A 124,436-nucleotide genomic window follows, 5' to 3' on the forward strand; every position below is an offset into this window, starting at 1 on the left:
ATTCTAAATGTCTGTGAGTTCCAACCTGTTTATTCCTGCTATTAGTCTTGCAAACGTTCTGTGATCGGCTTCCAATGTGTTTACAATCTTCCTTCAATGAAAAGTGTGCACATCTTCATGGATGTAGCCTCACCAATGTTCTGCAAAACTGGAACTTAAGAGAATCAAACCGATCATGTGTGATTAATAAGTAGATGCTTTCAGAATAGCACATACCCTTGAAGGAATAAGAGGAATGGATATATATGGTGGAGGAATTCAAACATTGTCCACTTTGAAATAAACTTTGAAGTTTAGAAACTGAGACTTATCTTTCTTTTATTCACTAGTGGAGTCAGACTCCAGCTGTTCCTTGAGATGATGGGGGTGAGATGCCTTCTTGAAACACTGCAGTCCATGTGCTGTAGGTAGACCCACAATGAGGGGATTCCAGAATTTTGACCCAACAACACAGAAGGAATGGCAATATATTTCCAAGTCAGGATGGTGAGTGGGTTGGAGGGGAACTTGCAGATGGTGGTGTTCCTAACTATCTGCTGCCCTTATCCTTCTAGATTGAAATGTGATTGTGGGTTTGTAAGGTGCTTTCTAAGGATCTTTGGTGAATGCAACTTGTGAATGGTACACACTGCTGATCTGAGAGACAGTGGTGGATGTCGTGGATGTTTGTGGATGTGGTGCCAATCAACTAGGCTGCTTCAACCTGGATGGTATCAAGGTTCTTGAGTGTTGTTGGGGCTGCACCCATCCAGGCAAATGGGGAGTATTCCATCACACTCCTGACTTGTGCCTTGTGGGTGGTGGACAGTCTTTGGGGATTCAGGAGGTGAGTTACTTGCTGTAATATTCCTAGCCTCTGACCTTTCTTGGAGTCCGTTAGTGAGTAACTCATATGTCTATGCTTGATTTAATCTAATATGGCATTGTTAGTCAAGGACAATCTTATGGTGACAGAAAGGACACCTGAGGACCCGTCTACTGAGATAATATGGGCTGAGGTTAGAAACAGGAAAGGAGAAGTCACCCTGTTGGGAGTTTTCTGTCGGCCTCTGAAAAGTTCCAGAGATGTAGAGGAAAGGATAGCAAAGATGTTTTTCGATAGGAGTGAGAGTGACAGAGTAGTTGTTATGGGGGGCTTTAACTTTCCAAACATTGACTGGAAATGCTTTGTTCGAATACTTTAGATGGTCAGTTTTTGTCCAATGTGTGCAGGAGGGTTTCCTGACACGATATGTAGACAGGCCAACAAAGGATGAGGCCCCTTTGGATTTGGTACTAGGTAATGAATCTGGCCAGGTGTTATATGCGGAGGTAGGTGAGTACTTTGGTGATAGTGACGATAATTCGATTATGTTTACTTTAGCAATGGAAAAGGATGGTATATACCGCAAGACAAAAGTTAAAGCTGGGCGAAAGATAATTATGATGCGATTCAGCAAGATTTAGGATGCATAGGACGGGGAAGGAAACTGCAGGGGATGGGCATAATTGAAGTGTGTAGCTTGTTCAAGGAACAGCTACTGCGGTCCTCGATAAGAGTGCACCTGTCAGACAGGGAGTAAGTGGTCGAGTGAGGGAGCATGGGTTTACTAAAGAAGTTGAATCTCTTGTCAAGAGGAAGAATGGCGTTTATATAAGGATGAGACGTGAAGGCTCAGTTAGGATGCTTGAGAGTTACAAGTTAGCCAGGAAGGACCTAAAGAGAGAACTAAGAAGAGCCAGGAGGGGACATGAGAAGGCGTTGGCACAAAGGATCAAGGATAACTCGAAAGCTTTCTACAGATATGCCAGGAATAAAAGAATACTGAGATACAGGCTGCTAGACTAGATGTGATTGAGGTTCACAAGGAGGAGATGTTAGCAAGTTTGGAAAGTGTGAAAATAGCTAAGTTCCCTGGACCAGATGGGATTTTTCCAAGGATTCTCAGGGAAGCCAGGGAGGAAATTGAAAAGCCTTTGGCTTTGATTTTCATGTTGTCATTGTCTATAGGAATAGTGCCAGAAGAGAAGGATAGCAAATGCTGTTCCCTTATTCAAGAAGGGGGATAGAGATACCCCTGGTAATTATAAACCAGTGAGCCTTACTTTGGTTGTGGGCAAAATATTGAAAAGAATTGTTAGGGATAGGACTTACAATCATTTAGAAAGGAATAATTTGATTTGGGAGAGTCAACACTGTTTTGTAAAGGGTAGGTCGTGCCTCACAAACCTTATTGAGTTCTTTGAGAAGGTGACCAAACAGGTGGATGAGGTTAAAGCAGTTGATGTGGGGTATATGGATTTCAGTAAGGTGTTTGATAAATTTCCCCACAGTAGACTATTGCAGAAAATACGGAGGCATGGGATTGAACGTGCTTTAGCGGTTTGGATCAGAAATTGGCTAGCTGAAAGAAGACAGAGGGTGGTGGCTAATGGGAAATGTTCATCCTGGAGTTCAGTGACTAGTGGTGTACCACATAAATCTGGTTTGGGGTCACTGCTGTTTGTCATGTTTATAAATGACCTGGATGAGGGCGCTGAAGGATTGGATGTCCAGACGGTCATCATTACTGAAGATGGAGGGGTCCAGGAAGGGGAAGGAGGTGTCAGAGATGGTCCAGATGAATTTAAGGCCAGGGTGGAATGTGTTGGTGAAGTTGATGGGAGTATGAGGTGGCGCCGATGCAGTCATCAATGTAGCAGAGGGCATGCAGGTTCTGGGCCTCCTTCACCGCCTCTCCCTCACTACCCGATGCCTGGAGGATGAACGCCTCATCTTCCGCCTTGGAACACTTCAACCCCAGGGCATCAATGTGAACTTCACCAGTTTCCTTATTTCCCCTCCTCCCACCTTTCCCCAGTTCCAAACTTCTAGGTCAGCACCATCCTCATGACTTGTCCTACCTGCCAAGCTTCTTTCCTACTTATCCACTCCATCCTCCTCTCTGACCTATCACCTTCATCCCCACCTCCATCCATCCATTGTACTCTTTGCTACCCTCCCACACCCTCCTCTCTGACCTATCACCTTCATCCCCACCTCCATCCACCCATTGTACTCTTTGCTACCTTCCCCAACCCTCCTCTCTGACCTATCGGCTCCATCCCCACCCCCATTCAGCTATTGTACTCTTTGCTACCTTCTCCCCATCCCACCCCCATCCCACCCCCCTCCCATTTATCTCTCCACCCGGAAAGCTCCTTGCCTCCATTCCTGATGAAGGGCTTTTGCCCGAAATGTCGATTTTCCTGCTCCTCGATTGCTGCCTGACCTGCTGTGCTTTTCCAGCACCACTCGGATCCAGCCCAAGACACACTTGGTCAGACTGGAGAGACAAGAGCTAAGGGGCTGAAAACAACAAATGCTGGTGATCACAGTGGATCAGGCAGCTTCTATGGGGAGTGAGCCAGCTAATGTTTCAAGTCTAAATGACTCTTCATCAAAGCTAATGTGAAGTGTCCTCTCTCCAATCTCCCATCCCAGTGGGACTTCCACATCTGTCAGTTAGATACACCATTGTTCTGCCATTCTCACATTTTGATCACTTTACCCTGAACTATCACCATCTTTTCACCATCAGCTCCCTACCTTCACTAACAACACCCCCTGCCCCCTAATTATTGAATAAATCCTGTTCCTTCTACACTTCACTTCAGCTCTGATGAAGAGTCATCGAGACTCAAAACGTTCGCTTGCTCTCTCTCCATGGGTTCTGTCTAACCCATTGTGATCTCCAGCATTTCCAGTACAGCTTCCAGCATCTGCAGTAACTTCTTCCTAAGAACTAAGAGGCATTGTTTTAAAACAGAGAGATGAGCAGAAAAGTTTTCTCTCTTTGGATTGTGTGACGGTGAAACTCTGTGTTGGAAGGCAGGGTGACTGAACATTTTCAAGTCACATATATTGACAAATTCTTCCTAAGCAGGGGATCCAGGGTATCAGAATAGATGGGATTTTTTTTTCATTCATGGGATGAGGGGAAACACTGGCCAGTCCAGCATTTACTGCCCATCTCTAGTTGCTCAGAGGGCAGTTAAGAGTCAACCACATTGATTTGGATCTGGAGTCCTATATCAGCCAGACCAGGTGAGATTGTAGATTTCCTCCCTGAAGAACATTAGTGAAGCAGATGGATGTTTCCTGACAACTGACAACGATTACATGGTCACCATTAGACTTTTAATTCCAGATTTTTAAAACTGAATTCAAGTTCCACCCTCGGGCACAGCAGGATCTGAATCTTGGTCCCCAGGGTATTACATCGGTCTTTGGATGAACAGTCCAGCAACAATACCACCAGGCCATCGTGTTGATTGGCATTCGCTGCGAATCTAGAATTTGTACTACAAAGAAACCAAGAAGGATGTTATTGGATTGTAAAGGAGGGGTCGAATAGCCTGTTTTAACTCCTAATTCACATGTTCACAGGAGAGGAGGTGAAGTAAGTGAGAGATGAATGTCCAATCAGGATGTGTCCAGAATGTTTGGGGACAAATCTTGACCAGTTTTGGAGGCCAACAGAGTGATTGTAAAGAAGGAATGAGGGTCTGGTCCTAGATGAAAAGGGTGGGGGAGGGGGGTGGTTGTTGTGATTGTGAGAGGGGTTGATATTGCCGCAGACAAAGGACTGTAGATGCTGGAAGGCAGAGTCAATAGAAGTGAGGCTGGAAAAGCAAAGCAGGTCAAACAGCATCCGAGGAGCAGGCAAGTCAACATTTCTATTGGGCTGAAACATTGACTTTCCTGCTCCTGGGATACTGTCTGGCCTGCTGCACTTTTCCAGCCTCACTTCTATTGATATTGCTGAGTGATGGAAGAAGTGATGGGAGTTGGTGTGGGGAAGTTAACTTTGGGGAAACAGAGGACTGGGGGCAGGCAGGATCATGAGGGAAAGTTTCTGCAGACAGTAGTTAGAGTTAGGTGCCACTAAATCAGACTTTCAAAGATCAATTTCACAGTAATTGCAGCAAAGTTGGGGGCGAAAGATTCAGTGCACAAAGTCAGAGAGGAAATGCTACAGGAATGTTCAGGGCTAACTGTTAGACAAGGAGAGTGGAGGAGGGGGAGATGCGAACTTCTCTACAAAGTTACATTTGCCAGGATGGAGTTTGCATCAACATTTTCCTGTTATCACACAAACCGAGATAGAGATAGAGAGAGCCAGGAGGAGGCATCATCACTCACGTGACACTCGGTATAAATGAAGCATCTCACTGTGTCTGATGGATCTCCATCTCCGGCCGAGAGGATGTGCTGGAGTTTGGTTTCGGTGCAGTTTCTGGCGGTGCTGGCACTGGGGATCTACCCAAGCTCTGGGCAAGTGCCCTGGGAATGGTGTCCGTGTCAATCCCCGAATCTGTGCAACCTCATGCCCGCCGACCATCAGTACCAAGTCGAGGTGGGTATTTGCAAACCATTCAATTCTTTAGTTGCCTGGAAGTTGTCTTTTGAAGGCCATTGAGCAGCAACACTTGGGATGGGAGCTCCTGTCTCTCCCTGTGTGCTGCTGCTCCTCTCCCCAGCCCCTGCTCTGTTGTGTGAGTTGGGAGAGTTTCTCCTCTGGAGGATGGTCTTTCCCTCCCCGGAGCTGGCCTGGCTTCGGCTGGGGAACAGAGTGTCCCTCCCAGTCAGGCTCCAGCTCCACTCCGGGCCCTGGGGGATTCAGGCTGGAGAAGGCTCCTTGACACAAACCAAGGGTCAGGTCCAGGCTGAGGGGCTGAGTCCTGCTCAGGGACAGGGGGAGCTGGACCAGCTCAGATCCTTTTTGGGATGTAGAGAGGATCAAATTCTCTCCAATCCGGATGGGAAAGTGTGTAACTTGCTCTCGTTCCAGCCTGTGTGAAACAGGAGCCTCGGGAAAACTGAGCAGTGCAAAGATATTTTAACAAGGGCAGCAGCAGCAGCAGGAAAAGATTTCTGTTAAACGGTGTCCCTGATGTACAGCCTCTGGAACGAAGTGTGATCCATTCTGACAGTTTAATCCCATGGGTCAGGATTACCGTTTGCACAGAATATTGACCCAGAGAAAACACCAGGGCAACGTCCTGGGGTCATATTGAAGTACATTGTGATTTGAGTTTAATCTCTGTAAAACTGAGGTTCTGGTTCAGATTAAGGTGAATACAATGTACCAGATCCTGGAAACAATCCTTGGTGTAAAATGACACTGTAACTGTTCAGTAGCTGTTCAGGTTTGGATTATCTCAGTGTTACTCAGTGGCGATCATAGGAGAGTCAGCAAATAATCTGCAGATTTGTTCTGTTCATGATCCCATTCCTAATCTTGTCCCCTGACAACAGATAGAGTGATGGGGAATGCAGATATTTAATGCCAGTTTATATTGTTCACATTTTCCTTCCTCCGATTTCTAAACCCTCAGTGTCTAAGTAATGTTTCTATACTGTTCCAACCCAATAACATAATTCATAACCAGATGAACTTGCTTGATCAAGTTGCTGACGGCCTGATTTCTGTACTAGGTGATCATGTTTGATCAAGGAGGAACGGATTGGCAACATTATGACTGGTCGAAGATCACCACAGTTGTTGTCAATGATGATTTTGATACAAACATTGTATGTGAAGCTCATCAAAATAAGGCTCGAGTGATCCTACAAGGTAACTAATTTTATCAAAAGACACAGTTTGTCAAGCCTTTTATTTTGACTGATCAGGACAATTCATAAATATACCAATTTATACGCTTTTAGAGAAGCAGGCTGATTTGTTAAGAAGTGGAATGATGGAAACATTTACACAGAGTTGACAGCGAACTGCCTGCCTCCGTTAAACTTTGAACCAGACCATTTCCCTCTGTGTGGTTAAGGCAATGCCCTGTGAAATGAACTAGTAAATGGCTGTCATCGACTTTGTTGTGCTTGTATGAGTCCAATTGCAAACCAACCAGCTTCTTATACTGTATCAATGTTGGTGTTCTCTTTAAATTGGTATTCTTGTAAATTGTCCTGGTGAGTATAAGATGAAACCCTTCAACAGAGTGTGTTTTTTAATCAGCAATTCTCAAGGACTGTATCACTAATTAAGTTATTTTAACAAAGCAAGACAAATCTCTTCTTGCCTCTGAACATAAGTAGTGCTTTTGACAGTGGCATAAAGGAACATTCAGTTTATAGAATTGAGGCTTAAGGAGACCAATCACGATCATGACCATGTTGGACAGAATGCTCCGTTTGTGTGTGGCATGCTCCATGTAATTTGATGATGTGAAGATGCTGTGCTGAAACTGTCCTGCAACTCTGGAACAATGATCACTGATTATTCTACATTCCGTCTCTGAAATATGAAAATAGAGTGTATGTACCCAACACAAAATTAGCATCTGTTATTGATCTGTGCACCAAGGACTTCACACGAGCTTTCAACTGACATTTAATCTATTCATAAAATACCAGGAAACACAGCCACAGTTCCAATCTGTTTCCAAATTTGAATCCGCGATTTCAATGAAGGAAATGCTGATAAATAGTCAGACAATCTGTACAGTGACCAGAAAAGTTAGCAGTCACCAGAGGCACTGATTTACCAAGTCATTTGAAGAACAGTTATAATTGTGCTGCATCTTACCAGAAGTTCAAAATTTGCCGTCAGGACTTGCTGTAGTCTAGTTACTTGCTCCCTATTTGATGTGGATTGACTTTGCAATATTCAGTCAGGTGGAACTCTCTCATCTTACACACTCTGTCTGATGGGTTGTCTGTATGTGCAGATATGTTCAAATAAATCTTCATCTACAGATACCTCCTGCCTCAAAGCCTTTTTTGCCTTGGCTATGTTTTTCCATTTACATTCCAACTTAACCCATTTGTCAATCTCTCCACCACAGTGTCTGCATGATCCCAGCTGTTGACAGGACAAGTGAGATCCCAGGTTGAAATCTGGAGTCTTAAATCATATTTGGTTCTTTCTTCAATTTTTTAAAAATTCATTCACTGGCTGTGGGCATTACTGGTGTGAGAAACAAAGCTCACTGTTCGATAAGTTCAGTCCAAGTCAAATTCTGGAGCAGTTTTTGTTCATACGATCTTGAAAGCTGGATGACCATTATAGGAGGCACCCTGATCAGGAGGTGACATTACAGTTTGTATAGTTCAATTAAGTCTCTCAGTACTTCCCCCGTTACCTCATATGTGATAGTTGTATTGTTCTGTGTAACTGCTAATCTAATCGGGTTACCACATCTGTCTGTGGCCTGTTGTTGGCATGTAACCACCCCCCCTGATAGCTGAGTCTTATTACTTTTGCTGATGCAACACTGGGTCTTATTTGGTTATCTTTTCCATACTAACTCCCTATGTGCATGACACTTGCAACTGTCATGTCAATACATCTGTTTCTCCCAGTCGACCATCTCCCTTTACGGTTAGTTATTTCTTGGTAAACATCCACGTGATTCCGCCTTGTGATTTTTGCAGAAGCGAAATACAGCTACTTGTAACTCTTTGTGCAAGCATATCTAGCTTAACATATACCGCACCCCCCATGACTCAGCCTTGTGATTTTTGCAGAAACAACAAACTTCACAAGCGCTTCTCACAATTCCTCCCTTTTAAAAAAAAATTGTTGTTTTCTGCATTTCTTTCATATATTGCCCACAAATTTGCAAGCACCATCCCCGAGACTTCATCCATCTTGGCCTCAAGGTCACCCATCCCCTCATTGTTCAAGAGGTAGAGTTCCTCTGCCTGATTACTTTTTAGGGGCATCTGTTTTGCCAAGGCTGTCTCAATCAGCCGTTGGGTTAATTCCCATACACAAGGTATGATACAACAGCCAATTGCTTCCGGTACCCCTGCTACCACTATCAGGGAGACTACCACTCCCTTCCACCTTCCACTTTCCAAACCATGATTCCAGCCATCCCGCGAGTGATGTGTCCACCTCTGAATTGTCAGCCAATTCTTCCGCCAAGGTGGTCAATCCTTGCAAGGCACGAGTGATTGACCTGTCAGGTGCTGTATTATTTGGAATAAAAGTACAACGGCTCCCTCCTAACATCACGCATACACCCCTTTTTCAGCTAAGATTACATCGAAGGCCATTCTATTTTCCCAGGCCAGTTTACTGGTTGCAATAAGCTGTTCTGTTATGTCTTTGACTGCATCCCTAGTGTAATTGATGAATCTTTGCTGGTTATAGAAAATATAGTTTATCCAGTCCACATTCTTGTTGACCATTACCCACCAGAATAGAGCTGATTCAAAACCTGCTGCAATCTGGTTGCAAGCCTTGTACTCATCCGGCACCCCTCTAGGAACTCCTACAGAGTCTAGATAAATCCTATCATCAAAAGAGGTGTCTAATAATGATGTCTTTACCCCTCCCACTTTTTCGTTGCTATCTTCTCCTCTTCAAATGCCAAGGTGAATGGAATTGCCAATTGTACAATTGCACATATCTCCCCTTCTGGAGGTAGGGTGGGTCTCAATATTTTGCCTCCACAGTACCACCACAGATCCGCTCGGGGAACCTTCAGTGCTGAGTAGTTCCCTCCCTTCTCTGTTTTGGTGACATTCTCAATTTCTGTACATAATTTCAGCTCCCCCAAGTCTCTGGACCGATTTGTACCTTGTCTACGTACACACGATGTGTGATTTCCAACTGCAGCTGAAAACATAGCGGGGGCTTTTAAGTCTTTCTTCTCCAAGGGAGGGAACATCAGAGATAGGGAGGTACAGTTCCTATCATCCCATGTAGCCTCATCCTGATACAGGGCTATCATACATTTCATGCCCTTCCTGTCTCGCTTCCACCCGGGTGAAGGGGAACAACCTGGGCCATTGGTCTACCAGAGGCACATGCAAAGCAATTGCTCTTATTCAGATTTTTTACAGGATACTTGACCCATTCAACCCAGGCATTTGCATCCCAGTATCCAGTTTCTATTTCGATGGTCTGTTTCAAGTCCTCCACCTCTGTAATTTTACCACCTTAGGGTCATCGAGAGGGATGAAAGGTTGAATCTTATTATCCAGTTGTTCTGCCCATTTTCCCTTTCCTACAATAATTCGGAAACAACAGCTTGAGAAATTCTCGTTTGTTTTCATTTCTATCGCAAATGTTTCATTTAATTGTACCCGATAGGTGCTCCCCCCCCCAGAATCACTTCGTGCCATACGGTTTTCTTTATTGTTAGGTATATTGGGTTACACTTTTTATCGGGACAATCGAGAACTGGTCGGAAAGGGGCCAGGTGTACTGTGACGAGACCATTATGCCAAGTACCATCCCCAAAGCCATCCCTGTAGGACTTAAGATGTATCTCTGAGCTGTGGTACTGTCTCTGATTATCTACATCCCCACAATTTACAAAGCTGCATGCATCAGCGTCTATTACTTATGGATTATCAGACTCAGGGATCATTAATAACACATATGAAAATGATGTTTGATAAAATCCCAATACTAAGGGAGCTAGTATCATAACTCTAAGCATCCCCAGCATTCTAAAAATCATGTTGAAGCACCAAAAAGACTTAATATACAATCCTACAGAAATAATACCGCGCTCGTGTCACCACTGTATAACCAGTTACTCAAAGTCTCTTTAGCCTGAGTTTCAGTGGTTCTTGCATTGATTCAGTTGTCCAGACTTCTTTCTCAACTGGAGATTCCACTGGCCCTTTGATCAGAGTGTAGTGAGTCCAGACTTTTTCTGCCATTCTTATCGCTGTTTCAGTACTCAAAAGAGAGAAAAACAATGATTGCAGATGCTGGACACCAGATTCCGGATTAGTGGTGCTGGAAAAGCATGGCAGTTCAGGCAGCATCCGAGGAGCAGGAAAATCCACGTTTCGGGCAAAAGCCCTTCATCAGTTGATTTTACTGCTCCTCGGATGCTGCCTGAACTGCTGTGCTTTTCCAGCACCACTAATCCAGAATCCAGTAGTCAAAAGAGCCTGATATGGTCCCTCCCAATCCGGTTGCAATTTAGTTTCTGTCCATGACTTAATTAGGACCCAATCTCCCAGCCAGAGGGGATGAACGGCGAATTCAAGGGGCGGAGTCTGTGCCAATAAACCCTGTTTCCTGAGGAAAGACAAAGAGGAGGACAAGCCCAGTATATACTTCTTTAAGAACAAATCTCTAGTTTCTGGGATTGGCAGTTCCACTTTTGTTCCCAAATAGGGCAAGCCAAACAATATCTCATAATCTCATATTACAGCTACTTGTAACTCTTTGTGCAAGCATATCTAGCTTAACATATACCGCGCCCCCACCACCCCCACCTCCACCCCATGACTTTGCCTTGGGATGTTTGCAGAAACAACAAACTTCAGAAGCGCTTCTCACAACTGGCCAGACAAACATTTGTTGTCTATTCCAAATTGCCTAGAAGCCTATTAAGACTCAGTCACAATGCTATATATGGGTATGGAATAAGATGTAGGCCAGGCCAGGTAAGGACAGCAGATTCCTTCTCTAAAGGATATTAATGACTAGATTAGATGACCTACAGTGTGGAAACAGTCCTTTCGGCCCAACAAGTCCACACAGACCCTCCGCAGAGAAACCCACCCAGACCCATTTCCCTCTGACTAGTACACCGAACACTATGGGCAATTTTGAATGGCCAACCCCCTGACCTGCACGTCTTTGGACTGTGGGAGGAAACCGGAGCACCCGGAGGAAACCCACGCAAACAGGGGGAGAATGTGCAAACTCCACACAGATAGTCACCCAAGGCTGGAATCGAACCTGGGACCCTGGTGCTGTGAGGCAGCAGTGCTAACCACAATGGCAGTTGATAGGTGGTTATGCCGGATTTTTATTGAATGAAGATTTCACCATCTGTCATGATGGGCTTCAAAACCATGTCTCCACAATACTGGCCTGGAGTTCCAACTCAGTGACATTTCTCATAGACCAGCACCACTCCTGAAAAAAGCACAACCACACGGTACTGCAGATTTCATTTGTAAAATAAAACAGAAATGTTTTATGCAAAGGAAAAAAAAATCCATGCCTGAAAGATTTTAAAACACATAAATATAATAATATTTATCCTCACACTATCACATTACGAGAGAGGTGCATTCTCAACACATCAACACATGCTCTGAGGAAGGGTCACTGGACTGGAAACATTAATTCTGCTTTCACTCCACACATACTGCCAGACCCGTTGAGCTTTTCCAGCAATTTCTGGTTTTGTGTAGGTTTGACTTACCTGTTCCTTTCAAGGACTGGTCTTGGATGTTCAGGTAGCATTTTCCTTGATTTAGCACACAACTAAGTTTTGATTTATTTGACTTCTGGGTGTGGAACCATCATACTAATACACTAACACAAGGTAACCTGCTTCCTAACAGTACTAAATTAATTCCTCACTTCAGGGGCAACTGTATGAAACATCGAATTTTCATAGCACCTCCATTCGGAACTGAAAACAAAAGCTTTCCAGTGAATATGTTGTTACTTGTAAGACTCTTCCAAAGCAAACAGATTGTCATGATTACCCAAGGGGCTCTTTCTTTCTTACTGTCTTAAAAAAATTATGAATCCTGACATAGTGTCAAGTCAGTCCTTCAACACTCTCATACACACAGTCCAAACTCACATCTCACTAGTTCTAATTCTAAACTCTAAAATAAATTACATCGATATATAATATATAGAGGAACCTCGATTATCTGACATTCGATTATCTGAATTTCGGATTATCCAAACAAGATCACATGGTCCTGATGCTTGGCTAACTATGTTATCCAACATTCAATTATCCAGCACTGGATTAACTGAATGAAATATTCCCCGCCCATGTCCTTCGGGTAATTGAGGTTCCTCTGTATATTCTCACATCAGACAAGAGTCTTGAGCCATCCTGCTGTGTTATAGGCACTACGTCAATATAGATATTTATATTTATGGATGTTGTTTGCAAGTTAAATGACACCTGGATTTGTAAGTTTTCTGTAGAGTAATGAGGACCTCACCAATAGTATTGGTGCTGCAGCCCATATTGCAGTTTCAACTTGAAATTGTTTATTTTAAAACAAGGTCAGAAGTCAGACGAGACCAGGCTATAGTCCAACAGGTTTATTTGAAATCACTTGATGAAGAGGCAATGCTCTGAAAGCTTGTGATTTCAAATAAACCTGTTGGACCATAACCTGGTCTCGTCTGACTTCTGACTTTGTCCATCCCAGTCCAACACTAGCACCTCCACATCATGATTTTAAAACAATATTGGATCAAAATATCACTTTTTTTTAGCAAACGAAGATTTACAATGTGGATGGAATGACATCAGAAGACTTCGTTTGGACAATCTGACATTTGTGACATTGTTTCACCAACTTAAAAATGTGCTGCTGGAAAAGCACAGCAGGTCAGGCAGCATCAAAGGAACAGGAGAATCGACGTTTCGGGCATAAGCCCTTCTCCTGTTCCTTTGATGCTGCCTAACCTGCTGCGCTTTTCCAGCAACACATTTTTAAGCTCTGATCTCCAGCATCTGCAGTCCTCACTTTCTCCTAATTGTTTCACCTACATCAGACAAACCAGCAGGAAACTTGCCACCAAGATACGTGAACACCAACTCACCACCAAAAGACACGACTAGTTTCCATACCTACAGACAAAGAAGGACACCACTTTGTCTGGGACGACACAACCATCCCAGGACAGGCGACACAAAGACATGCACAAGAATTCTTAGAGGCATGGCATTCTAATCAGAACTCCATCAGTAAACACACTGATTTGGAGCCTTTCTGTGTTCCCTTGAAAACAAAGAACTGGAAATGACATCATCCACTTTAAGAAAACCAGACCTATAAATAGAGAGGTGAGACATACCACCAGCAATTCACCAGAGACTCTCACTGATGATGTTACTGAGTATGGTGATGAAATGTCTGAAAACAAACCTTCCAGCTCAGTGAGCTAACTTACAGACTTATTGTCACACCTGTGTGCTGTATTTAAACCTGACTCTACCTGCGTATTGCAAATTCCTGTTTGCACAGTAATCATATCCACTTACAGAACAAGAAATGCACCACGGCAACAATTAATGGGCAGCCCAGTACTTCAAGATATTGAAAGGCCTTGAAACCAATATTCTCACTAAATTATCCTTCTCTACTTCTTGCTTGATGTTGGTAGTTCTGTTTTCTAAAGTAGTTTGGGATGCCTTGCTATGCAAATGATGTAGAAGATGTTATCTGCTGTTTCTAACTTGTTTCTCAGCAAAGCTAAGACTTGAAATATTGTCCAATCAAAATCAGAGGAAGAAATGGATCAGTTACTATGTTTTTGTTGTAAAACATTTTTTTATGGATGGCATCAATTTGGATGTGACGCTCACGATTGACAACGAGTCTGAACTTTACAATGATCTAACCAGAATGGTTAGGGATACTGTACAAACATTCCACAAAGAAATACCAGGATCCCAGGTAAAAGCATTTTACTAAGAAAAAGTTAACAAGACATTTTATGTTTCTATGCTTCATCATAAAGGCATGAATATAAGCAAAGATTGAGGCATTTTCTCAGCAATAGCCTTCACAGATACTCAAACCCACTGAAGTACTACATCTACCTTAACTCCTTACTTAATTAAGTCTGTCCAGTTTTATTGGCCTAGGATCATTTTTTTAAGTTTTGAAGGCATGGATTCCTTTTCAATTCTAATTCTCAAGAGACTTCTACAAAGTCTGACAATCTGGAAATTCTCCTAGTGTGCAATTCCTACACAAGGAACAGCCTACTTTTGCTATTAGGATAAAAGTATTCTTCTAAACTGAACAGAGCTCAGGCCACATGTGGCCACTGACCAAGTGTTTTTCTGTATGTCATAAAACCCAGCATTGTAAACACTTTATCAATTGACTCCAAAATTGGGGCATTTATGTTAACTCTCACGTTTTCTAGGAAATGATACATCTGGTTAACTCTTCCAAAATAACCTGTGAAGTAATCACTTCCACAGAACCAAAAGCAAAACCTGCTTTATCTCTGTCGTCAAAATAAATTCCCAAATGATAGTATAAGCTGTTATCATGATTATCCAGAAGGAAAATGTAGAAAGGTATCCCAAAGAGGCAACTTAATCTTTTATCAAACTTCCCATCATCACTATATCTGTTTACATGAAACATATAATGATTTTTATAAAACCATACTCTACACAAATAATATTGCTTTCACATTTGCTTATATTTTACTTAAAACATTTGCATTCCTATATTTGGAGGTGCCGGTGTTGGACTGGGATGAACAAAGTTAAAAATCACACGACACCAGGTTATAGTCCAACAGGTTTGATTGGAAGCGCTAGTTTTCAGAGCGCTGCTCCTTCATCAGGTGGTTGTGGTCTTGACACCTCCTCAAAGAACTCAATAAGATTTGTGAGGCGTGACCTGCCCCTCACAAAGCCATGCTGACTGCCTGTAATCACAGTATACTTTGCAAATATTCATAAATCCTATCCCTCAGAATTCTTTCCAAAACTTTGTTGACCACAGACGTAAGACTGACTGGTCTGTAATTGCCAGGGATTTCCCTATTACCCTTCTTGAAAAGAGGAACAACATTCACCTCCTTCCAATCCTCCGGTACGACTCCTGTGGAGAGTGAGGAGGCAAATATCCTCGCCAGCAGCTTAGCAATCTCCTTTCTTGCTTCCCAGAGCAGTCTAGGATAAATCTGGTCTGGCCCTGGGGACTTGTCAATCTTAATGTTTGCCAACATTTCTAGCACATCAGCTACATCAATCTTGACCTGGTCAAGACTGTATCTCAGCTCCTCAAAGTTTTCATTTGCAACAAGTTCCCTTTCCTTGGTGAAAGCTGAAGCAAAAAACTCATTTCAGACTTTTCTATCTGTTCAGACCCCACACACACGTTCTCTCCGCTATCCCTGATCGGCCCTACCTTCTCCCTGATCATTCTCTTATTCCTCACGTATGAGTAAAATGTCTTTGGGTTCTCCCTAATCCTCCCTAAGCCTTTTTTGTTCCCCCTCCTGGGTCTCCTCAGTCCATTTCGGAGCTCCTTTCTAGTAAGCGTGCAATCTTCTAAAGCTGTGCTAGATTGTTGCATCCTATGCCTTACGTAAGCTGCCTTCTTCCTTTTGACGAGAAGTTCCTCTGTTCTCACCATCCAAGGTTCCTTAATCTTACCCCTTCTTACTTGTCTCAGAGGAACAAATTTGTGCATCACTCACAACAACTGCTCCTTAAACAGTCTCCACATGTCTGCTGTGCCCTTTCTGTGGAACAATTGCTCCCAGTCTGTACTTCTCAATTCCTGTCTGATTGTGTCATAATTTCCTTTTCCCCAATTAAATATCTTCCCTCGGTAACTGCTCCTTTCACTCTCCAAGGGTATGCTAAATGTGAGGCAGTTGTCATCACCCACCATGAGATCTGACACCTGTCCTGGCTCATTGCCGAGCACCAAATCCAAAATGGCCTCTCCCCTTGTCAGTCTGTCTACATACTGAGTAAGGAAACCCTCCTGAACACACCTGACAAAAACCGCTCATCCAAACCATCGGCACTTGGAAGGTTCCAGTAGATTTTAGGAAAGTTGAAATCACCCATAACAACAACTCTGCTACTTTTGCATTTTTCCAAAATCTGTCTGCCTGTGAGATCTTCAATCTCTCTACTGTGTTACTGGTGGTCTGTCGAAAACCCCCATTGTGGTGGCTGTTCCTTTGCTGTTCCTAACTTCCACCCATATTGACTCAGTAGACAAACCTTTCTCAACAACCTTGTTTCTGTAACTGTGATGCACTGTCTGATTAGCAATGCTACACCCCCTCTGCTTTTCCCCCCTCCCTGTTCATTTTAAATGTTCTAAACCTTGGAACATCAAGCTACCATTCCTGCCACTGTGAATCCCACATCTCCGTTATGGCCACAACATTGTAGCCTCATGTACTGATCTATGCTCGAAGTTCATCACTCTTAATTCGGACACTCCTTGCCTCAAGCAGACACACTTTAACCTTTGCTTCATCACGTGAGAAACCATCCTGATAGATTCAATATATCCTGTCGCTGTCCGTCTGCAACTGACCCTGCAGTAGCTCTGATTCCTACCCCCTGCCAATCTAGTTTAAACCCTCCCGAATCACACAATCAAATCTCCCACCCAGGACATTTGTGCCCCTCCAGTTCAGGTGCAACCCATCCTTCATGTACAGGTCCCATCTTCCCCAGAAGGTATCCCAATGGTCTAGGTATCTGAAGCCCTCCCTCCTGCACTAGCCTCGCAGCCACATGTTAAGCTGCGTTCGCTGACTGTTCCTCATCTCACTACCTCGTGGCACCGGTAGCAAATCTGGGATCACTGCTCTACACGTCCTGCTCTTCAGCTTCCAACCTAACTCTTTGCAGGCACTTTTCAGATCCTCAGTCCCTTTCCTGGCTGTATCATTGATGTCAATATGTACCACAATTTCTGGCTGCGCACACTCTCCCTTCGGAATCTTGTAAACCTGATCAGCGATATCCTGGATCCTGGCAACATACTTTCCGGGAGTCCCATTCCTGACCACAATATCTCCTGTCAATCCGTCTAACTACTGAGTCCCCTACCACTAGCGGTTTTCTATTTTCCCCCTTTCCCTTCTGAGCCGCAGGGCCAGGTTCAGTGCCAGAGACCTGACAACTGTGGCTTTCCCCTGGTAGGCCGTCCACACCAGCAGTATCCAAAATGGTATACTTATTGCTGAGGGGAACGGCCACAGGGGATCCCTGCTCTGACCATCGGTTCTTTTTCCTCTCCCTGACAGTCACTCAATTGTACTTACCCTGTGTCTGGGGAGTGACCACCTCCCTGTACATCCTCTCAATTTCCCCCTCAGCCTCCCAGATGATCTGTAGTTCATCCAGCTCCAGCTGCAGTTCCCTAACTCGGTTTCAAAATTTGGGGCATAACATTTGATCCTTGATCTGGTTGTATTTCTTTGAGCAATCCATATGTTGTTTTAAAAAAAAGATCTTTCATTGCTTTAAGCATAATTATACAAAGATACTGATTCTCACTCCTGGTTTTAAGTAATGGTCCAGCACAATCTATTGAGGTCATGCTAAACAGTTGCTTGAAAGCTGGTATTGGAATTAAAGGCACTGAATTCATTGAAAATTGGAGCTTCCCCACTACCTGGCACATCTGTCAAAATTTCCCCACATCCTTTAATGAAAGAAATTTTATTCTTTTGGCCTGAATTTTTCTGGAAAAACTACCTGAACTACCATTGAAATTTTGTGAGCCACTGATAAAATTTCTAGATAATAATCAGATGGATCTACTAGCTAATGGATTACTGCTATTCCTCATTTGCTGGTATCATTGATTCAGTTTCCATTTCTGAACAGATGAAATTTAACACTGATAAATGTGAGGCGATGAACTTGGGGAGAATTAACAAGACAAGGGAGTATTCACTGAATAGCAGGACACCAGGAAACTCAGAGGAATGGAGAGATCTTGGGGTGCTTATCCACTGATCCCTGAAGGCAGCAGGATAGAGTAATAGGGTAATTAAGGACATATATGGGATTCTTGCCTTTATCAATTGAGTGTAAGTACAACAAACTTTTATCCACCCACCTCCATAACCAGCGCTCCTCAAACACTCCAGAAGATTCCCCTGGCCTCGGAAATGCCATTAGCCATGCGGCTGATGCAGCTACCACCCCCACGCTGATTGATGATGTCACTTTTGCCCCCATCATGGCCACTCCCACAGCCACTTCCGGCCCTCACATCATCGCTGATGCCACACGCTCAGTGACTTCCGCCACCCCTACTGCCGTGTCTGCCACCACTTCCGCCCCCACCAGCGCCACTCACCTGCGTTCTGCTGACACGCCCCCCCTCCCCCCCACAGACCCCACTGTCACTATCCCCACCCCCCAGAACCCTGAAGGGAACACTACCCCTGCTTATGACTGCACCCCCATTCCCCCCACCATCACACCCACTCCAGTTACTGGCTCCGACCCCACTCCCAGCTCCACACCCACACCAGATCCCAGCTCCCAGCCCTGCCGAGTTTTCACCAACCCCCCAGACCTCCCCCTCACTGAGGATGAACGATCAGTCCTCAGCAAAGGACTCACCTTCATCCCCCTCCATCCACGCATCAATGAACTTAATTCACGCTGTCGAACACTTCTTCTGTCGCCTCCGCCTCCGAGCTTACTTTCACAATCAGGGTTCCCGCCCACCTTCCGAGGACCCCTTCGCCCACCTCCAACACACTGCATCCACCTGGACACCCCGCGCTGGCCTATTACCTGCCCTCGATCTCTTCATTTACAACTGCTGCCGGGACATTAACCGCCTCAACCTGTCTACCCCCTCCCCCACTCTAATCTCTCACCCCCACAACGCACAGCCCTCCAATCCCTCTGCTCCAATCCCAACCTCACCATTAAGCCAAAGGATAAAGGGGGCGCAGTGGTAGTCTGGCGCACTGGCCTCTACACCGCTGAAGCCAAACGCCAACTCGAGGACACCTCTTCCTACTGCCCCCTCGACCATGACCCCACCCCCCATCACCAAACCATCATCTCCCAGACCATACAGAATCTCATCACCTTAGGAGATCTCCCACCCACAGCTTCCAACCTCATAGTCCGGGAACCCGACACTGCCCGGTTCTACCTCCTTCCCAAGATCCACAAGCCTGACCACCCTGGCCGACCCATTGTCTCAGTATGCTCATGCTTATCTCCACCTACCTCGACACTGTCCTATCCTCCCTAGTCCAGGAACTCTCCACATACGTTCGAGACACCACCCACGTCCTCCACCTCCTCCAAGACTTCCGTTTCCCCGGCCCCCAACGCCTCATCTTCACCATGGATATCCAATCCCTCTACACCTCCATCCGCCATGACCAGGGCCTCCAAGCCCTCTGTTTTTTCCTCTCCAAATGTCCCTAACAGTACCCTTCCACCGACACTCTCATTCGTTTGGCCAAACTGGTCCTCACCCTTAACAATTTCTCCTTTGAATCCTCCCACTTCCTCCAGACCAAAGGGGTAGCCATGGGCACACGTATGGGCCCCAGCTATGCCTGTCTCTTTGTTGGCTATGTAGAACATTTGATCTTCCGTAATTACACCGGCACCACTCCCCACCTCTTCCTCCGCTACATTGATGACTGCATTGGCGCCACCTTGTGCTCCCGCGAGGAGGTTGAGCAATTCATCAACTTCACCAACACATTCCACCCTGACCTTAAACTTACCTGGACCATCTCTGACACCTCCCTCCCCTTCCTGGGCCTCTCCATCTCCATTAATGACGACCGACTTGACACCGACATTTTTTACAAACCCACTGACTCCCACAGCCACCTGGATTACACTTCTTCCCACCCTATCTCTTGCAAAAATGCCATCCCGTATTCCCAATTCCTCCGCCTCCGCTGTATCTGCTCCCAGGAGGACCAGTTCCACCATAGAGCACACCAGATGGCCTCCTTCTTTAGAGACCGCAATTGCCCTTCCCACATGGTTAAAGATGCCCTCCAACGCATCTCGTCCACATCCCGCACCTCCGCCCTCAGACCGCACCCCTACAACCGTAACAAGGACAGAACGCCCCTGGTGCTCACCTTCCACCCTACAAACCTTCGCATAAACCAAATCATCCACCGACATTTCTGTCACCTCCAAAAAGACCCCACCACCAGGGATATATTTCCATTCCCACCCCTTTCCACCTTCCGCAAAGACCGTTCCCTCCATGACTACCTGGTCAGGTCCATGCTCCCCCCCCTACAACCCACCCTCCCATCCTGGCACCTTCCCCTGCCACCGCAGGAACTGTAAAACCTGTGCCCATACCTCCTCCCTCACCTCTATCTAAGGCCCTAAAGGAGCCTTCCACATCCATCAAAGTTTTACCTGCACATCCACTAATATCATTTATTGTATCCGTTGCTCCCGATGTGGTCTCCTCTACATTGGGGAGACTGGACGCCTCATAGCAGAGCGCTTTAGAGAACATCTTCGGGACACCCGCACCAATCAACCACACCGCCCTGTGGCCCAACATTTCAACTCCCCCTCCCACTCTGCCGAGGACATGGAGGTCCTGGGCCTCCTTCACCGCTGCTCCCTCACCACCAGACGCCTGGAGGAAGAACACCTCATCTTCCGCCTTGGAACACTTCAACCCCAGGGCATCAATGTGGACTTCAACAGTTTCCTCATTTCCCCTTCCCCCACCTCACCCTAGTTCCAAACTTCCAGGTCAGCACTGTCCCCATGACTTGTCTGGACTTGTCCGACCTGCCTAGTTCCTTTTCCACTTTTTCAATCCACCCTCTCCTCCCTGACCTATCAACTTCATCTCCTCCCCCACTCACCCATTGTACTCTATGCTACTTTCTCCCAACCCCCAACCTCCCCAAGCTTATCTCTCCACGCTTCAGTCTCTCTGCTTTATTCCGGATGAAGGGCTTTTGCTCGAAATGTCGATTTCGCTGCTCATTGGATGCTGCCTGAACTGCTGTGCTCTTCCAGCACCACTGACCCAGAATCTGATTTCCAGCATCTGCAGTCATTGTTTTTAACCTTACTGCATAGATTCTAAGAGCAGGGTGTTCATGTTGCAGCTGTACAGGACTTTGGTTAGGCCACAGCTGCAGTATTATGTTCCGTTCTGGTCATCACACTATAGAAACGATGTGAGTACAGCGAAGAGGAGATTCACCAGGATGTTGCCTGGAATGGAGTATTTCAGCGATGAAGAGAAGTTGGTTAAGCCTAAGTTGTTTTCTTTAAAGCAGAGAAGGTTGAGGCGGAGTCCTGATACAGGTGCATGAGGTTATCAGGGGCGTGGACAGGGTGAACCAACATCAGCTGTTCCCCTTATTGGAAGGTCAGTAACAAAGGGGCATAATTTTAAGGTGAAATCCAGGGAATTTGAGAAAAAGATATTTCACTCAGAGGATGGTGGGAATCTGGAATGCTTCAGAGGGTAGTTGAGGGCATCCAAGTACTTGGATGAACATGAACAATGTCTAACATTCAAGGCCATTGAGCAAGTGCAAGAAAATGGGACTGTTTTAGATTTAGAATAGTTTTTGCCAGTGCAATCTCAATGGACTGAAGGGCCTCTTCAGTACAGTATGGTCCTGTCATTCTGTGACATTGCCCTAAGTTCACATTCCAAGAAACCAGTTTTATAAATACCGCTCAACTCCAACCCAGATTTATGGCTAAGTTAACTTTTTGTATTATATCTTGGTCCCAGGTTTCATTTAATGTGCCCTGGTCTCCTTGCAAGAATAACCGATGTTATGATTTTGTGGAAATTGCAAATGCCTGTGACCTTTTAATGGTGGCATCGTTTGATGTGCAGAGCTTCATGATGGACGAATGCTTTGCAAAAGCAAATGCTCCCTATGTTGAGGTTTTTACAGGTATGTACAACACAGCATGTAGTTCAAGTTCTGCCTGATCTATATCATTCTTAATCTAATACAATAATCTCTTTCTACCTTTAGGTCTGTTAAATTATATTAGGCTCGGTATTGATTCCAAAAAGCTGATAATGGGAGTTCCATGGTTTGGTTATGACTATCTCTGTGAGCAGTACTTTGAGGTAAGGAAAAGTGATTAGTTTGTATTTTATAAGAAATGAGAATGAAGTAAGTTTATTCAAAACACTTCCCAATTGGTACATTAACTGTCCAATCAGAGCAATTAATTATATCCTCAATGCATTCACTTTCAAAACCTTTAGAACTTGGTAAATTAATATTGTTAGTATCTTCCCTCCGTCATCTTAACTTTGCACTGACTTCCATTTGCGAGCAATGATTGTTACCTTGGTTTACATTAACCAAGACACTTAATCTTTTGTTTAATTGAAGCTTTCCATCAACTGCTTCCTTCCAGACTGTAAACTGAAGCTTTTCAAATCATTTCTCAAAGCAGATCCGTTTACAGAGAAACTGGGAGGAGGATCGAAAGGAGATGTCTCCATCCTTTTGAGCCTCTTCCACTATCCCATTAGGAAGATAAAGGTCTGAATTCCTTGGTTCACTCATGCTTAATGTTCTTGATCAACAAGAACAATGTTCAGTTTTGGTTTTGAGATTTTAAGTTGTTTCATTTCTCTGGAATTTCTGTCATAGCCTGTATATTTGGAGGTCAGTCAGGCTGCTGCCATGTAAGAACATAGGACGTAGGTGCAGGCGTAGGCAAATCTCAGAAAGGTGTGAGAAAAACAGGGTTTTAGTTATGTGGAAAGATAATATTCCCTACAATATGGAAACAGGCCCTTCAGCCCAACAAGTCCACACCTACTCTCCGAAGAGCAACCCACCCAGACCAATGTCCCTACATTTACCCCTGACTAATGCACCTAACACAATGAGCAATTTAGCATGGCCAATTCACCTAACCTGCACATCTTCAGACTGTGAGAGGAAACTGGACCACACAGTGGAAACCCCATGCGTACACGGGAGAATGTGTAAACTCCACAAAGTTGCCTGAGGTGGGAATCGAACCCAGGTCCCTCGTGCAGTGAGGCAGCAGTGGCAACCACTGAGCCACCGTGCCACCCTCATACAGGATTTCAACTTCAACTGGTATTAACATTAGCATAGAACATAGAAAAATACAGCGCAGAACAGGCCCTTCAGCCCATGATGTTGTTCTAATCAAAAACCTAACCTACACATCCCTCAATTCGCTTGCTGTCCTTGTGCATGTCCAGCAGCCACTTAAATGTCCCTAATGACTCTGCTTCCACCACCACCACTGGCAACGCATTCTATGAACGCACAACTCTCTGTGTAAAGACCCTACCTCTGATGTCTCCTCTACACCTTCCTCCTAATATCTTAAAACGATGACTCCTCGTACCTGTGAATCCTGACCTGGGGAAAATTCTCTGGCTATCAACTCAATCCATGCCTCTCATTACCTTGTATACCTCGATCAGGTCACCTCTCTTCCTCCTTCTTTCCAGAGAGAAAAGTCTGAGCTTAGTCAAACTCTCTTCGTGAGACAAGCCCTTCAGTTCAGGCAGCATCCTGGTAAACCTTTGCACCCTCTGCAAGGCCTCTATATCTTTCCTATAATGGGGCGACCAGAACTGGACACAACATTCCAAGTGTGGTCTCACCAGGGACTTGTAGAGCTGCAGCAAAACTTCGTGGCTCTGAAACTCGAACTCCTTGTTAATGAAAGCCAAAACAACATATGCTTTCTTAACAACCCAATCAACCCCGGTGGCAACTTTGAGGGATCTACGTATTTGAACACCAAGATCCCTCAGTTCCTCCAAACTGCCAAGAATCCTGTCTTTAATCCTATAGTCAGCACTCAAGAGAGACCTTCCTGTTTCATCACCTCCTCAAAGAACTTAATAAGATTTGTGAGGCATGACCTTCCCCTCACAAAGCCATACTGGCTGCCTTTAATCACACTATGCTTTGCCAAATAGCCATAAATCCTTTCCATCAAAATTCTTTCCAAAACCTTGCTGACCACCGACTGGTCTGTAATTGCCAGGGATTTCCCTACTTCCCTTCTTGAAAAGACTAACAACATTCGCCTCCCTCCAATCCTCTGGTACAACTGCTGTGGAAATTGAGAAGGCAAAGATCTTCGCTAGCAGCTTAGCAACCTCCTTTCTCGCTTCCTGGAGCAGCCTAGGATAGGTCAGGTCTGGCCCTAGGGAGTTATCAATCTTAATGTTTACCAAAATTTCTAATACATGAACCTCTTCAATCCCGAGCTGTTCAAGCCTGTTTCCCAGCTCCTTGAAGTTCTCATTCACAACAAGGTCCCGTTCCTTCATGAAAACCGAAGCAAAAAACTCATTTAGGGCTTCCCCGATCTGCTCAGACTCCATGCACAAATTCCCTACGCTATCCTTGATTGACCCTACTTTCTCCCTGCTCATTTTCTTATTCCTCACGTATGAGTAAAACGCCTTTGGGTTCTCCCTAATCCTTCCCACCAAGCCTTTCTCGTGCCCCCTTCTAGTTCTCCTCAGTCCATTTCTGAGCTCCTTTCTAGTGAGCCTGTAATCCCCTAAAGCTATGGTGGACCTTGCTTCCTTCACCTTATGTAAACTGCCTTCTTCCTTTTGACAAGAAGTTTCTCTCTTCTCGTCATCCAAGGTTCCTTAATCTTACCCCTTCTTGCCTGTCTCAGAGGAACAAATTTGTGCATCACTTGTTATAACTACTCGTTAAACTGTCTCCACATTGTCTGCTGTGCCCTTTCTGTGTAACAATTGCTCTTCCTAACTCCTGTCTGATAGCGTCATAATTTCATTTTCCCCAATTAAATATCTTACCATGGTAACTGCTCCTTCCCCTCTCCATGGCTATGGTAAATGTGAGGCAGTTATGGTCACTGCCACCAAAGTGCTCTCCCACCACGAGATCTGACACCTGTCCTGGCTCATTGTCGAGCACCAAATCCAAAATGGCCTCTCCCCTCATCGGCCTGTCTACTTACTGAGTAAGGAAACCCTCCTGAACACACCTGACAAAAACGGCTCCATCCAAACCATCTGCACTAAGAAGGTTCCAGTCAATATTGGGAAATTTGAAGTCACCCATAACAACAACCCTTCTACATCTGCATTTTTACAAAATCTGCCGGACTGTGAATTCTTTGATCTCCCTACTGCTGTTGCGGGGTCTGTAGAAACCCCCAATGAGTGGCTGCTTATTAGCTGTTCCTAATGTCCACCCATCCTGACTTGGTAGTCAAACCTTCATCACCAATTTTGTGTCTGCAGCTGTGTTGCACTGTCTGGTTAGCAATACTAACAACCCCCCCCCCCCCCCCCCCTTTTTTCCACCCCCCCGTTCTATTTAAAAATTATAAACCCTGGAACATCTAGCAATCATTCCTGTCCCTGTGAAACTCACGTCTCTGTTATAACCACAACATCAGACTCCCAAGTACTGATCCATATTGTAAGTTCATCACCCTTATTTCTGACACTCCTTGCATTAAAGCAGACACACTTTAACCAATTCCTTTGTTTCATCGCATGAGAAACCTTCCCAATAGATTCACTACATCCTGTCATTGCCCCATCTGCAACTACCCTCTCTCAGATGTATAGCTCCGGTTCCCACCCACCCCTACCAAACTGGTTTAAATTCTCCTGAACCACATGAGCAAATCATTTACCCATCATATACAGTCCCACCTTCCCCAGATCGCATCCCAATGGTCTAAGTATCTGAAGCCCTCCCTCCTGCACCTGCCACGCAGCCACGTGTTAAGCTATGTTCATTGACTGTTCCTCACCTCACTGACTCGTGGCACCGGTAGCAAATCTGAGATCCCTATTCTACTCGTCCTGCTCTTCAGCTTCCAACCTAACTCTCTGTAGTCACTTTTCAGATCCTCAATCCCTTTCCTGGCTATATCATTGGTGCCAATATGTACCACGATTTCTGGCTGCTCACTCTCCCCCTTCAAAATCCTGTAAACCCGATCAGCAACATCCCGGCCCCTGGCATCGGGGAGGCAACGTACCTTCTGGGAGTCCCGTTCCTGACCACAAAATCTCCTGTCAATCCATCTAACTATTGAGTCCCCTACCTCTACCCCTATTCTCTCCTTTTCCCTTCTAAGCCGCAGTGCCAGGTTCAGTGCCAGAGACCTGACAACTATGGCTTTCCCCTGGTAGGCCGTCCTTACCAGCAGTATCCAAAATGGTATACTTAGTGCTAAGGGGAACGGCCACAGGGGATCCCTGCCCTATCTGTTGGTTGCCTTTCCTCCCCCTGACTGTAACCCAACTGTCCTTGTCCTGTGTCTGAGGAGTGACTGGAGGATAGCTAATGAGGTTTCTGTGTTCAAGGAAGGCAGCAGGGATAGATCAGGTAATTACAGAGCAGTTAAATTGATATCAATAGTCGGGTCAGGTTGGAAAAAACTTGGAAGGACATGATTAAGCAACACTTGGAAAGACAGAGATCGATCAGAGATAGTAAGCATGGCTTTGCTGGATGGAGATCCTGTGTGACTAAGTTAGTCAAGTCTTTTGAAAAGGTGGCTAAATGTATTGATCAGGGTAAAGCAGTTGCTGTGGTTTACATAGACTTCAGCAAGGCATTTGACAAGGTCCCATTTGGAAGGTTGGTCCAAAAGGAAGTTGGGATCCAAGGAATGAGGCAAACTGGATCCAAAATTAGATTGTCAACAGGAGGCAGAGTGGGATGTTTTTGTGATTGGAAGCCTTTGTCTAGCTGTGTACCGCAAGGATTGGTGCGAGGAGATTTTCTGTTTGTTATGTACATTAATGACTCAGACATGAATGTAGAAAATATAATTCGCAAGTTTTCATATGACATGAAAATTCAGCTATTGCTGGTATTGAGGAGGATGGCCTCAGGCCAACATTGATCAGCTGGTAAATGGGGCAGAGGAATGGCAGAAGGAATTCAATTCCAACAAGTGCAGGAATTGCAATTTGGGAGGTCGAATAAGAGAATGATTACACAACAAATGGTAAACCTACAGAGAGACGAGACAGGCTGGGTTGTTTTCCCTGGAGCAGAGGATGTCGGGGGTGTGGTGGTGCTGGAGGATCAGATTGAGTTATACACAATTCTGAGAGTCACAGACACAGTGAGTCATGAGAAAGTCTTTCACCCATGGCAGATGATTCTAAGACTAGAGGGCATGGGTTTATAGTCAGGAATAAGTGCTTTAGAAAAGATGGTGTTAGAGGGTGGTAGAAATATGGAAGGTGCTGCCTGAGAGGGTGGTGGAAGCAGGTAGTCTTACAACATTGAAGAAGCATCTCGATTAGCACCTAAAATGCCAGGGTATAGTAAGGTACGGGCCAAGTTCAGGTAAATGGGATTGATGTAGTCTGGGGTTTGCTGGTCAGTTTAGACATGGTGGGCTGAAAGGTCTGTTTCTAGACTGCATACATCTGACTCTCTCAGCAGACCATTCAGCCCCTCGAGCCTATTCCTCCATTCAACTCCATCATGGCCATTCTTCCACCTCAGCATCATTTTTCTGTATTGCTCCACTTTTCCCGAAAGTTTTTAGCATCTAAAACTCTCTCAGTTTCTGTCTTTGACATACTCAGTGATTAATCCTCCGTAGGTAGAAAGGTTCAATGATTCACTGAGCCGTGCAATTCCAGTTTATCTCAGTCTTAAATGGATTATCTTTTATTCTGCCAGAGCCTTTTTAATGTTTGTAAAATAACGGTGCTCACAAGTTCTCTTCCTTTCCTTTTTTGTATTTTACAGCCTGGAAGATGTTATGTGACAGTACCTCCCACTGGAGTTGGTTTCTGTGGTTCTCTCATTGCGAAGGTGGTCCCATACAAAGACATTATACAGCAGCTGCCCGACTCTATTACTGGCAGATACTGGGATGATAACCACAAATCCCCATATTATGTTTACAAGGTAAGGCTGCCAAACTTAAGGAAAAATTGCATACAGTTATGCAAGACTGGAGGGAAGTCGGAAGATAAGTACAAAAAATTTAAGGAAACAAAACATAATTAAAAGTCTAATAAAGGAGGAAAGATTAGATATGAGGGAAATCGTGGCTAGAAATATAGAAACAGGTGGTGAGATCTTGTAATTATATTTCCAAAATAAAGGGAAAGAGAGTGTTGGTCTGAGAGAACGCAGGTATGGGGAATTGGACAGAGGAGAGACTAGGGACCCAAGGGCACAACCTAATGCTGAAGGGTCGACCCATTAGAACTGAGATGAGGAGGAATTTCTTCAGCCACAGGGTGGTGAATCTGTGGAGCCCATCTGTGGAGGCCAGGTCATTGAGTGTATTTGAAACCGAGATGGCTAGGTTCTTGATTAGTAAGGGGTTCAAGGATTATGGGGACAAGGTGGCATTTGCATGGAGTGAGCTGCCAGAGGATGTGGTGGAGGCTGGTACAACTGCAACATTTAAGAGGCATTGGATGGGTATATGAAGAGGAAGAATTTGGAGGGATATGGGCCGGGTGCTGGCTGGTGTGACTAGATTGTGTTGGGATATCTGGTCGGCATGGATGGGTTGGACCGAAGGGTCTGTTTCCATGCTGTACATCTCTATGACTCTGTGACTCGAATAGGGTTGAAGAGCATAACAGCCATGATTAAATGGCGAAACATACTGGAATGGGCTGAATGGCCTAATTCTGATCCTACATGGGGTCCAGGGTGTTCTAGCTAGATGGATAGAGAATTGGCTGGCCAACAGGAGACAGTGAGTAGTAGTGGAAGGGAGTTTCTCAAAATGGAGAACTGTGACCAGTGGTGTCCCACAGGGATCTGTGCTGGGACCACTGTTGTTTGTGATATACATAAATGATCTGGAGGAAGGTGTAGGTTGCCTCATTAACAAGTTTGAGGGGCTGAGTGGCCTAATCCTCCCAGTTTGTATATTGATATATTCATATTAGTCAAAGTACAGTAGACACTGGGCATTGTAATATTCTTTGTCAAACGCGAACATTGCAGTGTTTCAGGATTCATTGTTTTCTGTGCACATACGTCACCAGTGTTTACAACATGCAGCTTGTACAGTAGAACATGTATAGTTGGAGATTTAACAAGAAAATGGAAGTTGGTAAGCAAAGCAACAAAACATGATGCACATTTGTTTTAATAAAAAGGATACAAGCAGTTGAAATCGTTGTTTTAGAGTGATTTTAAAATGTTTTCTTTTCAAACTCTCTGTCATTGGCAATAATATAATCAGAGAATACAAAGTTAAAATCATAATAGTCTTACGAAGCCACAGGGTATCCCTTTCATTAGACAAAGAGAAACAACTGTTGGTGGTGTAACCTGAGGGTCACCATGTCCCACATGTGGAGAGTGACTGAGAAGAGAATCCAACATGGGAGCCTCAGTTAGTGATGCTTCTCAAAGCAACTGTCAAACCAATTGAGCTAAACCAGCCCACATCTCAGAATGTCAGTTTGTGCTTATATATTTGGTCTTTAAACATGTGCCTTGCATTTGTACATTGCACAGCATCTCAGTGAATTTAATGAATTTGCTGTTATATACATGTGAACTGGAAATTGCTTTCAACCCTGCTTCATTAAAATAACTTTGGAAATTAAGTATTGAAAAAGTCCTTTCAGATGTGTAGTTAAGTGGCAAAACACAATTTTGCTTATCTTCCCAAAAGCATTGCTTGGCTGCTTTCCAAATTTCTTTAAGCTCCTCTAAATAGCATGTAGGTTTTGCAGTCAATTAAACTGCTGATCACATCTTGGAAAAAACTTATGAGTGCCATTAAAAATCTGCAAAATGTCCTTTTTTAATCAAGCCCTTCTAGTCGTTATTTTCCACTACATCAGACATTCTATCAGTCTAAGTCTATACTGCCAACACCAGGTATGAAGTAATCTACTTTTGAAGAAAAAATAAAAACAATTACTCTTTTAATGATGAGAGACTTGATAATGTTTACTTTCAGAAGAAACTTGGTGTGCTTATAAGTCCATCAAAACAAATTAATAGACAAGGTAGAATAGCCAATTAGGCAGGAAAGTTCTACACTAGTTTTTCATATTTCAAAATTCATATATAAAGAACTGTGAAGATCATTGCATAGAGCAGTGGTAAGGTAATGCAGTTACTAAGAGGTTGCAATGTCTGAGTAACAATCCTTCCCCCAGTTTTATCGGGCGTCGGGGAGGTCAGGCTAAAATTTCTCTGCACAATTTTCATCTACTTCCCTTACACTGATATAGTTACCTGACGGGGAATTGAGGCAAATGAAAAATTATTAATTTAAATCTTAAAATTCTTGGCAGCTTGACAAGTGCGATTCTGAGAAAATACTGCCATTAGCAATGGAATCTAGCGCACAGGACACAATACTGAATAAAGCCGAGGTTCTGTAGAACTGAAGGGAGGTGAAATTACTCCACACGAAAGGCTGTGAATCTTTGAAATTCTCTTCTCCCACGAGCTAAAGGTTTTCAGTTGTTGAATATGTTGAAGACAGAGGCCAACAGATTATCGGGAGTCAAGGTCATTGAGGAAATGGTGATAGTGTGGGAAGGTGGTTCTGAGGTTAAAGGTCAAGCACAGTCTATCTGAATAGCAAAGTAAATTCATAAGGCCATGCGATCTTCTTTAGCTCCTATTTCATACTTTCCTGTTCACTTTCAAAGCTTAATTGTTTAAACTATGAGGCAATCAACTTGATGTAACTTTGTGACTTTACAAGGGAAATTTCCATGTTATAGTGATGTTCCTGAATCAAAAATTCAGAGGATGTGAACTCAAATTCCACCCAAATTTGCTTTTTAATGCAGGTGTTGAATGTTAGATGGTGCTGTTTAAGATGTTCAGCATTGTCTCCAGAGCTATGTACTGACCTAAAAGCATCTCCTATCTATGTAAATCTCTTTGGCTTTTATGGCAGGAAGGTGAAAAATACCATGAGGTCTGGTATGATGACCCAGAGAGCATTTCACTGAAATCATCTATCCTGAAGAAGCTAAAACTCCGTGGCATTAGTATGTCGACAGGAAATTATCTAAACTACAGTACGGATCCATTAGCAGCAATGCAAACCGAACAAATGTGGAATGCTCTCTGCCCTTTCTGAGGAAAAGGACGAGTTTGATCCAATCAATCTTCATACGATCTAATTAGTTTTCCTACTTAATGCAGCAGAGTGTAAGTTAGTTTCCAATGTAGACCATTCACCCAACATAGTTCTGTAATGATTGAACACCTACGAATGAAATGCAAACCTACTGATTTGATGTGCAAAACAAGATCTGGTCACTTCAAGTAGCACATTAAATTGTTTACATGAGCTCACAATTTCAATCAACTGTTGCAATCCTTAACACCAGGCAGGAACTAGAAGCTGGAGAACAATTCTGCTTTCCTGTTGGGTAATAATCCAATCTGCTATACACGTCTGTTCGAATCTTAATGCTCTTTTAATTCTCAATTGTTTTTAAGAAGGAAATAAATATATTCCTTAGAGTATATAGTGAAAGTAGGAACAGGGACTGAGTTAGAATTCCAGTCATGATCATATTAAATGGCAGAACAGGCCCAAAGAGCCAAATAGCAAAAGTGAGGATTGCAGATGCTGGAGATCAGAGTCTAGATTAGAGTGATGCTGGAAAAGCACAGCAGGTCAGACAGCATCTGAGGAGCAGGTAAATCAGGGTATTGGGCAAAAGCCCTTCATCAGGAATCCCTGGTGAAGGGCTTTTGCCCGAAACGTAGATTTTCCTGCTCCTCGGATGCTGCCTGACCTGCTGCGCTTTTCCAGCACCACTCTAATCTAGACCCTAAAGGGCCAAATGGCCTATTCCTTTCTTTCTATGTTTCTAATTCACATTTTACCCAGTTTTGATTTGCATTATCACTTCAGCAATGAGCAATCCCCTCCATTTCAACCTGTGAAGGGTTCAGTGAATAGTGCTGTCTTTTTCCCGCTTGCGTCTTAAAGTAAGGATTTGAAACACTGGACTGGTTTGATGTTTAACTTCTGAACACTGAAGAATTGTGTATTCCTAAAAGGAAAATTGCGCATCTCCTTGACTATGTATTATTTTACAAAATAAAAATAAAAGACTAATTTCAAGGTAACTGTTTGATTGTGATACATGAGGAAAGTGAATATCGGGAAAGATAAAATAAGTTGGAATAGAATTCCCATGTGTTAACTTTCTGGAACATGTTGGCATTCATTCTTAACCTTCCCTCCCCACCTGTTACATTCTATTCTCCAAAGAAAACAACTCTAGCTTTTCTTCAAGCTGAACTGCCCCACCCTCGGCAACATCCCGGAGAATCTCCTCTGTAGCCGTTCCAGTGAAATCACATCTTTCCTATAGTATGGTGACCAGATTTGCAACGCCAAACCTGGATTCCACAAATTAACACATAAAGTCATTGAATGACTCATAAATGTGTGGTTTATGCCAACAACCCAATTTTATTCATTCAAAGTTGGGGAAACATTCACACCACCTGACGGGAGTATAAAGAGCACCTTGGTTGTAAATCTGAAGGAACTGTGGAAGTTGGAAATCTAAGACAGAAACGGAAATTGCTGGAGGAAGTCAGCAGGTCTGACAGAACACACCCATTCTAAACAAGTGTCACTGAACTTAGAATAGATTATAGAATTCCTACAGTGTGGAAACAGGCCTTTCAGCCCAACAAGTCCATACCAACCCTCCAAAGAGTAACCCCCCTAGACCCATTCTCCTATATTTACCCCTGACTAATGCACCAAACTTACATATCCGTGAACACCAAAGGCAATTTAGCATGGCCAATTCACGTAATCTGCGCATCTTTGGACTGTGGGAGGAAACCAGAGCATCCAGAGGAAACCCACGCAGACACGGGGAGAATGTACAAACAACACACAGACTGTCACCCGAGACTGGAATCAAACCCGGGTCCCTGGCGCTGTGAGGCATTTGTGCTAACCACTGAGCCACTGTGCCGCCAATGCCAACCTGACTGTGATTTGTCTGCACAGATGTTACCTGACCTGTTGAGTTTCTCCAGTAATTTCTGTTTTTTGTGTGAATCATGCATCTGGCTATGTTTGAACTTGAGAAGCAAAAGTGACTTATTTGGGTTACACTGTGGGACAAGGATAAGTAACAGCGAGAAAATTAAGGGCAATTTCAGATTGACCAAGACAAAACGTGAAATTAATAGATATGCTGGCAGGAATGGATTTCATTACAAGTTTATACTGAGCTTCAGAATTTTCCTGGCTCCTTTGACAAATTTATTAAAAAACAAAAATGTTGTAGAGACTTGGGAAAATCAGGGTACCTTTGACATCTGGAAAGCTGTTCTGATGACCTAATTGATTTTAACAATTCTGAATTACGGGGAGCCATTCAAACTGGCTGTTGATGCAAGTGACAGTAGGTGTGGGTGCAGCGTTGCTACGTGATAGAACATAGAACTGTGCAGCACAGGAACAGGCCCTTCGACCCACCACGTCGGTGATGATCTTGATTCTCTTCTAAACCAATCCAATCTGCCTACACGTGATCTGTATCCCTCGATTCTCTGCCGGTCCATACGTCTGTCTAAATGCCTCTTAAATGTTGCTGTTTTATCTGTTTCTACCTCCTTTTATAGCAGGACTCCAGGCACCGACCACCCTCTATGTAAAAAACTTCCTTCGCACATTTCCTTTCAACTTTCCCCCTCTCACCGTAAACCTATGTCCCCTAGTTTTTGACATTTCCACTCTGGGTAAGGGATTCTGACCATCCCCCCGAACCACGCCTCTCATAATTTTATGCAGTTCTGTCAGGCCAATGCTCAGCCTGCGATGCTCTAGTGAAACGAATCCAAGTTTTCTCACCTCTCTTTGTAGCTGATACACTCCAATCCTGGCAGCATCCTTGGAATCACTTCTGCCCCCTCTCCAAAGCCTCCACATCCTTCCTATATTGCGGTGACCAGAATGGCACACAATACTCCAAAGGCGGTCTGACCAAAATCTTATACCTGCAACATAACATACCAACCTTTACACTCAGTGCCCTGACTAATGAAGTCAAGATTGTCATCTGCCTTCTTTACCACCTTATCCACTTGTTTTGCCACTGTCAGGGAGCTATAGACTTGCACCTCAAGATCCCCCTGTAAATCAATACTCCTGAGGGCCCTGCCATTTACTGTATACAGAGGAAACTCAATTATCCAGCATTCCATTATCGGTATATGAGAATATCCAGCAAGATCGCAAGGTCCTGATACTTGGCTAAACTGTCTTATCCATTATTCAATTATGTGGAATTCAATTAACCCAACAAAATACTCCCCACCTGTGACCTTCGGATAATCGAGGTTCCTCTGTACCTTCTGCTTGCATTTGATCTCCCAAAATGCAGCACTTCATACTTGTCTAGACTAAACTCCATCTGTCATTTCTCCACCCAACTTCCCTGCTGATCTATATCCTGCTGCATCCTTTAATATCTTTCCTCACTATCCACAACTCCACCAAGTTTCAAAACAAGAACAGAAATCGCTGAAGAAACACAGTATGTCTGGCAGCATCTGTGGTGAGAAAGAGTTAACGTTTCACATCCAGTGATCCTTCTTCAGAATTATATTTTTTTATGCCACCAGTTTTTGTGTCACCTGCAAACTAACGGAGCAAACCACCAACATTTTCACCCACATAATTTGCATATGTTGCAAACAACAGAGTCCCAATACAGGTCCTTGTGGAACAGACCTCCAGTCAGAAAAACACCCCTCCACAACTACCTTCTGTCTTCTATGACAAAGCCAAGCTTGTCACCAACGTGTTGTCACCATGTGGCTTAATCTTCTGAACCCGTCTACTATGAGGGACCTTGTCAAATGCTTAAGGAAAGTCTATGTATACAACATTCAGTGTCAACCCTCAACAACCATCTTCATTACTTCCTCAAAAATCTCGATCAAATTCATGAGTCAAGATCTTTCCCACGAAAAGTCATGTTGACTAGCAATTCTGGTCTCCCACCTATAGGAAGGATGTTGTGAAACTTGAAAGGGTTCAGAAAAGATTTACAAGAATGTTGCCATGATTGGAGGGCTTGAGCAACAGAGAGAGGCAAAATAGGGGGGCTGTTTTCTCTGGAGTGTTGGAGGCTGAGGGGTGACCTTATAGAGGTTTATAAAATCATGAGGGGCATGGTAACGGTAAAAACACAAGGTCCTTTCCCTTGGGGTGGAGGAACCCTGAAGTAGACAGCATAGGCTTAGGGTGAGAGGGGAAAGATTTAAAAAGGACCTAAGGGGAAAGTTTTTCACACAGAGGGTACTACATGAATGGAATGAACTGCCAGAATAAGTGGTGAGGCTTGCCCACCACCATCAGGCTCACCAGTCTGTAGTCCCTACCATATTTCGTAAACAGTGGCACCATGTTAGCCAACCTCCAGTCTTCTGGGACCTCACCTGTGACTATCAATGATACAAATATCTCAGCAAGTGCCCTAGCAATCACTTTTCTAGCTTCCCACAGAGTTCGAGGGTACACCTGATCAGGTCCTGGAGGTTTATCTACTTTTATGTGTTTCAAGACATCCAGTACTTCCTCCTCTGTAATATGGACATTTTTCAAGTTGTCACCATCTATTTCCCTACAGTCTATATCTTCCATCACCTTCTCCACAGTAAACACTGAGGCAAAAAACTTGTTTACTGTCTCCTCCATCTCCTTCGGTTCCACACGGAGGCCGCCTTGCTGATCTTTGAGGGGCCCTATTCTCTGCCTAGTTACCCTTTTGTTCTTAATGTACTTGTCAAAACCCTTTGGATTCTCCTTAACTCTATTTGCCAAACTTACCTCATGCTCCCTTTTTGCCCTCCTGATTTCCCCTCTTAAGTATACTCCTACTGCCTTTATACTCTTCTAAGGATTCACTCAATCCAGTATGTCTATACGTGACATGTTTCCGTCTTTTTCTTAACCAAACCCTCAATTTCTTTAGTCATCCAGCATTCCCCTACACCTTCTAACCTTTCTTTTCACTGTATAGGATATCTGTCTCTTGATTCTCATTATCTCATTTCTGAAGGCTTCTCATTTTCCAGCTTCTCTTTATCTGTGAACAGCTGCCCCAAATCAATTTGGAGCTTTTGCCTGAAATGTCGGTTTTCCTGCTCCTTGGATGCTGCATGACCTTCTGTGCTTTTCCAGCATGACTCTAATCTTAACTCTGACCTCCAGCATCTGCAGTCCTCACTTTTGCTCTTTTGAAAGTTTTTGCCTAATACCATCAAAATTAGCCTTCCTCCAATTTAGATCTTCAATATTTAGATCTGGTCTAACCTTTTCCATCACTATTTTAAAACTAATAGAATTATGGTTGCTGACTCCAAAGTGCTCCCCCCACTGACACCTCAGTCACCTGCCCGTCTTATTTCCCAAGAGGAGGTCAGGTTTTGCACCTTCTCTCGTGGGTACAACCACATACTGAATCAGAAAATGTTCTTGTACACACTTCACACATTCCTCTCCATCTAAACCCTTAACACTATGGCAGTCCCAGTCTATGTTTGGAAAGTTAAAATCCCCTACCATAACCACCCTATTGCTCTTACAGATAGCTGAGATCTCCTTACAAACTTGTTTCTCAATTTCCTGCTGACCATTTTGGCGTCTATAACACAATTCCAGTGAGGTGATCAGCCCTTTCTTATTTCTCAGTTCCACCCAAAAAACTTCACTGGGTGTATTTCTGGGAATATCCTCCCTCAGTTTTGCTATCCTTTATCAAAAACACCACGACCCCTCCTCTCTTGCCTCCCTTTCTGTCCTTCCTAGAGCATTTGTATCCTGGAACATTAAGTTGTCAGTTCTGCTCATCCCTGAGCCATGTTTCTGTAATTGCTATGATATCCCAGTCCCATCTTCCTCACCATGCCCTGAGTTCATCTGCCTTCCCTGTTAGGGCTCTTGCATTGAAATAAATGCAATTTAATTTATCAGTCCTACCTTGTTCTCTGCTCTGTCCCTGCCTGCCCTGACTGTTTGACTCGCTTCTTTTCTCAACTGTACCAATTTCAGATTGATCTCTTTCTTCACTATCTCTCTGGGTCCCACCCCCCAACCTTAATAGTTTAAATCCTCCTGTGCAGCTCTAGCAAATCTCCCTGCCAATATATTAGTCCCCTTCCAATTCAGGTGCAATCCGTCCTTCTTTTACAGGTCACTTCTCACACAGAAGAGATTCTAATGATCCAAAAATGTCAATCCTTCTCCCATACACCACCTTCTTAGTCATGCATTCATCTGCTCAATCTTCCTATTCCTACCCTCCTAGCTCATAGCACAGGGAGTAATCCAGATAATACTACTCTCAAAAACCTCCTTTTTAAATTCCTGCCTAACTCTCTACATTCTCCCTTCAAAATCTCATCGTTTTCCCTTCCTATGTTGTTGGTGCCTATGTGTACAATGACCTCCTGCTGGCCCCTTTCTCCCTAGAATATTCTGCACCCTCTCTGAGTCATCCTTGATCTTGGCACCAGGCCAGGGAGGCGACACACCATTCTGATTTTTCACTGTTGGCTACAGAAATGTCTGTCTGTGCCTCGGGCTAGAGAGTCCTCTAACATAATCAATCCTGACGCACCTCTCATTACATTAGAGCCAGTCTTGATACCAGAAAGCTGGCTGTTCATGCTACATTCCCCAGAGAATCCATCACCCCCTACATTGTCCAAAACAGCATACTTGTTTGAAATGGGAATAGCCACAGAAGACTCCCGCGCTACCTGCCAACTTCTCTTACCTTTCCTGGAGTTAACCCATCAAAAGACTGTATCTGAGATTTTTCCCCTTTCCTGTAACTGCCATCCATCACATCCCCTTGCTCTTGTAAATTCCTCACTGCCTCTAACTATCACTCCAACTGATCCATTCGATCTGATAGGATTCACAACCAATGACATTTATTGCAGTTATAATCCTCAGTAACATGTAAACTCTCCCTAAATTCCCACATCTGACAAGAAGAGCATATCACTCTACTAAGGGCCATTTTGACTTCTTACAAACTGCAGACCCAGGAAGAGCACTGTCTTATTCCTCTACAAAATACTGCTCCATGCTAACTTAGTACTCATGGCATTTTTTAAAAGTTTAATCAAGAAGCACATTTCAATAAAGCATATAATCAAGAAACAACAGTTCTACTCACTGCTGCAGACCTATAGCAAGGCCACACTTAAAACTATTCACTTATCTGTTTCTGTGCTGTGACCTCTACCAAACAGATTCCTCCAAGATCAGTTGTGAATTTTATGGTTTGTTATTTTTTCTAGATGCACTTAGATGTCCAGCCACACATGAATTCAAACAGCAAAGGCAGTAACTGCGCAGGTTCACTGCTGCGTCAGTTAGCAGTGGGGGTTTCTTTCTCTCTCCCTGTCTCCTGCACAGACCTCACCATTTGCTGCCTTTGTCTGTTCCTCTCCCTTTTAAAAGTGCCGTTGTTTTGACTTTCCTTTTCTCCAAAGTTCCAAAACAATGCAACAGCATATAAAACAATAATTGCTGCTCCTGGAATTCAAGAAAATCACCTCCAACACTTAAAATATCCTCAAAAAAGGAGCAGCCTTTACAGCCAGAAATGTTTGCCATCCTCCATCTTGGATTACCCAGAATCTTGGTAAGGGTTCCTCCGAAAGTTTGTACTTGCTTAATAAATTTTGGCTGTTCACAAAGTTGACGTTTTGCAGTTGCATCAAGTGTGTAAGAATCTGAAGAAAAAGACCCTAACGAGGGATGTGGGTCAGACACTGGCAAATGGGGTTTGATTAATTTAGGGTTTCTAATTAACATGGATGATTTGGACCAAAAAATGTGTTTCCATGATGTACATCTCTATGATTCTAAGTCTATTTTTTTCCCAAATGCCGGCAAATCATGTCCCGAGGAATCTTGATTAAATTAGATGAGATTAGATTCCCTGCACTGTGGAAATAGGCCCTTCAGCCCTACAGGTCCATACTGACCCAAACCCATTTTTCACTCATGGCCAATTCACCTAACCTGCGCATCTTTGGACTGTGGGAGGAAACCGGAGCACGGTGGCACAGTGGGCAGCACGGTGGCACAGTGGGCAGCACGGTGGCACAGTGGGTGGCATGGTGGCACAGTGGTTAGCACTGCTGCCTCACAGTGCCAGAGACCCGGGTTCAATTCCCGCCTCAGGCAACTGACTGTGTGGACTTTGCACATTCTCCCCGTGTCTGCGTGGGTTTCCTCCAGGTGTTCCAGTTTCCTCCCACAGTCCAAAAATGTGCAGGTTAGGTGAATTGGCCACACTAAATTGACCGTAGTATTAGGGAATGGGTCTGGGTGGGTGCGCCTCGGCGGGTTGGTGTGGACTTGTTGGGCAAAAGGGCCTGTTTCCACACTGTAAGTAATCTAATCTAATCTAATACACCCGGAGGCAACCCACAAAGACACAGGCAGAATCTGCAAACTCCACACAGACAGCCACCCTAGGCTGGAATCGAACCCAGGACCCTGGTGCTGTGAGGCAGCAGTGCTAACCACTGAGCCACCGTGCTGCTTTGATAATTTTTTGACATGGCCGAAGATTTCCTGGCTGGTCTATGATGCTCTTCTTAAACAAAGCAACAATGCTGACTATCACTTGATGACTGGCTATGATGGTGAAATGGGGATGTAGCCAGTTGTCAGTTAAAAGACAAGATTAATGTTTCAAAGTAACTGAGCACTCTATGAGAAATATTTGAGCACTCTATGAGCAATATCAGCTGCAAGGATAGAAGAAAATGATGGGGGAGGGGAACGGCGTGGAGGGAGCAGAGGTTCCAGGACTGAGCATCGAGGTAGAGAGTAATGTGCGGAGGGCAGGGACCACCCACAAATGTTTCCACTGAGACACAATGACGTGGGAAATCAGGAAATCAGACTTTCAGACATCAGGTTGAGATTAACTGTAGCAAAAGGCAGGGAGGAAGAGAGAGTGAGATTCTGAGCAGAAAGTCAGGGAGGAAATGCTACAGGAATGTTCAGGGCTAACTGTTAGACAAGGAGAGTGGAGGAGGGGGAGATGCAAACTTCTCTACAAAGTTACATTTTCCAGGATGGAGTTTGCGTTAATATTTTCCTGTTATCACACAAACCGAGATAGAGATAGAGAGAGCCAGGAGGCGGCATCATCACTCACATGACACTCGGTATAAATGAAGCATCTCCGGATCCAAGATGGCGGCGACCCAGCAAGTCTGAGTCTATAGTGCTCCTCCCAAGACTTGGGTAAAGTGGGTCACCCACTCCCACCACACTCACCAAATCATTTATACGAGCTGTTTAATTTAATTAGTCACTTAGTATTAAATTTAAACAATCTAATATTTCGTGAAAATGACTAAAGGGAAGGGAGCCCGCAGCTCTCAGCAAGCAGGAACCCCTCCCCCACCCTCTCCAGCTGCAGTAGAGGTATCCACAGCCGCCCCGGGGGACTGACCTACAGTGACAAGCCTTGTGGAAATGATCTCCAAACTGGGGATGCGAAGATCGACGCCTTTATCGAAGAATCCCGAAATCGATGGGACTCACTCTCGGCCGCGCTGCAGAAGCACGACCGAGACATCCAGGAAATCGAGCGCAAAGTTGGAGGGGCGGAGCGACCTCCGAGACTACAGCGCAATCGGCTGTGGATCGGGTCCAGACTCTCGAACAGCGAGTCCGGACCTTAGAGAATTACATTGACGACCTTGATAATCAAGGTCGCCGAAAAAATATTCGTTTGCTGGGCCTTCCCGAACGGGAAGAGGAAGGCCAGCTTACAGCATTCCTCGAACAGTGGCTGCCACAACTTATAAATCTGGAGGCTGGACCAGGCCAGATAAGGGTAGAATGGGCCTACTGGGTTGCAATATGTGGGCCCGGCTCGAACCAGCGCCCCCCCGCCCGGTCCTATTCTGGCTGCAGAGCTATAAGGAGAGGCACATACTCCTAGAAGCTTCTAGAAATCTTGGAAAAGACCCCCAAGCTATGATCTATAAAGGATCAAAGATCATGCTATTCCAGGACTTTTCCCCAGTTCTGGTCCGAAAGAGGAAGGCATTCGACGAGGCAAAGAAGCGTTTAAGGGACTTAAATATTCAGTACTTGTTACGCTACCCAGCAACGCTATGCTTTAACCATGAAGGATCCGTTCGGATCGCCAGAAAAGGCCAAGGAATTCTTGGACTCTCTTAGATAAACTGTAAGAGATAGTGGATGTTGGTTTGCCTTTCCCCCCGCTTTGGTTTATATCCCCCGCCTTATTTTTCTTTCTTCTTACCCTACTGTTTAATATTATCATGGGGAGTGGGGAGAGGGATTTAATTTTCTTCCTCCCCTTGGGGTTGTTTTCTTTTATTATTTTATGTATATATGTGGGTATGTATGTATATGTGTGTATGTGTGTGTATATATATATATATATATATATGTGTGTGTATGTGTATGTATGTGTATTATATATATATATAAGTCGGGGGTTTGGTTAATGTTGGTGGGGGGAGGTAGTTACCTTTTCTATTTTACCTCTGTCTTTAGGAGCGGGATTGTTCCTCCCTTGTTATTTTGTATTATTATATTTAATTATTATTTGTTGAGGTTGTAATTTTATAGTTATATGTTTATATATGGTATTAACATTACCAAATATATCCAGGTGTTGGCATGGGTGGGGGTAGGGTGCTCACTGTTAACTCTAGCTTTGTACTATATCTGAATTCTCATTTTATTGGGGAGCGCTTGGGTCAAGGGCGGGGCATTGGTTGGGAGAGGATATGATGGACTTTTGGAAAGAAAGTGACACCCCCTGGGAACAAGGGGGAAAATCTTTACTTAAATACGTTTTTTTTATTATTTAGAAATAGTTTTTTATTATACTGTTGTGAGTGTATTAGAGAGCCTTTATTTTTGTAAATTTTATATGCTCTATGCTCGGGATGTTCTGGATAGGGTTTCCCCGGATGATTATGGTTGATCAGTCCGTTAAGTGGTGCACCTGGAATGTCAGGGGGAGTAATTCGCCAGTCAAAAGGAAGAAAATATTATCAAATCTTAAGAAAGAAAGAGTTGATATAGCTCTCCTACAGAAGACACACCTGCTGGATAAAGAACACTTGAATTACGACAGGATGGATTTGATCAGGCCTTTTTTTTCTCTTTTAGCTCAAAAAGCAGGGGAGGTGTTATTCTTGTTTGGAAGAATTTCCCTTTCAAAATCCTCAATCAGATAAAAGATGAATCTGGACGATATATTTTGATTAAAGCCCTCATAAATGGAGAGGAATGTGGGATTTTAAATTTGTACTGCCCCCCGGCACACCCCTTTAAATTTATAACGGAAGCCTTTTCAAAATTGATGGCTTTTGATGCCCGTCATACAATTATAGGGGGAGACTTTAATTGTATTATGGATCCGGAAATAGATAGGATTCCCAAGAGTACTGCAGGAGTATCTCTCAGATCTAGACAATTGGTGGATCTGAACAAAGAATTAGGATTAGTAAATGTATGGATATGTTTTCATCCACAGGGCAGAGATTTTTCTTTCTACTCAAATCCACATAAATGTCAGACCAGAATTGATATGTTTTTTGCCCCCTTGATTTTTTTTAAGTTCCATATCAACCTGTAAAATAGGTAGTATAGCAATTTCCGACCACGCTGCTGTATATATGGAACCAAGGCGAGGAACAATGGGACATCCCCTTGGCATTGGCGTATGGACCCCTTCCTAATGAAAGATAGTAAATTTGTAAAGTACTTCTCTCAAGAATTTAAAACTTTTTTAGAAATCAATTCAGGTATGGCTAGCAACCCATCAATGATGTGGGAGACCATCAAAGCTTACACGTGAGGTTTGATCATCTCCTACTCAGCGACCCAGAAAAAATTAAAGGGAGAACAACAGCGTTTGCTCGAAGCTCGCTTAAAAGCAGCTGAAACAGCATACACTGATAAACCTTCTATTATTAAATTGTAAAGGATTACGGCTCTTAGGACAGCTCTAAACACTACACTTACTCAAACGGCTAAGAGGGAAATATTATTTGCAAAACAAAGGTTATATGAATATGGCGACAAACCGGGTAGATACTTACCATTTCTTGCAAAGAAAACAAAGGCCCCTCAGACTATTACGTCTATCAAGGAAAGTACGGGTATTTTGACTCATGATCATAAAAAGATTAATGCGATCTTTAGAGAATTTTATTCTGAGTTATATAAATCGCAGGATTGTGAAGATAGGACTAGGATGATGCAGTCATTTTTTAAAAATTCGACCTTTCCGGACCTAACTCCGGAACAGGTATCAGTCCTAAATGCTACTCTAACAGTCCAAAAAATACTTGATGCAATTAGGCAACTTCAGAGCAGTAAGGCACCTGGCCCAGATAGTTTTCAAGCTGAATTCTATAAAGAATTTACAGAAATATTGGCTGGTCCACGTATGGACATGTATAACTACGCATATAGTCAGGGCTGTCTCCCGCCTTCGCTGAAAGAGGCAAATATCTCTATTGTCTATAAAAAAGGAAAGGACCCAGAAGATTGTATGTCATACAGACCAATATCCTTTCTAAATGTAGATTTTAAAATCCTCTCTAAAACGTTAGCATTGAGACGAGAAAGGGTACTGCTACATATCATAAAGGAGGATCAGACGGGGCTTATTAAGGGCCGTAGATCATCCAATAATATTAGAAGGGTTTTGAATATGATTCAAGCCTGCCATCAGGGAAAGATACCAGGAGTAGTAGTTTCATTAGACGTGGAAAAGGCATTCGATAGGGTTGAACGGTCATACTTGTTTTACACATTGGAAAGGTTTGGCGTTGGACAGGTGTTTACCAAATGGGTCTCAACATTGTATAGTGATCCCATAGCAGTTGTGGTTACCAATGGATTAGGTTCGGATAGCTTCAGTGTGGGTAGGGGCTGCCGTCAGGGATGTCCTCTCTCGCCATTGTTATTTACGCGAATAATTGAACCACTAGCAGAAGCTAAACGGGCTGATCCTAATATAACGGCCCCGAGGATTGGTACAGGTAAACACAAAATTACCCTTTATGCAGATGATGTTCTTCTATTCCTCAGTAATCCTTTGATGTCCGTACCTCACCTAATCCAAGTTATTAATACATTTAGTGCATTCTCAGGCTATAAAATTAATTTTTCAAAATCGGAGGCTATGCCAATGGGTGGCCTGGCTATGACACCCCACTTAGTGGACGGATCCCTTTTTCCCTTTCGTTGGTCCCTGGAGGGTTTTTTATATTTAGGCATTTTTATTATCCCAATATTTGGTCAGTTGTATAAGGCTAATTTTGTGCATTTACTGGAAAGGATAAGGCAGGACCTCCAGCGATGGGGAGACCTTCCAATTTCCTGGCTGGGTAGAATAGCACTAATTAAAATGAATGTCCTGCCCCATCTCCTATATCCTATGAGAATGCTCCCGGTGATGCTGCCGAGGGTGGCTCTACGTAAATTATATGGCTGGTTGGGTTCCTTTATCTGGAATCATAGACGGCCCCTCATTAAGCTGAAGAAGCTACAGCTTCCACAGGCAAGGGGAGGATTGGACTTCCCAGATTTCAGGAAATATCAGTTAAGTTCCCTATTAAGTTACATAGCTGGAGATAAATGAGATTTTTTAATCATTTGTGGAATGTGGGTGTCACTGGCTGGAATTCCAGGATGAATTCCAGATTCCTGATGAAGGGCTTTTGCCCAAAACATCGATTTTCCTGCTCCTCGGATGCTGCCTGACCTGCTGTGCTTTTCCAGCACCACATTAATCTAAACTGGAATTGCAGGATGTCTACCCAGCAACACTGAAGGAACGGTGAAATATTTCCAAATGAGAATGTGAGTGCTTGGAGGGAAACTTTCAGGGGATGGTGTTGCCATGTATGTGCTGCTCTTGTCATTCCAGGTGGAAGTGGCCTTGGGTTTGGAAGGTGCTGCCTGAGGAGCTTTGGTGAATGTCTGCAGTGTATGTTGTAAATCGTACACACTGCTGCTCCTGAGCATTGGTGGTGGAGGGAGTGGATGCTTTGTCCTGGGTGATGTCAAACCATCCAAGCCCTGTGGGGGGAGGGGGGAGGGGTGATGGCCCAGTGGTATGATCGCTAGACTGCTAGTCCAGACACCCAGGTGATGTTCTAGGGACCTGGATTGGATCATCATCATCGCAGATGGTGGAATTTGAATTCAATACTGGAATTAGGATCTAACAATGATTAAAAATCCACTGCTGATTGTTGGAAAAACCTATATGGTTCACTAATATCCTTCAGGGTAGAAAACTGCCATCCTTACCTGGTCTGGCCTACATGTGACTCCAGACCCAAAGAAATGTGGTTGACACTTAGCTTTGGACAATGAGGGATGCGCAATAAATGCTGTCCTAGCCAGCAATGCTCACATCCCTTGAATGAATTTGGAAAAGGCTGTTGTTGGAGCTGCACCCATCCAGGCAACTGGGTCGAGTAACCCCATTGAATGTCAAGAGGCGGTGGTGAGATTGACTCTTATTGGAGATGGCCATTGCCTGGCATTTGGGTAGTGCACATGTTACTCACTGCTAGTCAGCCCAAGCCTGGATATTGTGCAGATCTTGTTGTATATGAACATGGACTGCTTCAGTATCTGAGGAGTCATGAATCGTGCTGAATATTGTGCAATCATCAGCAAACATCCCCATTTCTGACCTTAAGATGGAGGGGAATTAATTGATGAAACAGCCAAAGATGATTGGGCCGGGCCTAGGGCATGATCTTATCAATATCACAGAGATGTAGTTACATGGAGTTTTAACAACCACACCACCATAATTCCTAATTTAGTTAGGGCAGTGGAAAAAAGTGTTTTGAATTAGAGTAGGGTAGATTTTGTTAGAATAACGCATTATTTGGCCAAAATCGATGGGGAACAGTTACCAGCAGGTAATTGTACAGCAGAACAGTGGCACATGTTTGAAGATGTACTGGGAAGAGTACATGCGCGATATGTTCTCTTTAGGGTGAAATGTAGGAGCAACAGACCCAGAGAACCCTCAATATTTGGGAATATTCAGGACTGGACAAGAAGGAAAAGAGAGACATAACACGTGTAGAAAGGAAGCAGAACAACATAGACCGACAGGAGTATTGAAAGTGCAGGGGGAGCTCAAGAAAGCAATTAGGAAAGCAAAGGGGGGGGGGGGGGGGGGAGCAAGAAAACCACTGATGGGTAAGATTAGGGAGGGTGCCGAGATATTCCCCAAGTATGTCAACAGGAAGAGAATAACCCGGGAAAGAGTAGGCCCCATTATGGATCAATGGGTAGTCTGTGTAAAGCCAGAGAACACTGGTAAATGAATGTATCACATCTGCCATTCCTCAGGAGGAGAAAACAAGTGTGAAAATTGACTGTGAATTTCTGGAGCACATTGGTATAGGAAGTGAGGAGTTATTGGGGTTTGGTCAATTTAAAAGTGAACAAATCACCAGGTCTGGATGGTGTTGAAGGCGAAGGAAGAAATTACAGAGGCTCTCACCCAAAGTTATAAATTGTCTCTGGCCCCAGGGGAGATGCCAGAGCAAAGAAACTGTTGTTCCCCTTTACAAACCAGATCTTAGAGCTCGACTTATGAACTATCAACCAGTATCAGGAGTAGGACAATAGCAGAAAGTAGCTGAAAATGTGTTGCTGGAAAAGCGCAGCAGGTCAGGCAGCATCCAAGGAACAGGAAATTCGACGTTTCGGGCATAAGCCCTTCATCAGGCTTATGCCCGAAATGTCGAATTTCCTGCTCCTTGGATGCTGCCTGACCTGCTGCGCTTTTCCAGCAACACATTTTCAGCTCTGATCTCCAGCATCTGCAGACCTCACTTTTTCCTCAATAGCAGAAAGTAGGCAAGGAGAAAATTGGACAAAGTGGATGTTGGGAAGATGTTTCCATTGGGAGGAGAGTTGAGGACCCGAGGGCATAGCCTTAGAGTAAAGGGAAGGCCTTTTAGAATGGAGATAAGGAGAAACCTCTTCAGCCAGAGAGTGGGGAATATATGGAATTCATTACCACGGAAGGTTGTGGAGGCCAGATCATTGAGTATATTTAAGTTGGAAATAGATAGGTTCTTGAGTACCCAGGGGATCAAGGGTTATGGAGAGAAAGCAGGAGAATGGGGTTGAGAAACTTATCAGCCATGATTGAATAGTGGAGCAGACTCAATGGGCTGAATGGCCTAATTTTTGCTCCTGCATCTTATGGTCATACCTTCACTTGGAGAGGCAAGCATTGGTCAGGGATGGTCAACATGGCTTTGTTAGAGTGCAGGCATGTCTAACGATTTTTCAACGTGGTGACCAGGTGATAATTTGAGGGTAGTGCAGTTGATGTAGTTTATCTGGATGTCAGCAAGGCCTCTGACAAGGTCCCATTTGGAAACTAATAAAGAACATAAAAACAGGTGAGCTCCTGGGTCACTTGGCAAGGTGGTTCTGAAATTGATTTAGTGACAGGAGATAGAGGGAGGTGGGGGAAGGCTGTTTGTGTGACTGGAACCTGGTGTGTAGTGGTGTACCATAGGGATCAATGCTTGTTCCCTTAATGCTTATGATATTCATAAATGATGTAGACAAGATGTGGGAGGGATGATAAGTAAGTTTGCGGATGACACCGAGATTCGCTGGGTGGTTGACAATGAGAAGGAAGTTTGGTCAGGTGACAGATCAGTGGCAGATGGAAGTTAAAGTTAATAAATGTGAGATGGATCACTTTGGAAGAAGGAACAAGACAAGGGAGAACTCAAGTTTGTGGATGACACAAAAAGTAGGTAGGAAAGCAAGTGATGAGTCTGCAGAGGGAGATAGTCATGTTGGGAAATTGGGAAGTTGTACTCTTTGACTGGAGAAAAAGAAGAGCTGTATATTATTTTCAAGGTAAGAGACTGAGGAATGCTACAGCTCAGAGGGATTTGAGGGTCCTTGTGCATGAATCACAAAAAAAACCTAGCATCCAAGCTGATGCTGATAATGAGGAAGGCAAACAGACTTTTGGCCTAATTTTCAAAGGAAATGGAGTAGGAAAATTTGGAAGTCTTGCTCAACCTGTACAAGGCACTGGTCAGACCACAGCTAGTAAACTGTGGTCAGTTTTGGTGCCCATAGTTGAGGAACCGCAGAAAATAGGAGTAGGAGTAGGCCATTCAGCCCTTCCGGTCTGCTTCACCATTCAATATGATCATGGCTTATTAACCAACTCAATACCCTGTTTCTGCTTTCTCCCCACACTCCTAGATCCCATTAGCCCTGAGAACTACAACTAACTCCTTGAAAATATTCAGTGATTTGGCCTGAACTGCTTTCTGTGGCAGGGACTTCCACAGGCTTACCACTCCCTGAGTGAAGAGATTTCTCCTCATCACAGTCCCATACGGCCAGTCCCATATCTTTAGACTGTGACTAATAGCCAACCAAGATATGCTGGCAGTTGAGGCAGTCCACAGAAGGTTCACTCGGTTGATTCCGGGTATAGAGGGATTTCATTTTTAGGAGCTATTGAGTAGGTAAGGCTTGTACTCATTGGAGTTCAGGAGAATGAGAGTTTCTTTTTCTGTGGCCTCCATTTTAATTGCCTGGAGCCAACGCTCCAAAGCAAGTTGCATAATCCTTTCAAATTCCAGTTATGTCTGGACGGGGCGTTGCCTGAGTTACAGAATGTTTAATGATACACCTCCTGCACTAACTGGTATGTATTGAAGATTTTTTTACTACATTGTAATCTGTGGCAATTTCCTCAGGTAAGAGAAATAAACTTCAGGTACTTTCCCTGAAAGCTTACCCTGCAACAATATGGAATAGCGTTGGACTGGCTGCTTTAACTGCTGCTCAAAAGAAATAAAGAAGGCATCCATCTTTTCCTCTCTAAATGTGACACAGTAGGGTCCCACCTCCTCAACTCCCATCTCCCACAGTTTTTCTTGAAACTCACTTGTTCATCTTGCTGTTTCCTGTCGGATATATTTCTTTTCTGTTCATTTTTGTATTCTTGAAATTCTAATTTCCACTGCTCCAATACTTTCATTGCTCTATCTGCTTCACCATCCTCAGTTTCTGCCCATCAACCACTGGCCATTCCTGTTAAAATTTTAGGTTTTATGGCTTACAAAAGAAATTCTAATTCTGAGTTTCTCATTTAATCCTTTAACCATTTTGGGAACAGAACATTTAAATCTTCAAAAGTAACTTACCTCAATCTGCTGGGAAAACTCTGACATCAAGTGCAGACATTTCTCTACCGTAGCAATACAAAATGGGTGGCACGGTGGCACAGTGGTTAGCACTGCTGCCTCATAGCGCCAGAGACCCGGGTTCAATTCCTGCCTCAGGTGACTGACTGTGTGGAGTTTGCCCGTTCTCCTTGTGTCTGCGTGGGTTTCCTCCGGGTGTTCCAGTTTCCTCCCACAGTCCAAAGATGTGCGGGTCAGGTGAATTGGCTGTGCTAAATTGCCCGTAGTGTTAGGTAAGGGGTAAATGTATGGGTGAGTTGTGCTTCGGCAGGTCGGTGTGGACTTGTTGGGCTGAAGGGCCTGTTTCCACACTGTAAGTAATCTAATCTAAAAAAAAATGAAAGATGTTTGCAGATTTTTTTAATGTAAATTCATTTTGAAGTAATAATTTTCCTACTCTCATTCACTTGTTGTCTCTGTGGTTTCAAATCTCTGTTGAGCCCCCAGTTTGTCATGACCAGACTGGGTGAGATTCCCCAATTTGTCCTAGTTTCAGATAGGACACCCCAAACTGTAAATCTCCCAAGTGAGAAAGGATGAGTTAGCTCCTTTTACTTATTCATCCAGCCCTCAGTTGGATGCAACAATGTTAACTTTAAGAAGGATCCCTTTTCTTGCGGATGTCTGTGTCTCAGATGAAATTAATATTTGTTTTAAAAGGAGCCCAATTTAACCAGGCTTTCTTAAATTAACATGAAAGTGAGTTTATTGATTACAACATGTGTAGAAATGTTAAACAACTGACACACACATTAGATGTAAGACGCGAATCAAAAAGATAAAATATCGAAAACAGATGCAGATCACCCTGTGAATTGTTCTTGAGGAGCAGCTCAGATAATGTTGCAGTCATTATTGGGATGCATTGACAGTGAGGAACCCAGCAGGTGGAGAGTTAGTTGCTGAGATTCTTTGTTGTACAATTTGGTTAAAATTCCTTTGTCCTGACTCCTTTTTTAACTGTCTGTAGCACTCAGAGCGAGAGACAGTGTTCCATGTTTTACCTGTGGTGGAGGGGTGCTTACAGGAGTTCTCAGGTTGAGACTTCCACTGCATACAAGTTACATTTCAGACAGGACATTTCACAGGAGACGGAATACATCACAGACTAGAGTTGATGTGCTATTTTAACTCTTTTCTGTATATTCCTGGAAGAGAAAAGCACATAAGCCAACAGCAACAGGTTGCTCTCTATTGGGAACTGGTTAAGAATTCTGTGTGTCTCTCTCTATTTGAAGTTTGACACCTTTAGGTATTACACTCCATCAGTCCTACACAAGGGTTTTGACAGCAAACAACTGAATTTGCACTTGTAGTTACGATGTTTCTGTAGCAATCCTCTTTCAAGAAACGCATTTGAAATTAAGGGCGAAAATGCCTGTGACATTTTTGAAATTCTAACCCACTGTCCTAACAGTAGAAAGTGACAGTGGCCACTAACTGATTTGATATAAATGGCAAGAACAGTGTGAGGATGTAAAAGTTATGAAATAAATATAAGTTTGAAAGAAATCTTTCTTTCCTCCTTTCCAGTTTAAGTTGGCAGTTTGTTTGGTAAAATGCTGTCTTACCATCTGCACTTTGACTGAAGTTTTAAAAAAAGATATTTCTTTCTCCCTCATTAGCGAAAGTGTATAAGAAATACTTGATACATGTAACTGAACGAAAGAGATGGGTTAAAGGGATTCTGCGTTTGGTAAAGCTTCAGTTTCTGGATGGACTGCATATGGTGCCACTAGAATACATTTCAAATTTTCAAGCACTACCCCAGCTGGTCGCACAGGTTAAGCAACATTTACAAAATGAAACATCTGGATCTCAGGTGAAAGATAATTGTTTCAAAAAATGTAATAGAGATAAACCATTTGTTTAATTAATTAGGTATTTATAAATAAACATGATTTGGAGATGCCGGTGTTGGACAGGGGTGTACAAAATTAAAAATCGCACAACACCGGGTTATAGTCCAACAGGTTTAATTGGAAGCTTTCAGAGCGAGTCAACCACCTATGAAGGAGCGGCGTTCCGAAAGCTCCGTGTGCTTCCAGTTAAACTTGTTGGACTATAACCTGGTGTTGTGTGATTTATAAATAAACATGTATCCTATTTTCCTGGAGAGGTGATTTCCAGTTGCTGTTTTAATGTCCATCGTCCTGTTACAAGGTGGTTACAGGATATTTTATGTTGAATCAATTTCAGCTGAAGATGCAGCTGACCCCGATAATGCAGCAACTGGAGCCTTGAAGGAGATCGCTGGATAGAGGCACAGCTTCCACCAGTGGCAAGATTTGAGGTGTAACTTTCACATGTGTTTAAGAATGATACAGCACAGAAGGAGGCCATTTGGCCCATCAGCCCAGTGCCTGCTATTCCAAAGCGTTACCCAGTGACTCCCATTTCCCTGCTCTCTCCCTGTAACTCTCCAGTTTATCTCAAGTGTTTATCCAGTTATTTTAAAAATTGCTGTTGGGTAAACTTGCATGTTGCATTTCAATTCCTTCTGAAAAATACTGTTCCCATCTCTTATGACATTTCTCTGAAATCTGTGAATCCTGTTTCCTGACCCTCCAGCCACAGGAAATGTTTTGTCCTTATTTACTCCATGAAGACTCTTGGTAAAAGAGGAAATAGTCTACTTCTACAGCCCCTGCATGATCCTCCATGAGTTACACAATTCATTTACAGAGGGTTCTTCTGAAATTAAGGAGCCTTTATGTTGACGGGAGAACTCTATCTGTTTTTACTGGGTAATGTTTGCAACGAAAATGTTATTGTCAATTTTTTTCACATGACAAGATCTCACTAATCTCATTTAGTTCTTGAGTTCAAACTCACAAATGTCTGCTAGTTAAGGCATCAATTCCATCATCCTCACAAATCCTGCCTTGTACTGACATACCTGATCTGGTTATAGTCCAACAGGTTTATGCCAAAGCAGTAGCGTTTGGAACGCTGCTCCTTCATCAGGCACCTGACGCGTTTTGAAAGATGGTGCTTCCAAATAACCCGGTTGGGCAATAACCTGGTGTTGTGTGATATTTAATTTTGTCCACCCCAGTCCAACACTGACTCCTCCACATCATACCCGATCTGAGCTGGGATGTTGGAGGGCACTGTGTGTGCTGCAGAATTACTGCAGTGTTTCAGACCCAAAGCAGGCAATTCCGCCATTTGTCTGCACCGTTGGATATTTTAATTTGCTGCCAATCCCCTGCCTATTCTCCATCCCCCTGCACATTGTTCGTATTTGAATGATATTATAGTGCTCTCTTGATTGCCTCAATTGAATCTGCCTCCAAAACATTTCCAGGCTTTCTAGACATTGAGTAAGAAGGGCTTTTTAAAAAAAAATAGTTCTCATATGACCAAAACACCATAAAATATAGGAGCAGAGTTGAGCCTATTCTGCTCATTGAGTCTGCTTTACCATTCGATCGTGGCTGATTTGTTTCTCAAACCATTGTCCTGTTTACTCCCCTGTAATCCTTATCCCCCTGACTAAACAAGACCCTGTTGGTCTTTGTCTTAAATATACTCAATGACTTAGCCGTTTCTCCCACACCAATCATTGAGCCAGAGCATTTATTGCTATAATCTTGTCAACCCTGTGCCAAATTGCTCGTGGCTCAGATAGTAATCCAGAGATTATTACCTTTTTGGTTCTGCTTTTTAATGTCGCCTCTAACTGCTCATATTCCCTCAGCAGAACCTCCTTCCTCTTTCTCCCAATATTGTTGGTACTTATGTGACCCTCGCACTCCATGTTCCTCTGTAGCCCAATCAGATACCATGAACCCAGGTGCTAGGCTGGCAACACAGCCTTCAGTACTCACAATCCTGGCCACAGAGAACAGTGTCTATTCCCTGACTGTACTATCTCCAATTACAACTACATTTCTATTTTCTCCCCTCTTTTGAATGACTCCCTTCCCATGGTGCTATGGTCAGTTTGCTCATCCTCCCTAAACCCCCACCCTCATCCACACAGGGAGCAAGAATCTCAAAACTGTTAGACAAGCTCAAGAGCTGAGGCTCCTGGAATCCTCTACCTGCCTCACTCATAGTCACAACCTCCTATCTCTGACTGCTGTCCAAATTTGAGGGCATAATCTAAAGGGTGTGATTGCCTCCTGAAACACAACATCCAGGTATCTTCTGGTGCTCTCCATTGAACCAGGGTTGATGCCCTGGCTTGATGACAATGATAGAGTGGGATATGTGCCTGGCCAAGAGTTTGCAGATTTTGCTGGAGTACAATTCTACTGCTGTTGGGGTACCATAGTGCCTCATGAATGCTCAGTGTTAAGTTGCTAGCTCTGTTCAAAGTCTGTCCCAATTACCACATTGATCCACAACGCAATGGAAGTTATTCTCAATGTAAAGGTGGGATTTTGTCTCCACAAGGACTGTGCGGTGGTCACTCCTACCAACACTGTCATGAACAGATGCATCTTCAGCTGGCAGATCAGGTGGATGAGATCAAGTATGTTTTTCCCTTCCTTGGTTTCCTAACGTTCTGCCACAGACCCAGTCTAGCAGCAATGTCATTCAGAACTTGACCAGGTCAATCAGCAGTGCTGTTGTAGTGGTAGTAGACACCTATATCCCATCCATGGATACATTAAAAAGCATACTTGTCATCACATCAAAGGAGGGGTTTGAGTTTGCTTGAAACCGTGCAGAGAAAATTTAACAAAATTGTCCACGGCTGCAAGGTTTGTTTGAAACAGCACAGTTGTCTTGTTGGTCCAACAGAGACTGAGGGAAGAATGTTACAGGTTCAGATAAAATAAATAAGTACACAGCATAAAGCTGTTCTCACTAACTGCTAACACAGGACTAAAGGATAAAGAGACATGGGGCTTCTGCTGTGTTAGTTTCACAGGTCCCCATCAGCCATCCAGAATGGGAGTGCTTCAAAAAATCATATAATGTTAGTTTTACATGATATAAGTTGTGAGATAAGATAACCTTTCTCCTGCTTGTTCATTAGATCTCAGTTACTGTCCCTTGGTCTCCAGTCTGTCCAGACGGCAAGTGCTATGATTACACATCAATGGCACAGTCCTGTGACTTTTTATATGTGAAGGCCTATGACATGCAGCTTGAAATGTGGGAAGAGTGCTTTGCAAAAGCAAATGCTCCCTATGACCAGGCATTCTCAGGTATGAACTGCATTGAATAATTGATTTATTGTTGTTGTATGTACTAAGATACAGTGTAAAGTGTTGTTTTGCATGTTCTCACAGACAGAGCATCCCATACAAACTACATCAGGGGAGCAGAACAGAGTGCAGGGTGCAGTGTGACAGCCACAGAGAAGGTGCAGAGAGAGAAAGATTAGAATTAAGATCTTTGAGAGGTCCATTCAAAGGTCTGATAGCCAACGGGGGTGGGTGGGGCCGGGGGGGAGGGGAAGCTGTTCATGAATCTATTCATATCTGTATTCAAACTTTTATATCTTTGCCTGATGGAAGGTGGTGGACGAGATTATAACTGGGGTGGGAGGAGTCTTGATTCAGGCCTTTCCTGAGGCAGTGAGAGATACAGACAGAGTCAATGGATGGAAGGCTGGTGTACGTGACAGACTGGGCTGTGTTTACGACTCTCTGTTTCTTGCAGTCTTGGGAAGAACACCTGCCATACCACACTGTGATGCATCCAGATAAGATATGAACTATGGTGCATCTATAAAAATTGGTCAGAGTCCTTGCGGACAGGCCAAATTTCCTTAGCGTCCTGTGAAAGTAGAGGTGTTGCTGTGCTTTCTTGACCATCGTGTTGACATAGGTAAAGCAGGACAGATTGTTGGTGATCATCACTCCCAGGAACATGGCAGCCTCGACCATCACCACCTCAGCTCCATTGATACAGACAGGGCCATGCGCTTCCTGAAGTCAATGACCAGCTCTTGTGTTTTGCTGACGTGGATGGAGCGATTGTTGTCTTTATACCGTGTCACTGAGCACTCAATCTCCTTCCTGATCTGTGTCTCTTTATCGTTTAAGATCTGACCTACAACGGTGATGTCATCAACAAACTTGTAAATGGTGTTGGGACAGAGTTTGGCCACAGAGTCGTGTATGTATAAGGAGGGCAGTAGAGAGCTGAGTACACGGCATTGCGGGGCACCAGTGTTGAGGATTATGGTAGCCGAGGTGTCTTACTGCAGTATGATCTTCTGGCGAAAGGTGTGTCTACTCCATAGCAATGCTAATCAATGCTCAATCATTATATTTTTTCCCATTTAGGTCTGCATTATTATATCCAGCTGGGTGTTGATCCCAAAAAGCTCATACTAGTGGTATGGCTATGACTATCCTTGTGAGCATTTCTATGAGATAAGGAATATAGAAAATTACAGCACAGAACAGGCCCTGCAGATTCACGATGTTGTGCCAACGAAGACATATGGAATGCTCTGTGCCCGACCAGGTGTAAATGGAGAACCTGAACCACTAATCTCCACACAATGTGAATCTTTGGTTTTCCAATTAAAAAATGAAATAAAATAATCTAGATGCAGGAAACATAATTTCACATCTGATGTAAAAGGTTCTTAGTTCAGGAAAGGTGTCATGTGCTAGCAGAGGCTTGGGAAAGGGGCCTATTCCTGTGCTGTGCTGTTCTTTGCAATCATTGCAACTGCTATTCTGTGGGATGCAAACGTACTGGTACAGTAAGGTCTGGTCATGTTGGACTTCTGCTTAAATTGTTTACATTTGCAACAAATCTGTATCAATTATCATGTTGACTCATAAGACACAGGAGCAGAAATTTAGGCCATTTGGCCCATTGCATCTCCTTCACGATTCAATCTTGGCTAATAGGGTTTTCAACCCCATTTTCCTGTTTTCTCCCTGTAACCTTTGATCCCCTACAATCAAGAACTTACCTATCTCTGTTTTAAATATACTCAAATGACCTGGCCTCCACAGTCTTCTGTGGCAATGGATTGCACAGATTCACTCTCTGGCTAAAGAAGTTTCTCCTGATCTCCATTCTAAAAGGTCCTTCCTTTACTCTAAGGCTGTGCCCTCGGGTCCTAGTCTCTCCTACTAATGGAAACGTCTTCCCAACATCCACTCTGTCCAGGCCATTCAGTATTCTGTATGTTTCAGTTAGATCTCCTTCCTCATCCTTCCTAACTCCATCGAGTATACTCCCAGAGTCCTCAAACATTCCTGATATGTTAAGCTTTTCATTCCTGGGGACCATTCTTGTGAACCTGTTCTGGACGCGCTCCATGGCCAATATATCTCTGGACTCGCTCCATGGCCAATATATCCTTCCTGAAGTATGGGGCCCAAAATTGCTCACAATACTCTAAATGTGGTCAGACCAGAGCATTATAAAGCCTCAGAAGTACATTTCTGATTTTAAATTCTAGTCCTGTGGAGATAAATGACAACACTGTATTTGCCTTCCTAATTACCACCTCAACCTGCAAGATAAACTTAACAGAAACCAGTCCCTTTCCACTTCAGATTTCTGAATTTTCTCCCCATCTAGAAAATGATCTATTCCTCCTACCAAAGTGCATGATCTCACACTTTCCCACATTGTATCTCATCTGCTACTTCTTTGCCCATTCCCCTAGCCTGTCTAAATCCTTCTGCAGCCTCCCTGCCTCCTCAATACTGCCAGTCCATCCACCTATCTTTGCATTATCTGCAAACTCAATCAGAATGCTCTCAGTTACTTCATCCAGATCATTAACACATAAAGTGAAAATTTATTGTCCCAACACTGATCTTTGTGAACCACCACAAGTAAGGGGCTTCTATCCTGAGAAGGATCCTTTTATCCCCAGTGAAGATTACAGATTTGTACAAAGTAGATTTCCTGCTGGTAATTTAACTATGACTCTTCTTCAGTCAAGAGACCCTCATTCAGATGATGCCAGATCTGCTGAGCCTCTTCAGTCATTTCTGTTTTAGTTTAACAATTATGCGGTTCATTTTATCTGTACCTTAATTCACAGTGCTGATTCTTTTAGATTTTGATCTGCTTTAGATTATCATTTTGAACTCAGGTCTTTATGTTTTCTGCTTCCACGAGTACTGAGTGTGAATAGACCATTGAAGATGAATCTTCACTGTGGTATTTTGAGTGTAATAAAATAAATCACTAATCATGACTATTTACCATTTGTTTCTTATGATGGTTTTCCAACTATCTGTTTCTAGAAAGCAATGTAAATTTTTGCACAAATGCACTTAGAGAGTCATATCATGAAAACAGATCCTTTGGTCCAACTCATCTGTGCTAACAAGACTCCCTCATCTGACCTAGTCCCATTTATCATCATTCCACCCTTATGCCTCTAAACTCTTCCTATTCATGTCCTCATCCAGATGCCTTTTAACTGCTGTAATTGTCCCAGCCTCCACCACTTCCACTGGCAGCTCATTCCATACACGCACCACCCTCTGCATGAAAATGTTATCCCTTGGGTCCTTTTCAAATCTTTCCCCTCCCACGTTAAACCAATGTCCACATACCAGGAAATTCACCACATCCATGCTTCTCATGACTTTATAAACCTCTATAAGGTCATCTGTCAGTCTCTGATGGTCCGGGGAAAACAGCCCCAGCCTCTCCCTACAGCTCAAACTGTTCAATCGTGGCAAATCCTTGTAAATCTTTTCCGCACCCTCTCAAGAGTTGCTGTGGGCTATTGCTTTTGACTGATAAGTCAGAGACTTTACTCAGTGCTTCCTTCAAGCAAGTGAAAGTCTGTAGAGAACAGAGAGACTGACAAACAGCAAGTTCTGAAGATTCCCAAGGTGTAAGCTCAGCACTATGGAGCACTGCCTTCCCAAGCAGACACTAATATCAGATTTAAAATGGTTTCCAGACTTTCAATATGTGACAAGGGGCTGCATTGGTTGTAACAAATCAGCTACACAAATAATAGTCCATTTTGCTGTTCTTTCTACCAAATGGATGACTTCACGTTTACCAGCATTGTACTCCATCTGCCAGTCAAGGTAAACAACTCGGAGAAAATGAGGATGGCAGATGCTGGAGATCAGAGTCGAAGAATGTGGCGCTGGAAAAGCACAGCAGCTCAGGCAACATCCGAGGAGCAGGAGAATTGATGTATCAGTCATAAGCCCTTCATCAGGAACGAGGCTTGTAGTACAAGGGGGCTGAGAGATAAATGGGAGACAGTGGGGCTGAGGGGAATGGCAGCTGAGAATGCAATAGGTAGGTGAAGGTGAGGATGAAAGTGATAGGTCAGAGAGGAGGGTGGAGCTGCCCAAGGACAGAACCCCCTGGTTCTCATCAACTACTCCACCAACCTCTGGATACATTGTATCATCCTCCAACGTTTCCACCACCTACAAATGGACCCAACCATCAGGAACATATTTCTCTCCCCACCCCATCTGCGTTTCAGAGAGACCATTCCCTCTGCAACTCCCTTGTTAGGTTCACATCTCTCACCATCCCACCCTCCCCTCCCAGCACCTTCCCCTGCCACAACAAGAAGTGCAAACCCTGCACCCCACCTCCCTCCCTCACCTCCGTCCAAGGCCCCAAAGGATCGTTCCACATCCGACAGAAATTTACCTGTACTTCCATACATGTCACCTACTGTATCTGTTGCACCAGTGGTTTACTCTACATTGTGGAGACAGAACACCAACTTGTGGATCATTTCAGAGAACATCTCTGGGACACCCGCACTAACCAACTCCACTACCCTGTGACTGAACACTTTAATTTCCCCTCCCTCTCCACCAAGGAGATGTATGTCCTGGGCCTCCTCCATCGCCAAACCCTAACCACCCAGCACCTGGAGAAAGAACGCCTCATCTTCCACCTTGGGACCCTCCAACCACACGGAATCAATGTGGATTTCACTAGTTTCCCCAATTCCCCTCTCCCCTCAACCTTATCCCAGTCCCAACCTTATCCCAGACCCAACCGCACTCTTGAATGGTCCTATCCCATCTTCGTTCCCACCTATCTGCTCCATTTTCCTCTCTGACCGATCACTTTCACCCTCACCTTCATCTCCCTATCGCACTCTCAGCTACCTTGCCCCTAGCCCCAACCCCCCTTCCCATTTATCTCCCAGCCTCCTTGGCCCACAAGCCTCAATCCTGATGAAGGGCTTATGCCTGAAATGTCGATTCTCCTGCTCCTCGAATGCTGCCTGGCCTGCTGTGCTTTTCCAGCACCAAGCTCTTCGACGAAGGTAAACAACTATTTAGGAATAACAAAATGTGTTTTATAAACAATAACTTATTGCTTTCAAAGTGAATTGCTTGAAGAATGTTGAAATCCTGGAAATAGTTTTTTATTCATTCCAGGGGTGTAGATGTTATTTCTAAGGGCAGTATTTCTTACCCATCTCTAACCCTGCTGGAGAAAGTGGGGGGAGTTGGCATCTTGAACAACTGCAGCCCTGTACATATGCCCACAACGTCATTAATAAGGGAATTCCAGGATTCCCTGGACATCCATGAATTTAGTGTCACTGAAGAAATGGCAATAAATTTCCAAGCCAGGATCGTGAGTGTTTTGACAAATTTCCTACACAATGGGCTTACATTTTTCAACATCGAACACACCTTCAATGCATTGGAATAACTGCATTGATACCTGGTTCAATACTCTATAGAGTGAATGTCACAGATTCCTTTCAGTCCCACATTATAAATGGACTCTTCTACTGCTCTGAAGGAAATAGTTTGATTTTGATGACTTAATTATTTGATTAGATTCCCTACAGTATGGAAACAGGCCCTTTGGCCCAACAAGTCCACACTAACCCTCCGAAGAGTAACCCAACAAGACCCATTCCCCTACTCTACATTTACCCTTGACTAATGCACTTAACACTATGGGCAATTTAGATTGGCCAATCCACCTAAACTGCACATCTTTGGATTGTGGGAAGAAACTCACACAGAAACAGGGAGAATGTGCAAACTCCACGCAGACAGGAATCAAAGCTGGGTCCCTGGTACTGTGAGGCAGCAGTGCTAACCACTGAGCCACCGTGCTGCCATGCTTGTCACATGTAATGAGATATAGTGAAAAGTATTGTTTTGAGTGCTAACTAGTCAAATTATACCTTACGTACGTACTTCAGGGTAACAGAACAATGCAGAATATAGTGTTACAGCTAAATGGGTGAGAAATCTGGGAGAATCAGGTGAGAGGTTCAGCAAGGCTTTTGTCAACATCAGGAACAAGAAGTCACATTTCCCAACACAGTTCCGGGCACTGAAACCCGATTCTCACTGAGATCAAAGGTTTGCAATGTGTGCAACAAAGTTTAACTCATGGAACTGTGGGCAGTTCTGGTTAGGCCAGTATTTATGATCCATCCTTAATTGCTCTCGAGAAGCTGGAGGTGAGCCTTGTGTTACGTGAACCCTGCATACCTCCTGTTAGCCAAGCCAACCTTCTCTGGATTGCCTTCACTGACAGTCAATCTTTCCTTAGCTAAGGGACCCAAAACTCCTCACACCATTCCAACTTTCTTTCAATCATTGGACTAGGGCGTTGCTGACTTTATCAGCATTGATTGCCCATCCCTAATTGCCCAGAGGGTAGTTAAGAGTCAGCCACATTGCTGTGGGTCTGGAATCACACATAGGCTAGACCAGACCTTCTGCCTTGCCATCACATTCGAGACCTAGATGGGTGTTTTAGTCATCACTCCAGGTATTTATTGATGTCAAATTCCACTACCTACTGTGGCAAGATTGGAACCCAGGTCCCGACAGCATTACCCAGCTCTCCTGGTAAATAGTCTAGTGATAATGTCACTCAGCACCCATCTCCTCAGTTTATTGGACGGATTCCTGGGATGGCAGAACAAATGTGTAAAAAGAGACTGGATAGAGTAGAGCTAAACTCATTGGTATTTAGAAGATTGAGGGTGTATCCTACAGGAGCACTGGGGGCTAGTTAGCTCAGTTGGCCAGATGGATGGTTTGTAATGTAGACCGACACTAACAGTATGGGTTCAATCGCCATTACAGCTGAAGTACTGCATTCTCAAATTTTCTCTTTGTCTAAGGTGACCCTCATTTTAAACCACTATCAGTCACCTCTCTCTGTCATGAGAGAGGAACCCTATATCGAGTAGGAACTTTAGCAGCTTTACCTTTGCTGTCATTAAAAACCTATAATGTTTGTCATAGAGTCATAGAGATGTACAGCATGGAAATAGACCAATCGGTCCAATCCGTCCATGCCGACCAAATATCCCAACCCAATCTAGTCCCACCTGCCAGCACCCGGCCCATATCCCTCCAAACCCTTCCTATTCATATACCCATCCAAATGCCTCTTAAATGTTGCAATTGTACCAGCCTCCACCACTTCCTCTGCAGATCATTCCATACACGTACTACCCTCTGCGTGAAAAAGTTGCCCTTTAGGTCTCTTTTATATCTTTCCCCTCTCAGCCTGAACCTATGCCCTCTAGTTCTGGACTCCCCAACATCAGGGAAAAGACTTTGTCTATTTACTCTATCCATGCCCCTCATAATTTTGTCATTTCACTGTTTGTTAGTTCTCCCAGATGCACTCCGATGTCCAGTGATACATGAATTCAAACAGCAAAGGCAGTAACTGTGCAGGCTCTCTCTCTCTCTCTCTCCTGCACTGTCCTCACCATGTGCTTCCTTTGTCTGTTCTTCTCCCTTTTAAAACTGCTGTTGTTTTGACATTTTTTTTCCCCAAAGTTCCAAAACAATGCAGCAGCATGTAAAACAGTAATTGCTGTTCCTGGAATTTGAGGAAATCACCCCCAGCACCTAAAATACCTCAAAGAAAGGAACAGTTCTTACAGCCAGAAAGTTTTCCCGTCCTCCATCTTGGACTTTGTAATTCTACCCAATAAGATGGTAACTGCTTTTAACCCTGATACAGTTTTTTTTCTCTGTGACAATGTGCTTTAGCCACTTTGTATGTTTGGTTACATTGCAATCAACTTAACGATAAGCTCACAACTATTGCATGGAAACTGCAACAAAGTCAAATCCAGATGAAACATTTTTAAGATTTAATTCAGAGGGTGTGGGCATCTCTGGCTGGACCAGTATTTATGACTCATTCTGGTGGCCCTTGATGAGGTGGTGCTGATCTGCCTTACTGAACCACTTTGAACTGAGTGGCTTGCCTCACCATTTTCAAGGATAGTTCGGAATCAACTACATTGCTGTGAGTCTGGAGGTTTCCTGATGAAGGGCTCTGGCCTGAAACGTCGAATTTCCTGTTCCTTGGATGCTGCCTGACCTGCTGTGCTTTAACCAGCAACACATTTTCAGCTCTGATCTCCAGCATCTGCAGACCTCACTTTTTACTCATGTGTAGGCTAGACTGGATAAGAACATCAGATTTCCGCTGATAGTTGCCATGGTCACCATTACTGACTGCAGCTTTCAACACCAGATTTTAGTAAAGGACTTTATTACTTTAGCACTCATAGTCAGAAACAGTCCATCACAATTTATATTTTGCCATTTAGGTTGTGTGTGCTTAATCCTACATTGATTGCACTGGTTTGGATTTCAAAGAAAGAAGAACAAAGAAAATTTACAGCCCAGGAACAGGCCCTTCGGCCCTCCAGGTCTGAGCTGATCCCAATCCACTGTCTAAACCTGTCGATCAATTCCTAAGCATCTGTATCCCACTGCTCCCCACCTACTCATGCATTTGTCCAAATACATCTTGAATGAATCTACCGTGCCTGTCTCTACTACGTCTGCCGGCAACATGTTCCAGGCACCTACCACCCTCTGTGTAAAGTACTTGCTGTGTGTATCCCCCTTAAACCTTTCACCTCTCACCTTGAAAGTGTGACCTCTTGTTATTGAAACCTTCACCCTGGGAAAAATCCTATCTCTATCTACCCTGTCTATACCCTTCATGATTTTGTAGACCTCAAACAGATCCCTTCTTAATCTCCTTTTTTCCTTTACATTCACATTCTCCACAGTTACACACCAACTATTTCCCTTCTCAGCTGATTCTGTTTGACTGAGATGTGTATTGAAGCAAATTAGCAAGTTTTTCAGATGCAGAAAGGAAAGTGATCACTTTTGGTGCTTTATTGTAATTCTGCCATTAATCCTGTGTTTTTCTGTTGTCAAATTTTGCTGGGAATATGCACCTATTTTGAATAAGGAGTTTTAAGACATTGCTTGCTCAATAAGTTCTACCAATGATTGATTGTGCATTGGGACATATGGCTGTTTAACCTTCAGGGTTGGTTTAGAATGTGTACATGATCCAACGCATGTATGTGAACGCGACATAAATTTGTGGATTTTTGTGACAATTTTGAACTACAGTGTTTGCAGCAAATAGTGGACTAAAAGTGCAATAAATTAAAAATAGTGAAATTTTCTTCCAAATTCATCAATAAAGTTTCCTTTCCTGAGCTAGTACAAAGCCAATTTTTGCATTGTGGATTAAACAGGTACAGAAAGTATCATGTAAGTCACTGACGATGATCTGGGATAATTTTCTAGTTTCTCCCTTTAACCTGAGCCATTGGTTTCAACAGCCATTACCTTTAGAATGGGATTGTTATCAACATCTAGCCCCTCCCCCGGTCACACCCCATCCTGACATGATAATATGGCGCTGTGTCACAATCTCCAACCTCCTCCATAGCAGCATTGTGTGGGGTTACCTTCACCACAGAAACCAGATGTTCTCCTTTGGGTTATAATTAGTCGTTTCATTACTTCTCTGTTCTGTCGGTGCCAGTAGAGCTCTGCTCTTTATTGGTCTTTTTCGTTCATAACACCATAAAGTGAAGGAGACAATAGAGAGGAGAACTTATTAGTGTGGTTCAAGGTCTAATTTAATCCACCTCTAATCTGCTGCTGTCACTAAGCTTCACACAAACTTGCCATTTGTTTTACTAGTTGCGAAAAAAATTCCTTCAACATTTGATTCAGTATCCAATATCATATTTTAATAAAATCCAAACATTTTCAAGTGCTTATTGATAAAACTAAGGCTGAGAGACACATCGTTGAATTCTTTGGTCTTGTTTTCACCAGGACACACACCAGAATGGCAAATTTCAAAATGAGCAACAATTTATATTGACTGAGAATATAATGTTGATTAGATGGCAAGGTGACACTGATTGGTTGTTGCAACAAGAATCTATCAATCCATGCTTTATTAAATTCAATAAGGTACATTGTCCAGACAGGTCCCTGTATATAAATATGCTATTTCTAGCAAGCAAAAAGGTGTATTGAAGCAGGTATGGCACTCCAGAGGGTAGGACTGAAGGTACCTCAGGCCCTGTAACTGTCCAATAAGCTTGAGGGTTGAATTGGGAGGGGCAGAGTTTATTAAAGCATACCCAAGATAGACGAGGAACAGCTACTTGAGGGTAAATATACAGCAGAACACTGGGCGGCGTTCAAAGAAGTAAAGGGGAGAGTCCAGCCCCAACATGTTTCCTTTAGGGTGAAATGAAGGAGCAACAAGCCCAGAGAACCCTGGATGTTCTGGACTGGATAAGGAGGAAAGGAGGGGCTTTTGGCAGGTACAAAGGAAATAAATCAATGGAGAATCTTGGAGTATAGAAAGTGCAATTCAGGGAGCAAAGAAGGGGCAATAAAAATACTGGCAGGTAAATTTAGGGAGAATCTCAAGATATTCTATGAACATATTAAGTGCAAGAGCATAACCAAGGAAAGAGTAGAGCCCATTTGGGATCAAAAGAGCAATCTGTGAGGTGGAGGATATTGGTGGGGAGTTGAACAACTCCTTCATACCTGTCTTCACTCACGAGGAAGGAGGATGTCGGTGCAGAATTTGGGAAGAGGGACTATGAGGTTCTTGAGCACATTGACATCAGGAGTGAGGAGTTATTGGAGGTTTTGGTGGGCTTAAAACTGGACAAGGCCCCAGGTCTGAATGAGTTGCATCCCAGACTGCTGTGGGAGATGAGCTCAGCAATTATAGGAGCTCTGATTCCAATTTTAATATTCTCTGGCCACAAGGAGGTGCTAGAGGACTGGAGGACAACTAATATGGTGCCACATTTCAAGAAAGTTGGCAATGATAGATTCATGAATTATAGACCAGTGCATCTTCCATCAATTAAAGGGAAACTATTGGTGAAAATTCTGAAGGTGGCAAGACAGGTTAATAGGGCAGTTGAGAAGGCTCGTGGGACATGTGCCTTTATCAGTCAGGACATGGATTATAAGAGCAGAGAGGCCATGTTGAAGTTATACAAAACTTGGATTTGCGTCAGTTGGAGTATTTGTGCAATTCTAACATTGACTACAGTTGAGAGTGTGGCACTAGAAAAGCAAAATAGGTCAGGCAGCATCCGAGGAGCAGGAGAATTGACATTTCAGGCATAAACCCTTAGTCAGGAATTCCTGCTCATCAACTCATACCTGAAATGAGAAATAAAGAATGAAGTCTTAAAGAACCAGAGAGATTGTGAGTGCTTATTAACTGATCACGGAACAGAGAGACCTCAGGGGCCCAGATCTTCATCTGGCGCCATGACTTGGACTCGGTACGGATGGATTGTGGGCAACAGTGTAAGAGCCTTGAGTCCTTCTCTATTGGGTGTTGAGAAATTGGGCGGCCAGGTATGAGTATTTTCTCAGTTTGGTTTTCTTCTCATTCAAGTCACAGTTGATTCGACCCCTCGCTGCTTATCATCTCAGTCCAGCCCGACAAGGACCAGTCTTGGTAAGAATTCATTCAGAAAAGATTAAAAAGGAGTCGGGGTCTCCAGGCAGTTGGGGACTCTCACTAACAGGTCAGGGACCTGCAGATCGGGAATCTGGAATAAAGTAGGGGACTCAAACATTAAATAAACTGGTCGGGGACCTGAGTAAGGAGGTAATTCACATGAGCCGAGGACTCAAATTCGATCAGATTGGCATTGTCTAAATTGATTTCCAAATTATTCAGTGAAAGACAAAACAAAGAAGCATCACAATGTATGATAACAAGACTGTCAGGGTTTAGAATATCGAGAATGTTTTGCAGAAACCATTAGTCTTGCTGTTCCTTGTCTGGTTGTTGATCAGTGAAAGTTTTAGGTCGAGATTATCTTCTCTGTTGTATCTGTTTGGCTTGTCTTGCTTTGCTGCTTTGTCTTGTTTTTCTGCTGTGATTTTGTTCTGTTTGTTTTGATTTTTGTTCCTTGTTTTTTGAAATATAGATTCTGGATTAGAGTGGTGCTGGAAAAGCACAGCAGTTCAGGGGGCATCCGAGGGGCAGGAAAACCAACGTTTCGGGCAAAAACTCTTCATCAGGAATACAGGCAGAGTGCCTGAAGGGTGGAGAGATAAATGAGAGGAGGGTGGGGGTGGGGAGAAAGTAACAGAGTACAATGGGTGAGTGGGGGAGGGGATGAAGGTGATAGGTCAGGGAGGAGGGTGGGGAAGGTAGCAAAGAGTACAATGGGTGAATGTGGATGGGGATGGAGGTGATAGGTCAGAGGGAAGGGTGGAGTGGATAGGTGGAAAGGAAGATAGGCAGGTAGGACAGGTCATGGGGACAGTGCTGAGCTGGAAGTAAGGAACTGGGGTGAGGTGGGTTTCCAGCATCTACACTCATGGTTTTTACTTTATGAAATATAGAGGGTGGTTGCTGCTTTTGTCACATTAAAAAAGAAGCTGACCAGGGACAAAATGCTAATACAATTCACACACACTTGGTTAACCAGTTATGTGCCAGGATTTATGAGGCTAAACTCCCTAACTTTGACTGTTCCGGAATATGTGTGTGTGTGTGTGTGTGTGTGTGTGTGTGTTTGTGTGTGTGTGAGATGTGTGTGTGGGTGTGGGTGTATGAGTGTGTGTGTGTGAGAGAGAGCAACAAAGACTTTGCTTGCAGAAAGTTTAACCCCTTTGAGATTTGGTTTGACTGTAGATTTACTTGTTGGTGATTGAATGTTTGTGTTTTGTTCCCTGGAGCTTGAGATCTGGGACTGTTTTGAATTTAATTTGCATTTTGGGAATTTAAGATGGTTTATTTTAGGGTTTAGGATCCATTAGTGATTATAAAATGAAATATTCACCCCTGTTCTTCTTACAGGCCATGACTGCCCTACTGTCAATTTCTAACTAATCACTTTTATGTTTACATGAAAGCCAATCTTAATTTCAAATTACTTTAATATGGAGGAAGACAACATTATAATCTTTTGTAAAATGTCTTCTCCTTCGATTCTGCACTATTTGACATCAGTATAAACTTCCTCTCAAATTCCCCATAATTTCGTGCTACTGCCAAAGATCGTTTTCACCCCTCTCACCCCTACGTGTTGGACTAATGAAAGAATGACTAAAGAAAGTAAAGCAGCAGCACTAACTCTGGGCCTCAGGTGTAGAATCATCCTGTTCCAGGATGACAGCAGGTCTCTGCTGATTTTAGTTATAATCTAAACCTAACATTGAGGAAAATCATCTCATTTGTTCAATGAGTGGGGGAACTGCATGAACCTTATTTAATTTAGCTAAATGTTGTAAAACTGGAAGCATAAAGATAGATCCAAAATATCCCAAACCAGCAGCATTGTTTTCAGAAAATGATACTAGCAGATTTAATTTTTGCTTCAGACTCGTTTGTTTCCATTTAATTTTAAGACTGCTGTGTTTCATTGGTGATTATGGTGTGGCAGTTGTAGCTTTACTTTATAATAATTCCCCTCCCTCAATGATAGGTGAAGTTTCAGTTCAACATTAGGTTGTGATAAATCATGTCACAAAATTAACATCCCATTGTTAATATCTGCGTCTTTGGATTTGGCCATTATTTTTGCATTAGAAGTTTTTTTTGTTGCCATGTGAGAAGACAAGATCTTTTGAGGCAGCTGCAGCCATTTCACGGCCTTTCGCATTGAAAATGAGCAATGACTAGTCAGGACCGCTTAAGGAATCTAATCTGGGATTTACATTAAGGGACTATAACAAGGTAATTATAATGGATTTCAGAGTTGGAAATTGTATACATTTTACATTTTAAATATCGAATACTGAATAAATAAATTTCCAGTTTATTTTGATCACTTTTAAAATGTCATAGTCACTTGTTCAGTTTCCACCTCTGAATAACAGATAATGATTATTTTATTTTAGCCCCGAATCAAAAAATCAGAATTAACTGGCAGGATCGCTCGGAATTATTCCTTTCCACATTGTCAGTGACCTGACTCATTGCCTCATGGATCAGTGGTGCTGGAAGAGCACAGCAGTTCAGGCAGCATCCAACGAGCAGCGAAATCGACGTTTCGGGCAAAAGCCCTTCATCAGGAATAAAGGCAGAGAGACTGAAGCGTGGAGAGATAAACTAGGGGAGGGTGGGGATGAGGAGAGAGTAGCATAGAGTACAATGGGTGAGTGGGGGAGGGGATGAAGGTGATAGGACAGGGAGGAAAGGGTGGAGTGGATAGGTGGTAAAGGAGCTAGGCAGGTCGGACAAGTCCAGACAAGTCACGGTGACAGTGCTGAGCTGGAAGTTTGAAACTAGGATGAGGTGGGGGAAGGGGAAATGAGGAAACTGTTGAAGTCCACATTGATGCAAATGTGGCTGTGGTACCGAGTTTGTTTCACGAGATGATTGAAGAGCTTCAGGGCAGAGGAAATGACCTGGGAGTTGCAGTGGGAGAGGGACTTCCTGAGATTCTTGTAGAGAGAGGAGGAAAACTTCTTCAAGGCAGACCTCATTGCCTCATGGTTAACTTGAAGCATGTCTGCATTAATTTGTTGCTAACTAAAGAATGGAAAGGTACTTTACTGGTCAGTTGAAGTAATTCTGCATGTGATTGAGGGACAGAGGTATGTATAGCAGATGGAACTCCCAAAAGCTGGGAGGTGTTCATAGCTGACTGTGGAGGGGTAGATGAAAAAATAAAAGGGACGTGTGAAACAGTGTAAGGCCGCTAGGACGGAGGAATATACAAACAGGGTTAAAGCAACAACGCTGTAAAATAAAGAACTTAGATTCTACTCGGAATCCCGAGCCTATGTCTGGCGTACTGACCCTATTTGAGCATGGGGTTTTTATTCCTGGATATCTGTGATAGTACAACAGGGCCTGTCAGGGCTCTTGAAGGAAGAGCAACATCCTACTCTCCTGAGTTATTAGAATCCAGTTCGCGTGGCTTATAGGTGTCAGTGTTATGTTGTAACAGTGATGCTATTAGTAAATGAAGGGGATAATTAAAATTAAACTAAACTGTCTGGAAGAGTTTTTTTTTATTCCAGATTCCCATAGATACAATCTCCGGATGAACCAAGAGAGACTTACAGGTTGAGTTCATAAGGAATTCTCTGGACCATCTCAAATCTGTATTTATCATACTTGCTGAGCCCCTAACATCTCTTGATCCTAGCACACCCTCTTCCCCCCACCATTACAAATCTTTTCTTCTTCTGAAAATTAAAGCATCCAGTCTTCATAGCCGATATCATGGGGATGAACAGCCTGCTTCATCCCAATCCAAGGCCCATCCCGGAAATTGGAGTTGTGTTAATGAAGCATGGCCCTGACCACAGGAACAAACCGGCCCAATTTGCTCCATATGTCCAAGGGTGATACAGATGTAAACACAATAAAATTCTGGGAGTATCCTAAATATGAATGCCTTGTGTTACAAGATTGAAATATGTGGCCATCTGTCTGACGGAAATGATATACGGTAGAAAAGGAGAGGCTAGAAGGTTGGGTGAGCAAGTTTGCGGATGATACGAAAGTCGGTGGAGTTGTTGACAGTGAGGAAGGATGTGGCAGGTTACAGTGGGATATAGATAAGTTGCAGAGCTGGGCAGAAAGGTGGCAAATGGAGTTCAATGTAGGTAAATGTGAAGTGATTCACTTTGGTAAGAATAACAAGAAGATGGAGTACTGGACTAATGGTCGGATACTTGGTAGTGTGGATGAGCAGAGGGATCTTGGTGTCCATGTACACAGATCTCTGAAAGTTGCCACCCAGGTAAATAGTGCTGTGAAGAAGGCATATGGCGTACTGGCTTTTATTGGTAGAGGAACTGAGTTCCGGAGTCCTGAGGTCATGTTGCAGTTGTATAAGACTCTGGTGCGGCTGCATCTGGAGTATTGTGTGCAGTTTTGGTCGCCATACTATAGGAAGGATGTGGAGGCACTGGAATGGGTGCAGAGGAGGTTTACCAGGATATTGCCTGGTATGGTAGGAAGATCGTATGAGGAAAGGCTGAGGCACTTGGAGCTGTTTTCATTGGAGAAAAGAAGGTTTAGGGGTGACTTGACAGAGGTGTACAAGATGATTAGGGGTTTAGATAGGGTTGACAATGAGAACCTTTTTCCATGAATGGAGTCAGCTATTACGAGGGGGCATAGCTTTAAATTAAGGGGTGGTAGGTATAGGACAGATGTTAAGGTAGATTCTTTATTCAGCGAGTTGAGAGTTCATGGAATGCCCTGCCAGTAACAGTGGTGGACTCTCCCTCTTTATGGGCATTTAAACGGGCATTGGATACACATATGGAGGATAGTGGGCTAGTGTAGGTTAGGTGGGCTTGGATCGGCGCAACATCGCGGGCCGAAGGGCCTGTACTGCGCTGTATTTATCTATGTTCCATAAATGATAATTGAGAAACTCATTCATCTTTGTTTAATTCTATGCTTTTGCAATGTCTTTCTCCTGGTATCACTGACATGATCCAGACAAACAATGTAAACAGGAATTTCCAATCACTAATGAGGTGAGCGGTGATTTTCTTTTGGGATGGCCAGATCTAGACTGAACCACGACACAAGTTACAGGTAAAACCGATTATATCCAGCACCCTCGCGATCCCAAATGCCGTGTGCCAGAATGAGACAGATAGTCGAGAGTAGTCCATGGTGAGTTTGGTGGTGGGATGAAACTTGTTGATGTCACTGGGCAATTTTATCAGTGATGCCAACAAGTTTCATCCCACCACCAAACTCACCATGGACTACTCTCGACTGTCTGTCTCATTCTTGGACACATGCATCTCCATCAACGATGGACACTTCAGCACCACACTCTACCGCAAACCCACAGACAACCTCACAATGCTATACTTCTCTAGCTTCCACCCAAAACATATTAAAACAGCCATCCCCAATGGACAAGCCCTACGCGTACACCAGATTTGCTCAGATGAGGAGGAACGTGACGGGCACCTGGAAGTACTCAGGGATGCCCTCATAAGAAAGGAGTACGATGCCCAACTCATCGACCACCAGTTCCAACATACCACAGCAAGGAACCGTAATGACGTCCTCAGGAGACAGACAAATGCAGCACAGGGTACCCTCTGTTGTCCAGTACTTCCCAGGAGCTGAAAAACTATGCCATGTTCTTTGTGACCTGCAACACCTTCTCAATGAGGATGAGCACCTCGGCAAGACCTTCCCCACACCTCCACTGCTCGCCTTCAAATAGCCACCAAACCTCAAACAGATCGTTGTTTGTAGCAAGCTGCCCAGCTTTCAGGACAACTCATACAACCCTGTCACAGTAGGCACTGCAAGACGTGTCAGAGTGTGGACATGGATACCAATATTACATATGGGGACACCTCCCACCATGTACGTGGCAGCTACACATGTGACTCAGCCAACATTGTCTATCTTATACGTTGCAGGTAAGGATGCCCTGAGGTATGGTACATTGGCGAAACATATATGTACATGTGTGTATGTGGGTTTTGTGTGTGTATGTGTGTGTCTCTGTCTGGGGTGGGGGGTTGTAAGTGTCTGTGAGAGAGAGTGTAGAGTGGTCTAAGTCTGTGAGAGGATGCATGTGAGAGTGTGGGAGTGTGTGGGTCTCTCTCACAGACACTCAACCTCCCACCCCAGACAGACAGACATACATACACACACAGACACAAAACCCACACGCACGCACACATGTTTGTGGGGTGAATTTGTACTTGCAGAGTTACATTGTACCTTGCTCAAAAACTGCATGAATTCATGTTAGACTCTGTTAGCTCATTTTTTAGATTAGAATCAGTCTAAACATTATGGCACAGACAGAGAACACAGGGGGCTAACACCTCCAACATATTGTCTGGTTAACACCAATTGTTACAGTTAACCTGAGAATTTAACTTTTAAAAAAAAGTTTTGTGATTTACACATGAAAAAAGTGAAACTTCATGGTATTTGAACAGATGAAAGACTCAACAAACAATCAAGGTATCTTTCAACATATAATTTCAGTTACATCACACTGTAAACTTTTGCTTTAAATTCTGTGTCTTACAATTGTGTCCTCCACAACCACCTGATGAAGGAGCGTCACTCCGAAAGCTAGTGCTTCCAATTAAACCTGTTGGACTATAACCTGGTGTTGTGTGATTTTTAAACTTTGTACACCCTGGTCCAACACCAGCATCTCCAAATCAGCACAGACTATAGCCTCAATACTCGATACTCAAAACAAAATGTCTGTGACCCCTGCTGGACAAGTTTGTGTTCCTTCTTTGCTGCTGCCTATTCTAGTTGATTATGTGCATTATTGTACACACTTGGACAAGGAGGGATTGGTTAATAATCTATTACAAACTTGGTGGCACTTGGATTTTCAGAGAGCAGTGAGTAAAAGAGCAGAAGCATGTTTAACTTGTAAACAAGCAAGGCACATGCTTTAAAAGGAATACCCTGAGGTTGTTAACCCCCGGTGGTATTTTTACTTGTTTACAGCTCACTTTTAAAGAATTACTTTGCATACATTGTTATGAATAATGTCTAGTAATAGTAGATGATTTTAGTAGATGAATCAAAATCATCCCAATGACTGATACTGCTGCCACTACAGTGGTGAACAGGTGTGAAATAATTGCCTCAGTAACCAAAACTAAAATCGGAGCCGAGGTGCAGATGCCCGTTCCTAGTCCGGCTGGTCACCTGCGCACTCTGTTTGGTTTCATTTCTTTATTGAGACTCTGTAGCAATTGATACAACGGAGTGGCATCTGGGGCCATTTCTGAGGGCAGTCGAGAGTCAACAAATTTGCTGTGGGTCTGGAATAATGTGTAGGCCAGGCTAAAGAGGATGGCTTATTTCATTCTGACTGATATTAATGAACCATCTGGATTTTTCCATCAATTGACAATGCTTTCGTGGTCATCAGTAGATCCTAATTCCAGATATTTGACCAAATACATACCAATTTTGCTCAGGGCATGACAAGTTTTGGAACATGTCTTAAGGACCTTGATTGGGATCCCACTAAAGTCTTTGCTATTATCTGTACCATTTCTTAATGCCAAGTGGATTGAACTGAGTTGGCATCCCAACTGAAAGCTGGCATTTGTGATATCATGAAGCCAAGTTGGATCATTCATTTGGCAGTTGTTGCTCATGCAAGTATTTTAGCTTCATTTTTAGCCCCAATGCGCTAGGCATCCCCTCTTTGAAGGCAGTGATATTAGTGGAACCTTGTCCCCCTCCTGTTAGTAATTTAATTGTCCATTATCATTCACAACTAGATGTGGCAGGATGCAGATCTTGGATCTGTTAGTTATTAGGGTCAGACTAAATGAACCATCACATGCTGTGACAACTGTTTGATGTGCAGGTAGTCCTGTGATATAGCTTGACCTTGCTGTATGGTGAGATCTTGGCATGCTTTCCTGCACTCTTCACTGATTTGAGATCCATCCCAAATGAGATTGATGCTGAGTCGTGAGTCATAGAGTCATAGAGATATACATCACAGAAACAGACCCTTCACTCCGACTTGTCCGTGCCTAAATTATCCTAAATTAATCTAGTTCCATTTGTCAGCCCTGAGCTCATATCTCTCTAAACCCTTCCTATTCATATACCCTTCCAGATGTCTTTTAATTGTACCAGCCTCCACCACTTCCTTTGGCAGCTCAATCCATACGCAGCACTCACTGTGTGAAAAGGTTGCCCCTTAGATCCTTTTTTAAATCTATGCCCTCTGGTTTTGGACTCCCCCAACCCAGGGAAAAGACTTTGTCTATTTAGCCTATCCATGGCCCCCATAATTTTATACATTTCTATAACATAATCACCCAGCCACTGAAGCTCCTGGATGAATCAGGACATACAGAACCTGCTAAAAACCCGGGCATGAGGCCTTCAGATCAGGAGAGCCACTCAAACATAAGGAATCCAAGTGTGACATTCGCAGAGCCATTAAGACAGCCAAGGATCAATACTGATCCAAACTAGAGACCCAGACTGACACCCGGCCACTATGGCAAGGACTGAATGACATCACAGGTTCTAAAAAGAGACAGTGCAAGATAGCAGATGATGACACATCCCTTCCAGATCGTGTCAATGCCTGTTATGATCGCTTTGAGCAGAATTTCGGCGGAGAGGTGACACCTATTCCGACAGGTCCTGATGAACCTATCCCAACAGTTACAGCATCAGGGGTCAGATCAGTTTTCCTTCAAGTGAATCCAAGGAAAGCGATGGGACCAGACGGAGTACCAGGCCGTGCACTCAGAGCATGTGCAGATCAACCGGCAGAGGTCTTCTCAGATATCTTCAACCTCTCTCTGCAGCAGGTCACTGTCCCTGCCTGCTTCAAGAGGCCAACATCATCCCTGTGCCTAAGGCGGCTCATGCAGCATGTCTCAATGACTACCGCTCAGTGGCCCTAATCTCGGCGGTCAGGAAGTGCTTTGAAAGGCTGGTCATGGCATTAATCAACTCCAGCCTCCCCACTACTCTTGACCCACTCCAATTTGCCTATCAGACTAACAGATCCACATCAGATGCCATATCACTTGCTCTTCACTCTGCCCTAGAACATCTTGACACTAAGAACAGCTACGCAAGAATCCTACTTATTGACTATAGTTCAGCCTTCAACACCATTATCCCCTTGAGACTGATCATTAAACTTAGCGATCTCGGACTAAGCCCCACTCTGTGCAACTGGATCCTCAGTTTCCTGACCCACAGGCCAGATTGAGGATGATATTTCATCCTCACTAACACTCAGCACTGGAGCCCCCCAGGGGTGCATATTCAGCCCCCTACTGTACTCGCTGTATACCCATGACTGCGTCGCCAAATACAGACTAATACCATTTATAAATTCGCTGATGACACCACCATGGTCGGTCGAATCTCAGATGGTGACGAAACAGACTACAGACGGGAGGTGGAAAACCTGGATAAATGGTGCACTGAGAACAACCGAGCTCTCAATGTCAGTAAAACCAAGGAACTCATTATTGACTTTCGGCAGGATGTTACTCATGCCCCCCTACACATTAACAGCACAGAGGGTGGAACGAATGGTGAGGTGTCATGCTCCTGGGAGTGGTCATCCACAACAAGCTTTCTTGGACTCTTCATGTGGACGCACTGGTTACAAAGGCCCAACAACATCGCTTCTTCCTGATGAAGGGCTTTTTTCCGACACGTCGATTTTCCTGCTCCTCTGATGCTGCCTGACCTGCTGTGCCTTTCCAGCACCACTCTGATCCAAACATCTCCTCTTCCTCGGGCAGTTGAGGAAATTTGGCATGACAGCGAATACCCATGTCAACTTTTATAGGTGTGCCATCGAGAGGATACTGTCTGGATGTATCACTACCTGGTATGGCAACTGTACCATTCAAAATCGGAGACAGTTACAGAGAGTGGTGAACTTGGCCCGGACAATCACAAAGACCAACCTCCCATCTATAGAATCCATCTACCAGGCCCGCTGTCAAGGAAAGGCCGCCCACATTCTCAAAGATCCATCCCACCCTGGCAATGTTTTTCTACAACCTCTACCATCGGGGAGAAGGTACAGAAGCCAGAACACACGCACCAGCCGGTTTCAAAACAGTTTCTACCCTACTGTTGTTAGAATACTGAATGGACTCACAAATTCTTACATTTGCCTGTACCTTTGTTTTGTTTTTGCCGCTATTTCCCTATTATTTACTATCTTTGCTACTTAACTCTGTGATCTGCCTGTATTGCTTGCAAGACAAAGCTTTTCACTGTGCCACAGTACATGTGACAATAAATTCAATTCAATTCTGATACATCCATTATGGTTAACAAGTACTGGTTCCTATTTTTAGTTCTCAGGAGGGGATCTAAACAATCAATAATAACCCACGTGAAAGGTTCTTGTGCTGGTTTTATTACTGCCTGTGGCTTACCCACCATTTGGCATGTATGACGCATTCGGCAAAAGTTAACCACATCCTTGTGCATTTCAGGCAAATAAAAATGTTTTTGTACCTTAGCCTGAGTCTTTTTGTACCCCTAGGTGACCTCCCACAGATAGTTCACGTGCTACCTGTAACACTTCTTGTCTGTACGCTACCGGCAACACAGTCTGGTGTACTTCAATCCATTTCTCCTCTGCACTAACCTGCCGTGGTCTCCATTTCCATCTGAGGATTCTATCTTTCAGATAATAACCTTCTGGAATATTCTCAGCCTCCTTTTCAGAGTACACATCCATATATATTTTTTTTTATCATCTTGACTTGCTGTTGCGAGTCCATTGGCCTTTCAGGACTAAACACTTCTGCCTGTTCAGGTTTTCCTGCACCATTACATCAAACAGTGTCCGCTAACTGAGCCTCAACTCCTTCATTTTCCTCTTTTACTTTTCGCGTCGTGCTGTGACTTATGATAGTGGGATCTGGTTACCACGCAGTATCCAGGGAAGATGCCAGGATATTTCTGTTTTACTTCCTCAGTTTCTTGGTCTTCCTTGGGTTTCTCCACAAGGGGTGTCAGTCCCATCTTGGATCCTGCCAAATCATTCCCAAGAACAAACCAAATTCCTGGAACTGACACTCTGTCAATCACTCCCAATGTAACCTTCCCTGATCTTGAGTTGGTACTCCAAATTTCTGCCCATCTATCCCACAAATTATCACACTCTCGGGTTTCCGATGAGAAAGAGTGCTTATTCACTCATCCCTTACTATCAACGATTAGTTAGATCCTATATCTCTCAAAAGTATAACTTCTTGTCCTTCTCCTCCTGTTCTTTCTGAGTAAATTTTACCCACAGAGGCGAATTCTTTGTAGAGATCAGGCACTAACTCCATACCCAGCCCTGGCCTAAGTTGTGCACTCTCCTGCAGCTCCTCAGCTCTTCTTGGGGTCTCCTTTATTACCTTCACTCAGGCCACTGGCTTAGCTTCTTTTACCACATCTTTTCCCACAATGCCTTTTTTTCAGTGACCAGCACTGTGTTTTTATGTGTCCCACCTTCTGGCAGTGAAAACACCTTTTCCCAGTGCCCTTCAGAAACCACTGGTACTGTAATTTTCTGTGTCCCACTGCACTACAGTGAAAACACCTGAGGCCTTTCACCTCCTGTCCACCCACTTGAGTTTCTTTTTTATCCTGTGGTAAATTCTTACCAGTGCTCTCTACTCTTGGTTTCATAGTGTAGAATCTCCCCTTCTCTCAACTTCAACCCCTCACAGGACGACATTCTGGCCGGAAGCTTGTCTTAAACATCAACATGTGTTCATCTGCTAATTCTGCTGTCCTTCTCACTTCCTGAACTTTCTGTTCCTCCACGTGAATTCTTACCATCTCTGGAAGTCAGTTTTTAAACTCCTCGAGCAGAATAATCTCTCTTTGAGCCTCAAATGTCCTACCTATTTTCAAACCACAGTCATTTTGATCAATGAGTATGTTTAATTCTTTTGAACAGGCAATAATAAACCAGCGCCTTTGTAACCAATTATTTTGTTTTAATTCTTTCATAAGTCTGACCTGGTTCCCTCTTTGTGTTTCTCAACTGCTGTCTATATGCTTCTGATATCAATTCAGAAATACTGAAAATAGCCTTATTAGCTGCTTAATAATCTCCTGACCCCTCACCTGACATCGCAGCAAATACCTCACGAGCTCTGCCTACCAGTTTAGTCTGAACTAGCATTACCCATAAATCCTCGGACCATTCCATCTGCCTAGTCAATTTTTCGAATGAAATAAAAGAAGGCTTCAACATCTTTCTCATCAAAATTTGGCAGAGTTTTGACATATTTGTATCACTACCTTCTCTTTTAATCTCCATCCTGTTAACTTGACTTTGCTGACTAAGTCGCAACTTCTCAAGTTCAAATTCTCTCTCCCTTTCTTCTCCCTCTCTTTGCTCAGCAAAGAACCTTCTCTCTCTCTCTTTTTCCTCTCTCTATCTCTTCTCTCTCTTTGCTCATCCAAGAAACTTCTCTCTCTCTTATTCTTCTTTCTTTCTTCTTTCTCTCTTCTTTCCTCTCTCTCTCTTTGTTTATCTTCTAACTCCACTTTCCTCTATTTTCTATCTCTACTGCACTTGTCTGTTTCTCAGATACACCTGTGTGTTTGAGTAATACCCTGACAATTTCAGCTTTACTTTTTTCCTTGGTTAAACCCAATCTAATTTCATTGCCAATTCTAAACGTATGGCCTTTTTCTTTCCTTCTAAACTTTCTTGGCAAGTCTGAGAATCATCTACAAATCCCAGAGCCTCTTTAACACTTTTAAGAGCCATTTCTCTCACTTTTAATTTAAATCAACCACAAGTCACTGAAATTAAACAATTGCCGAAATTAAACAATTGCCTCACCTAAGTTTTACTTAAAGGTCTAGGACACTAACCTGCAAGTGTTTAAATCTGCTGTGATTTTTTGTATCCCCAAATCTTTTCAAATCTGTCTAAACCAGTTCAAATCCCAGATGAGCCCTCAAACTGTTAAGACACAAGGTAAACCCTCCTGCTTAAGTTAAAACCAGCAACGCAGAAAAGATTTATCCCACGCAGTAATCTGCAAAGATCTGATTGGCCACAGACTAAAGTAAAAATTAACAACTTTATTTCTTAAAGTATAACAGAGAATAGATAACTAACCACTACTTACAATTTCGTCCTCTAATCCTTTTTCTTTTAACCTTTCCTTCTATAATACTAGTCTGATAAAACTCCCATTTAAGATTTACAAAACCCCACTTCTTATCGCAAAACTAGACAGCTTTCGTGCTTTTACTCCGACTTTCCTGTGTCTTTTCTTCTTAGGAATTTCTGCATCACAGGTTACTGATCAAAAAGGTAGTTTTAAGAGAGCTATTTTTCAAGCAGTCTGTTTACGTACTGGGCTTGGCAGTTCTCCTCCCAACTGTTCAATTTTCCCTGGTCTTATACCTACACCCCCGCCCCCCCACCCCCCACCCACCAAAAGCATCAGATTGTGTCATTGGCTTTTAAGATTGTCAATATACTCAATTCAAATTGGATTGGAGTTTGATATTTTTCGGGATATAATTTAAACTGATTGGCCAAATTCAAATTTGTGTTTTTTTGTCTCATAGCAACTCAGCGAGTCCTCTTTGTTCTGAATCAAATGTTACTTTGTAAATTCTCCAGCACTCAGTGTACTTGCCAAGTCCTTCACTCTCTTAAAGGTATACTCACATCTTCATAACACTTTTATAGAGCTTTATAAAATCATGAGGACATGGATAGGGTAAATAGACAAGGTCTTTCCTCTGGGGTAGGGGAGTTCAGAATTAGAGGGCACAAGTTTAAGTTGAGGGGGGAAAAACTTAAAAGGGAATGAAGGAGCAACTTCTTTCATGCAGAAGGTGGTGCATGTGTGGAATGGGCTGCCAGAGGAAGTGGTGGAGGCTAGTACAATTACAATATTTAAAAGGCATCTGGATGGGTATATGAATAAGAAGGGTTTAGAGGGATATGGGACAAGTGCTGGCAAATGGGATGAGATTAATTTAGGATATCTGGTTGGCATGGAGGGTTGTTTCAGTGCTGTACATCTCTATGACTCTGACAGAATGAAGGGAAATATACTGCCACAGACTGAGAATTGGTTAATGAACAGCAAACATAATGCAGGAATAAATGGGTCATGATTGGTGAGATTCTGCAAAAATCAATGGTTGGGTCCCAGATAGCCACAATTGATTTCAATGATTCATATTTGGGATTAAATTAATATTTTAAATTTTGCAGATGATACAAAGCTAGATTAGTGTGTGAGTTGTGAAGAGGATGCAAAAGCATCAGGGGATTTGCAGAGATGAAGTGGGTGAAAATTAGCAGATGGAATACAATTCAGAGAAATGTGAGGTTGCCCATTACGGTGGGGAACCTGAAATACAGAGGTGCTCTTAAATGTTGGGAGATGACTGTAAAACTGGAAACTGGAAAAGGTTGAGGTCTCCAAGCTGATTGCTGAAGGACACCATATGTTACATCTCTGCACCTAAAGAATGGCCATTTGTGCCTCTTGCTAAATAATCTTCAGTTCATGCCATCCATGTTACTCCCTACACCATGTTTTTTTAACTTTCCACAATCACCTTCAAATGTTTCGGATGGAGGTTTGCTCACTGAGCTGCAAGGTTCATTTCCAGACATTTCATTACCCTACCCTACGAAACTTCTGGAAATGAAACTTCCAGCTCAGCGAACAAACCTACATCCAAAAACCCAACCTGTGCTACAAATCTTCTCAACGCTCGCTAACACCTTCAATTGTGGCTTCTTTTCAAATGCCTTCTGGATGGTGTATTTGCAGCCAATGACAAGTAGTGTCCCACAGGGTTCAATGTTGGAGCCCCAGCCGTTCTCTTTATATATTAATGATCTAGATGAAAGGACTGGGGACATTCTGGAGAAGTTTGCCGATGATACAAAGTTAGGCGGACAGGCAGGTAGTACTGAGGTGAGGAGGCTGCAGAAAGATTTAGACAGTTTAAGAGTGGTCCAGGAAATGGCTAATGAAATTCAACGTGAGCAAATGTGAGGTCTCGCACTTTGGAAAAAAGAATACAGGGACGGACTATTTTCTAAACGGAGAGAAAATTCATAAAGCCAAAGTACAAAGGGATCTGGGAGCACTATTTCAGGATTCTCTAAGGGTTAACTTGCAGGTTGAGTCCATGATTAAGAAAGCGAATGTAATGTTGTCAATTATCTCAAGAGGGGGTGGAATATAAAAGCAGTGATGTGCTTCTGAGATTTTATAAAATTCTAGTCAGGCTCCATTTGGAGTACTGTGTCCAAATTTGGGTCCCATGCCTCAGGAAGGACATACTGGCACTGGAGCGTGTCCAGCAGAGATTCACACAAGTGATCCCTGGAATGGTAGGCCTAGCATATGATGAACAGCTGAGGATCCAGGGATCGTATTCATTAGAGTTTAGAAGGTTATGGGGAGGTCTATTAGAAACTTACAGGATAATGCATGGCTTAGAAAGGGTGGACACAGCCTTAGAATTAGAGGGGGTCAATTTAGAACGGAAATGAGGAGACATTTCTTCAGCCAGAGAGTGGTGGACCTGTGGAATTCATTGCCACAGAGTGCAGTGGAGGCTGGGTCGCTAAATGTCTTCAAGGGAGAGACTGATCAATTCTTGATCTCAAGGAATTTAGGGCTACGGGGAGAGTGCAGGTAAGTGGAGTTGAAATGCCCATCAACTATGACTAAACGGCCTTACTTCACTGTCAATAGTAGATTCTTAACTCCAGATTTTTTTCTATTGAATTCAAAATTCTGCCAGCTCCCATGGTGGGATTCAAACACAGGCATTAATAATACTGGGCCATCACCTCTCCTAAGTTACTGTGGTCTGAATTGTTTACAGTTTTCCAGGGACAAGGGGAGTTTCTGTCTTTGCTGAAAGATTTTTCTTCTCCCTTCTGTACCTTTATTCAGATTTTACTTTGGTCTTGCAACTTCCATACTGGAGTTGTACCCTTACTGAGGAGATGATTAGACTACTATCTGAGTTACTTAAAATTGCACTTTAAATTCACAGTTTCCAATCCCCTCAAGCAACACCACTAAAACATTGAAAACAAACATTTTATTTTGTAGAAAAGCTAAATTATTTTTTAAGAACAGGAAATTATAAAATCACTTGGAAAGATTAAAAGTCAAATAATTGCAGTGCCTTGCAATATTAATTGAAAATTAGTAAGAGCAAACATGACTTTGCCGAACTAATCAAACCTCAATGTAGATAGTGAAAATTAAGTTAGGAAACTTAATTTGAGAAATCCTCAAAACGATAACACTGACAAACATCAAAGATTGCGAAAAACGAACACAGCACACATATGTTGTAATTCATTTCCAACCAACAGGAAAAATCGAACTGTTCCCTAAGTATTTAGCAGTGGTTCAAAGTTTAACCTGTACTGTCAGTCTGATGGCTGACAAACTGTTTACAAAGTGCACAGACTAAGATGTTGCAAAACACTTATGTCTGCTTCTCATTGAATAGACATTTGAGAGAAACATTTCATACCTGCTCCACAGATCTGCATTAGGTCAATTTCTAATATTGGAATCAATGGTTCAATGCTTGCAATGTATAGTTGCAGTTGCTAAATAGTTGCATTTTGGAGTTTTAGAACAAAAGTCACTGAAGATTTGTTCAGAAAGGGTTCAGTGCATCCCACATTTCTTTAGTTTGTATTGCTGCTTTAGGATCATCATAGTTTAAGAGGTTTCCATTCCACATGCCTATTCCACGGAGATTCAGCTTTTTGATAATCGCTGCCTTAATTGAAATGCTCTGTGGATCATCATACCAGACCTGATGGTATGTATCGTTAACCTGCCAAGAAAATCAGTAACAGATAAGAGCTAAAGTACAAATTATTCAATCATTAGTTACTATTAAAGAAGATGACAGGTTTATCTGATTGAGTTAAATGCTTACATCCAACATGTCCCAGCATAGTTGTACAGTTAATCCAAAACAATATTATCATAGTTTTATTGTGATTAATATTGTCGATACAATGGAATGTCAAAGGTATGATCAAGCACAGAATTAAATTGTATTTATGTAGCACTATTACAGTATCTCAAGGCATTTCACTGAAGATTATCAAACTGCACAGGAGCAAGCAACCAAAAGGGCAAAGTGGAACAGAAATGAAGACAGAAAGAGTAGAAGGGGTTTTGGAATGAAATTCTATAGCTTAGGAACTAGATAATTCAAGGTGTGAGCAATGAAAACTATACATGGACTGAAACCATAATGGAGGATGGCAGAAATATCAAAGATAGAGAAGGATGAAGTCATGGAGGTTTCTAATGACAGTTATAATCTATAGCATTATCACAATGGAAAATGGGAGGCTAGTCAGGAGGATAAAAGACTAATCAAGCCTAAAGGATGTAAAAAGTTCCAATCCCAGTCTAGGCCACAACATTTGTCAATGTTACACAAGACCAACTTCCCGGCTCCCAATTATAATTTTAACTTGTTCAGGGATCAATAACGTTAGTTGAATGGATGACAATTGAAATTTAAAGTATTTATTGGCATACCAAGCCACATGATTTCATGGTTTTAATCCAACAGAATAACTTTTAACTTTTCATTAACTCTCTAACATACAGAATTAACAGGAAGTAAACATGAACATTAACTACCGAACTGGGGTCAAATACACCACAAACCACATGTTAATGGCAGATATCACCCAGACCAATCCCAGGAATATTCTCAGCAACCTCACCCAGACCAATCCCAGGAATATTCTCAGCAACCTCACCCAGACCAATCCCAGGAATATTCTCAGCAACCTCACCCAGACCAATCTCAAGAATATTCTCAGCAACCTCACCAGATTGCAGTGATCTTGGAAAGCTATAAAATCTGTCTTATTTCAAAAGAGTTTTAACTAAGATGACCTCAACGATTATGTGCGTCAGAGTTGCTCGAGTTCTTGAGACCCTGAGAATCTCGAAACTGCATCCCAAAATCTAACTATCAGCATAATCTCTCTCTGTTCTGAGCAGAAGACGGATCCTTGCCTTTCAGAAGTCCCAATGCAAGCTTCACTGCTCCTGGGCACTGATGAGCTCCAAACCCTTAGTGGGCGGCACGGTGGCACAGTGGTTAGCACTGCTGCCTCACAGCGCTTGAGAACCGGGTTCAATTCCCGACTCAGGCGACTGACTGTGTGGAGTTTGCACGTTCTCCCCGTGTCTGCGTGGGTTTCCTCCGGGTGCTCCGGTTTCCTCCCACAGTCCAAAGATGTGCGGGTTAGGTGAATTGGCCATGCTAAATTGCCCGTAGTGTTAGGTAAGGGGTAGATGTAAGGGTTTGGGTGGGTTGCGCTTCGGCGGGTCGGTGTGGACTTGTTGGGCCGAAGGGCCTGTTTCCATACTGTAAGTAATCTAATCTAATCAACAACTGCTGCTCAGCTGAGCTACAACTCCCCATGGACGCTGGGGTCACAGTCATACTTAGCAAGTGACCTTCTTCCACTCTTTCAGCCCCCAGAGGGTTTCTCTAGCCCCCAAGGTGCATCCTAAGTGAGCACCACCACTTCAGGTGCCATATTTAAGGCACAACTAAAGACCACATGGACTTTCATTCACACCACATCACAGGTCCACTGTTGTCATTTGGCAGGTGAATCGTCATTTCTGTACAACAATCAGAAAAGCATCAGACACACAGCATGCCAACTGACTGGGCTCCCTGCTGTGCCCTGCCCTGGTCAATGCCAGCCCTCAGCTTTATGACAAAGTGCCACTGCCAAGGAATCAACAGCTGGAATCACTGTTGGCTAACATTGCCTTTACGATGTGTGCAGCTGCTCCATGTTCCTAAAACCAAGGCCCTAAAGGAGCCATCCACATCCATCAAAGTTTTACCTGCACATCCACTAATATCACTTATTGTACCTGTTGCTCCTGATGCGGTATCCTCTACATTGGGGAGACTGGGCGCCTCCTAGCAGAGAGCTTTAGGGAACATCTCCGGGACACCCGTACCAATCAACCACACCACCCCGTGGCCCAACATTTCAACTCCCCCTCCCACTCTGCTGAGGACATGGGAGGTCCTGAGCCTCCTTCGTCGCCGTTCCCTCATCACTAGAGGAAGAACGCCTTGGAACACTTCAACAGTTTCCTCATTTCCCCTTCCCCCACCTCACCCTAGTTCCAACCTTCCAGCTCAGCACTGTCCCCATGACTTGTCCTACCTGCCTATCTCCTTTTCCACCTATCCACTCCACCCTGACCTATTACCTTCATCCCCTCCCCCACTCACCCATTGTACTCTATGCTACTTTCTCCCCAACCCCACCCTCCTCTAGCTTATCTCTTCACGTTTCAGACTCACTGCCTTTAATCCTGATGAAGGGCTTTTGCCCGAAACGTCGATTTTGCTGTACTTTGGATGCTGCCTGAACTGCTGTGCTCTTCCACCTCCACTAATCCAGAATCTGGTTTCCAGCATCTGCAGTCATTGTTTTTACCCTGCTCCATGTTCCTGTGTGATCACTGCATCGACTCCTAGTTCAGGGTTTTGCTGCCACACATTGACGTCAGTCAGTCAGTGTTCAGAAAATTAGAGGAAAGGCTGTTACTGCCCTCCACCCTGCTCTCACCTTCACACCAAAGCCCTCAAAACAGACAAGCCTCCCTCACAATTGGCAGGGAGTGAGCAGGCAATTTCAACTGCTTACGACATAGAAGAGGAGAATTTAAAGAAACAAAAAAAGAACTGTGGATGCTGTAAATCAGAAACAACAAATGGCTAGAAAAGCTCAGCAGGTCTGGCAGCATCTGTGAAGAGAAATTAAAGTTTATGTGAAGAAAAATTAAAGTTAATGCTTCGAGTCCGGTGATCTTTCCTCAGAATTGATAGTAAGTATGAAAATGTTGGTTTATATGCAGATGATGGGTGGGCAGCAAGGAAGGGTTACCTAATGGACCTGAAACATTAATTCTGATTTTGTTTGACATATGCTGCCAGACCTTCCTGCTGAGCTTTTCCTGCAATCTCTACTTTTGTTCCAGTGTAAAATAAACAGGAGCTCTTCTGGTATTTTGCTAACTCCCACTTTTTTTTTTGTCGGTTCTAGAGTTACAACATCTTAACCCTGCAAACCCAGACAGACATTCCGAACTTTGCTCAATCCTATCAAACATTGAGTTAAGAAAGACCACACTGCTGGCACTTTGCCAAGGCTGATCTTTACTACATGAACAAAAAAGACAAAAACAAACAAAAGTACACAGCATTTGCTCATACAAATATAGTGCTAATGTTTCAATCTGTTCCCTTTGCTTTTGCCCTTTAGCTAATGCTGACAGATCTGATATTTTTGTTTGCTTTTATTTCAGACTTTCAGGATGTGTTATTTAACTTTTGTTTTACTGTGATCGGTATTACCTCATAGATAAAATACGGGGCTTTCTGAACATCATCCCAAAACCGGCCAGTGATTGATCTGGGCAGCAGACGCATGAGACCTTTATATGGGACTTGAGGTCCAGCTAAATCACTGCAAGGTGCACCTCTGAAAGGAATGTTTCGGATTGTACACCGACCAGCCTGAAACATAGAAATAGGAGAAGAGTTCTCTTTAAACAGTACAATATTCACAATTCACTTATTTTCAAACCTACACTCGAAATTGTCAAAATTACTTTGGCAACTTCCCAAATGCAGGAACGGCATGACTGATCTCCAAAATAAGGTGGCTAGACAGTCCTGCACAATGTGTTGCCTCAGTGATTGCCCTTGCAACACCAGGGTCCTGAACGACTGTGTGGAGTTTGCACATTCTCCCCATGTCTGCATGGGTTTCCTCCTACTGTCCAAAAGTTGTGCAGGATAGGAGGGTTGACCTTGCTGAATTTCAGTGTATAGGAACGTGTAGATTAGGTGGATTAGCCATGAGAAATGCATGGCTACAGGGAGAGAGTGGGATGCTCTTCGGAGGGTCAGTATGGATTAGCTGGGCTGAGTAGCCAGCTTCCATACTATAGGGATTCTATGACAATCAGGGAATATTAATCTTACACTTTAGGAAGGAGGGCACTATAACAATAAAAATAAAAACCACTTTAAATCAGGAAATTAATGAAGAAGAATGGACAAAATACAACTTTAAATAAAACCTGAACATCAATTATCTGAACAAGATCTCGAGGTCCAGTAAAAATGTTAGTTGAACAGTTATCTGAACAAAATATTCCCCTCCCAGCTTGTTTGGATAATCAAGGTTGTTCTGTAGATCTGATTGTGGTGGGATTCAGTTGATATGTTCAGACAGACAGAAATATCTTTGGCAGGGCAGCCTTAAACAAAGGGACCACAAGTCAAAATTAAAGCGAGGCAAATCAGCTGAGGGTGTGGGGAGTCCAAGAAAAAGCCCATCTCTCAAAACAAGCTGTATTTGGAAATATTGTCCCACAAAATCCCAAACACTATCCCACAAAATCCCCAAGGAAAATTTACAAACACTGGATGATAGAATTTATAAATGCCTTAAAACAAAAACAGTTATAAACAGCCCAAACATAGTTCAAAGAGACCTGAAATGACAATGTAGAGATCTAAGGGTTACTGATACTGGAGAAGATCATACAGATAGGTGGAGGAAAGAGATTATGAGGAATTGATAAAAAGACAAGAATTAAATTAGGATGTTGTTGACCCAAAAGCCAGGTGTAGGTTAGCAAACACAGGAGATGGATGAATGGGACTTGATGAGAGTTTTGAAGGTATTTACAGTGAAGACAGGTCAAGGACTTGTTCATCTGTCAGTTTGTTATTTATCTTCATTAACTCCCTCATCTTTCAATTAGCAAATGGCCTACTCCCATTTTTTACTACTCCTTTAAGCCTAACTTTCCTGTTCACTTTAGCCATCTGTTTTCATACCCTAATCATTCTTATTATTCAAACTTGAAATGCTAATCTTACATTCACTGTTCTGTCCCTCAAAAGTGTAATGCAACACACAATCATCTTCTGATCACTACTATATAGGGGCACCTTCATAATAGAGATCATTTATTAATCCTGTCTAAATACTGGCTATCAGGTTCACAATAGTCAGGGGGGAGAAGTAGAGCAAACAGAGGGAGTGACACGAATACATAGAAAAAGAATCACTTTTCAGGGTTCCAGACCCATTCCAGATTTCCCCCATTTCCTCCTTGCTCATTTACAAGTGCTGGTTGGTTCAGGATTATGAGCTAAAACATGATCTGATTGGCTCTGTCTGGCGATCAGCAGGGCTCACTCCTACACAGTCTTTGTGGAATCAGTCCAGATTTCTCTACTAGGTGCAATGGGTTACAGGGGAACCACGATTCATCTTCAGGAGGAATGCTTTCGAGGAAGAAAAGATAGAAGCATCGTCCCTCACGACAAGATATGCCCCACAAATCCCATCGACCCTCTAGTGAGGAGCAATAAACCTGCTATTTGGAGGCATTAGAAAATACATTACATTCATAATTTTCATTAGGTTACCATCATCAATATGTCTGCATACAGCCCACACTGTTAATGGGTACAGAAGTGTCATGTCTTGGAAAGATGGACCCTGTTGGCTAGAAGAGATGGATTAACTTGACTTAAGGAGCCAAAGTCCAATAGCACCAAGTCAAAAGAATGGGGCCTTTTACATAGCGAGCAGGCTGTAGCCACTCAGACTCTTCCTGGAGTCCATTAGCTTGACGTGTCAATACCTGTCGTTAAAGGACAGTGCTCCAGAGGAGGGTGCGCAGGTGTGTGCCTGAGCCCATGCATGTGCCAGGTACCTGGAGCAACCAATGACCAGCAGCAGTCTGATTAAAACTCTGTCTCCTCAACAAATGACAAGCACCAGTCAGGTTCATCGTTCCAAGGAAAGAATGGCTGATTGTTTACTTTCCAATGCTTCTCGTCCCCAGCATTTTTTAAAATAAAACATTATTTTTTCTGAAAACAAAGGAGAGCGCAGATAGTGGGTTTTTAAAATTTGTGTCTTATCCCCTCAAGTCCGTGTTTAGGATTCCTCGATCCTTTCCCGGTTCCATCCTTAACTGTTCCTCTAATGGACTGTGTCTGACCGGACACAAGCAGAAAGAACAGGAAAGCACATGTGAGAATGGTGCGTATCCACTTTGACTACAGTGCTGAGTGTTTTGGCCATTAAAGTAGAAAGGTTGGAGCAGATACTTAAAAACAGCAAGTTGAGACAGTAAACCTGAAAATCCGCTAGATGGTGAAATGTCTAATCCCTGGAAGACCCATGGGCACTGAATTTCATAGCTGATGAACGATTTCATTGTAGATCAATCACAAAGGAATGGGAGGAATAGTTTACCATTGTTAGCTAGAGAGGATGGCACTTATAACTTCAGTATAAATCAATTTAGTATAATGATGGAGATAGACACATGATTGGAGAGATTCAAGTGTATCTGAGCTTTCAGAATAATGAGCAAGATTTGGGAGATAACATACTTAACAGGAGAGAGAGTACTCCAGTACAAAGGGTTATGGAACAAAGCCAAGTAACGGGATTTAAGAGAAAAATCAAATGAAATGGTGGAATAGGCTTCAGCTTACTCTAAAACTGTAGGAGCAAATTATTGCAGATGCTGGAATCTGTACTGAAAAGAAAAGGTTGGAGATCTCAGTGCATCAGGCAGCATCTATACAAAGCAAGCTAACGTTTCGAGTTGAGATGACGCAACATCAGAGCTGATTTGAAGTACTGGGGGTGGGGTTGTTGGAGTGCAGGGGTAGGAAGGTTGCTGATAGAGCCAATTAAGTGATTGGAATGTGAGAATGGCAGAATAATGGTGTGTCTAACTATCGGACTGCAAAGAACAAACAATCCCACTGGGGTGGAGGGAAGGGGAAAGGACATGACGACAGAGAATGTAACAAGTAAAGCTGTGAGAAATGAAAGGAAGGGGAGCGGGTTCACAATCTGAAGGTGCTGAACTCAACAGTAAGTCCAAAATGCTGGCAAGTGCCTAGACTGAAGATGAGATGTTGTTCCTCCAGTTTGCGCTGTGATTCACTGGAACACTGCAGCATGCCAAGGACAGACACATGGGGCACGAGAGCACGACACAAAGTCATTTCTCCACCAGCACTCTATTCCCGCTACCCCGGCCCAACTCCACTACCCAGTGTAGCATAAATGCTGCCTGGTCGAAGCTTTACTTCAGCTCTGAAGAGTCCTCTAGACTCTAAACATTAGCTTGCTCTCTCTCCATGCATGCTGCTTGGCCCACTGTGATCTCCAGCATTTGTTGTTTTCTGTACTCTAAAACTGCAAAGTTTGAGAAAAGATCTAAGCAGCTCATGATTCATAACCTAGGATAAAAGCAGTTAATAAAAATTTGCCAGCAAAATAAAATTGAACAACACAACCGAAGTGAACCCAGAGTAAATACCAATGGTTCAAGTAAAATTGGTGAATGGAGGAGAGAGATTAAAAGTTAAAAAAAATTAATAATCAGTGCACCTTACGTATAAGAGGGCTATGTTACAGATAAACCGACTTCTATGTATTTCACAAGAAATAAATATCTACTCATTTTTTCAAACAAAGCTATCAGTGGGACTGTTTGCAAATAATTATATTAACTGAAAGTCACTCAGACAAAACCTTACCTCAAGCAGCTGTAAGCAAGGATAGTCATAACCATACCATGGAACTCCCATCACGATTTTCACAGGAGGAATGCTGAGCTTGAGATAGTCTAAGTAACCTAAATGGGTCAAATAAAAAGAGACATCCTTAGATTAACATAACACCGGGCAGGTCAGACCTGAAGTCAGACAGTTATACTGTACATACCCACTAACGTCTGGTCATATGGTGCATTTGCCTTTGCAATGCAATCGTCCCAAATCTGACTCTGCATATCATACGACATCACAAATATAAAGTCACAAGATGCTGCAATTGCTGCATAATCATAGCACCGGCCATCTACGCATCCTGGCTTCCAAGCCACGTCAAATGTGACCTAAGTGCCAATTAAAAAGTAGTTAACTATTGTACAAGATATCAATAATAGATAGATATGGTTTTTCATAAACATTAACACAGTTCACACGTATGCATGGATTTAATCAGAATGAAAATCTCCAAGCATTCAGGATTTGATATCATGAGTGTGATAGCATCAGGGAAAGTAGTGACTCAGGATCATCAAATCTTAGGTTATCAAAATCTTAGCCAGGTTTAATGCCCAAAAGGTCACCTACATCTGTACAGTTTTAATCTCCTCTCCTAAGGCATCCAGTTGTGACAAACCATAGCAAATGGAAATGTAGTTGGTTGACAGGAAAGAGTGATGGTGAGTACTTGTTTCTCAGACTACAGGAAGGTAAATACAGGAGTGTGCTCCCCTGGAATTAGTATTGCATTTGCATTTTCAAAATCTAGGTTCTTTGTCTTGTCTATCTATGTCTGTTTCAAACCCGCAGATGAAATGAAACTTGGGTACTATGAACTGAGAGGGTAGTGATTAACCACACTGAGACAGATTGGTGGTGAAACTTAATGGAAAGAAGGTGAAATGAGTAACTTTTGCAGGAGGAGTGAGGAAAGAAAAAAAAGAGTACTATCCTGAAGCGAGCAAATGAACAGACAGACCAGCTAGTTTATTTTCTTGATTTACCATTTGTCGCAGTTTGAGTTCTAGGTTATGGAACTTGGACAGCAGCTCAGATCACAATGCTGCACTTGTCCAGGTGAGCACTATGGTTACACATTTTCAGGGGCGACAACCCTGTGGTTTACGAGGATACAGGGAGAATGAGGGAATGGGTGACCAGACTACCAAGCAAGAAGAGTCAAGCAAAGTCCAGGGCCCAAAGCTGGCTCAGCAGCTCAGGGAGAGACTGGAAAAATGGAGCAGGGAAGACAGCCTTAAAATATAGGGCCATCGTGACAGGCTTGGAGACCTGAACAGTATCATGGATGGGAGCTAAACAGAGTCAGGACCAATTTCCCATGGGAAGCTTTACTGCTATTACTGAGGGACTAAATTAACTCAGAAGGAGCATGGGAATCAGATGAGAACACAAGAGAAATGCTGAAGTATGCAGAATACCCTGGGGAGTCAGATGCTACTAGAGTAGCAAATAAGTTATCAGGTACATCCAGAGCAAGGAGGAAGTGAGAAAATCTAATTTCCTTTGAGTTACTTTGCATGTATGTGATAAGATTAGTGAACTACAAGCACAAATAGCTACAAACGAATATGACAGTGTGGTGAAACTAAAGCAGATTCAAAAAATGTGGCTCTGGAAAAGCACAGGTGGTCAGGCAGCATCCGAGGAGCAAGAGTGTCTACGTTTTGGGCATAAGTCCTTCATCAGGAGCGTGAGGGGCTTACACCCGAAACTTTGGATCCTTGGATGCTGCCTGACTGGCTCTGCTTTTTCCAGCACTACACTTTTCAACTCTGATCTCCAGTATCTGCAATCCTCACTTTCTCCTAGTCTGTGAAACTGAAGCAGACCAACACTGGAATTTCTATTACAATGGGAGCTGGGGACATGGCGGCAACGTTGGTCACTGAATTAGTATTCCAGTAACATCAGACTAACGTCTGAGAGTCTGAATGCCCTGAAGCAGTTTGAATCAAATAATCAAAAAGTATGCAGTTAAATACTTGAAAGGAAACAATTTGTAGCTTTCTGGGAGCACACTGATCAGGACATGGAAGTGCTTTCTTTCAAACAATGAAATGAATGGCTGCCCTCTGCTCGTCATCATTCCCAAACTTGTGGTGACACCATGGAAGCTGAGCTTCAATTCATTTGCCTAATACTGAATTACAACAGCTATATCACCAATTCTGCTTTATGTTCGCTCAAAACAGATGCAGCCTAAAACGTTTAAGCTGAACTACAACCTACGCAGCTTTGTGACAAGCAAATTCACGATCAAAAAGCAGCTAGAAATTATTTGTACTCACCCAGAAAAAAAAAATCAATGTTTATTTACAATTATGCAGGAACTAAATTGTTTGCACAATTCAAATGAAATATTGCTGTTACCTGAGACCCTGGTATTTCACGATGGAAGATTTGTGTGGTTTCATTAACCAGTTGCGTTATAGCGTAATATCCTTCAGACTTAAATTCAACAGCTTCCTCCAGATCCAAGTTAATCCCATCCATAAACTGCTGCTTTGCTAACTGTATTTGATCATTGATCCAATTTATTCGCTGGGTATGGTCTAATATGTTTTTAATTGGCACATCTCCTGGTGAAAAGCAAAGGAACAATCTACATTTATATAGCACCATTCACAGAACAATGTTCTCAAGCACGTTCTAGCCCTGGCTGTGAAGTATAATCAATGCTGTCTTCCAGCTTGCCCAGCGATGGTCCCATGAGAAAGAAACAAGTGGTCAGTTTGGCATTGGAGGCATTGAGTGAGGGATAAAGGTCACCAAGGACACCATGAGACCTCAACGCTCTTCCAAGTGTGCAAAGCGTCTTCTGCATTCACCAAAACCGCCATATAGACCCACTTGTGCACCTCATCAGAATCACAGCATCCCCAATGCTGCAGAAGCCCCTCCTGTAAATTGCTGGATTCGTGGTACTGGAAAAGCACAGCAGTTCAGGCAGCATCCGAGGAGCATATCCAATCCCTCTACACCTCCATCCGCCACGACCAGAGCCTCTGTTTCTTCCTCTCCCGACGTCCCCAACAGCACCCTTCCACCGACACTCATTCATTTGGCCAAACTAGTCCTCACCCTTAACAATTTCTCCTTCGAATCCTCCCACTTCTTCCAGACCAAAGGGGTAGCCATGGGTACCCGTATGGGCCCCAGGTATGCCTATCTCTTTGTTGGCTACATAGAACAGTCGATCTTCCGTAGTTACACCGGCACCACTCCCCACCTCTTCCTCCGCTACGTTGATGACTGCATTGGCGCCACCTCGTGCTCCCGCGAGGAGGTTGAGCAATTCATCAACTTCAACACATTCCACCCAGACCTTAAATTTACCTGGACCATCTCTGACACCTCCCTCCCCTTCCTGGACCTCTCCATCTCCATTAATGACGATCGACTTGACACCGACATTTTATTTTTTACAAACTGACCAACTCCCACAGCTACCTGGATTACACCTCATCCCACTCTACCTCCTGCAAAAATGCCATCCCGTATTCCCAATTCCTCCACCGTATCTGCTCCCAGGAGGACCAGTTCCACCACAGAACACACCAGATGGGCTCCTTCTTTAGAGACCACAATTTCCCTTCCCACGTGGTTAAAGATACTCTCCAATGCATCTCGTCCACATTCTGCACCTCCGCCCTCAGACCCCATCCCTCACACTGTAACAAGGACAGAACGCTCCTGGTGCTCACCTTCCACTCTATCAACCTTCGCATAAACCAAACCATCCGCCAACATTTCCGTCACCACCAGGGATATATTTCCCTCCCCATCCCTTTCCACCTTCCACAAAGACCGTTCCCTCCGTGACTACCTGCTCAGGTCCACGTCCCCTCTACCACCCACCCTCCCGACACGGCACCTTCCCCTTCCACCGCAAGAATTGCAAAACCTACCCCCACACCACCTCCCTCACCTCTATCCAAGGCCCTAAAGGAGCCTTCCACATCCAAAGTTTTACCTGCACATCCACCAATATCATTTACTGTATCTGCTGCTCCCGATGCAGTCTCCTCAACATTGGGGAGACTGGACGCCTCCTAGCACAGCGCTTTAGGGAACATTTCTGGGACACCTGCACCAATCAACCACACTGCCCAACATTTCAACTCCCCCTCCCACTCTGCCGAAACATGTAGGTCCTGGGCCTCCTTCACCGCCGTTCCCTCACCACCCGACGCCTGGAGGAAGAACGCCTCCTGTTCTGCCTCAGAACACTTCAACCCCAGGGCATCAATGTGGACTTCAACAGTTTCCTCATTTCCCCTTCCCCCACCTCACCCTAGTTCCAAACTTCCAGCTCAGCACTGTCCCCAGGACTTGTCCTACCTGCCTATCCACCTATTCACTTCACCATCATCCCTGACCCATCACCTTCATCCCCTCCCCCACTCACCTATTGTACTCTATGCTACTTTCTCCCTGCCCCCATGCTCCTCTCATTTATCTCTCCACCCTTCAGGCTCTCTGCCTGTATTCCTGATGAAGGGCTTTTGCCTGAAACGTCGATTTTCCTGCTCCTCGGATGCTGCCTGAACTGCTGTGTTTTTCCAGCACCACTTTAATCCAGAATCTGATTTCCTGCATCTGCAGTCATTGTTCTTACCTTGTAACTTGCTGGAGTAATTTTTTTTTTAGATTAGATTACTTACAGTGTGGAAACAGGCCCTTCGGCCCAACAAGTCCACACCGACCCGCCGAAGCGCAACCCACCCATACCCCTACATTTACCCCTTACCTAACACTATGGGCAATTTAGCATGGCCAATTCACCTGACCCACACATCTTTAGATTGTGGGAGGAAACCGGAGCACCCGGAGGAAACCCACGCAGACACGGGGAGAATGTGCAAACTCCACACAGTCAGTCGCCTGAGTCGGGAATTGAACCCGGGTCTCAGGCGCTGTGAGGCAGCAGTGCTAACCACTGTGCCACCGTGCCACCTTGCTTGAAGAAACAGCAAGCAAGAGCAGCAACAAAAAACAGTTAAAGAGGTGGATCGAAGGGCAATTTAATAAGGGAAGACACTGTGATGCAGAAGGTACAAGGAAGATTCTAGAGCTCAGTAGATTAAGAGCTTAAAGATCTGTGACTGACAGAAAAGGCAGCAAAATCTCAGTTAGGACAGAATCAGCACACGGGCTGGGCCAGGATCCTGAACACCAAGTCCAGTTTTCGCTAATCTTCATTTCGCCTTTTAATTCCTGACATGCTTCTGTGGAATCAAGGAATAAAAAGAGATGGAATACTCACTCCAACACAACAATGTCTGTCATCTTTCCATTTAAAGCTGTGACCATACCTGGTCACCTTTAGACAGGAATTTGAACATAATATGGCCTGTAACTATCCACCCCACACTGTTTAGGGTGGAGATCAGGACAAACTTCTTCACGTGAAGGGTAGTGAACCTATAGAATTCTCCACCACAGAAGGCTGGGGAAGCCAAGGCACTGAATATATTCGAGAAAGAGACAGATACATTTCTAGATTTTAAATGCATCCAGGGGTATGGGAGATGATAAAATCTGGTGTTGAGTAGCAGGACCAGCCACAATCTTGTGTGGCAGAGCAGATTCAAAGGGCTGAATGGCCTTCGCCTGCTCCTAGTTTCTACATTACTGCCACTGGTGGTGACATACAGCAGCTGCCCTGTGAATATTTCTAACTGCTAGTGTTCCTTCATAAGCAATTACTTTAATGAAATTTTTAAAATACCTTACAATAACAATTAAATTGATCCATCTAATTTTACTTTGTATTTGTAAACAGCTCTATTAAAGATTTTTGCATTAGGTGGCCTCTAATCTGTCACAAAACAAGTTTGACCAGGTTCTTTTGTCTTGATGAAGAGTTTTCAATCATGTCAGTAAATTCTAAGTGTGTAAAATGGACACATAGCCCAGCAAATTTAAAATTTCTCATCCCAATTGTTAAAAATTTCTCCAAGGCTTTACCCACTCTTTCTCCATTACCTCCAGCTCTCTTCATCCCTCTAATTCTGACCTCTTGTGCATGTGAGGTTCTCCTCACTTGTGGCTGTATCTTCAGTTGCCTGGGTCTGAAGCATTGGCACTCACTCCTAAGCACCTCTCACCTTTAAGTGGCTTTTTCAGCAAGCCTGTCTCCTGTCCTATTATTTCCTCGAGACAGATTGAGACTGAGTGACAATGACCAAGAGATTCTTGACTGGTGCCAGGGGAAAAGGGAAGGAAAATGAGGGTGAGGAGTGTCGGATCAGCTATGATCCTATTGTATAGTGCAGCAGGCCCGAGGGGCAGAGCAGCCTCCTCCCATTTCTTCTATTCTACAAACCTTATATGGCTCAGTCTCAAGTTTGCTTTGATTGCTGCTCTTATACAGTTTCACAAAAGTATATATTAAGACAGATGACAAATATATAAATTATATACATTAGCACAAGTTGAAAAGTCAGTCCCTTATACTGAGAAAGAGAGTGGAGCTTTCCACAAGACTTTGAAAGAAGTGGGAGATGTTAAAACACTACAGATAAATTACAATTTTGCTTCTTTTTCATGAACTTTCAGAAATAACATAACTAATTAGCAAAAATCACAAAACAATTTGAAAATGTAATAACTGCTCACATCTTTTGTTGATGGTCAGAAGTGAAAGGCAGGCTGTTCACTTTTGGGAGTATGCACAATATATTCCTTTTAAAAATTGCTCACAAAACTGGAGGTTAAACTTTATTTGAAAAATAATGCAGAAATAATTTACCAGATCTTATCAATTTGATTTTTATTATGGAAATGTGCAATATACATATTTTCTTCATTCATGGGATGTGGGCATTGCTAGCTAGTTCAGGATTTGTTTCCCTATCAGTAACTGACCAAGAGAAGATGCTTTCTTGAGTAATGGTAATCCACAACACTGTTGGCGTATCTAGATAAGGATAGGGCTCCAGGATTTTGAGCCAGTAAGTGAAGAAATGGTGGTACAGTTCCAATGAGAACACAGAACATACAACTGTACAGCACAGTACAAGCCCTTCAGCCTTCGATGTTGTGCTGGCCTTTTATCCTATTCTAACACCAGACTAACGTACATACCGTTCATTGTACTATCTTCCATGTGCCTATTCAAGAGTCACTTAAACGTCCCTAATGTATCTCACTCTACCACCACCACTGCTGGCAGTGCATTCTAAGCATTCACCACTCCCTGAGTAAAGAACCTACCTCTGAGTCTCCCCTAAACCTTGTTACAATTACCTTAAAACTATACCCCCTTGTGATAGACACTTCTACCTGACTGTCCAATCTATGCCTCTCAACATCTTGTACACCTCTATCAAGTCAGCTCTCATCCTTCTTTGCTCCAATGACAAAAACCCTAGCCCCCTCAACCTTTCTTCATAAGACATGCCCTCCAGTCATGCAGAATCCTGGTAAATCTCCTCTCCACCCTCTCTAAAGCTTCCACATCCTTCCTATAATGAGGCGAGCAGCACTGAACACAATATTTCAAGTGTGATCTAACCACGACTTGATAGAGCTACAGCATAACCTTGCAGGTGTTAAACTCAATCCCCCTGCTAATGAAAACCAACACATCATACACCTTCTTAACAACCCTATCAACTTAGGTGGCAACTTCGAGGGATCTATGGACATGGACCCCGAGATCCCTCGGTTCCTCCACACTGCCAAGAATCCTGTCTTTAACCCTGTATTCTGCATTCAAATTCAATCATCCAAAATGAATCACTTCACACTTTGCTAGGTTGAACTCCATCTGCCACTTATCAGCCCAGTTCTGCATCCTGTCAATGGCTCATTGCATCCTATAATAGCTCTCCACACTATCCACAATTCCACCAATCTTTTGTGTCATTAGTAAACTAACCTACCCTTGCACTTCCTCATCCATGTCTTTTCTAAAACTCACAAAGAGCAGAGGTCCAAGAACAGATCGCCCAGCTACAGGCTGAATACTTTCCATCTACCACCACTCTGTCTTCTATGGGCCAGACAGACAGGTTTCCCTGCATCGCATGCCTCCTTACTTTCTGAATGAGCCTACCACGAGGAGCATTATCAAATGCCGTGTTCAAATCCACACACTTCAAATCAATCACACTGACTGCACTTTGGTCCTGTCAAGTGCTTATCCCTCCTCACAGGCTGCGTTTGCTCTATCTGGCTGTTCACTACCTACTCCATCATCTGATCCGTAGCTCTGGCTCCCACCCCCACCAATCTATTTTAAAACCTCCCAAACAGCTCTAACAAACCTCCCCGTCCAGGATATTGGTGCTCCTCCAGTTCAGGTTCCACCTTCCCCAGAAGGTATCTCAATGAGCCAAATATGTGAAGCCCTACCTCCTGTAGCCACCTGCCCATCTATACTCGCTCTCTGTTCCTTGTCTCATTAGTATAAGGCACTGGTAGCAGTCCTGAGATTACTACTCTGCTTGTCCTGACTCCTAGCTTCCAACCTAACTCCCCATATTCTCTTTTCAGGCCTTCCTCCCTTTCCCTACCTACGTCCTTGGTACAGAACTAAAAGTGTATCACAACTTTTGGCTGCTCTCCCTCCCCTTCAAGAATCCTGTAGACTCAATCCAAGACATCCCTGACCCTGGCACCCAGGAGGGAACACACCATCTGGGAGTCTCACTCTTGATCACAGAATCTCCGATCTGATCAGCCCAAGGTTACGTTTCCTATCACTCTCCCTCTCCTATTCTCCCCCCTTCCCTTCTGAACCACACAGCCAGAAACCCAGCCATAATGACTTTCCCATGACAGTCCCCCCATCTTTTCACCCATTTCTTAATTTCAGAGTAAATCAGATTCTAGCTTTCATCCCACGTTGCTGGGGAGCTCAGAGAAATGCAAAGATGGATCACCCACCTGGAACTTCAACTGAAGGTTATTAGAAATGCTGCTGGGGTATCCTTTGCATTAATGTCACTGAGGATGGATATATTTTTGGAGGCTACCCCGCTGTTTGCTGTTTAATTGTCCAATGGACAACTGTGTGTGGCAGGACTTTAGGAACTCAAGTTTATTTTGGGTAGACAGGAATATGGAATCAAAGCCACAATCTGACCAGTTGTGGGCGATGCGAGAGTAGGTGCTAGGTGCCAAATAGTCTACTCCGTCTCTTGACATGCGCATTTGTACCACTACCGACTAGTTCCCCAAGCCATACACCTTTCTGACCTGGAATGTCAAATCACTCTTCAGTCATTGTCACTGGGTTAAAGTCTTGAGTATAATCTCCTGAGCAGCCCTGTGGGTGTCCATGTAAGGTGCCAGTTCAGTTGCAACCTAAGGACAATGAGCAATCAGCTAGAAATGTTGACCCATTCAGCAACATCCACATCCCATGATCAAAAGAAAAGCTTCTTATAGAATTCAGTTACCATTGTGACATCTACTTCCTGTTCTAATTTATACTTTAATAATTTAAAGCAATTTAAGCAGGTGGGAAGCATATCAACTTCCTGCAATAATTAGAGGCAGTTTTCATCATAATAATATCAAACAACCTATATTGATATATTACATTTAAATGACTGAAACATCCCCAAAATGTTTCACAAGAGGTGCCATTGCCTAGGCCAGCTATTATTACCCATTCCCACTTGCCCCTTGAATTGAGTGACTTGCTGGGCATTTCAGACGGCAGAGCACAGCAGGTCAGGCAGCATCCGAGAAGCAGGAAAATCGACGTTTCAGGTAAAAGCCCTTCATTTTTCCTGATGAAGGGCTTTTGCCCAAACCTTTGATTTTCCAGCTCCTCAGATGCTGCCTGACCTGCTGTGCTTTTGCAGCACCACTCTAATCTAGACTCTGACCTCCAGCATTTGCAGTCCTCTCTTTCGTCCATTTCAGAGGGCAATTAAGAGTCAATTATATTGCTGAGTCTGCGGTCACATGGATGCCAGACTTGGTAAGAATGACAGATTTCCTTTCCTAAAAAGGACATGAACAAACTTATGGGTTGTTGGTTTTAACAACAATCAGGGACAGTGGTTATAGCGTCACCATTATGCTAGCCTTTACTAAGCCAACTTCCCCAACACTCAGTGGTGCCCCAGATTATGAAAGTCCAGTGACGTCACTGTGACACCACCTGGGAAACAAAAATGGAAAAACATTGATACAAAAGTATAAAAACCCATTCAACAGGAAAGCATGATAAGATGCATATTGTAAGAGTTACCACAGTGGATAGAATGGAAAATAGCTTTCACTGGTTTTGTTGGGATTACTGAGCTGGTTTGACGTCACAGGATCACAAAACATATAGTACAAAAGAGGCCCTTCAGTCCAGAGTCTGTCCTGCCAAATCTACACAAAGCTTACTTTCTACCATGAGGTCTGTAGCCTGGAATGTTATGACATTTCAAATTCCCATCCAAGTATTCTTTTGACAGATAAAGGAATAAAACATAGGACATGTGTACACAGCCTTGAATTTTATGTTCCTTTCTGTAGCTCTCAATGAGACTTCAATGCATTAAAGGACAATTTGTTTACTTAGAGAAATAAAGTTACCTTTCAGGACGACACGAACGTTATGTGCGTGAGCATGACATACAAGCTGAGGGTCATAAATTCCAAAGGCTGCAATAGTTGTGATCTTAGAAAAGTCATAATGGTGCCAATCTGTACCACCAACGTCAAAGACCAAGAGCTGAAACAGAAACCAACAATGTCAGCTACAGGTAGCAATGCCCTCATTCATTTCAAGTAAAATAAATTTACTCCATCAAAACAATGGCTGAGAGCCCAGGAAGCTTTCAATTCATAACAAACGAGAGGCAAAAGTAGAAATTGGGCTGCTCCAAATTGATGCAGGAAGGCTAGTGATGAAAGATAAGGAAACAAGTGAAGAACTTAATAAATACTTTGTGTCAGTCTTCACAGTGGAAAACATGAGTAATATCCCAACAATTAAGGAGAGTCAAGGGGCAGAGTTGAGTATGGTAGCCATTACAAGAGAAGATGCTAGAAAAGCCAAAAGGTCTAAAAATTCATAAATTTCCTGGCCTGATGGGCTACAACCTAGAGTTCTGAGGGTGGTAACTGAAGAAATAGCGGAGGCGTTGGTTGTAATCTTTCAAAAATCACTGGAGTCAGGGAAAGTCCCCGATGATTGGAAAATCGCTGTTGTAACACCCTTGCTCAAGACAGGGTCAAGACGAAACATGGAAAATTAAAGGCCGATTAGCCTAACCTCGGTTGTTGATAAAAGTCTAGAATCCATCATTAAGGATGAGATTTCTAAATTGTTGGAAGTGCAGGGACAGATTAGAACAAGTCAGCATGGATTTAGTAAGGGGAGGTCGTGCCTGATAAACCTGTTAGAATTCTTTGAAGAATTAATAGGTTAGACCAGGGAAACCCTGAAGATGTTATCTATCTAGACTTCCAAAAGGCCTTTGTTACGGTGCCACACAGAAGGCTGCTGAGTAAGGCAAGGGCCCATGGTGTTCGAGGTGAGCTACTGGCATGGATTGAGGATTGGCTGTCTTTCAGAAGGCAGAGAGTTGGGATAAAAGGTACTTTTTCGGAATGGCAGCGAGTGACAATTGGCGTCCCGCAGGGTTCAGTGTTGGGGCCGCAGCTGTTCACATTATACATTAATGATCTAGAAGCGGGGATTAGGGGCATCCTGGCGAAGTTTGCCGATGATACGAAGTTAGGCGGACAGGCAGGTAGTTATGAGGTGATGGGAAGGCTGCAGAAAGATTTAAAAGTGCAGCACGTCAGGCAGCATCCAAGGAGCAGGAGAATCGACGTTTCAGGCATGAGCCCTTCTTCAGGAATGAGGAAAGTGTGTCCAGCAGGCTAAGATAAAAGGTAGGGAGGAGGGACTTGGGGAAGGGGTGTTGGAAATGCGATAGGTGGAAGGAGGTCAAGGTGAGGGTGATAGGCCGGAGTGGGGGTGGGGTGGAGAGGTCAGGAAGAAAATTGCAGGTTAGGAGGGCGGTGCTGAGTTTGAGGGATTTGACTGAGACAAGGTGGGGGGAGGGGAAATGAGGGAACTGGAGAAATGTGAGTTCATCCCTTGTGGTTGGAGGGTGCCCAGGCAGAAGATGAGGTGCTCTTCCTCCAACCGTCGTGTAGTTATGGTCCGGCGATGGAGTCGTCCAAGGACCTGCACGTCCTTGGTGGAGGGGGAGTTGAAGTGTTGAGCCACGGGGTGGTTGGGTTGGTTGGTCCGGGTGTCCCAGAGGTGTTCCCTGAAGCGTTCCACAAGTAGGCGGCCTGTCTCCCCAATATAGAGGAGGCTACATCGGGTGCAACAGATGCAGTAAATGATGTGTGTGGAGGTGCAGGTGAATTTGTGGTGGATATGGAAGGATCCCTTGGGGCCTTGGAGGGAGGTGTGTGCACAACTTTTGCATTTCTTGCGGTTGCAGGGGAAGGTGCCAGGAGTGGAGGTTGGGTTGGTGGTGGGTGTGGACCTGACGAGGGTGTCACGGAGGGAGTGGTCTTTTCGGAACGCTGATAGGGGAGGGGAGGGAAATATATCTCTGGTGGTGGGGTCCGTTTGGAGGTGGCGGAAATGACGACGGATGATACGATATATATGGAAGTTGGTGGTGTTCTGTCCTGGTGGCGATTGGAGGGGCGGGGCTCAAAGGCGGAGGAGCAGGAAGTGGAGGGCACCATCTATCACTGGGGGGAAATTGCAGTCTTTGAAGAAGGAGGCCATCTGGGTTGTACGGTATTGGAACTGGTCCTCCTGGGAGCAGATGCGGCGGAGACGAAGGAATTGGAAATATGGGATGGCGTTTTTACAGGGGGCAGGGTGGAGGAGGTGTAGTCTAGGTAGCTGTGGAAGTCGATCGGTTTATAGTAGATGTCTGTGTTGAGTCGGTCGCCCGAGATAGAAATGGAAAGGTCTGGAAAGGGGAGGGAGGAGTCTGAGACAGTCCAGGTAAATTTGAGCTCGGGATGGAAGGTGTTGGTAAAGTGGATGAACTGTTCAACCTCCTCGTGAGAGCACGAGGCAGCGCCGATGTAGCGGAGGAAAAGGTGGGGGGTGGTGCCAGTGTAGTTGCGGAAGATGGACTGTTCCACATATCCTACGAAGAGGCAGGCATAGCTGGGGCCCATGGCTACTCGTTTGGTTTGGAGGAAGTTGGAGGATTGGAAAGAGAAGTTGTTCAGGGTGAGGACCAGTTCAGTCAGTCGAAGGAGGGTGTCAGTGGAAGGGTACTGGTTGGTACAGCGGGAAAGGAAGAAGCGGAGGGCTTTGAGTTCTTCGTGATGGGGGTTGGAGGTGTACAGGGACTGGATGTCCATGGTGAAGATAAGGCATTGGGGACCGGGGAAGCAAAAATCATGGAGGAGGAGGAGGAGGGCGTGGGTGGTATCCCGAACGTAGGTAGGGAGTTCTTGGAATAAGGGGGACAGGACCATGTCGAGGTATGCAGAGATGAGTTCAGTGGGGCAGGAGCAGGCTGAGACAATGGGTTGGCCGGCGAAAAAAATACAGGGTCGGACTATTTCCTAAACAGTGAGAAAATTCATATACCAAAGTACAAAGGGATCTGGGAGTGCTAGTCCAAGGTTCTCTAATGGTGGATTTGCAGGTTGAGTCAGTGGTTCAGAAAGCAAATGTAATATTGTCATTTATCTCAAGAGAGTTCGAATGTAAAAGCAGCGATGTACTACTGAGACTATAAAGCTCTGGTTTGTTCCCATTTAGAATACTGTGTCCAGTTTTGGTCCCCACACCTCAGGAAGGACATACTGACACTGGAGCGTGTCCAGTGGAGATTCGCATGGATGGTCCCTGGAATGATAGGCCTGACATACAATGAACGGCTGAGGATCCAGGGACTGTATTCATTAGAGCTTAGAAGGTTGAGGGGAGATTTAATAGAAAATTACAAGATAATGCAATGGCTTAGAAAGGGTGAATGCTGGGAATTTGTTTCTTTTAGGAGATGAGACTTGGACCTGTGGGCACAGCCTTAGAATTAGAGGGGGTCAATTAGGAACAGAAATGAGGAGACATTTCTTTAGCCAGAGTGTGGTGGGCCCGTGGAGTTAATTGCCACAGAGCGCAATGGAGGCCAGGTCATTAAATGTCTTCAAGGGAGAGACTGAAATTCTTGATCGCGCAAGGAATTAAGGGTATAGGGACAGTGTGGGTAAGTGGCAGCGAAATGCCCATCAGCCATGATTAAATGGTGGAGTGGATTCGATGGGCCGAATGGCCTTACTTCCACTCCTGTGTCTTATGGTCTATACTGTTGATTACGTCTATTACTCCAAAAGCAGGCAGAAGCGGGAAAGGAGACATTGCAAAGAGAAGAATCTATCATAATTCATACAACAGAGCAGGGGGTGGGGAGAGACAGGAGCTCCCATCTCAATACGCCATTCCAAGTGTTGCTGCTCAATGGACTTCAAAAGACAGCTTCCAGGCAAGCAGAGAATTGAATGGTTTGCAGACCTCCTAACAGACCTACTTTGATTCTGCTCCCTGTTCACACCACTCTCCCGAATCTTTCCCCACATCATCTCCCTCCAAAACATTTCCCCCAGCCCCTCTTTCCCCTCCATCGCTGGACAGTGACTCCCACTGCTCTTCACTCCAAACCCCCAGCACCACACAACCAACCCTCCAAGTGAGCACCACTGCACACTCAGAAAGGAACTATCCAAAAATCCCAAACAGTGCTCCCTCCCCTCCCACGTACCCCATCTCACTGCCCCTCTGCTCTCCCCCTGCCTCCCACTCTCTCCCTGCCACCCCCCTTTCTGTATGTGACTCCCTGCCCCGCACTCTCTTGGCCACCCCTCCCCGCTCTATCTGCCAACCCCTGCTCGCTCTCTCTCCCTGCCGCGCCCCACCCGTCTCGCCCTGCCGCCCCCACCTGCGCTCTCTCTCCCTAGCGCACCCCTGCCACCCCTCCCGCGCGCACTCCCTCCCACCCTGCCGCACCCGCGCGCACTCCCTCCCACCCTGCCGCACCCCCGCGCGCCCTCCCTCCCTGCCACCCCCCCGCTCTCTCTCTCTCCCTGCCACCCCTCCCGCGTGCGCTCTCTCCCTGCCACATCCCGTGCTCCCCGTGCCGCCGCCCCCCTGCGTGCGCTCTCCCTGTTGTCCCGTCCCCCCCACACACTCGCTCTCCCTGTTGTCCCGTCCCCCCCACACTCTCTCTCTCCCTGCCATTCCCCCCCCCACACTCTCTCTCTCTCCCTGCCATTCCCCCCCCCACACTCTCTCTCTCTCCCTGCCATTCCCCCCCCCACACTCTCTCTCTCTCCCTGCCATTCCCCCCCCCACACTCTCTCTCTCTCCCTGCCATTCCCCCCCCCACACTCTCTCTCTCTCCCTGCCATTCCCCCCCCCACACTCTCTCTCTCTCCCTGCCATTCCCCCCCCCACACTCTCTCTCTCTCCCTGCCATTCCCCCCCCCACACTCTCTCTCTCTCCCTGCCATTCCCCCCCCCACACTCTCTCTCTCTCCCTGCCATTCCCCCCCCCACACTCTCTCTCTCTCCCTGCCATTCCCCCCCCCACACTCTCTCTCTCTCCCTGCCATTCCCCCCCCCACTCTCTCTCTCTCCCTGCCATTCCCCCCCCCACTCTCTCTCTCTCCCTGCCATTCCCCCCCCCACTCTCTCTCTCTCTCTCTCCCTGCCATTCCCCCCCCCACACTCTCTCTCTCTCTCTCCCTGCCATTCCCCCCCCACTCTCTCTCTCCCTCCCTGCCGCACCCGACACTCTCTCCCTGCCACTCCCACCCTCACCCTCTGCCACCCTCACCCCCACCCTCAACCACCCCCACCCTCACCCTCAACCACCCCCACCCTCTACCACCCCCACCCTCTACCACCCCCACCCTCACCCTCACCCTCTACCACCCCCACCCTCACCCACCCCCAGCCACCCTCTACCACCCCCACCCTCACCCTCTACCACCCCCACCCTCACCCACCCCCAGCCACCCTCTACCACCCCCACCCTCACCCTCTACCACCCCCACCCTCACCCTCTACCACCCCCACCCTCACCCTCTACCACCCCCACCCTCACCCTCTACCACCCCCACCCTCAGCCACCCTCACCCTCAGCCACCCTCACCCTCTCTCAGCCTCAGCCTCAGCCTCAGCCTCAGCCTCAGCCACCCGCCCTCACCCTCACCCACACCCACACCCACACCCACACCCACACCCACACCCACACCCACACCCACACCCACACGCCCCCACCCTCACCCACGGGTACTGACCTCGAACGGCCTCTCCGCGGTCACCGGGCGGCACAGGGCGACGTCGGCGCACGGACAGCCGGCGGCTCGGGCCCCGAGGCGGAGGAAGGCGGCGAGGGCCGGGACCAGGATCCAGAGGGCGGGACTCTCCGTCAGCCCCACTCCGGCCATGGCCACCGGAAACCCTCCTTTACTAGCTCACCCCGCGCTGACCTCCCACTTCCGTGTTCTACCAACATCCGGGCCTCCAAGACAATGGGCAATCCTGGCGGGTCACGTGCAATGAGGAGTGAAGGAGGCCTTTCTGCCCGTTTTGGCATCTGCTGGCTCTCTGTGAACGCTAATATGAGCGGGAGGGCAATCCAGAGGCTCCAGTCCCATCAGGTGGAGTTAGAACTCGATGGAATTAGTTGTAAGGTGAGGTTAGACAAGTTTGTCTTCACTTGTAGGTTGTGGGAAACCTGATAGAAATATATAAACTTATCAGAAGCATTGGTAGGATGGATAGCTGGGGTCTTTTTTTTCCCCCACATTTTAGGGGCCATAGGTTTAAGGTGGGGGTGGGAGCTTTGTTTAAAGGAGATTTGCAAACAAAGTTTTTTTTATAAATGTGAGGTAGGCATGTTGTCAGGACAGATGGTAAAAGCAGATAGGATAGCAACGTTTACGAGGCATTTAGATAGACATGTGAACAGGCAAGGAAGAGAGGGATAAGGGCCATATGCAGGCAATTGTGATTACTTTAGAAGGGCATCATGGTTGGCGCACACACGGTCAGCTGAAGGGCCTGTTTATGTGCTGTATGCAATGCCCTATGTTCGTGATCTAAAACAAAATAAAGAACTGGAATGAGAAACAGAAATTGCTGGAGAAACTCAGCATGTCTGATAGGATCTATAGAAGAGAGAAACAAACTTAACATTTCAACTCTGGTGATCCTTCCTCAGATATCAGCTAGGACAGGTGATATATACGCTGAAGATCTGGAGTGGAGGGGTGAGCAAATAGGTGAAGATGGGATCCAGAAGGGGAGAAAGACAACCAAACAGACATTGCTGGAAAAAGCTCAGCAGGTCAGCAGCATTTGTGGAGAGAAATTGGAGTTAATGATTGGGCTCTAATGAACTTTCTTCTGTAGAGAATCTCCTCCACCTGGAAGGTCTCTGTAGCCTTGGATAGTGAGGAGAAAGGAGCTAAAATGGCAATTCTGCGATTGGGGTGTGGGGAGATGTTGGGAGTGGATGAGGAGGGGACCAGGGTGTTCTGGAGAGAATGGCCTCCCTGAAATGCTGCCCAAGGCTTAATGTGATATCGTTCCAAATCAAGATGGTGTTTGGCTTAGAATGGAACCTGCCATGCCAGTCTCCTACTTTATCCCAGTCGCCCCTGCAAATCTTTTCTCTCCAGATAATTATCCAATTTTCTCTTGAATGCTTAATTTATGAGTTTGCCATTTTTATGATTTCTTATTATGAGGCAAGAGGGTAATGGACATAGGTGGGAATGTGGAATAATCAGATCAACCACAATCTTCTGGCTTGAGAGGCCGGGTGACCTACTCCTACTTTAATTCACATATGTTCAGCAGTTCATGTCTGGGTAATCAACATTAACCACATTTTTAAAAGTCTGTGTCCTTCAGGATCCAATATGATTTCACCTTTGTGGGAGTCATCATGGAGGAAAATATTAAAATCATCCCAGAACATAAAAAACAGGATTAGGAATAGGCCAGTCAGGTCCTCAACCATGTCAGCTCATTCATTAAGATCGTGGCCTGCCTTAATTCCTCTTACTTGCCAACTCCTCATAGCCCTCAATCCCGATATTTCAAGAATCCAATTCCTCTTTAATTACTTCCAGTTTTATGGTCTGAGGTAGAGAAGAGATTCCTTCACATCACACTGGAGCAGAGGATGTTGAGGGATGACCTTATAGAGGTTTGTATAATTACGAGGGGGATGATAAGGTGGACAGGCCTTTTCCCTAGGGTTGCGGAGTTTAAGCTCGAGGGCATATTTTTACGGTGAGGAGATATATTTAACAAGGATCCGAATAGCAACATCTTCACACAGAGGGTGGAATCTACGTGGAATGAACTGTCAGAAGTGGAAAATGTTACAGCATTTTAAAGACTTTTGGACAAGTACATGAATAGGAAAGTTTGAGAGGGATATGGGCCAAACGTGGCTGGCTGGGACTAGTTTTTGTTTGGGAAACTTGGTCTGCGTGAACCAGTTGGACTGTAGGGTCTGTTTCCATGAATGTCCCCTCATACTGTAACTATGTCCCCTAGTTTGAGATTCCATAACTAATGGAAACCATCTTCTCAACACTTTCCCTGTCAAGTCCCCTCAGAGTTTTATATGTTTCAACAAGATCACTCCTTATTTTTCTAAACTCTAATGAATAAAGACCTAATCTGTTTTGCCTTTCTTAATAAGTCATAGAGATGTACAGCATGGAAACAGACCCTTCGGTCCAACCTGTCCATGCCGACCAGATATCCCAACCCAACCTAGTCCCACCTGCCAGCATCCAGCCCATATCCCTCCAAACCCTTCCTATTCATATACCCATCCAAATATCTCTTAAATGTTGCAATTGTACTAGCCTCCACCACATCCTCTGGCAGCTCATTCCATACATGTACCACCCTCTGCGTGAAAAAGTTGCCCCTTAGGTCTCTTTTATATCTTTCCCCTCTCACCCTAAACCCATGCCCTCTAGTTCTGGACTCTCCGACCCCAGGGAAAAGACTTTGCCTATTTATCCTATCCATGCCCATCATAATTTTGTAAACCTCTATAAGGTCACCCCTCAGCCTCCGACACTCCAGGGAAAACAGCGCAGCCTGGTCAACCTCTACCTGTAGCTCAGATCCTCCAACCCTGGCAACATCCTTCTAAATCTTTTCTGAACCCTTTCAAGTTTCACAACATCTTTCCATTAAGAAGGAGACCAGAAAAGCACACAATATTCCAACAGTGGCCTGACCAATGTCCTGTACAGCTGCAACGGCACGGTGGCACAGTGGTTAGCACTGCTGCCTCACAGCGCCAGGGACCTGGGTTCGATTCCCGCCTCAGGCGACTGACTGTGTGGAGTTTGCACGTTCTCCCCGTGTCTGCGTGGGTTTCCTCCGGGTGCTCCGGTTTCCTCCCACAGTCCAAAGATGTGCGGGTCAGGTGAATTGGCCATACTAAATTGCCCGTAGTGTTAGGTAAGGGGTATATGTAGGGGTATGGGTGGGTTGCGCTTCGGCGGGTTGGTGTGGACTTGTTGGGCCAAAGGGCCTGTTTCCACACTGTAAGTAATCTAATCTAATTTCAAAAAAAAACATGACCTCCCAACTCCTGTACCCAATACTTTCAGCCCCTTTTGAACTGTATGTGGGCCTCTGTGCCTGTATATCCTTTCTTAAGTAAGAAAACTATAAACCGTTCTCCAGGTGTACCTCAGCAATGCCCAATACAGTTTTAACAAGATTTACCAATTTTAAAACTCCAAACCTGTTATAGTAATGACCCAAATTCAATTTGGCTTCTTCATTACTTGCTGCATCTGCATGCTAATTGCTTGTGTTTCATGCACAAGAACATTTTGATCCCATGTGCTCTGCACTTCTTTGGATTCTTTCTCCATTTAAATAGTAGTCTGCTTTTCGATTGTTCCTACTAAAATGAATGACTTCACACTTTCCCAGACGATATCTTAAGGAACGGCTCACTGAGTATCTCAGTGGGCCCATAGGGACCAACCAGACCTCCCGGTCACTGCCTATTTTAATACCCCTTACTACTCCTTTCCAACATGACCATCCTTGGCCTCCTCTATTGCCACAACAAACCACACCGCAGATTGGAAGACCAACACATCATCTTCTGCCTGGGCAGCCCAGAAGACTTAACATTGAGTTCTCCAATTTCAAATAACCAGCCTTCCTTTCCCCCGACTCTCTTCCCAGCACCTCCCCATCCCTTCCACTCTTCCAAGCAAACCAACTGGATTAGTTCCTCCCATTGACCAAATTGATCGTACCCTTTACCTGTCTTTACCTATCGCCACTTCACCACCCTGCCCCTGCCACACCCTTTATCTACAGCTCCCATCACACCCAGCTCCAGTCCTGAAAAAGGGTTACACCCAAAATGTCAACTTCTCCACCTCCTGATGCTGCCTGGCTTGCTGTGTTCTTCCAGCCTACTGCCTATCGATTTTGGATTCCAGCATCTGCAGTGTTTTTGTCTCTAACTGCCATTCAATCACGGCCGATAGGTTTCTCAACCCCATTCTCCCTCCTTTCCCCCCATAACCCTTGATAATCAAGAACCTATGTATCTCAGTCTTAAATATACAAAGACCTGGCCTCCACAGCCTCCTGTGACAATGAGTTCCATAGATTCACTAATGTCTCACTAAAGAAGTTTCTCCTTATCTGTATTCTAAAACGTCTTCCCTTTACTTTAAGGCTGCGCCGTCTGGTCCTAGTCTCTCCAGTCAATGGAAGCATCTTCTCAAAATCTACTCTGTCCAGGCCATTCAGTATTCTGTACCTATCGATTAAATCTTCCCATCCTTCTGAACTCAGAGTCCTCAAATGTTCCTTATATGTTAAGCTTTTCATTGCTGGGACCAATCTTGTGAATCTCCTCTGAATACACTCCAGGGTCAGTGCATCCTTCCTGAGATGTAGGGCCCAAAACTACACACAGTACTCCAAATTTGGTCTGACCAGAGCCTTACACAGCTTCAGAAGTACATCCCTGCTTTTATATTCAAGTCCTCTCAAATAAATGCTATCATTGCATTTGCCTCCCTAACTACTGGCTCAACCTGCAACACCCATGGCATACAACACTCCTCAGTCAGCTGCACTTGCTGCACTCTGAGATCTACACTTAGTGCCATGCATTACCATGTGCACACTCTCAACCTCTCTCTCCATCAGTGCTGCCTAATGCTATGTCAGAGCTGCCCTCTTCCCAGTTCCACTTCATCCTCCGGAGTTCTGATTAAGGGTCACTGAACTTGAAATGTAAACTCTGTTTTCTGTCCACAGATGCTGCTAGACCTCATAGAGTCATAGAAATGTTCAGCATGGAAACAGATCCTTCGGTCCAACAGATATCTCAACCCAATCTAATCCCACCTGCTACCACCTGGCCCGTGTCCCTCCAAACCCTTCCTATTCATATACCCATCCAGATGCCTTTTAGATGTTGCAATTGTACCAGCCTCCACCGCTTCCTCTGGCAGCTCATTCCATACACACACTACCCTCTGTGTGAAAAAGCTGCCTCCTAGGTCTCTTTTATATCTTTCCTCTCTCACTCTAAATCTATGCCCTCTAGTTCTAGACTCCCCGATCCCAGGGAAAAGACTTTGTCTGTCTTTTTTAGATTAGATTAAATTACAGTGTGGAAACAGGCCCTTTGGCCCAACAAGTCCATACCGACCCTCCGAAGTGCAACTCACCCAGACCCATTCCCCTACATTTATCCCTTCACCTAACACTACGGGCAATTTAGCATGGCCGATTCACCTAACCTGCACATTTTTTTTTGGACTGTGGGAGGAAACTGGAGCACCCACGCAGACACGGGGAGAATGCCCATGTCTGTTTATCCTATCCACGTCCCTCATGATTTTATAAACCTCTATAAGGTCACCCCTCAGCCACCGAAACTCCAGGGAAAACAGCCCTAGCCTATTCAGCCTCTCCCTAAAGCTCAAATCCTTCAACCCTGGCAACATCCTTGTAAATCTTTTCTGAACCCTTTCAACCCTTTCCAATAGCAAGGAGACCAGAGTTGCACATAATATGCCAACAGTGGCCTAATCAATCTTCTGTACAACTGCAACATGACCTCCCAATCCCTATACTCAATACTCCGACCAATAAAGGAAAGCATACCAAACACCACCTTCACTATCCTATCTACCTGTGACTCCAACTTTCAGGGAGCTATGAACCTGCACTCCAAGGTCTCTTTGTTGAGTTTTCAGCAATTTCTGTTTAAAGTAGGAAGGGAGTTTTGAAAGGAAGGTTGTTAAAAGGAACTTGGAGTTTCAAATACTTGAACCTTGTCTCGATAGTTTGTAATTAAAGGTAAGGAGCGTGTATGCTGGAAATCAGAAACTAAAGCAGAAATTGCTGGATAAATCCATTAGGTCTGACAGCATCAGTGGAGTGAAAAGAGTGAACCTTTTGAGTGCAGTGAAGAGTCGTCACTGGATTCGCAAGATTAACTCTGCCTCCTTTCCATAGGTGCTGCCAGATTCCTTGATAGTTCACAGTTGTTTGCTTGTCATTAGAATGTACCTGTTTATAATGAACAGTAGTTTCTGCTAAGTACACAAATCTTGTTAGTGTTTTCTCTTAAATTGCTTGCACCAGACAGGCAGATCAGGTACTTCAGTGATGACCATGGAATTTGTAGGATTTGAGAATCAGCACACTTTCCCCAGTTAGTTGTAGCAGTAGAAATAACAGATGCGTTCTTGTTAACTTTTATTCTTCCACAGGCTCTGGAATGGTCCCTGCAATTGGAAATTGGCAAACATAAAGCCATTATTTAAAAAAGGAGGCTGAAAGAAACAGTTAACAATAGCTTAGCATTAGCCACAGGTAAAAACACAATTTGTAATAAAGGATATTTTAACATGTTACTTAGCAAATAGTCATTGAATTGGGCAGAGTGAAGGTGAATGTATGTAAGGGAAATCATATTTGATAAACCTGTTGGTGATTTTGGAAGATGCAACTAGCAGAAGAGACACAGAGGAACTAGTGACTGTCGTATATTGAAGAGGTAAGCAAGCAAAACTTGGGAGCATCAGATTGGGGAAATACACGGACGTAGATTGAGAACTAACTAATGGATAGTTGGCATAGAAGTTCAAATTTTATTGTCATGCATACCTCAAAAACAGGGATACAGAAGTACAGTGAAAAGTGTACAATGTGACCATTCCTGATGCCATCTGAGGTACAGCAGTTTTCAGAGATTGGCAAGCTGTGTCTAACGGCGTATCACAAGAATCAGTTCTTAAACCCCAGCTGTTCACAATCTGTATTAATGGTTTGAATATGGGGATTTAATGAAATATTTCCAAGTTTGCAGATACACAAAACTAAATGCAAGTGTAAGTTGTGAAAAGGATACCAAGTTGCATCAGGTGGATTTGGGACTCTGAGTGGAAAAAAGAAGGAGCAAGCAAGTATCAGATGTGGATGGGAGGTTAGCACCTTGTCAGGAAAAACAAACCCACTTAGCGTCTTAAATTCAGAGAGACTGTGAAGTATTGAACTTAGAAACAAGTGTTCTTGTTTATGAGTCACTGAAAGTTACTATTCAGATGTAGCAAGCAATGAAGAAAACAAATGGCCCTTTTTTTACGAAAGTTTTGTGTACAGCAATAAAGATGTGTTATTTCAATTATGAAGAGACTTGTTGAAACCACATCGAAAGCATTGTTTGCAAGTCTGATTTCCTTGCTTCAGTAAAGATAAATTTGTGGTATCTGCAGAAGGCATAAATAAAGTTTTTTAATTAAAGAATTATATTATTACTTAGTAATTCAAATCTTAAACATCGATCAAAGGAGCTAATTTCGTTCATTTTCATTCATTAGAACGAGGCTGCAAGAAACAGACTTGAGAAAGCAGACACCATTTTTGCAGCATAAGACCATGCTGATTAGTTTGGGCCATCATTGGCTGGGAGACACAGTAAGAACAGTTAACTGTCGGTCTTAATTTTCAGACCAGGCCAGTATATTGTGATTGGTTCATTTGGAAGCACTAGCTTTCGAAGCACTGCCTCTTCATCAGGTGGTTGTCACAAAAGGTAGTGCTTCCAAATAAACCTGTTGGACCATGACCTGATGTTGTGTGATTATCTTTGTCCACCGCAGTCCAACACCGGCTCCTCCAAATCATATTCTGATTCGTGAGCGTGTTGCCATGGTGAGACAGCAGCGATTGGTTCTGTTCATCACCCCTTTCATGTAAAAGGGACAGCGTCTGAACCAATTCCTTTTGCCTACATAAAACAGAGTCCTGGGCATTTATTGGTATGGGTTCTAACATGTGCAAATACATCACTGAGAGGCCTGGCTAATGATCTTAAATTGTTTTCCAGTGTAACTCTTAGCGCAGTCCAGATTATTCAATAAATGATTTCCAATACTGAGTTGTATAAAATATTTTGAGAACTTCTAACCATGGGCTCACTGAGCATGATCAGCCTGCTTGCTGCCCACTGCCAATGGTCAACCAATGTGTCATTTGATGTGGTCCACCCGTCAAATGAAACAAATGGCCCACAGACCTGACTTCACACTGGTATTGAGGGTCACATAGCATCTTACTAATTTGTATGCTTGGCAAACTGTCTTTTTGGGTTCGATAGCAGCATCCTGTTAGTGGAGAAAAGCCCTTGTAGATTTACTGCACTGCAGGAGTGCGAGACAGCTAACTGCACCTGTTCTGAACTTCACAAGGTCTGACGAATGGTCATTGAATCCGAAGCATTAACTTTGATCTCTCTTCACAGATGCTGCCAGACCTGCTGAGCTTTTCCAGCAATGTCTGTTTTTGTTTCTGATTTACAGCACCCGCAGTTCTTTCGGATTTGATATTTTAGCTAACTTCGTCTTTTGTACAAATATTTGAGACAACTTCCCTTTGCAGTGTAGTCTGAGGTAGACAGAGCACCACTCAGTCTAAAAGTGGTGGATCTCGGCCCTGTCAATAATTTTCATGGAATTCAGCGAGTGGCAATTTGATCAGGATATCTGTCAAGACGCAGAATAGTTTTCAAGTACCATCTCTGAGTCAAGTTTTCATGGTGAGCATGTAACCAAGGCAATGCTCATGAAGTTGCACAAAGATTTATCTTATAGTGTGTAGGACTGTAGGAATCCCAGTGTTGACCAATGAATATTGTTTGCTGGTAGATAGTCATTGAGAACCCATTCTACTCTTAAATTTAACCTTCTGTTGGGGTAATCAAACACATTGCCTTTCCTTCAAGAAGTATGCCACCATCAGCTGCTGAATCACTATCTGTCCAAAGCCATTTTGCATCTCTAGGAGAAAGTGTGGACTGCAGATGCTGCAGAGTTGAGTGTGTTGTGGTTCTGCTCGCCGAGCTGGAAGTTTTTGCTGCAAACGTTTCGTTCCCTGGCTAGGGAACATCATCAGTGCTGTTGGAGCCTCGTGTGAAGCGCTGCTTTGATGTTTCTTCCGGTATTTGTATTGGTTTGTTCTTGCCGCTTCCGGGTGTCAGTTTCAGCTGCAGTGATTTGTATGTGGGGTCCAGGTCGATGTGTCTGTTGATGGATGTTCTTGCCGTTTCCAGGTGTCAGTTTCAGCTGTAGTGGTTTGTATATGGTGTCCAGGTCAATGTGTCTGTTGATGGAGTTTGGGGATGAATTTGACTGGGAAAACACCACTATCATAGGACAAGCCAGACAGAGAACAGCCAGAGAATTCCTAGAAGCATGGCATTCATCCCCAAACTCCATCAACAGACACATCGACCTGGACCCCACATACAAATCACTGCAGCTGAAACTGACACCCGGAAGCGGCAAGAACAAACCAATATAAATACCGGAAGAAACATCAAAGCAGCGCTTCACACGAGGCTCCAACAGCACTGATGATGTTCCCTAGCCAGGGAACGAAACGTTTGCAGCAAAAACTTCCAGCTTGGCGAGCAGAACCACAACAACGGATACCCGAGCTACAAATCTTCAATCAGATTTTAGAGTTGAGTGTGTTTTGCTGGAAAAGCACAGCAGGTCAGGCAGCATCTGAGGAGCAGGAGAATTGACATTTCGGGCATAAGCCATTTTGCATCCCTGCCTGTTTTGGAAGCAGACATATCCATTTAGAATATAGAACAGTACAGCACAGAATAGGCCCTTCAGCCCACGATGTTGTGCTGACCATTGATCTTCATGTATGCACCCTCAAATTTCTGTGACCATATGCATGTCCAGCAGTCTTTTAAATATCCCCAATGACCTTGCTTCCACAACTGCTGCTGGCAACGCATTCCGTGCTCTCACAACTCTCTGTGTAAAGAACCCGCCTCTGACATCCCCTCTATACTTTCCTCCACCCAGCTTAAAACTATGACCGCTCGTGTTAGCCACATATGCCCTGGGAAATAGTCTCTGGCTATCGACTCTATCTATGCCTCTCATTATCTTGTATACCTCAATTAGGTCCCCTCTCCTTCTCCTTTTCTCCAATGAAAAAAGTCGGAGCTCAGTCAACGTCTCTTCTTAAGATAAGCCCTCCAGTCCAGACAGAATCCTGATAAACCTCCTCTGAACCCTCTCCAAAGCATCCACATCTTTCTTATAATAGGGCGACCAGAACTGGACGCAGTAATCCATTTGCGATCTAACCAAAGTTTTATAGAGCAGCAACAAGATCTCATGACTCTTAAACTCAATCCCCCTGTTAATGAAAGCTTTCTTAACAACCCTGTCCACTTGGGTGGCCATTTTAAGGGATCTGCACACCGAGATCCCTCTGTTCCTCCACACTGCCAAGAATCCTATCCTTAATCCTGTACTCAGCTTTCAAATTCGACCTTCCAAAATGCATCACCTCGCATTTATCCAGGTTGAATTCCATCTGCCACCTCTCAGCCCACCTCTGCATCCTGGCAATGTCCCGCTGCAGCCTACAGCAGCCCTCTATACTGTCAACGACACCTCCAACCTCTGTGTCGAATGCAAACTTGCTGACCCATCCTTCAATCCCCTCATCCAAGTCATTAATAAAAATTACAAACAGTAGAGGCCAAGAACAGGTGACTGACTGTGTGGAGTTTGCACGTTCTCCCCATGTCTGCATGGGTTTCCTCCGGGTGCTCCGGTTTCCTCCCACAGTCCAAAGATGTGCGGGTCAGGTGAATTGGCCATGCTAAATTGCCCGTAGTGTTAGGTAAGGGGTATATGTAGGGGTATGGGTGGGTTGCGCTTCGGCGGATCGGTGTGGATTTGTTGGGCCGAAGGGCCTGTTTCCACACTGTAAGTAATCTAATGTAAGTAATCTAATGTAATCTAATCTAGTCTAAACAGAGCCCTGTGGAACACCACGCACCACTGACTTCCAGGCAGAATATTTTCCTTCTACTACCACTCGCTGTCTTCTGTTGGCCAGCCAATTCTGTATCCAGACAGCTATGTTCCCCTGTATCCCATTCCTCCTGACCTTCTGAATGAGTCAACCATGGGGAACCTTATCAAATGCCTTGCTGAAGTCCATATTCACCACATCCACAGCTCGACCCTCATCAACCTTTCTAGTCACATCCTCAAAGAACTCGATAAGGTTTGTGAGGCATGACCTGCCCCTCACAAAGCTGTGTTGACTGCATTTAATCAAGCCATGCTCTTCCAGATGGTCGTAAATCCTATCCCTCCGAATCCTTTCTAACACCTTGCAGACGACAGATATGAGACTGACTGGTCTGTAATTGCTGAGTATTTCCCTATTTCCTTTTTTGAAGAGAGGAATTACATTTGCCTCTCTCCAGTCCTCAGATACGATTCCAGTGGAGAGCGAGGATGAAAAGATCTTTGCAAGTGGCAAATCAATTGCATTTCTCGTTTCCCAAAGCAGCCGAGGACAAGTCTGGTCCGGGCCTGGCAACTTGTCAATCTTAATGTTTGACAAAATTTTCAGCGCATCAGCTTCCTCTATCTCTATTCATTCCAGCATGCACACCTGCTCTTCAAAGGTTTCATTCACTACAAAGTTTGTTTCTTTCGTAAAGAAAGAAGCAAAAAACTAATTCAGGCGTCCCCTACCTCCTCAGACTCCACTCACAAATTCCCTATGCTATCCCTGATCGGCCCTATTCTTTCTTTGACCATTCTCTTATTCCTCACATAAGTGTAAAATGCCTTTGTGTTCTCCCTAATCCGTTCTGCCAAGCCTTTCTCGTGCCCCCTCCTGGCTCTCCTCAGACCATTTTTGAGCTCCTTCCTTGCCTGCCTGTAATCCTCTAGAGCTGAGCTTGACCCTAGCTTCCTCCACCTTATGTAAACTACCTTCTTCCTTTTGACGAGAAGCTTCACTGCTCTCGGCATCCAAGGTTCCTTTATTTTACCACTTCTTGCCTGTCTCAGAGGGACATATTTATTCATCACTTGCAACAACTATTCCTTGAACAGTCTCCACATATCTATAGTGCCTTTACCATGGAACAATTGCTCCCAGTCCATGCTTTCTAACTCATGTCTAATCGCATCATAGTTTCCTCTTCCTCAATTAAATATCCTCCCATTTTGCCTAATCCTCTCCTCCTTCATAGCTATGTAGAATGTGAGGCAGTTGTGGTCGCTATCACCAAAATGCTCTTCCACCACAAGACCTGATAGCTGCCCCGGCTTGTTTCCAAGCACCAAGTCTAGAATGGCCTCTCCCCTCGTCGGCCTGTCAATGTATTGAGTTAGGAAACCCTCCTGAACACACCTTACAAAAACAGTTCCATTCAAATCTTCTGCACAAAGGAGGTTCCAATCAATATTGGGAAAGTTAAAGTCATCCACAGAAGAGCAAGAGGGCATCCAAGTTACCTTGTTAGCTGCTTATGTGACTGAAACTGCCACTATTTGAGCAGTGTTAACTAAACATATGTTATAACACACCTCTCGAGCAGGTAAAACTTGAACCCAAGTCTCCTGGCTGGGGGGAGGGACAATACCACTGTACCATAAGAACTCTCCAACAGGAATCATCTGGCTTCACATTCAACTGCGTACACTTGGATCTGAGCTCCTACAAGAAGGAATTCTGTTGGGCCAGCCAACTACAGCACTTCATTGAAAAACACTTATTGGACTGCGATTCACATACATTCATGGCCATATGTTTGACTTTAATGCAATTCTCTAGCTTTTTCTGGGTTTATTTCAGATTTCTAGCATCCACGGCATTTTGCTTTCATTAATGTTCTGGAGAAGAGTCGTAACGAATTGGGGAAAAACATCTTTTTCTCTCGACAGAGATGCAGCCAGACTTGTTGAGTTTCTCCTGCTTTTATTGTACTTGTTCTTGAATATACCATCTCTTCTTTCATTTTCTTCCCTTTTCTTCCTTGAGTGCTTATATGTTTAAATATAAGCATTCTCTAGGGTTTGAGTGCATGCACAAAGTCTGACTTTGTATCAACCTGAAATAATTTGTGTGGATTTGGACTTCACAAATGTGAGAATTAGGGAAACAAACAACCACCTATTTTTACAATATGAAGAAATACATTTAAAACTACCCTTGATATTGAGAGAAGAGGAGAACGTTAAGATAATTTACCTGCCCCTCATGTCTATCACACTTGTCATAGATGGAGTACAGCAAAGGTTCACCAAACTAATTCCTAGAATTAAGGAATTTTCCAAAAAGGAAAGATTAAGTAAGCTGGGCCTGTGTTCTTTGGAGTTTCAGAGGAAAGATGGAACGTTCAAATGTTTGTGGGCGGCACGGTGGCACAGTGGTTAGCACTGCTGCCTCACAGCGCCTGAGACCCGGATTCAATTCCTGACTCAGGCGACTGACTGTGTGGAGTTTGCACGTTCTCCCCGTGTCTGCGTGGGTTTCCTCCGGGTGCTCCGGTTTCCTCCCACAGTCCAAAGATGTGCGGGTCAGGTGAATTGGCCATGCTAAATTGCCCATAGTGTTAGGTAAGGGGTAAATGTAGGGGTATGGGTGGGTTGCGCTTCGGCGGGTCGGTGTGGACTTGTTGGGCCGAAGGGCCTGTTTCCACACTGTAAGTAATCTAATCTAATGTACATGATTCTTTACAGGGAGGTGGCAGGAAGGCTGCTTCCCCTGGCTATAGTAGGGAGACCAGATTAAATTAGATTCCCTACAGTGTGGAAACAAGCCCTTTGACCCAATAAGTCCACCCTGACCCTCTGAAGAGCAACCCACCCAAACCCCTTCCCCTAACTAATGCAGCTATCACTATGGGCAATTTAGCATAGCCAATTCACCTGACCTGTGGGAGGAAACAAGAGCACCTGGAGAAAACTCACACTGATGTGGGGAGAATGTGCAAACTCCACACAGACAGTTGTCCGAGATGGGAATTGAACCCGGATCCCTGGGGCTGTGAGGCAGCAGTGCTAACCACTGAGCCACCGTGCCACCCTCAAGGAGTAAGCCGTTTCGGAGTGAAATGAGAAGAATTTGCTCACTCACTGGGAGGTGGATCTTTAGAATTTTATGTTGTAGAGAGCTGTGGTGGATGGTCAGTACTACGTTTAAACTGAGATCTGTGGAATTTTGACATTAAAAGCATCAAGTGTGGTGAGGCTGGTGCAGGGAAATGGTGTGGTGATAGAAGGTCAACCTTGATCTCATTGAATGGTGGAATTCCCGATGAATGGCTTTTGCCCGAAATGCCAATTTTCCTGCTCCTCAGATCCTGCCTGACCTGCTGTGCTTTTCCAGCACCACTCTAATCTAGACTCAGAGACTGCAAAACCTCACAACCTTTAAAAGTACTTTTGACGAGCACTTGAAATGTCATAATATTGATTTTTATATAAAACAGGTTTGGAATATTCACATGAGTGTTTACAACAGATTGCTGGAATTACTGATGTTTTATTTATGAATCTAAAATGTACTTCCACGGTCTCTCTCTGATATATCTGCTAATTCCCCATGCTGGGAGTCATATCAAGCATCCCAAGTTGGTGATTTCTGAATTCCCGTGTGGAGAATGCTGGAGTGCTACCCCATTCCCCAAATTCCAGAAAATGTTGTTCCATTCCCCACTGTAAACATTACCACCAACTCCTGGCTCCACATTTTTCAGTTTCTGCTCCCACACATTACAAACAGTAATGATCATGCCTTTATTACAGAATTTTAGAAAAAAACTTTTTTACTTTTCATTTATTAAAATTTCTTCATAAAATGAGGGTGTCATTTACTAGAGTAGCATGTATTGTCCATCCCTAATTAACCAGAGATCAGTTAGGAGTCAACATGTGGACCAGAAGGTTTCCTCCCTCCAGGACATGAATGAACCAGATGGGGTTTTACCATTTAATAGCATACCACTGTGGCTACATGGTTGCTATTCGAGTCATTGAGTCATACAGCACGGAAACAGGCCCTTTATCCAAACTTGTGTATACTAACCAGGTTTTCAAAACTACACTAGTCCCATTTACCTGCATTTGGCCCTTATCCCTCTAAATCTTTCCTCTTCATTATCTGACCAAATATCTTTTAAATGTTGCAATTGTGCTTGCCTGTACCACTTCCACTGGCAGCTCATTGCATATACCATCCTCTGTGTGAAAACATTGCCTTTCAGGTCCCTTTTAAATCTTTCCTCTCACACTAAATCTAGGCCCTCCAATTTTGAACCCCGCTACCCTCGGGAAAAGACATCTGCTATTCACCTTATTCATGCCCTCCATGATTTTATAAACTTTTATAAAGTTACCCCTCAGCCTGCAATGCTCCAGGGAAACAGTCCAAAAGGAATTGCATTACCATGACCAAAAGAAAGGATGTTATAGTTGAGTCATACAGGGCATTGGGGAAACCATACCTTGTATGCTGTGTCCAGTATTAGTCTCCCTATTGAAGGAAGGTTGTAAATGCATTGGAGATGATTTGGGGGGATTGTAATGAGAGCGCTGTCTTATGAGGAGAGGATGACAGACCGGACTTGTTTCCACTGGAGGTTAGGAGAGAGAGAGAGATGCGAGGATTTGCTTGAAGTGTATCAGATTCTGAATAGTCTTGATACGATGGATGTGGAAAGGATTCTTCCTCTTATGGGTCAGTGGAGCAAGGGATTCCTGGTTGTAGTAGGCCCGGAGGTGCGGACTGAGGTAGTTTGAGCTGAGGCTAGAAACAGGAAAGGAGAGGTCACCCTGTTGGGAGTTTTCTATAGGCCTCTGAGTTGTTCCAGGGATGTAGAGGAAAGGATAGCAAAGATGATTCTCAATAGGAGCAAGGGTAACAGGGTAGTTGTTATTGGGGACTTTAACTTCCTCAATATTGTCTGGAAATACTATATTTAAATAGTTTAGATGGGTCAGTTTTTGTTCAATGTGTGCAGAGAGGGAGTTCTGACACAGTATGTGGACAGGCAACAAGGGGCGATGCCATATTGGATTTGGTACTAGGGAATGAACCCAGTCAGATGTTAGATTTGGAGGTAGGTGAGCATTTTGGTGATAGTGACCATAATTTGGCTATGTTTACAATAGCAATGGGCAAGAATTGGTATGTACTGCAGGGAAAGAGTTATAACTGGGGTAAATGCAATTATGATGTGATTAGGCAAGATTTAGGATACATAGAATGGGGAAGGAAACTGCAAGAGATGGACACACTTGAAATGTAGAGCTTATTCAAGGAACAACCACTGCGAATCCTGGATACGTATATACCTAGCAGGCGGGGAGGAAATTGTCGAGAGAGGGAGCCATGGTTTACTAAAGAAGTTGAAGCTCTTGTCAAGAGAAAGAAGAAGGCTTGTGTGTGGATGAGGCGTGAAGGCTCAGTTAGGGAGCTTGAGAGTTATAAGTTAGCCAGAAAAGATCTAAAGAGAGGGCTAAGAAGAGCCAGTTGTTGGATGGATATGATCAAGGAAAATCCTAAGGCCTTTTATAGGTACATCAGGAATAAAAAGATGACTAGAGTAAAATTAGATCCAATCAAAGACAGTAGTGGGAAGTTGTGTGTGGAATGTGAGGACATCGGGAAAGTGCTTAAAAAATACTTTACACCAGTCTTCACATTGGAAAAGGGCAGTGTTAGTGAGAATATGGAGATACAGGCTACTAGATTGGATCGGATTGAGGTTGACAAAGAGGACGTTTTAGCAATTTTGGAAGATCTGAAAATAGATAAGACCCCTGGGCCAGATGGGATTTATTCCTGGATTCTCTGGGAAGCCAGGGAGGAGAGCTTTT

At 44.1% G+C, this 124,436-nt stretch overlaps 2 protein-coding genes across 2 annotated transcripts; one reads left to right on the forward strand and one right to left on the reverse strand.

The window, feature by feature from the left end:
- Window positions 1-5,180: 5,180 nt before the first annotated feature.
- On the forward strand, window positions 5,181-55,884 carry LOC132818561 (di-N-acetylchitobiase-like). Its single transcript, XM_060829619.1, has 9 exons — window positions 5,181-5,378; window positions 6,461-6,599; window positions 14,193-14,401; window positions 22,235-22,403; window positions 22,488-22,585; window positions 28,239-28,400; window positions 31,390-31,483; window positions 54,815-54,958; window positions 55,802-55,884. The coding sequence occupies exons 1-9, from the start codon at window positions 5,181-5,183 to the stop codon at window positions 55,882-55,884; spliced, it is 1,296 nt and encodes a 431-aa protein (XP_060685602.1).
- A 26,786-nt stretch (window positions 55,885-82,670) lies between these two features.
- Window positions 82,671-107,695, reverse strand: ctbs (chitobiase, di-N-acetyl-). Its single transcript, XM_060830010.1, has 7 exons — window positions 107,478-107,695; window positions 101,772-101,910; window positions 93,594-93,802; window positions 91,378-91,549; window positions 91,191-91,288; window positions 86,955-87,116; window positions 82,671-83,366 (listed from the first exon to the last, which is right to left on the reverse strand). Exons 1-7 carry the CDS (start codon window positions 107,625-107,627, stop codon window positions 83,184-83,186), a joined length of 1,113 nt encoding a protein of 370 aa, XP_060685993.1. The 5' UTR covers window positions 107,628-107,695; the 3' UTR covers window positions 82,671-83,183.
- Window positions 107,696-124,436: the final 16,741 nt, after the last annotated feature.

The sequence above is a fragment of the Hemiscyllium ocellatum genome, chromosome 9 (genome assembly GCF_020745735.1).
Source record: "Hemiscyllium ocellatum isolate sHemOce1 chromosome 9, sHemOce1.pat.X.cur, whole genome shotgun sequence".
Classification (NCBI taxonomy): Eukaryota; Metazoa; Chordata; class Chondrichthyes; order Orectolobiformes; family Hemiscylliidae; genus Hemiscyllium; species Hemiscyllium ocellatum.

What these genes read in the sequence shown, in the direction of transcription:
- LOC132818561 (XM_060829619.1), top strand. Translation starts at nt 5,181, where the DNA reads ATGAAGCATCTCACTGTGTCTGATGGATCTCCATCTCCGGCCGAGAGG. An exon ending in ACCATCAGTACCAAGTCGAG is followed by an intron (nt 5,379 to 6,460) that starts GTGGGTATTTGC and finishes TTTCTGTACTAG; the next exon opens with GTGATCATGTTTGATCAAGG. An exon ending in GGCTCGAGTGATCCTACAAG is followed by an intron (nt 6,600 to 14,192) that starts GTAACTAATTTT and finishes CTTGTTTCTCAG; the next exon opens with CAAAGCTAAGACTTGAAATA.
- ctbs (XM_060830010.1), bottom strand. Translation starts at nt 107,627, where the DNA reads ATGGCCGGAGTGGGGCTGACGGAGAGTCCCGCCCTCTGGATCCTGGTC. An exon ending in ATATGACCAGACGTTAGTGG is followed by an intron (nt 91,289 to 91,377) that starts GTATGTACAGTA and finishes TGACCCATTTAG; the next exon opens with GTTACTTAGACTATCTCAAG. An exon ending in CTTGCTTACAGCTGCTTGAG is followed by an intron (nt 87,117 to 91,190) that starts GTAAGGTTTTGT and finishes TCTATGTTTCAG; the next exon opens with GCTGGTCGGTGTACAATCCG.